Source organism: Saccoglossus kowalevskii, chromosome 3 (assembly GCF_978046115.1).
Source record: "Saccoglossus kowalevskii chromosome 3, keSacKowa6.1, whole genome shotgun sequence".
Lineage (NCBI taxonomy): Eukaryota > Metazoa > Hemichordata > Enteropneusta > Harrimaniidae > Saccoglossus > Saccoglossus kowalevskii.
Window position 1 is genome coordinate 8,159,548 of NC_140643.1, and position 144,179 is coordinate 8,303,726.

At 37.1% G+C, this 144,179-nt stretch overlaps 2 protein-coding genes across 3 annotated transcripts; both read right to left on the reverse strand.

The window, feature by feature from the left end:
- Positions 1–20,900: 20,900 nt before the first annotated feature.
- Positions 20,901–92,554, reverse strand: LOC100378334 (protein adenylyltransferase SelO, mitochondrial-like). 2 transcript variants are annotated; one of them, XM_085496721.1, is made up of 12 exons: positions 92,018–92,554; positions 83,395–83,567; positions 82,517–82,628; positions 77,361–77,484; positions 59,927–60,039; positions 58,664–58,767; positions 57,842–58,064; positions 56,669–56,869; positions 52,236–52,356; positions 51,434–51,658; positions 48,046–48,160; positions 20,901–22,007 (listed from the first exon to the last, which is right to left on the reverse strand). In XM_085496721.1, exons 1-12 carry the CDS (start codon positions 92,506–92,508, stop codon positions 21,913–21,915), a joined length of 2,097 nt encoding a protein of 698 aa, XP_085352847.1. In that variant the 5' UTR covers positions 92,509–92,554; the 3' UTR covers positions 20,901–21,912. The 2 variants fall into 2 exon arrangements, with proteins under 2 accessions (XP_085352847.1, XP_085352846.1); XM_085496720.1 differs by having other exon boundaries at positions 77,361–77,499.
- Positions 92,555–105,861: 13,307 nt separating this feature from the next.
- On the reverse strand, positions 105,862–110,164 carry LOC146747457 (uncharacterized). The gene is made up of 3 exons (XM_085496651.1): positions 109,904–110,164; positions 109,654–109,786; positions 105,862–105,974 (listed from the first exon to the last, which is right to left on the reverse strand). Exons 1-3 carry the CDS (start codon positions 110,162–110,164, stop codon positions 105,862–105,864), a joined length of 507 nt encoding a protein of 168 aa, XP_085352777.1.
- Between the last annotated feature and the right edge of the window lie 34,015 nt (positions 110,165–144,179).

Below are 144,179 nucleotides of genomic sequence, written 5' to 3' on the forward strand. Positions count from 1 at the left end.
TGCAGGTACATATGAACAGTTGTTTTTAAATTATTAGACATAAATCATAAAGATCAAAGCTTTATGCTTCAATCAAGTTTAAATTTTTAAAGCAAACATTTTGTAGAATATAAACACAACACAATGTGGTATTGCAAGAATCAGAAATAATATATTTTTGTCTTGTAGGTGTACAAACTGTATTATTTGCCCAATTAAAGAATCTAACACTGCAATTTCAAATATTATAGAATTTTCCATAGTACTGAGCAATTTAATATATAGCATGCTTGAAAATAAACAATGCACCATCTTACTTATCATCTCACTCATTATGTAATACACTTGTAATACAGTTTTATAATATTTTTGTTATTATCATCATGTTATAACAAAATACACCATATACTAGTAGTCACGAAATAATCAGAAAACTGAAAAAGTGGCAATACAATTACTAAAAATTACTAAATGTCACACGCAACGTAATATTACCGTAATTGGTATAGTACAGGTGTGATGGTTCAAATACCAAAATGGCAACAGTAACAGAAAGACTTCCCTGGCGGCGATGATAAAATACGAACACGGAGCCAACATATGAGGTTTCAACTGGTACTGGTATTATTATACTCTGCAAACATCAAGTACAATAACGCGGTAAAACACCACTACTCCAATAACTAGATACTTAAACTCCAATACAATTCAACGAGATCTCCGATCTGAACTCAGTGCTTGAACAACTCTCCTATATATACCTCCACTGTCTATAAATAGACCATTACATCAGCATACATAATGAGTCTGGCACTCACTACAAATTTCTAGAATGTTCCATTACCTTCTATTGCCTCCTACAGTGTTCTATTACCTATTCAACCAGTTTCTAAACAAAATCTAGAATATTCCACCCAGACACAGTACGGTTCTAGAACATTCTCAGTGACACGGAAGTGGTACATAAGTCGTATGCGACACTAAACAATTACTAAATCATTGTTATGGGTACTGAAGCCATTGATACCATATTCTTTCATTTCTCTGTATAGTATTTCCAAGTTTCCTACAATAATAAAAAAAAAATTGTTAAAATATCTATCAAAATACAAAGCTTGTATGTTATGCTAATTTATCCCAGTACAGGGCCTAAGGGTTATCGGTAATAAGTCTTCCATTAGTAGTTAGTGTAGTGAGTCAGTCAGGGAATTAATATTAATACCGGTAGTACCCAGTCCTAATTATAATTAACAAATGACTCATTGGTCATTAGTGCAGTGAGTCAGGTCAGGTTCTCTGGGATTAATAAAACCCAGTCCTCATTAACAAATGCCAGAACAGAGCCTCAGGGATTAATAATACCCAGTATTAGTATAAGTAACAAAAGTCTGATTTGTACATGAAGTTAGTGCAGTGAGTCAGATCAGGTTCCCTTGGTATAATAATGCCCAGTCCTAGATATAGGTAACAAAAGTCCCATTGCTAGTTAATGCAGTGAGTTAGGTCAGGTTATCTGGGTATAATAATGCCCAGTCCTAGATATAGGTAACAAAAGTCCCATTGCTAGTTAATGCAGTGAGTTAGGTCAGGTTATCTGGGTATAATAATGCCTAGTCCTAGATATAGGTAACAAAAGTCCCATTGCTAGTTAATGCAGTGAGTTAGGTCAGGTTATCTGGGTATAATAATGCCTAGTCCTAGATATAGGTAACAAAAGTCCCATTGCTAGTTAGTGCAGTGAGTCAGATCAGGTTCCCTCGGTATAATAATGCCCAGTCCTAGATATAGGTAACAAAAGTCCCATTGCTAGTTAATGCAGTGAGTTAGGTCAGGTTCTCTGGGTATAATAATGCCCAGTCCTAGATATAGGTAACAAAATTCGCATTGCTAGTTAATGCAGTGAGTTAGGTCAGGTTCTCTGGGTATAATAATGCCCAGTCCTAGATATAGGTAACAAAAGTCCCATTGCTAGTTAATGCAGTGAGTTAGGTCAGGTTCTCTGGGTATAATAATGCCCAGTCCTAGATATAGGTAACAAAAGTCCCATTGCTAGTTAATGCAGTGAGTTAGGTCAAGTTCTCTGGGTATAATAATGCCTAGTCCTAGATACAATGTATAGGTAACAAAAGTCCCATTGGTAGTTAATGCAGTGAGTTAGGTCAGGTTCTCTGGGTATAATAATGCCCAGTCCTAGATATAGGTAACAAAAGTCCCATTGCTAGTTAGTGCAGTGAGTTAGGTCAGGTTCTCTGGGTATAATAATGCCCAGTCCTAGATATAGGTAACAAAAGTCCCATTGCTAGTTAATGCAGTGAGTTAGGTCAGGTTCTCTGGGTATAATAATGCCTAGTCCTAGATACAATGTATAGGTAACAAAAGTCCCATTGGTAGTTAATGCAGTGAGTTAGGTCAGGTTCCCTCGGTATAATAATGCCCAGTCCTAGATATAGGTAACAAAAGTTCCATTGCTAGTTAGTGCAGTGAGTTAGGTCAGGTCCTCTGGGATTAATAATACCCAGTATTAGTTATAAGTAACAAAAGTTTCATTGCTAGTTAGTGCAGTGAGTTAGGTCAGGTTCTCTGGGATTAATAATACCCAGTCCTGGTTATAGATAACAAATTACCCATTGGTAGTTAGTGCACTGAGTCAAGTCAGGTCCTCTGAAACTAATATACCCAGTTCTAGTTATAGGTAACCTGTGTCCCATTGGTCATCAGTGCAATGATTATGGCCAGGGTCTCAGGATTAATACATGTAAAACCCAGTTCTAGTTATAGATAACAAATGTCTCATTGGTTGTTAGTGCAGTGATTCATGTCAGGGCCTCAGGATTAATAAAATCCAGTCCAAGTTCAGTGTTCTCCCCAGACCCCATGTCAAACACTGTATCTAATTTGCATAATTTTCCCCATTGAACATTCTGATACAATTACTGTTGGTATAAAATTATTTAACAATCTATCTACAATTAAATAAAGACGAGACAGTCTGATATTTTATATCATTTTACTCCATTGTCTTTTATGTATTTATCAAGTCAAATAAAGTTTGAAATAGAACAGCAAAACAAGCAGCCTGTCGGCTGAGATAGCTCCGCTGTTAACAAGGCACATTTCAATTAAAGAACTGAGGATATCATATAAGAAAATGAACAATATAGTATGTATAGCAATCGGACTTGCTGTTTCAACAAGAATTCAAAAATATCACTTTTTACTCAAAATGACAAAAATATTCATCAAAATTAGATAATTGAAGATATCATCATGAAATGAACACATCTGAGGGAGGTTTACCTGAGGTACCTATATGTATAGTATCAAAGCAATCAGACTTGCAGTTTTTAACAAGAAGTCGAAAATATCACCTTTTATCAAAAATTACAAAAATATTGACCAAAATTAGAGAATTAAAGATATCATCACAAAATGAACAAATCTGAGAGAGGTCCATATGTAGCACTTATATATATATATATATAATAGCAAAGCAATCAGACTTGCTGTTTTCAGCAAGAAGTCAAAAATATCACTTTTTACCAAAAATATTCACCAAAATTAGAGAATTAAAGATATCATTACAAAATGAACAAATCTGAGAGAGGTCCACATGTAGTACCTATATATGTAATATCAAAGCAATTGCACTTGCGGTTTTCAATAAGAAGTCGAAAATATCACTTTTTACTAAAAATGACAAAAATATTCACCAAAATTAGAGAATTAAAGATATCATTACAAAATGAACAAATCTGAGAGAGGTCCACATGTAGTACCTATATATGTAATATCAAAGCAATTGCACTTGCGGTTTTCAATAAGAAGTCGAAAATATCACTTTTTACTAAAAATGACAAAAATATTCACCAAAATTAGAGAATTGAAGATATCATCATGAAATGAACAAATCTGAGATAGGTCCACATGTAGTACCTATATATGTAATATCAAAGCAATTGAACTTGCTGTTTTCAACAAGAAGTCGAAAATATCACTTTTTACCAAAAATGACAAAAATATTCACCAAAATTAGAGAATTAAAGATATCATTACAAAATGAACAAATCTGAGAGAGGTCTACCCAAGGTACATATACACCAAGTATCAAAGCATTCAGGCTTGTAGTTTTCAAGAAGAAGTCGAAAAAGTAAAACATTGACGCGGACGACGACGACGGACGACGACGACGACGAACAATCACTCATATGATAAGCTCCGCTTGACAAAGTCGACAGCGGAGCTAAAAATGTTATGGTTATATTGTTCAGTTGAATTTTCAATCCCACAATTCTTTGCAAAATCCAATATTGAGTTAACACATTTCTCCTCTATAGGAAGCCACTATCCCATTGATCATCAGGTCAGTGAGACAGGCCAAGGTAGTTAGATACAAATAGATTGCATGGCAAACTTTTTTATTTTCAAAGGATTTTTTTAGTAATATTATTCATTCACTTATGGTACATGAATAAAGTATAGTTTAAACATTCATCTATCACAGCAAGTATTTGGAAATGAAATTAAGAAAGCATTTCTGTGAATTCATGGCGTCCCAAAATTCAGTAGGAATTCCAAATGGTTACTCACATTCTGGAGCTACATTTACAAATGTATATCCACAATGCAGCAATAATAAAGATGGTGTTTGTATTGTAAAACTTATTAAACAAATTAAAATGTAATACAAAGATAAGATAATAATAAGATTAATAACAAAATTGTATGTCTTTTCTAAATGACTATAGTATTGCCTAGGCTGTTTTATTGACTATTGACACACCTTTGTCATTTACGCAAGTGTATAATATATTATACAAATTGTTCTATCTCGTCATGTTATAGAGAAAAATATGATAAAATAAGAAAGTGACTGACATGTTTTATACAAGAATACCATTGAGGTTATGGATATAAATTACTAACATCAAGACCTCATTAATTACTGTAAATCTTGCATATTAAAACATTTTAATTTCAAGAAAATAAATAGCTGCTAAAATATGGATTTTCCAGAATGGATGCTACAACTCTTGACAACACCAGCGAATTCTGGAAAGTCATCATATATGGAATATTTTACAGAAATGCATCTCAAATGGAAGAAACACAAAACGGAAAATATCATTTCGCTCGGTGGCTCTGTTGATGTCCGCCTGCTCAACGTCCGCATATAGATTATTTACATGTAAATTCAAGCTGGACATGTACATGAAGTTTAAACTATCACTTTCTGGATCAGATGAACTATATACATGTCTATAAATTACTGTTTTGAAAAATCGATGCACATTTAAAATTGGAATTGAACACAACATGATGATGATGATGATGATGATGATAGAATCAAATGGACGACTCGAGACGCCGCAGCAGTCTGAGCAGGCACACTGAACAAGTCATAGTGGGATAGCTAGCTAGTAAATATCAATATTAGTATTGAATCGCCATATACTTACCTAGCAGCTTCGCCGAACAGTTTCGATACACTAATACCATTTCAATCGGCGACGGATATGCTATACAATTGATTTTTAAAAGTACGACAGTTGAGTTGAGCTCCGTGATATAGCTGTTAGGACAGCTGATTGTAATACCCCCTAAGTTAGCGTCACTGTGTCTGCGTCAAAAAGATGACAATTCGGTCGGAAAAGATGCGCAAGCAAAGAAAACTTAAACTAAACATAACAAATTACTCCAAATTATACACAAACTGTCCAGAATTATTCAGAATTATGAGATTTATTGATTTGTGAAGAAAAATAATAACAAAAAGCAAGAGAACGTTGGTTTTAATTTTCCCGGGTACCAAAATAGTGGCAAATACCAAAATAGTGGCTTAACAGACGTGGCTATCTCACCACTTTCTGAGTGTCTAGGTGATTTGATTTTTTTATTTTATGTGTACTTGATATCAGCAATAAAATCTTTAGCGGTCACCATCTTGTTTTTAGTGAAAATAGCAAAAATACTAGAACATCTTCTACAGAACTGGTAACTGGAAACTCTCTATATAGCACCTTCATTGTAAGACCTTTCAATTTTGCAAAAGGAAATTTGATATGTTACATGGTTTGGCAGCCATATTGGATTAAGTTTAAACAGGAAGTGCCCTATTTTACACACTTCTCAGGGGTCAAGCCGTATTTAAATTATATCATAGCATCAGTGGGACATTTACTACCAAGTTCGTGAATATTGTTTTCACTGGTCACATGACCTTGTCCGCCATTTTCGTTTTTGATGAAAAAAAAAAAGTACAAACACTGAAACATCTTCTAATGAACAGTAATACCCATTGACTTGAAACTTTGTATATATCATGTCCAAGCAAAGACCTTTCAGCATATTCAAACTTGGACCCGACAAAGCTACTCTGCAGCTTTAATCTTCATTTTGATATTATAATTTCAGATGTACTCAAACTTAATTTCTTTCTGTTACTTGAATCAAAAAAGGAATTTGGTAGTAATTGATCGACCTTTACAATATTGTTGTTTTAAACTTGTTTTATTGTTGCTGTTGTGCCAATAAAGTTAGATGAATGGAAATAATTATTGGTGTATGTGTATTTAATTACACAATAATTTACACGAATACAGATGTATGAATTATCGTGAATACAAGTACAATTTTTTTATGTTGTATGCATCAGAATATCTTAATAAATATTACACAATATGCTATTTTAGCAATTGATTCTTGGATGTTCTGTGTCATGGATGTCAAAAAAAAATATTAATGTTCCCATCAGATGCTTTGAATCTCGAGTTGATCACAAAATAGATATACACATACAATATTGCTTCAACATTTATCTATTTATTCGTTACAAATTGATTGTTTTTGTTGACCTGACAACATTGTATTGGCTGTTTGTAAAATTCAAATTCTTTGCATTTTTTCAATAGTCTAGTGAGTGGGTGCTTTTATTAATACATTTAATGCAGTATGACCCAATTACACCTTTGGGGCTCTGAATTTTAAAATAATAGCTATGGAATGGTCCAACTTGCATATTTTTCGGAGGTGTTTTTGTTGGGGTTGGGCGTTTGAAAACCTGGGGAAGGCATGAACATAACCAGCATGATTAAAATTATGTGTAAAAACCGTGAAATTACAAAAAAAAAAAAAAAAAAAAAAAAAAAATACACACTTTATGCTCGCCCCTATGTTTTGTAATGGTCGACCCCGTATTTACAACATCGACGTTTCGGCTCTGATGGACGGAGTATGTACCTTTAAACTCGGGCACTACATTTATTCGATACCATGCTGTCAGTGACACAGTCTGGGTGTACACTGTGTACACCAAGCCTCGGCCAGATGCACCGTGGAGCTAGACCACATTTGTATGTCCTGGAAGGACTTGGCCGGAGATTCATGATTGAAACAAAATAGAATTGAATCTTAAGAACTAGCAAAACATTCAACTATTTAACAACGATCACATAGCAGCGTACAGTGGAAACACGGTTACTAAAAAAGACGGTTAGGAAACGCCATTGTTAAAAGGTGTGAATTTGCCTAATCCCTCAAGGATGCGTGTCGCGCTGTATATGCCCTCTATTGCTTGAGATTTCAAGGCCCACCATTTTGTTTCATTTTTGTGTCGATCACTTGATGTCCCGCGAATTTGAAATTTTAAGCTCGTTTTCGATAGAATATCCACGTTTAGTGCACAAGCTCTACGAAAAACTACACGTACATTTCGGATGAGTACTCTTTGTGACTGTGATAACATTCACAATCGAGAATAGTCATTTATCGTTTTCACTGTTGTTCTGAAAGTAAACTTGGGTCCCGGAAGAAAAAGTGACGAAAATTCTGACCCCTAAGTCATTATTTTAAAATACATTATATTATAAAAAATACAACCAAATAAATTTATAGTATACTACTGTGCGTACTTATGACGGTTGTATGCGATTTGGGGGCTTATTAGAGTAAATTTTATCGTTTTGCTTTCGCGTCACTGTATCAGCCATTTTGTTTAAAGTCTTAACACTTTTTTTGTAGACGCCGTAGAAATCGTTGAAAATGTATTCAACATTTTCCGCCAGTTTCATAAAATGCCCGTTTAATTGTTCTTGTCTGTCCTTGTTTCAGTTTTTTGGCAAATTTTTCATGTTGCAATATTCAGCGTGCCGTTAAATGCGGTTTTAGTCAACGCTACAATTTTTGAACACATTGAATTGTCCGTACAACTGTCTAGCAGTCTCTTCGCCAAATCAATTTTTCGAACCCTTTTTAACCGTTCTTAATTTCATTGGAACTGCCTGTTGCTACATATTTGGTCTGCTTACATGCATTTTGTAGAGCATGAGCGGGTCATTTCAGTTATCTTATCGCATATTTTGTTTATTTCCAACAAAATGTATGTGGTATCATGGCTCCTCATTAAAACTTTTGCATGGCTGAAATATAAACACTTGTATGGTTTCTTTGACGTCTTTTTTTTCGGATCTTGTTTTGTTGGTTTTTTTATTTCAGTTTTCTGCCGATCTTGTTCTTTAGAAACGAAAATGCCAGACAAGACAAGCAAATTTGTATTGAGTTTAAACTGAGCGACAGTTTTGTCAGGATTCACTGGAACAACTTACACTTTAGTATTACTGAAAGTATCGACACAGACACAATAAAATGGCGTGCAGTTGTTGATTGCAATGAACTCTGGGGAAAATGACGTCATATTTGCGTGATTTCCTGTCTACATTTTATATTAATGATTTATCACAGATTAGTACGTCTTTTGTTTCAAATGTTTACCCGCGACACGCATCCAATGAAAAGAACATGGTTCGTTTCCTAACCGTCTTTTTTAGTAACCGTGACTGGACGAATAGCCACTTCATTCGTAAAACGTACGTACAAAATAATTAAATGTAGGTAGATAAACAGTTCGAATAAACAATATGTGAAAATATAATGTTGTATGGCAAAAATCGGATTATCTGCAACCTAAATTGTGACCCGCGTGACCCGACGACCTGACCCGACCCCATGCGACCAGACCTGCGTAATGTACCTGCCGGCACGCCACCATTGTTTTGATCTGTAATGACTGCAGACGTTCAAATTTATGATACAGCAACGCTGATTGGTGGCGTCAGCTTCTTGGTGCGCCCAATCAAATGACTCAATTTAACTGCAGCTTTTCCTATCACGATCACGCACGGGTTCGTGGGCTGGTTATGAATGGCCGGCTTTAGCGAAACCGAGCGATTCGGACGATATGATATTAGCAACTAAATCTGTTTTTGCGCGAGAGGGAATCCGGATACAGGAGACAGTGACAATGTTATGACAACCAGTAATATCGAAATTGTGCTCACCTATTGGAGTTCCATCATATCAAAATGAGTCCTGGTTATTCTCAATCCAATGGTATACAGTGTTCACAATGTTGACGAATTTTTATTGTGCCTAGCACACGTGCTTGGCCGATGATACACACTTCTGGTTAAATATAAACATAGATTAATTTGCTACATCTTATCCATGGTTATGAATTTATTTGTTAAAGGCCCGAGTTGCTTGTACTTACATTTTCGGATATTTGCATACTATATGATATATCGACTTATTTTGTTCACATTTCTCGGTGAGGGTAGCATTGAACAACATTTAGGGTGCACCCATCACTACTGATAGAATAGTATTGGGGTGGTTCCATCGGGTTAATTTAGTTCGGTAATTATTGGTTACTTTATTGGGTTAATGGCAAATAGTTGCTAGTGTCATGGACCTTCCATGCTAGTGTGGACTATCTATTATTTTGCACATGTTCTTATATATTGCCTACATTTGATTTTAGCATTGTGGGCCTTTGGGACTGGTTTAGTGATTGCGGTGAGAAAGACGATCACATGTTTACTGCTGAAATTATTCAGATTGCTAGATCGAAGTGTCATTATGGGCTATTTCCGTCGGGAGTCCCATGACCTCCGGCGGACGGGGTGATATAAAGTTTAGAACATCTGGGTTACTTTAAAAAAACTGACAAGTATCCATAGATTAAGCAGGAGGCCGAAACAATAATGAAATCACAGTTATATACAATGTCGATGGCCTTATCTTGAAATGTGATTTAAATTCACATCTAAGGTCAGTGACCTGATTTACAGCCCATTGTCCTGTTTTACTGCCCGGGTCATTGACAGCATCATGATAATCTGATTTTAACCAGGGCTGCGAATTTACAACCCCATTACATCTTATGCAAAGGACCGCGCCAATAGTCTGATTTACTACCTTAGTCATTTTTGGCTTACTTGTGAAAAAATGAGAAGGTATTGGGGTTAGCATGTCTGTCTGTCATAATCTTTAACAAGGTATTGTGTTCAAGATAGTTAATTATTCATTGATTTTCCAGTTTATTAATGAGTTTATCCTCATTTAACCTCTTTTGCATTGATTTAAGGTAGAGATGCTGGTTCGTGGGCACTTGGGAGTGATTTTTTTTTTTTTGCTTTTTATTGCCCAAACAGTCTCGTCTATAGACTGTTAAAGTTTTGTAGAATTGTGAATAGTGGAGGCAAGGCTGCACATAAATAATAAAAAAGAAACATGGTGAAAAAAATGACGGGATCTCCATATTAGACACTATATTTAACTTTTAACAAAACGATAATACATTTAAATTTGGAACTGTTACGGCCATTTTAATTATGAGCATTAGCAAACTTCTTACTGAGTGAATGGTTATGCAAATTAGCAATTATCTCAGCTTCTTTTTAGTGCACATCCAAGAACTTTTAAAAAAATAGCTCCTAGACGCTTTGACCTTTTGTTTTGAAATTTTCACTGATGATTGACAATGTGTTTATCTTCAAAACGCCGTCGGGGCATTGTTTTTGATTGAACAGTGTTATAACAATCTACAGACAACCAGCCTGAGTGTTAATTTATGTATGAACTTGAAGTAGTGAAATTTGAGCTGCTGCCCTGCAAAATTGACAACTGGTAGACAGTTTTCAAGACGGCACTTTCTTCATAGCAGACAGATGTACCCGTAAACAAATTTTGACAGGAAACGGAGGCATAGTTTAGAAGCTAATTCTTTTAAATCACTTTTGAACAAAAAAGCACATTTTTATGCATATTTCAAACTACAGTGTCCATAAAAAAAAATACTAACACAATTTTAAAATTCATACAATAAGCTTTTTAAAAATATATAGTTTTGTGGAAAAGGGAGGTCATCTTGGTTTCCTAATTAAGTAACCTTAATGTAGGAGATTGGAGTATTGGCCGACATCGCGACATGGTTAAAACTAATTTCATCATTAATACAGACACAGTTATACGTTAATCCATATACTGTATTTGCTCTATTAGTAGTGCATGCACTTTCCTAAATGACAGAGGTATGGTCAAAGTATGCAATATTTCAATGATTCAGTACCCAGGAATTATGATCTATTACAGATGCGTTTTTAAAAGAGCAAATGAGGTAAATAAGTATACAGTACATCAAATGCAATTTATACAATGAACAGAATCGTTAATTTATTTTTTAACATAATGAAACGTAATGTAACATAACGTAGCGTGATCGTTAATCTAGTGTGTAGCATAACGTTATCGTTATTCTAATGTTTAACGTTACTTAATCGTTATTCTAAATTGTAACGTTACGTAATCGTTATGCGAGCAGAGCTGCAAATTGATACAATGTAACACCAGGATGGCCTTTTTTTAACCAGATTTGATTTTACAAACTTACATCCAGTATTAATTTTACTCAGGAAATTTGTCGGAAATCTGGGTAATCTTACAAGTTTACTAATTGTTTGGTTGAGCGAAAACGTTTGTTTCAAAAATGTAAACTTTTGAACATCCGAAATGTTGACTGTAGTGCCCGAAAGTAGATTAAGACGGTGAAAAAGCTGTTTTTGAAAACAGATGTCATGGTTTCTGCTGTTTTGGGAGATACAGAATATAAATTCGAGATCCCGAAAGCTAAATTAACTTGCACAGAGTTTTTGAGGAACCAGAATCGTAATTGCATATTACAGTGTATGACATGGTAGGAGTGCTGAGCATGCAGTCGCTGGGCTGGCGTGGCCTGTTAGCTTGTGTATATATCTGGTAGCATCGCTTATGTGTGGGCTTCGAATACGAACACAACGTTCAGCATCATCAATGAGGTTTGATTGACAAACCTAATTGCTGGCGCTGAACGTAACGTAAATTGCAATTGACCTGACTCCCGGACCTCACTGTGATGACGTATTGGTCGAGGAATACGGAAAAGGAGACCAAAGCATGCTCACTGCGTACACAATATGCTAATGACCTTTAACGAGGTTTTGACGTAAACATAACTCATAAATATTATTTGAAAGTGCAATTATTAATAGAAAGCATTTATTATGAAACGCCCGAATCACGTATATTGAAGACTGTACACGCTTTCTATCATACTAAACTGGGCACCAAATATAACAACTGTTTCTGGCCTTTACACTCAAGTATGAATTAGCGTAGGCAAGCCTCAATAGGTTTTGATTGTAAACAGCGCCACTTTAAATGTTAAATGCGAAAAACAATCAAATATCTTCCACAGTGTCCGGATCTGACAGTTCTAACTCCTAATCAAAACAGTGGCTGTGGCAGCCCCCGTAAAACCATTATGAAAATTCTTTCGTTTTCTTTTAACAAAATCCATAAAGTGCATCAATGAATTCTATGTAATTTGTGTAAGTTTATGTTTTTCAAATAACAAAATTAAACAATTCTCGAAAATCTACAGCAAATGTGTTCAACAAAAGTTGACTCGTGTATCATGGCCTTCACTGACAAAAACACGTGGCTTCGAGTTTGATTTCCCCCAACTTACTATAGAAACGTACTTGAGCACGCGCCGCTGTATTTGATTTCATTACATGGTTGATAGTGAATACAGGTTTACAATGTGAATTTCGCCAAAGTATAACGGTGAAGCGATGGCCGAGTAAATGAAACCTGGCTAATGAAGATGCCGTCCCCAGCAACAACTACACAAAATTAGCTATAATTTTTTGCTATAATTAGCTATAATTTTGTGGATATGAGTAGAAATGAGGGAGGGTGTGATTATTACTTGTGTAGAGATTTCTACTATGGTACAGTATATCAGAAACGTTAAAGATACTGAAGCAGAAATGAAATCTGTAATTTACCGAGCACAGTAGCGTAACTATCCCTAATGTACACAAATGCTTCATGATTAAAAAGAGTACTTCCTCAGAATAAAATTGAATATTTGGCTAGGTTTAGTTCTTTCACACATCTTCCCATCACACTTTTAAATATTACATAATTTATTACGTGTGACCACAATACTCGGTTTTTCAAACTATCATTCAGGTTCTGATCACACCGCACGGTTGTCGTCATAGAAACAAGGTGTACTACACCGGCGTTTCTCGTATGTTTATGTAACTGTATGATATATCTTCATGCGTGGCTTGGCAATGAAAGATGATGGCTCGACAAGTGTGTTGTATAAAAAAATGTCCATTGCAGGAAGTCTGGAGTGGCTGGATTTACATGACTATTTTGAGATATACAGTGCTTTTAGAAAAGCCGTTTACATATTTAATTTGATAAATTTATAACATATTTTCCAAACGTTTCATTTAAATCTAATTGAATTGAATTGGCTATATTAATTCGCGCGCTGTTCAGCGCAAAGCCAGTCACATTCTGGTCTATACGCCTACTCACGGACTGGTCATCACTTTCGGGAGCATGTATTCATCCGCAGTTACGTCACGGCGGTCAACGGAAGTTTTCAAATGTTTGACGATTATAAACTGTACATTTTGTGAACACACTCTCTGAAAGCGAAAATAAAATATTCTACATTAGTAAGATGCGACGGTTCTCAAATTGGATCACGATAAATTCGAAATATTTATGATACTTATGATATTTATGATGAATATATGATACCAACATATTGTACTATACCTACCGATTGAGACCTTCAAAATAAATGGCGTATGTTATAACTACAACTACCGTACGTAGGATGACTTCGCTATCGAATACTCTGACACTTACCACTCTATTACTGGCGATTCGGCCAGGTCTTGTTGTCGTTATAAACTTGAAGGTGTTGTCGGAAGAAATGTGATGGTTACACATCCCTACCACAAGGTCCCAAACATTGAATCTGGTGTATTTAGTAAATTATTTTCTATTAGAATTCGCACCTTCAATTTTTGCATAAAATGTCAGGTGAGACAGCAGGGATGGGAACAACACTATCTGGTACAAACATTCATTTTAAATATTGGGAAGTTGATTTGAAATCCCAATCTTTGTGTCATGTTGTATATCTTCCAATCTTCTTGACAAAGCCATGAGTGCAGTCATGCCCGCGATCCTATTTCGGAATTGTAGACAAACTTGAGCTTAATGTTTGTATGGACGTACCCCCCTCCCTGAAAGATATTACCAACCATCTTCCACACGTTATCACTGCGCCCTCATCGATGAGATGTTGATGAAGTCCACCGGAAAAAGCGATGTAACAGACGTTCAACAGCTGTACTATTAAATCCGCTGTATTTATAGAGTTGACAGTCTTATTACAATCGTGTAGTATATTCTACCTGAATACATTTTTGTTTATTGTATTGTATACTTAAATATTCAAACTATCGAAAAAGCAAAATTCTGAATGTAATTGCAGTTTCCATTCAGTAACTACAAAAAATAATTTATCAGCACAATAATTTAGGCGGAAATTGTTTTTATTTTTTGACGACTGAGATAGAGCAGAAGAATGGAAACACACGACAAAAATGGAGGAAGAGTAAGTACGCCTAAAAAGCACGTCATTCGGGAAAATGTGACAACACGTCTGGTTATACCTACAATCATTGTATATATATTATATTTATCGGTTCCAGCGGTTTTCTTCTATTTTATTAGGAAATAAGTAATGATCGATGTGGATCAGGACGCCAAGGTAATACGTCCTATGAATTAAAGCGTGGGTGGGAGTCGTCACCTGCGCATGCGTCAGATGGTCATAGCGTGTCTTCGTTTACAAACAAGCGTCTACCCATGAGCCTTTGCGTTTTAGCGTGTGTTGTTATCGTCGCTTGGGACTAAATTCCCGTGCGTGCGCAGGTGACGACCCTCCCGCTTTAACATACTTGTTATGAGAAAATAACTCAATATTCTGGCGGCGACTCAGATTACTCTTAGATGCATATCAAATATTGATTGAGCATAAATAGACCAGTTCAATCGTAGTGAATTCTGATTCAGTGATCTATTGATGCCACCCTAAGATAAGATAAGATAAGATAAGATAACAGCTTTATTACAACCGTGTAGAAAATTTAACATTTCTAATTTAGTGTTTAAAATGTAATAAAGTTAATAATGAATAACTAATAAAAAAAAAGTAAGTAGGCGAAAGTTGACGTATTGGTCGAGGAATACGGAAAAGGAGACCAAAGCATGCTCACTGCGTACACAATATGCTAATGACCTTTAACGAGGTTTTGACGTAAACATAACTCATAAATATTATTTGAAAGTGCAATTATTAATAGAAAGCATTTATTATGAAACGCCCGAATCACGTATATTGAAGACTGTACACGCTTTCTATCATACTAAACTGGGCACCAAATATAACAACTGTTTCTGGCCTTTACACTCAAGTATGAATTAGCGTAGGCAAGCCTCAATAGGTTTTGATTGTAAACAGCGCCACTTTAAATGTTAAATGCGAAAAACAATCAAATATCTTCCACAGTGTCCGTATCTGACAGTTCTAACTCCTAATCAAAACAGTGGCTGTGGCAGCCCCCGTAAAACCATTATGAAAATTCTTTCGTTTTCTTTTAACAAAATCCATAAAGTGCATCAATGAATTCTATGTAATTTGTGTAAGTTTATGTTTCTCAAATAACAAAATTAAACAATTCTCGAAAATCTACAGCAAATGTGTTCAACAAAAGTTGACTCGTGTATCATGGCCTTCACTGACAAAAACACGTGGCTTCAATTTCCCCCAACTTACTATAGAAACGTACTTGAGCACGCGCCGCTGCATTTGATTTCATTACATGGTTGATAATGAATACAGGTTTACAATGTGAATTTCGCCAAAGTATAACGGTGAAGCGATGGCCGAGTAAATGAAACCTGGCTAATGAAGATGCCGTCCCCAGCAACAACTACACAAAATTAGCTATAATTTTTTGCTATAATTAATAAAGTTAATAATGAATAACTAAAAAAAGTAAGTAGACGAAAGTTGAGTAAATAAAAAGTTAAATAAGTGTGACTGAGTGTATTCTTTTGTTTGTTCATTTACTGTTACTCAAGTACACATAGAGGGCTATAATAGTATCTTTATCTTTTGATTGTAAGTTATGTTTAAGTTGTTTTTCTTTATCCAAATTCAGGAAATTTGCATTTACACTGTTGATAGTGTGAAACATTGCGTCTCTTTGTTTTGTGTACAGTTTACAATGTATTAAATGATGTTCCTCATTTTCAACTTCGTTACAATGGGAGCATAACCTGTCTTCCACTGGTGTTTTTGGTTTTGTATAACGACCTTTTTCGATGGCAAGTTTATGGCAACTTAATCTAAATTGAGCTATTGTTTTGACATGTTGTGGGTTGTTCATCACTTTTATGTATTCTTCTTGTTCCAAGGAGTCTTTGAATGTCCTGTATGTGCGTAATTTGGCACTTTCCCTTTTGTTGTCTATATTCCATTTGTTAATGTAATATTGTCTAATTGAATTATTTAGTTTTTGTTTCGTGAAATCTGTGACATTGTTTTTGTTGTAAAGTTTCAAGTTTCGTTCTAAGGTAGTCAACCATGCTCCTGTGTAAGTATTATTTTCCATGTCTTTTATAGCATAAAAAGCTAAATTGTCATTGTCTATCGCTTTGAGGTGTTTGTAATAGTTAATTGCTGAGCAGTATATTCTGCTTATCAGTGGCTCTCTTCCCAGTTCCATTCTGTTCCCTAAGATGCTGATAAATCAACCACAACCAAATCTACGTTACTATTGGTAAGGGTGTCCTGGGGACATCTTGCAAATTGTCTTACTGTTGCATTTATACAAAAAGTTACAAACAATTTTTTACCGACAATAAAAATTTAGCATATACGCATCTCGGAAATATGGATTCGTCGTCAGAGCACCATAAGTATTATAACAAGTAATTTGAAATTGTTGTTAAGAGTTGTAGCCGATATTATATTAATTTATTTGTCGGTAATAAATGAACTTTTTCATAAGCTAATTTGTTTCACTTTAAACCCTTTAACTAATCCGCCAAACTGAAACAAACCTCCCATCCTACCATCTCCCGGCACCCTGTCACACGCAACGTAATATTACCGTGATTGGTATAGTACAGGTGTGATGGTTCAAATACCAAAATGGCAACAGTAACAGAAAGACTTCCCTGGCAGCGATGATAACATATGAACACGGAGCCAACAGATGGGATGTTTCAACTGGTACTGGTATTATTATACTCTGCAAAAATCAAGTACAATAACGCGGTAAAACTCCACTACTCCAATGACTAGATACTTAAACTCCAATACAATTCAACGAGATCTCCGGTCTGAACTCAGTGCTGAACAACTCCCCTATATATACCCCCACTGTCTATAAATAGACCATTACATCATCATACTTAATGAGTCTGGAACTTACTACAAATTTCTAGAATGTTCCATTACCTTATATTGCCTTCTACAGTGTTCTATTACCTATTCAACCAGTTTCTAAAAATCTAGAATATTCCACCCAGATACAGTACGGTTCTAGAACATTCTCAGTGACACGGAAGTGGTAAGTGCTTACCTAGGCCTCTTCACAAACGCCGCTATATACAACAGTGTTTGCTGTGTAGTAATTGACTGACCACACAAACTATTGTACACACAGTTCTCATTTACAAACACTTAGTATATATCAGTGTTTATATTCAACAGTGTGTGTGTTTTGAAAAACGCTGTTACCATGCAACAGTTTCTGTGTTTAGAATCAGCGTTAATATCCAGTAATGTGTGTGTTTTGACTAACACTGATATTTGTGTGTTCACAAACACCGTTATGATGTAAGAGTTTGCCAATTAAGAAACACCGTTATTATCCAACAGGTTGTGTTTAAAATATGCAGTGTATGTGTTATAATTAATATACCTTTATAATATTGTATACAATGTTGCTGCTAAGTATGCCTGGAAAGTTTGTATATTTAAAAACACTGTTAATATGCAACAGTATTACGTTCTCACGCACTTATTGGGCAGCAGCTACTGTTATTATGCAATAGTTTGTGTGATTACTATCAATTGTTACTATGCAACAGTAGGTGTTTTACATGTACTGTTATCATGTAACTGTGTATTTACATTCATCGTTATTACTCAGCAGTATCATGCACTGTTATCATGCAATAGTTTGTGTTTTTACAAACACCGTTATTATGCAACAGTGTGTATGTTTGTGTACTGCTATTATGCAACAATCTGTGTTTACAATCACAGTTATGCAACATCTTGTGTGTTTACATCGTTACCATTACAAACAATGTGTTTTACACATTTTATTTTGATTTTACAAGTACAATTATTATGCAGTGTTGTGTTTACGAACGTAGTTTTATACAACAGTTTGTGTATTTACACCCGTCGTTATTATGTAATAGTTTATGTGTTTACAAACACTGTTATCTTGCAACAATTGTGCGTTTACGAACACAATTATTCAATAGTTTGTGTGTTTACAAACATCATTACCATTACTATGTAAGATTATGTGTTTTTGCACGCTGTTATTACCAGCAGTTTTTGATTTTACAGCCACCATTATTATGCAATAGTTTGTGTTTAACAGTTTGTTCAGACGTTATGTATCAGTTAGTGTTCAGATACTGTGTTTACATACACTGTTATTATACAATTGTGTATGTGTCCAGACGCCATTAATACACAGCAGTATGTGTGTTTACAGTTATCATGTAAGTTTGTGTTTACAAACACCGTTAATATTCAAAAGTTTGTGACATTACAAGTACCGTTTATATTTATTTATTAACCATTTTTGTGGTTGTTTAGATGTTCGTGTGTTTACAAATACCGTTGTTTTGAAACAATTTGTGTGTTTACAAACACCGTTATATTGCAACATTTTGTGTTTATAAACACTGCAATCTTGCAACCATTTGTGTTCTCAGAAATGATATTAGTGCCGTTCACTTTAGAGATTTCTTAACTTACTAATGTTATAACAGTTTGTATGTTTACAAACACCAAGTTTATATGAAGATTTATTTTTATGGAAAGATTTTACTATGTTAAACCATATCTACTTTCTCTATGTCGATTGCTAACTTTGGTTTTTAGTCTTTGTTCAAATGTTCATAAGTCTAAAAACAAGGACCTATAGATTGGCCTCAATCTGTCAGTGTCCAGTCATATATAACACTTGCTCTGGCTGATCAAATTGCAACATAATACATATATGTGACATTATATCAGACATGGGTACATGCATTTCTTTCATGATCCAATTCAAGATGACAATGTCAGTAGTTTTGAGACCAAAAATACATCAAAATTTCCCATTTTCCTATTATTGTTATTCATTATTGTTTTTAAATGATATAACTTAATTGCAGAAACATTGTTGTAGATATATTGGGTTAGACAGAACTGAAAATAATTTGTAAATTTGAAAATGCAGTCACTCAATGCGGTATGTAAAGTGAGATATAAATACTAATTGTTAAATGGAGTATCAAACGTTTTTGTTTCAGTTACTATGTTGATTAAAACAAAGTAGGTAACTCTTGTTGGGAACAACCAAATAACCAACAAGCAACATCACAATAATGTCTGCATTCGGCTGGTACGAATGTCACAGTGTTGTTACAAAGATGCTTACAACTTGCTGATCAAGGATAATGTGCAAACTGGATTAGGTTTTGGTTGAGATTAAATATGATATGACTAATGTTTAGATGACTATATATGGTTCATGTGACCTCAATAACATGCATAAATGTAATATCTTAAGTACTTTTGTAGATAGGGACATTGAACTTGTGCTATAATTTTGTTCTTTCAAAATATCAAGTCATATATGGTCATTATTTCATTACCGTAAATATTTATAATTGTTTAAACATACCTACTACCTGTTGCTTGCAGATATATTTTATAAATTTTGTATTTGCTCTACTAGAAAGCACATGTGCTCACTGTAAATATATAGTACATACAATCTTCCCCATTTGTATTTCATGCCTCCAATACCTTTAGCACACTTCTACTAACTGGTTCTTAATTAAAATTATTATTATTTTTACAAAACACATTGTTATTGTAAAACGTGTCTGTACTACCTTCCAAGCCACTAAGTCAAGGTTTTTTAAGTCAATGTCTTATCTCAACATCCGAGCGTTTCCATGGCAAATCACCTAGGCGACAGATGATCTCTGGTTGTTTGAACATCATTTGTTCTATGTAAAAGATGAATTGATTAATTCGTTTGATATATGGCGAGTGCTACAGATAGGATAGGACATGCTCATTCTTTTGCTCACACCTGGTATCACCTCTTGGTCTTGAGTTTCATATATTATTATTTTGTACATTAATTGTTGTGAATGCTCAGAGACTGATCATTTCTCATGTAGCGCATGCATTTCTGTGCAACTGTACACACCGACCTATGCAAGTGTGTAAATGTAGATTGTCCCATAGATATTGTTCTATTCCCATTTTACTTTCTTGAAAGCCATATTTGACTATTGAATTTAATGTTAACAGGGTATGTTGGTGTTCCTTTTATAGGCTAACTTGGTTATTAACCTCAACTGAACAGAATGAAAACAGTGTGGATCTACATAATTAATCAACATAATATACATTTATTATAACTGCATGATGTATTCATTTATTTAACAACATATCAATACTTTATACATGTATTCTCATCTAATGGTTAATCACAGGTTGTAATACATGTCATGCATAACAAACTTACATGTATTCAAATATATTATTACTAAAAATCACACAAACCCAGGCTTAACTGATATATACTTACTTAAACACGTGTTTAGATTGATGTGATATTTACATCTATCATGTGTTCAAACAGTCCCATTTAGGTGCATTGATATAGCTTAAGGAACGTATTGGTTCCATGAGTCACACAAATACTTACAGAATTATATTCAGTGCAAATTAATGTACAAGATACTATATGAATGACCTACTGATATTATACATTTCACTGTGTACAAATGAATAGTTCTAGCTATTTGTGTGTTTAAATAGCAATGAATATATGCATTTTTACTTAAAAAGAGATGTATGCAAATATGAAAGTTACTATGATAATTATTACAAGACTCATCTGTTCCCTAACCAGATAAATGCATCTGTACACTAACCAAGTTGATTAATTTAAGTGCGACACCTAGAGCTCCATCAAGTATCAGCAATCCCTCATATCAGGTTTACACTGATACTGTCATATAGTGACAACAGTCACAACCCCACGGTGTTCAACAAACAATGTACCTGCCTCCACAGACACTAGCTCTGAGTTATGCTATGAAGATATCCCAGACAAGAACAGTTGAAGCATAAATTATACCTTACAATATGGGAACATACATGTTGCAATTAATATGGGTATACACAAATTGTGTTTTTACATAAATGGTAAGAATGTATACATTTTAGTATCTCACAGTTACCTGTATAATCCAATAATAAAATATAGGGTCTGTACCATGAGGTAACAATGTCTAATTACAAATACAAAATTTATAATTAACAAAACATCCATTAATCAGCAACATATTTGTTCCTTTTCCCATGACAAAGCTGTTGTCTGTTTCAAAAGTGATTAAGGCAGGGCTCTATGAAGATCATGTGACTGTTAAGTCAATGGCCCACTTAGGTGGTCTGCTATCATAGGCAATTCCTGTCATGCTTTTCATTACCTGTGGTATGTAACACGCACCTACAAATTAAGATATATCATTGATTAGTTTACAAGTTATTTATTTTATAGGTTTGACATTATTCTGTTGCAATTCTGGAATAAAATGAAAAAAACTGCAGCATAAAATCTTTAGGGTGTGATGGTTTGAAAATAACAATTTTTTTGAAAATTTGTATGTCAACGAAATATGAAAATTGTTGATTTATTTAAACAAATAGTTATTGAATTTGTCGATATTGCAGGCATATTCACTAGATTTTAAAATGCAGGACCACTTAAGCACAAACTTAGAAGATTAACTATGTTGTAACTGAATTAGGTTTCATCTCCCGCCTTTCCCAATCACAATAATAAGACCCATAGACATCAAGTCAACTAACATGTGCAAGTTTTTCATCTCTTTTGAGCTTATTAAATACTGCAGAGTACCAGACATTTCATAACTGATAAATACTGTAGAGCACCAGACATTTCATAACTGATAAACACTGCAGAGTACCAGACATTTCATAACTGATAAATACAGCAGAGCACCAGACATTTCATAACTGATAAATACTGCAGAGCACCAGACATTTCATAACTGATAAATACTGCAGAACACCAGACATTTCATAACTGATAAATACTGCAGAGCACCAGACATTTCATAACTGATAAATACTGCAGAGCACCAGACATTTCATAACTGATAAATACTGCAGAGTACCAGACATTTCATAACTGATAAATACTGCAGAGCACCAGACATTTCATAACTGATAAATACTTCAGAGTACCAGACATTTCATAACTGATAAATACTGCAGAGCACCAGACGTTTCATAACTGATAAATACTGCAGAGCACCAGACATTTCATAACTGATAAATACTGCAGAGTACCAGACATTTCATAACTGATAAACACTGCAGAGCACCATACATTTCATAACTGATAAACACTGCAGAGTACCAGACATTTCATAACTGATAAATACAGCAGAGCACCAGACATTTCATAACTGATAAATACTGCAGAGTACCAGACATTTCATAACTGATAAATACTGCAGAGCACCAGACATTTCATAACTGATAAATACTGCAGAGCACCAGACATTTCATAACTGATAAATACTGCAGAGCACCAGACATTTCATAACTGATAAATACTGCAGAGCACCAGACATTTCATAACTGATAAATACTGCAGAGTACCAGACATTTCATAACTGATAAATACTGCAGAGCACCAGACATTTCATAACTGATAAATACTGCAGAGTACCAGACATTTCATAACTGATAAATACTGCAGAGTATCAGACATTTCATAACTGATAAATACTGCAGAGTATCAGACATTTCATAACTGATAAATACTGCAGAATACCAGACATTTCATAACTGATAAATATTGCAGATCACCATACATTTCATAACTGATAAATACTGCAGAGCACCAGACATTTCATAACTGATAAATACTGCAGAGCACCAGACATTTCATAACTGATAAATACTGCAGAGCACCAGACATTTCATAACTGATAAATACTGCAGAGCACCAGACATTTCATAACTGATAAATACTGCAGAGCACCAGACATTTCATAACTGATAAATACTGCAGAGCACCAGACATTTCATAACTGATAAATACTGCAGAGTACCAGACATTTCATAACTGATAAACACTGCAGAGTATCAGACATTTCATAACTGATAAACACTGCAGAGTATCAGACATTTGATAACTGATAAATACTGCAGAGTATCAGACATTTCATAACTGATAAATACTGCAGAGTATCAGACATTTCATAACTGATAAATACTGCAGAATACCAGACATTTCATAACTGATAAATATTGCAGATCACCATACATTTCATAACTGATAAATACTGCAGAGCACCAGACATTTCATAACTGATAAATACTGCAGAGCACCAGACATTTCATAACTGATAAATACTGCAGAGCACCAGACATTTCATAACTGATAAATACTGCAGAGCACCAGACATTTCATAACTGATAAACACTGCAGAGCACCAGACATTTCATAACTGATAAACACTGCAGAGTACCAGACATTTCATAACTGATAAACACTGCAGAGTACCAGACATTTCATAACTGATAAACACTGCAGAGCACCAGACATTTCATAACTGATAAACACTGCAGAGTACCAGACATTTCATAACTGATAAACACTGCAGAGCACCAGACATTTCATAACTGATAAATACTGCAGAGTACCAGACATTTCATAACTGATAAACACTGCAGAGTACTAGACATTTCATAACTGATAAATACTGCAGAGTACCAGACATTTCATAACTGATAAACACTGCAGAGCACCAAACATTTCATAACTGATAAATACTGCAGAGCACCAGACATTTCATAACTGATAAACACTGCAGAGCACCAGACATTTCATAACTGATAAATACTGCAGAGCACCAGACATTTCATAACTGATAAATACTGCAGAGTACCAGACATTTCATAACTGATAAATACTGCAGAGTACCAGACATTTCATAACTGATAAATACTGCACAGTACCATATATTTCATAACTGATAAATACTGCACAGTACCAGACGTTTCATAACTGATAAATACTGCAGAGTACCAGACATTTCATAACTGATAAATACTGCAGAGCACCAGACATTTCATAACTGATAAATACTGCAGAGTACCAGACATTTCATAACTGATAAATACTGCAGAGTACCAGACATTTCATAACTGATAAATACTGCACAGTACCATATATTTCATAACTGATAAATACTGCACAGTACCAGACGTTTCATAACTGATAAATACTGCAGAGTACCAGACATTTCATAACTGATAAATTCTGCAGAGCACCATACATTTCATAACTGATAAATACTGCAGAGCACCAGACATTTCATAACTGATAAATACTGCAGAGTACCAGACATTTCATAACTGATAAATACTGCAGAGTACCAGACATTTCATAACTGATAAACACTGCAGAGTACCAGATATTTCATAACTGATAAATACTGCAGAGCACCAGACATTTCATAACTGATAAACACTGCAGATCACCATACATTTCATAACTGATAAATACTGCAGAGTACCAGATATTTCACAACTGATAAACACTGCAGAGTACCAGATATTTCATAACTGATAAATATTGCAGATCACCATACATTTCTTAACTGATAAACACTGCAGAGCACCAGACATTTCATAACTGATAAATACTGCAGAGTACCAGACATTTCATAACTGATAAACACTGCAGAGTACCAGACATTTCATAACTGATAAATACTGCAGACTACCAGACATTTCATAACTGATAAACACTGCAGAGCACCAGACATTTCATAACTGATAAACACTGCAGAGTACCAGACATTTCATAACTGATAAATACTGCAAAGCACCAGACATTTCATAACTGATAAATACTGCAGAGTACCAGACATTTCATAACTGATAAATACTGCAGAGTACCAGACGTTTCATAACTGATAAATACTGCAGAGTACCAGACATTTCATAACTGATAAATACTGCAGAGTACCAGACGTTTCATAACTAATAAACACTGCAGAGTACCAGACGTTTCATAACTGATAAATACTGCAGAGTACCAGACATTTCATAACTGATAAACACTGCAGAGCACCAGACATTTCATAACTGATAAATACTTCAGAGCACCAGACATTTCATAACTGATAAGTACTGCAGAGTACCAGACATTTCATAACTGATAAACTCTGCAGAGCACCAGACATTACATAACTGATATATACTGCAGAGCACCAGACATTTCATAACTGATAAGTACTGCAGAGTACCAGACATTTCATAACTGATAAACACTGCAGAGCACCAGACATTTCATAACTGATAAATACTGCAGAGTACCAGACATTTCATAACTGATAAATACTGCACAGTACCATATATTTCATAACTGATAAATACTGCAGAGTACCAGACATTTCATAACTGATAAATACTGCAGAGTACCAGACGTTTCATATCTGATAAACACTGCAGAGTACCAGACATTTCATAACTGATAAGTACTGCAGAGTACCAGACATTTCATAACTGATAAACTCTGCAGAGCACCAGACATTACATAACTGATATATACTGCAGAGCACCAGACATTTCATAACTGATAAGTACTGCAGAGTACCAGACATTTCATAACTGATAAACACTGCAGAGCACCAGACATTTCATAACTGATAAATACTGCAGAGTACCAGACATTTCATAACTGATAAATACTGCACAGTACCATATATTTCATAACTGATAAATACTGCAGAGTACCAGACGTTTCATAACTGATAAATACTGCAGAGTACCAGACATTTCATAACTGATAAATACTGCAGAGCACCAGACATTTCATAACTGATAAACACTGCAGAGTACTAGACATTTCATAACTGATAAATACTGCAGAGTACCAGACATTTCATAACTGATAAACACTGCAGAGTGCTAGACATTTCATAACTGATAAATACCGCAGAGTACCAGACATTTCATAACTGATAAACACTGCAGAGTACCAGACATTTCATAACTGATAAACTCTGCAGAGCACCAGACATTTCATAACTGATAAATACTGCAGAGTACCAGACATTTCATAACTGATAAATACTGCACAGTACCATATATTTCATAACTGATAAATACTGCACAGTACCAGACGTTTCATAACTGATAAATACTGCAGAGTACCAGACATTTCATAACTGATAAATACTGCAGAGCACCAGACATTTCATAACTGATAAACACTGCAGAGTACTAGACATTTCATAACTGATAAATACTGCAGAGTACCAGACATTTCATAACTGATAAACACTGCAGAGTGCTAGACATTTCATAACTGATAAACACTGCAGAGTACCAGACATTTCATAACTGATAAATACTGCAGAGTACCAGACATTTCATAACTGATAAACACTGACATTTCATAACTGATAAATACAGCAGAGCACCAGACATTTCATAACTGATAAATACTGCAGAGTACCAGACATTTCGTAACTGATAAATACTGCAGAGTACCAGACATTTCATAACTGATAAATACTGCAGAGTACCAGATATTTCACAACTGATAAACACTGCAGAGTACCAGATATTTCATAACTGATAAGTACTGCAGAGTACCAGACATTTCATAACTGATAAACACTGCAGAGTACCAGATATTTCATAACTGATAAATATTGCAGATCACCATACATTTCTTAACTGATAAACACTGCAGAGCACCAGACATTTCATAACTGATAAATACTGCAGAGTACCAGACATTTCATAACTGATAAACACTGCAGAGTACCAGACATTTCATAACTGATAAATACTGCAGAGTACCAGACATTTCATAACTGATAAACACTGCAGAGCACCAGACATTTCATAACTAATAAATACTGCATAGTACCAGACGTTTCATATCTGATAAGTACTGCAGAGTACCAGACATTTCATAACTGATAAACTCTGCAGAGCACCAGACATTACATAACTGATATATACTGCAGAGCACCAGACATTTCATAACTGATAAGTACTGCAGAGTACCAGACATTTCATAACTGATAAACACTGCAGAGCACCAGACATTTCATAACTGATAAATACTGCAGAGTACCAGACATTTCATAACTGATAAATACTGCACAGTACCATATATTTCATAACTGATAAATACTGCAGAGTACCAGACGTTTCATAACTGATAAATACTGCAGAGTACCAGACATTTCATAACTGATAAATACTGCAGAGCACCAGACATTTCATAACTGATAAACACTGCAGAGTACTAGACATTTCATAACTGATAAATACTGCAGTGTACCAGACATTTCATAACTGATAAACACTGCAGAGTGCTAGACATTTCATAACTGATAAATACCGCAGAGTACCAGACATTTCATAACTGATATGTACTGCAGAGCACCAGACATTTCATAACTGATAAATACAGCAGAGCACCAAACATTTCATAACTGATAAACACTGCAGAGTACCAGACATTTCATAACTGATAAACACTGCAGAGTACCAGACATTTCATAACTGATAAACACTGCAGAGCACCAGACATTTCATAACTGATAAACACTGCAGAGCACCAGACATTTCATAACTGATAAGTACTGCAGAGTACCAGACATTTCATAACTGATAAACTCTGCAGAGCACCAGACATTTCATAACTGATAAATACTGCAGAGTACCAGACATTTCATAACTGATAAATACTGCACAGTACCATATATTTCATAACTGATAAATACTGCAGAGTACCAGACGTTTCATAACTGATAAATACTGCAGAGTACCAGACATTTCATAACTGATAAATACTGCAGAGCACCAGACATTTCATAACTGATAAATACTGCAGAGCACCATACATTTCATAACTGATAAATACTGCAGAGCACCAGACATTTCATAACTGATAAATACTGCAGAGTACCAGACATTTCATAACTGATAAATACTGCAGAGTACCAGACATTTCATAACTGATAAACACTGCAGAGTACCAGATATTTCATAACTGATAAATACTGCAGAGCACCAGACATTTCATAACTGATAAATACAGCAGAGCACCAGACATTTCATAACTGATAAATACTGCAGAGTACCAGACATTTCATAAATGATAAACAATGCAGAGCACCAGACATTTCATAACTGATAAATACTGCATAGTACCAAACATTTCATAACTGATAAGTACTGCAGAGTACCAGACATTTCATAACTGATAAACACTGCAGAGCACCAGACATTTCATAACTAATAAATACTGCATAGTACCAGACATTTCATATCTGATAAACACTGCAGAGTACCAGACATTTCATAACTGATAAGTACTGCAGAGTACCAGACATTTCATAACTGATAAACTCTGCAGAGCACCAGACATTACACAACTGATATATACTGCAGAGCACCAGACATTTCATAACTGATAATTACTGCAGAGTACCAGACATTTCATAACTGATAAACACTGCAGAGCACCAGACATTTCATAACTGATAAATACTGCAGAGTACCAGACATTTCATAACTGATAAATACTGCACAGTACCATATATTTCATAACTGATAAATACTGCACAGTACGAGATGTTTCATAAATGATAAATACTGCAGAGTACCAGACATTTCATAACTGATAAATACTGCAGAGCACCAGACATTTCATAACTGATAAACACTGCAGAGTACTAGACATTTCATAACTGATAAATACTGCAGAGTACCAGACATTTCATAACTGATAAACACTGCAGAGTGCTAGACATTTCATAACTGATAAATACCGCAGAGTACCAGACATTTCATAACTGATAAGTACTGCAGAGCACCAGACATTTCATAACTGATAAATACAGCAGAGCACCAAACATTTCATAACTGATAAACACTGCAGAGTACCAGACATTTCATAACTGATAAATACTGCAGAGTACCAGACATTTCATAACTAATAAACACTGACATTTCATAACTGATAAATACAGCAGAGCACCAGACATTTCATAACTGATAAATACTGCAGAGTACCAGACATTTCGTAACTGATAAATACTGCAGAGTACCAGACATTTCATAACTGATAAATACTGCAGAGCACCAGACATTTCATAACTGATAAACACTGCACAGTACCAGACATTTCGTAACTGATAAATACTGCAGAGTACCAGACATTTCATAACTGATAAATACTGCAGAGCACCAGACATTTCATAACTAATAAATACTGCATAGTACCAGACGTTTCATATCTGATAAACACTGCAGAGTACCAGACATTTAATAACTGATAAAAACTGCAGAGTACCAGACATTTCATAACTGATAAACACTGCAGAGCACCAGACATTTCATAACTGATAAGTACTGCAGAGTACCAGACATTTCATAACTGATAAACTCTGCAGAGCACCAGACATTTCATAACTGATAAATACTGCAGAGTACCAGACATTTCATAACTGATAAATACTGCACAGTACCATATATTTCATAACTGATAAATACTGCAGAGTACCAGAAGTTTCATAACTGATAAATACTGCAGAGTACCAGACATTTCATAACTGATAAATACTGCAGAGCACCAGACATTTCATAACTGATAAATACTGCAGAGCACCATACATTTCATAACTGATAAATACTGCAGAGCACCAGACATTTCATAACTGATAAATACTGCAGAGTACCAGACATTTCATAACTGATAAATACTGCAGAGTACCAGACATTTCATAACTGATAAACACTGCAGAGTACCAGATATTTCATAACTGATAAATACTGCAGAGCACCAGACATTTCATAACTGATAAACACTGCAGATCACCATACATTTCATAACTGATAAATACTGCAGAGTACCAGACATTTCATAACTGATAAACACTGCAGAGCACCAGACATTTCATAACTGATAAACACTGCACAGTACCAGACATTTCATAACTGATAAATACTGCAGAGTACCAGACATTTCATAACTGATAAACACTGCACAGTACCATACATTTCATAACTGATAAACACTGCAGAGCACCAGATATTTCATAACTGATAAATACTGCAGAGTACCAGACATTTCATAACTGATAAATACTGCAGAGTACCAGACATTTCATAACTGATATATACTGCAGAGCACCAGACATTTCATAACTGATAAGTACTGCAGAGTACCAGACATTTCATAACTGATAAACACTGCAGAGCACCAGACATTTCATAACTGATAAATACTGCAGAGTACCAGACATTTCATAACTGATAAATACTGCACAGTACCATATATTTCATAACTGATAAATACTGCAGAGTACCAGACGTTTCATAACTGATAAATACTGCAGAGTACCAGACATTTCATAACTGATAAATACTGCAGAGCACCAGACATTTCATAACTGATAAACACTGCAGAGTACTAGACATTTCATAACTGATAAATACTGCAGAGTACCAGACATTTCATAACTGATAAACACTGCAGAGTGCTAGACATTTCATAACTGATAAATACCGCAGAGTACCAGACATTTCATAACTGATAAACACTGCAGAGTACCAGACATTTCATAACTGATAAACTCTGCAGAGCACCAGACATTTCATAACTGATAAATACTGCAGAGTACCAGACATTTCATAACTGATAAATACTGCACAGTACCATATATTTCATAACTGATAAATACTGCACAGTACCAGACGTTTCATAACTGATAAATACTGCAGAGTACCAGACATTTCATAACTGATAAATACTGCAGAGTACCAGACATTTCATAACTGATAAACTCTGCAGAGCACCAGACATTTCATAACTGATAAATACTGCAGAGCACCAGACATTTCATAACTGATAAACACTGCAGAGTACCAGACATTTCATAACTGATAAACACTGCAGAGTACCAGACATTTCATAACTGATAAATACTGCAGAGTACCAGACATTTCATAACTGATAAACACTGCAGAGTACCAGACATTTCATAACTGATAAATACTGCAGAGCACCAGACATTTCATAACTAATAAATACTGCATAGTACCAGACGTTTCATATCTGATAAACACTGCAGAGTACCAGACATTTAATAACTGATAAACACTGCAGAGTACCAGACATTTCATAACTGATAAACACTGCAGAGCACCAGACATTTCATAACTGATAAGTACTGCAGAGTACCAGACATTTCATAACTGATAAACTCTGCAGAGCACCAGACATTTCATAACTGATAAATACTGCAGAGTACCAGACATTTCATAACTGATAAATACTGCACAGTACCATATATTTCATAACTGATAAATACTGCAGAGTACCAGAAGTTTCATAACTGATAAATACTGCAGAGTACCAGACATTTCATAACTGATAAATACTGCAGAGCACCAGACATTTCATAACTGATAAATACTGCAGAGCACCATACATTTCATAACTGATAAATACTGCAGAGCACCAGACATTTCATAACTGATAAATACTGCAGAGTACCAGACATTTCATAACTGATAAATACTGCAGAGTACCAGACATTTCATAACTGATAAACACTGCAGAGTACCAGATATTTCATAACTGATAAATACTGCAGAGCACCAGACATTTCATAACTGATAAACACTGCAGATCACCATACATTTCATAACTGATAAATACTGCAGAGTACCAGACATTTCATAACTGATAAACACTGCAGAGCACCAGACATTTCATAACTGATAAACACTGCACAGTACCAGACATTTCATAACTGATAAATACTGCAGAGTACCAGACATTTCATAACTGATAAACACTGCACAGTACCATACATTTCATAACTGATAAACACTGCAGAGCACCAGATATTTCATAACTGATAAATACTGCAGAGTACCAGACATTTCATAACTGATAAATACTGCAGAGTACCAGACATTTCATAACTGATATATACTGCAGAGCACCAGACATTTCATAACTGATAAGTACTGCAGAGTACCAGACATTTCATAACTGATAAACACTGCAGAGCACCAGACATTTCATAACTGATAAATACTGCAGAGTACCAGACATTTCATAACTGATAAATACTGCACAGTACCATATATTTCATAACTGATAAATACTGCAGAGTACCAGACGTTTCATAACTGATAAATACTGCAGAGTACCAGACATTTCATAACTGATAAATACTGCAGAGCACCAGACATTTCATAACTGATAAACACTGCAGAGTACTAGACATTTCATAACTGATAAATACTGCAGAGTACCAGACATTTCATAACTGATAAACACTGCAGAGTGCTAGACATTTCATAACTGATAAATACCGCAGAGTACCAGACATTTCATAACTGATAAACACTGCAGAGTACCAGACATTTCATAACTGATAAACTCTGCAGAGCACCAGACATTTCATAACTGATAAATACTGCAGAGTACCAGACATTTCATAACTGATAAATACTGCACAGTACCATATATTTCATAACTGATAAATACTGCACAGTACCAGACGTTTCATAACTGATAAATACTGCAGAGTACCAGACATTTCATAACTGATAAATACTGCAGAGCACCAGACATTTCATAACTGATAAACACTGCAGAGTACTAGACATTTCATAACTGATAAATACTGCAGAGTACCAGACATTTCATAACTGATAAACACTGCAGAGTGCTAGACATTTCATAACTGATAAACACTGCAGAGTACCAGACATTTCATAACTGATAAATACTGCAGAGTACCAGACATTTCATAACTGATAAACACTGACATTTCATAACTGATAAATACAGCAGAGCACCAGACATTTCATAACTGATAAATACTGCAGAGTACCAGACATTTCGTAACTGATAAATACTGCAGAGTACCAGACATTTCATAACTGATAAATACTGCAGAGTACCAGATATTTCACAACTGATAAACACTGCAGAGTACCAGATATTTCATAACTGATAAGTACTGCAGAGTACCAGACATTTCATAACTGATAAACACTGCAGAGTACCAGATATTTCATAACTGATAAATATTGCAGATCACCATACATTTCTTAACTGATAAACACTGCAGAGCACCAGACATTTCATAACTGATAAATACTGCAGAGTACCAGACATTTCATAACTGATAAACACTGCAGAGTACCAGACATTTCATAACTGATAAATACTGCAGAGTACCAGACATTTCATAACTGATATGTACTGCAGAGCACCAGACATTTCATAACTGATAAATACAGCAGAGCACCAAACATTTCATAACTGATAAACACTGCAGAGTACCAGACATTTCATAACTGATAAACACTGCAGAGTACCAGACATTTCATAACTGATAAACACTGCAGAGCACCAGACATTTCATAACTGATAAACACTGCAGAGCACCAGACATTTCATAACTGATAAGTACTGCAGAGTACCAGACATTTCATAACTGATAAACTCTGCAGAGCACCAGACATTTCTTAACTGATAAATACTGCAGAGTACCAGACATTTCATAACTGATAAATACTGCACAGTACCATATATTTCATAACTGATAAATACTGCAGAGTACCAGATGTTTCATAACTGATAAATACTGCAGAGTACCAGACATTTCATAACTGATAAATACTGCAGAGCACCAGACATTTCATAACTGATAAATACTGCAGAGTACCAGACATTTCATAACTGATAAACACTGCAGAGTACCAGATATTTCATAACTGATAAATACTGCAGAGCACCAGACATTTCATAACTGATAAATACAGCAGAGCACCAGACATTTCATAACTGATAAATACTGCAGAGTACCAGACATTTCATAAATGATAAACACTGCAGAGCACCAGACATTTCATAACTGATAAATACTGCATAGTACCAAACATTTCATAACTGATAAGTACTGCAGAGTACCAGACATTTCATAACTGATAAACACTGCAGAGCACCAGACATTTCATAACTAATAAATACTGCATAGTACCAGACATTTCATATCTGATAAACACTGCAGAGTACCAGACATTTCATAACTGATAAGTACTGCAGAGTACCAGACATTTCATAACTGATAAACTCTGCAGAGCACCAGACATTACACAACTGATATATACTGCAGAGCACCAGACATTTCATAACTGATAATTACTGCAGAGTACCAGACATTTCATAACTGATAAACACTGCAGAGCACCAGACATTTCATAACTGATAAATACTGCAGAGTACCAGACATTTCATAACTGATAAATACTGCACAGTACCATATATTTCATAACTGATAAATACTGCACAGTACGAGATGTTTCATAAATGATAAATACTGCAGAGTACCAGACATTTCATAACTGATAAATACTGCAGAGCACCAGACATTTCATAACTGATAAACACTGCAGAGTACTAGACATTTCATAACTGATAAATACTGCAGAGTACCAGACATTTCATAACTGATAAACACTGCAGAGTGCTAGACATTTCATAACTGATAAATACCGCAGAGTACCAGACATTTCATAACTGATAAGTACTGCAGAGCACCAGACATTTCATAACTGATAAATACAGCAGAGCACCAAACATTTCATAACTGATAAACACTGCAGAGTACCAGACATTTCATAACTGATAAATACTGCAGAGTACCAGACATTTCATAACTAATAAACACTGACATTTCATAACTGATAAATACAGCAGAGCACCAGACATTACATAACTGATAAATACTGCAGAGTACCAGACATTTCGTAACTGATAAATACTGCAGAGTACCAGACATTTCATAACTGATAAATACTGCAGAGCACCAGACATTTCATAACTGATAAACACTGCACAGTACCAGACATTTCGTAACTGATAAATACTGCAGAGTACCAGACATTTCATAACTGATAAATACTGCAGAGCACCAGACATTTCATAACTAATAAATACTGCATAGTACCAGACGTTTCATATCTGATAAACACTGCAGAGTACCAGACATTTAATAACTGATAAACACTGCAGAGTACCAGACATTTCATAACTGATAAACACTGCAGAGCACCAGACATTTCATAACTGATAAGTACTGCAGAGTACCAGACATTTCATAACTGATAAACTCTGCAGAGCACCAGACATTTCATAACTGATAAATACTGCAGAGTACCAGACATTTCATAACTGATAAATACTGCACAGTACCATATATTTCATAACTGATAAATACTGCAGAGTACCAGAAGTTTCATAACTGATAAATACTGCAGAGTACCAGACATTTCATAACTGATAAATACTGCAGAGCACCAGACATTTCATAACTGATAAATACTGCAGAGCACCATACATTTCATAACTGATAAATACTGCAGAGCACCAGACATTTCATAACTGATAAATACTGCAGAGTACCAGACATTTCATAACTGATAAATACTGCAGAGTACCAGACATTTCATAACTGATAAACACTGCAGAGTACCAGATATTTCATAACTGATAAATACTGCAGAGCACCAGACATTTCATAACTGATAAACACTGCAGATCACCATACATTTCATAACTGATAAATACTGCAGAGTACCAGACATTTCATAACTGATAAACACTGCAGAGCACCAGACATTTCATAACTGATAAACACTGCACAGTACCAGACATTTCATAACTGATAAATACTGCAGAGTACCAGACATTTCATAACTGATAAACACTGCACAGTACCATACATTTCAAAACTGATAAACACTGCAGAGCACCAGATATTTCATAACTGATAAATACTGCAGAGTACCAGACATTTCATAACTGATAAATACTGCAGAGTACCAGACATTTCATAACTGATAAACACCGCAGAGTACCAGACATTTCATAACTGATAAACACCGCAGAGTACCAGATATTTCATAACTGATATATATTGCAGATCACCATACATTTCAGAACTGATAAATACTGCAGAGTACCAGACATTTCATAACTGATAAATACTGCAGAGTACCAGACATATCATAACTGATAAACACTGCAGAGTACCAGACATTTCATAACTGATAAATACTGCAAAGTACCAGACATTTCATAACAGATAAATACTGCAGAGCACCAGACATTTCATAACTGATAAACACTGCACAGTACCAGACATTTCATAACTGATAAACACTGCAGAGTACCAGACATTTCATAACTGATAAACACTGCAGAGCACCATACATTTCATAACTGATAAATACTGCAGAGCACCATACATTTCATAACTAATAAATACCGCAGAGTACCAGACATTTCATAACTGATAAGTACTGCAGAGCACCAGACATTTCATAACTGATAAATACAGCAGAGCACCAAACATTTCATAACTGATAAACACTGCAGAGTACCAGACATTTCATAACTGATAAATACTGCAGAGTACCAGACATTTCATAACTGATAAACACTGACATTTCATAACTGATAAATACAGCAGAGCACCAGACATTTCATAACTGATATATACTGCAGAGTACCAGACATTTCGTAACTGATAAATACTGCAGAGTACCAGACATTTCATAACTGATAAATAATGCAGAGCACCAGACATTTCATAACTGATAAACACTGCACAGTACCAGACATTTCGTAACTGATAAATACTGCAGAGCACCAGACATTTCATAACTGATAAATACTGCATAGTACCAAACATTTCATAACTGATAAGTACTGCAGAGTACCAGACATTTCATAACTGATAAACACTGCAGAGCACCAGACATTTCATAACTAATAAATACTGCATAGTACCAGACATTTCATATCTGATAAACACTGCAGAGTACCAGACATTTCATAACTGATAAGTACTGCAGAGTACCAGACATTTCATAACTGATAAACTCTGCAGAGCACCAGACATTACATAACTGATATATACTGCAGAGCACCAGACATTTCATAACTGATAAGTACTGCAGAGTACCAGACATTTCATAACTGATAAACACTGCAGAGCACCAGACATTTCATAACTGATAAATACTGCAGAGTACCAGACATTTCATAACTGATAAATACTGCACAGTACCATATATTTCATAACTGATAAATACTGCACAGTACCAGACGTTTCATAACTGATGAATACTGCAGAGTACCAGACATTTCATAACTGATAAATACTGCAGAGCACCAGACATTTCATAACTGATAAACACTGCAGAGTACTAGACATTTCATAACTGATAAATACTGCAGAGTACCAGACATTCCATAACTGATAAACACTGCAGAGTGCTAGACATTTCATAACTGATAAATACCGCAGAGTACCAGACATTTCATAACTGATAAGTACTGCAGAGCACCAGACATTTCATAACTGATAAATACAGCAGAGCACCAAACATTTCATAACTGATAAACACTGCAGAGTACCAGACATTTCATAACTGATAAATACTGCAGAGTACCAGACATTTCATAACTGATAAATACTGCAGAGCACCAGACATTTCATAACTGATAAACACTGCACAGTACCAGACATTTCGTAACTGATAAATACTGCAGAGTACCAGACATTTCATAACTGATAAATACTGCAGAGCACCAGACATTTCATAACTAATAAATACTGCATAGTACCAGACGTTTCATATCTGATAAACACTGCAGAGTACCAGACATTTCATAACTGATAAACACTGCAGAGTACCAGACATTTCATAACTGATAAACACTGCAGAGCACCAGACATTTCATAACTGATAAGTACTGCAGAGTACCAGACATTTCATAACTGATAAACTCTGCAGAGCACCAGACATTTCATAACTGATAAATACTGCAGAGTACCAGACATTTCATAACTGATAAATACTGCAGAGTACCATATATTTCATAACTGATAAATACTGCAGAGTACCAGATGTTTCATAACTGATAAATACTGCAGAGTACCAGACATTTCATAACTGATAAATACTGCAGAGCACCAGACATTTCATAACTGATAAATACTGCAGAGCACCATACATTTCATAACTGATAAATACTGCAGAGCACCAGACATTTCATAACTGATAAATACTGCAGAGTACCAGACATTTCATAACTGATAAATACTGCAGAGTACCAGACATTTCATAACTGATAAACACTGCAGAGTACCAGATATTTCATAACTGATAAATACTGCAGAGCACCAGACATTTCATAACTGATAAACACTGCAGATCACCATACATTTCATAACTGATAAATACTGCAGAGTACCAGACATTTCATAACTGATAAACACTGCAGAGCACCAGACATTTCATAACTGATAAACACTGCACAGTACCAGACATTTCATAACTGATAAATACTGCAGAGTACCAGACATTTCATAACTGATAAACACTGCACAGTACCATACATTTCATAACTGATAAACACTGCAGAGCACCAGATATTTCATAACTGATAAATACTGCAGAGTACCAGACATTTCATAACTGATAAATACTGCAGAGTACCAGACATTTCATAACTGATAAACACCGCAGAGTACCAGACATTTCATAACTGATAAACACCGCAGAGTACTAGATATTTCATAACTGATATATATTGCAGATCACCATACATTTCAGAACTGATAAATACTGCAGAGTACCAGACATTTCATAACTGATAAATACTGCAGAGTACCAGACATATCATAACTGATAAACACTGCAGAGTACCAGACATTTCATAACTGATAAATACTGCAAAGTACCAGACATTTCATAACTGATAAATACTGCAGAGCACCAGACATTTCATAACTGATAAACACTGCACAGTACCAGACATTTCATAACTGATAAACACTGCAGAGTACCAGACATTTCATAACTGATAAATACTGCAGAGTACCAGACATTTCGTAACTGATAAATACTGCAGAGTACCAGACATTTCATAACTGATAAATACTGCAGAGTACCAGACATTTCATAACTGATAAATACTGCAGAGTACCAGACATTTCATAACTGATAAACACTGCAGAGTACCAGATATTTCATAACTGATAAATACTGCAGAGCACCAGACATTTCATAACTGATAAACACTGCAGATCACCATACATTTCATAACTGATAAATACTGCAGAGTACCAGACATTTCATAACTGATAAACACTGCAGAGCACCAGACATTTCATAACTGATAAACACTGCACAGTACCAGACATTTCATAACTGATAAATACTGCAGAGTACCAGACATTTCATAACTGATAAACACTGCACAGTACCATACATTTCATAACTGATAAACACTGCAGAGCACCAGATATTTCATAACTGATAAATACTGCAGAGTACCAGACATTTCATAACTGATAAATACTGCAGAGTACCAGACATTTCATAACTGATAAACACCGCAGAGTACCAGACATTTCATAACTGATAAACACCGCAGAGTACTAGATATTTCATAACTGATATATATTGCAGATCACCATACATTTCAGAACTGATAAATACTGCAGAGTACCAGACATTTCATAACTGATAAATACTGCAGAGTACCAGACATATCATAACTGATAAACACTGCAGAGTACCAGACATTTCATAACTGATAAATACTGCAAAGTACCAGACATTTCATAACTGATAAATACTGCAGAGCACCAGACATTTCATAACTGATAAACACTGCACAGTACCAGACATTTCATAACTGATAAACACTGCAGAGTACCAGACATTTCATAACTGATAAACACTGCAGAGCACCATACATTTCATAACTGATAAATACTGCAGAGCACCATACATTTCATAACTAATAAATACCGCAGAGTACCAGACATTTCATAACTGATAAATACAGCAGAGCACCAAACATTTCATAACTGATAAACACTGCAGAGTACCAGACATTTCATAACTGATAAATACTGCAGAGTACCAGACATTTCATAACTGATAAACACTGACATTTCATAACTGATAAATACAGCAGAGCACCAGACATTTCATAACTGATAAATACTGCAGAGTACCAGACATTTCGTAACTGACAAATACTGCAGCATACCAGACATTTCATAACTGATAAATACTGCAGAGCACCAGACATTTCATAACTGATAAACACTGCACAGTACCAGACATTTCGTAACTGATAAATACTGCAGAGTACCAGACATTTCATAACTGATAAATACTGCAGAGCACCAGACATTTCATAACTAATAAATACAGTATAGTACCAGACGTTTCATATCTGATAAACACTGCAGAGTACCAGACATTTCATAACTGATAAACACTGCAGAGTACCAGACATTTCATAACTGATAAACACTGCAGAGCACCAGACATTTCATAACTGATAAGTACTGCAGAGTACCAGACATTTCATAACTGATAAACTCTGCAGAGCACCAGACATTTCATAACTGATAAATACTGCAGAGTACCAGACATTTCATAACTGATAAATACTGCACAGTACCATATATTTCATAACTGATAAATACTGCAGAGTACCAGACGTTTCATAACTGATAAATACTGCAGAGTACCAGACATTTCATAACTGATAAACACTGCAGAGCACCAGACATTTCATAACTGATAAATACTGCAGAGCACCATACATTTCATAACTGATAAATACTGCAGAGCACCAGACATTTCATAACTGATAAATACTGCAGAGTACCAGACATTTCATAACTGATAAATACTGCAGAGTACCAGACATTTCATAACTGATAAACACTGCAGAGTACCAGATATTTCATAACTGATAAATACTGCAGAGCACCAGACATTTCATAACTGATAAACACTGCAGATCACCATACATTTCATAACTGATAAATACTGCAGAGTACCAGACATTTCATAACTGATAAACACTGCAGAGCACCAGACATTTCATAACTGATAAACACTGCACAGTACCAGACATTTCATAACTGATAAATACTGCAGAGTACCAGACATTTCATAACTGATAAACACTGCACAGTACCATACATTTCATAACTGATAAACACTGCAGAGCACCAGATATTTCATAACTGATAAATACTGCAGAGTACCAGACATTTCATAACTGATAAATACTGCAGAGTACCAGACATTTCATAACTGATAAACACCGCAGAGTACCAGACATTTCATCACTGATAAACACCGCAGAGTACCATTTATTTCATAACTGATATATATTGCAGATCACCATACATTTCAGAACTGATAAATACTGCAGAGTACCAGAATTTCATAACTGATAAATACTGCAGAGTACCAGATGTTTCATAACTAATAAACACTGCAGAGCACCAGACATTTCATAACTGATAAATACTGCAGAGCACCAGACATTTCATAACTGAATAATACTGCAGAGTACCAGATGTTTCATAACTGATAAACACTGCAGAGCACCAGACATTACATAACTGATAAATACTGCAGAGCACCAGACATTTCATAACTGATAAATACTGCAGAGTACCAGACGTTTCATAACTGATAAACTCTGCAGAGCACCACACATTACATAACTGATAAATACTGCAAAGCACCAGACATTTCATAACTGATAAATACTGCAGAGTACCAGACATTTCATAACGGATAAACACTGCAGAGTATCAGACATTTCATAACTGATAAATACTGCACAGTACCATATATTTCATAACTGATAAATACTGTAGAGTACCAGACATTTCATAACTGATAAACACTGCAGAGCACCAGACATTTCATAACTGATAAATACTGCAGAGCACCAGACATTTCATAACTGATAAATACTGCAGAGTACCAGATATTTCATAACTGATAAATACTGCAGAGCACCAGACATTTCATAACTGATAAATACTGCAGAGTACCAGACATTTCATAACTGATAAATACTGCAGAGTACCAGACATTTCATAACTGATAAACACTGCAGAGTACCAGATATTTCATAACTGATAAACACTGCACAGTACCATACATTTCATAACTGATAAACACTGCAGAGCACCAGACATTTCATAACTGATAAATACTGCAGAGTACCAGACATTTCATAACTGATAAATACTGCAGAGTACCAGACATTTCATAACTGATAAATACTGCAGAGTACCATACATTTCATAACTGATAAACACTGCACAGTACCAGACATTTCATAACTGATAAACACTGCAGAGTACCAGACGTTTCATAACTGATAAATACTGCGGAGTACCAGACATTTCATAACTGATAAATACTGCAGAGTACCAGACATTTCATAACTATTAAACACTGCAGCGCACCAGACATTTCATAACTGATAAATACTGCAGAGTACCAGACATTTCATAACTGATAAACACTGCAAAGTACCAGACATTTCATAACTGATAAATACTGCAGAGTACCAGACGTTTCATAACTAATAAACACTGCAGAGCACCAGACATTTCATAACTAATAAACACTGCAGAGCACCAGACATTTCATAACTGATAAATACTGCAGAGCACCAGACATTTCATAACTGATAAACACTGCAGAGCACCAGACATTTCATAACTGATAAATACTGCAGAGCACCAGACATTTCATAACTGATAAATACTGCAGAGCACCAGACATTTCATAACTGATAAATACTGCAGAGTACCAGACATTTCATAACTGATAAATACTGCAGAGTACCAGACATTTCATAAATGATAAACACTGCAGAGTACCAGACATTTCATAACTGATAAATACTGCAGAGTACCATACATTTCATAACTGATAAACACTGCACAGTACCATACATTTCATAACTGATAAACACTGCACAGTACCAGACATTTCATAACTGATAAACACTGCAGAGCACCAGACATTTCATAACTGATAAACACTGCACAGTACCAGACATTTCATAACTGATAAACACTGCAGAGTACCAGACATTTCATAACTGATAAACACTGCAGAGCACCAGATATTTCATAACTGATAAACACTGCAGAGCACCAGATATTTAATAACTGATAAATACTGCAGAGTACCAGACATTTCATAACTGATAAATACTGCAGAGTACCAGACATTTCATAACTGATAAACACTGCAGAGTACCAGACGTTTCATAACTGATAAATACTGCGGAGTACCAGACATTTCATAACTGATAAATACTGCAGAGTACCAGACATTTCATAACTATTAAACACTGCAGCGCACCAGACATTTCATAACTGATAAATACTGCAGAGTACCAGACATTTCATAACTATTAAACACTGCAGCGCACCAGACATTTCATAACTGATAAATACTGCAGAGTACCAGACATTTCATAACTGATAAACACTGCAAAGTACCAGACATTTCATAACTGATAAATACTGAAGAGTACCAGACGTTTCATAACTAATAAACACTGCAGAGCACCAGACATTTCATAACTAATAAACACTGCAGAGCACCAGACATTTCATAACTGATAAATACTGCAGAGCACCAGACATTTCATAACTGATAAATACTGCAGAGTACCAGACATTTCATAACTGATAAACACTGCAGAGCACCAGACATTTCATAACTGATAAACACTGCAGAGCACCAGACATTTCATAACTGATAAATACTGCAGAGTACCATATATTTCATAACTGATAAATACTGCAGAGTACCAGATATTTCATAACTGATAAACACTGCAGAGTACCAGACATTTCATAACTGATAAATACTGCACAGTACCAGACATTTCATAACTGATAAATATTGCAGAGTACCAGACATTTCATAACTGATAAACACTGCAGAGTACTAGACATTTCATAACTGATAAATACTGCACAGTACCAGACATTTCATAACTGATAAACTCTGCAGAGCACCAGACATTTCATAACTGATAAATACTGCAGAGTACCAGACATTACATAACTGATAAATACTGCAGAGTACCAGACATTTCATAACTGATAAATACTGCAGAGTACCAGACATTTCATAACTGATAAACACCGCAGAGTACCAGACATTTCATAACTGATAAATACTGCAGAGTACCAGACATTACATAACTGATAAATATTGCAGATCACCAGACATTTCATAACTGATAAATACTGCAGAGTACCAGACATTTCATAACTGATAAATACTGCAGAGTACCAGACGTTTCATAACTGATAAATACTGCAGAGTACCAGATATTTCATAACTGATAAATACTGCAGAGCACCAGACATTTCATAACTGATAAATACTGCAAAGTACCAGACATTTCATAACTGATAAACACTGCAGAGTACCAGACATTTCATAACTGATAAATACTGCAAAGTACCAGACATTTCATAACTGATAAATACTGCAGAGCACCAGACATTTCATAACTGATAAATACTGCAGAGCACCAGACATTTCATAACTGATAAATACTGCACAGTACCAGACATTTCATAACTGATAAACACTGCAGAGTACCAGACATTTCATAACTGATAAACACTGCAGAGCACCAGACATTTCATAACTGATAAATACTGCAGAGCACCAGACATTTCATAACTGATAAACACTGCAGAGCACCAGACATTTCATAACTGATAAATACTGCAGAGCACCATACATTTCATAACTGATAAATACTGCAGAGCACCAGACATTTCATAACTGATAAATACTGCAGAGTACCAGACATTTCATAACTGATAAATACTGCAGAGTACCAGACATTTCATAACTGATAAACACTGCAGAGTACCAGACATTTCATAACTGATAAATACTGCAGAGTACCATACATTTCATAACTGATAAACACTGCACAGTACCAGACATTTCATAACTGATAAACACTGCAGAGCACCAGACATTTCATAACTGATAAACACTGCACAGTACCAGACATTTCATAACTGATAAACACTGCAGAGTACCAGACATTTCATAACTGATAAACACTGCAGAGCACCAGATATTTCATAACTGATAAACACTGCAGAGCACCAGATATTTAATAACTGATAAATACTGCAGAGTACCAGACATTTCATAACTGATAAATACTGCAGAGTACCAGACATTTCATAACTGATAAACACTGCAGAGTACCAGACGTTTCATAACTGATAAATACTGCGGAGTACCAGACATTTCATAACTGATAAATACTGCAGAGTACCAGACATTTCATAACTATTAAACACTGCAGCGCACCAGACATTTCATAACTGATAAATACTGCAGAGTACCAGACATTTCATAACTATTAAACACTGCAGCGCACCAGACATATCATAACTGATAAATACTGCAGAGTACCAGACATTTCATAACTGATAAACACTGCAAAGTACCAGACATTTCATAACTGATAAATACTGAAGAGTACCAGACGTTTCATAACTAATAAACACTGCAGAGCACCAGACATTTCATAACTAATAAACACTGCAGAGCACCAGACATTTCATAACTGATAAATACTGCAGAGCACCAGACATTTCATAACTGATAAATACTGCAGAGTACCAGACATTTCATAACTGATAAACACTGCAGAGCACCAGACATTTCATAACTGATAAACACTGTAGAGCACCAGACATTTCATAACTGATAAATACTGCAGAGTACCATATATTTCATAACTGATAAATACTGCAGAGTACCAGATATTTCATAACTGATAAACACTGCAGAGTACCAGACATTTCATAACTGATAAATACTGCACAGTACCAGACATTTCATAACTGATAAATATTGCAGAGTACCAGACATTTCATAACTGATAAACACTGCAGAGTACTAGACATTTCATAACTGATAAATACTGCACAGTACCAGACATTTCATAACTGATAAACTCTGCAGAGCACCAGATATTTCATAACTGATAAATACTGCAGAGTACCAGACATTACATAACTGATAAATACTGCAGAGTACCAGACATTTCATAACTGATAAATACTGCAGAGTACCAGACATTTCATAACTGATAAACACCGCAGAGTACCAGACATTTCATAACTGATAAATACTGCAGAGTACCAGACATTACATAACTGATAAATATTGCAGATCACCAGACATTTCATAACTGATAAATACTGCAGAGTACCAGACATTTCATAACTGATAAATACTGCAGAGTACCAGACGTTTCATAACTGATAAATACTGCAGAGTACCAGATATTTCATAACTGATAAATACTGCAGAGCACCAGACATTTCATAACTGATAAATACTGCAGAGTACCAGACATTTCATAACTGATAAACACTGCAGAGTACCAGACATTTCATAACTGATAAATACTGCAAAGTACCAGACATTTCATAACTGATAAATACTGCAGAGCACCAGACATTTCATAACTGATAAATACTGCAGAGCACCAGACATTTCATAACTGATAAATACTGCACAGTACCAGACATTTCATAACTGATAAACACTGCAGAGTACCAGACATTTCATAACTGATAAACACTGCAGAGCACCATACATTTCATAACTGATAAATACTGCAGAGCACCAGACATTTCATAACTGATAAATACTGCAGAGTACCAGACATTTCATAACTGATAAATACTGCAGAGTACCAGACGTTTCATAACTGATAAATACTGCAGAGTACCAGACATTTCATAACTGATAAATACTGCAGAGTACCAGAAGTTTCATAACTAATAAACACTGCAGAGCACCAGACATTTCATAACTGATAAATACTGCAGAGTACCAGACATTTCATAACTGATAAACACTGCACAGTACCAGACATTTCATAACTGATAAATACTGCAGAGTACCAGACATTTCATAACTGATAAACTCTGCAGAGCACCAGACATTACATAACTGATAAATACTGCAGAGCACCAGACATTTCATAACTGATAAATACTGCAGAGTACCAGACATTTCATAACTGATAAACACTGCAGAGCACCAGACATTTCATAACTGATAAATACTGCACAGTACCAGACATTTCATAACTGATAAACACTGCAGAGCACCAGACATTTCATAACTGATAAATACTGCAGAGTACCAGACATTTCATAACTGATAAATACTGCAGAGCACCAGACATTTCATAACTGATAAACACTGCAGAGTACCAGACATTTCATAACTGATAAACACTGCAGAGCACCAGACATTTCATAACTGATAAACACTGCAGAGTACCAGACATTTCATAACTGATAAATACTGCAGAGCACCAGACATTTCATAACTGATAAACACTGCAGAGTATCAGACATTTCATAACTGATAAATGCTGCAGAGCACCAGACATTACATAACTGATAAATACTGCAGAGCACCAGACATTACATAACTGAGAAATATAAAACACTGCACACCTTGTTCAGCAGATGATGAGCTTTCTATATTGTGCTGTTCTAATTGCATTGTGACGTCATCAACCTGTGTGCCATCATCATATGGATGCTCCAGTAGTTTCAGCACCCTTCTAACCTGAAATATAGAAATTGCATTTGATGTAAAATAAAATGTTTCTCAAATATTGAAATATTCTCATTTTCACATATGTGACATTGAAAGAACATGAACAATCACTGAAAAAATTGAATTATTATGGAGTTAATTCTGCCCTCTAGAGTAAATAATAATATACTTTTGTTTTTTAATATGTATATAAACTACTGCATATAGGCATTGGGGGGAACTTCTATAATTTGATTAAGTCAATCCTTGGGGCGGACATCCGGGCAACGCTGGGCAACCCTTGCGGTGTAAGCAAAGGCCAAAAACTCGCAGAAAACGGTACTTTGGGATGGTTGTTGAGACTCCCCTGAACAGTATAACAAGATTAGTGCTACATGTGTAACATAATTACTTCAAAGTTGAGTTTGTATTGTTTTCTTGAATTTTCACCGGCTCGACCGTTGTTCCACAGCAGTGCACACAGAGCCCATAGAAATGCATGTACAGTGGTGCGCGTCTTAGCAACGTGGAACGTCTTGTGACATAGCTCCACCCGAGGATAAAAATACAAACTATAGCATAAAAATGAATAGGGGAATTACACCATACTTTGATTCTAATATAGGTGTAAAGCAAAGCTGTAAGGCTGCAAGTCCCCAGTTGTTTAATATTTAATATGTCAATGGTATTTATGATGTTGTTAACAATTTTGACCCAGTGGACCTGAATGGTGTGAAATTTAACTGTATTTTATATGCAGATGATTTTCTGTTAATATCTACTAGTCATGATGGTCTACAGAAGGGCATTGATGCCATTCAAAATTACTGCCAGAAATGGAAATTAAAGGTTAACATAAACAAATCTAAAATTATAGTTTTCAACAGCACTGGTAAAAACCTTGAAGACAAATTTCAATTCGAATGTGTGAATTTTTATAAACCTTGCCATCACTTTTCAATCAAATGGGAAATTTAGTGCAGCCACAGCAAGGTTGTATGAGAAAGCTCACAAAGCATCATTTAAAATGTATAAAATGCTTTGGGATTCAAACGAATGCCATTTAGTGAGTCTAGCCTGTAAACTGTTATTCTTTATGGGTCAGAAGTTTGGGGTAGTTTTCTGACTAATCTATTTAGCGGAACTGGCAATAGCAAATCAGAGATTACTGTTTTTGTATCAAAACTATTTTCTGACAAAATATTACCACAAAAACTTCATATAAAGTTTTAACCAAATTCTGTATTTCAGCCCACTTCTTGCCAATTGAAACAGGCCCTCACAGGGGAATAAATAGAATAGACAGGGTATGTAACAAGTGTGACTCTAATGATGTGGGTGATAAAAAACACTTACTTTTTTCATTGTGAACATAACAGTTTTTCAGAACATAGGTAAAAATTCCTCTATGCACAATTCAAATACTCACCTGATTATCAAACCTTACCAAATGGAGAATTGTTTATCAATGTTTTCTCAAGTGTAAACAAATATGTTTGTAGTATTTTAGCTAATTTTGTATTTCAGATTTTAAAAAATGATTTCAGATTAGTTGTGTTACTTATTGTTTCTTATATTGGACTTTACTCAAACATTGTTTTTGTGTACGTTCCAAATAAAAATATCCTATCCTATCCTAGTGCTATAGCAGTGAAAAAACAATGTATATGTAAAGCTGTAAGTGGTGTCAGCAGGGTCCAAGCCATCAGACATATGCCATAATTAATGTGGTCACCGGATGGCCATTAGGGTAGTTTGAATGACTTGCACCATAAGGTCAAAACACTGTTGGATCCATGTATTTACCTGGTTTGGTTATCGAGATATTGATTCAGAATATACAATGAGCCATGTGCTTATGCATTTTAATGAGGTTACATGATCATATACAGACATCTTTTATATTAATTACATCTTTTGTTTTATGTCTTCATTAAGGCCCTGGTTGCATGTCAGTAATGACAGTTATGCATATTAATGAGTTTATGTGACCATATATGGTCATCTGTTATTTTTGTTCAGATCTCTTGTTTAACATATTCATAATAATGCAGGTTTCATCTTCCTAAATACGACAGAGTTTGAGATATAACAGTTATGCATGGGTCCCAGGATTATATATGTGTTGAAATATAGTAATCTGTTTCATTTTAATGATGAGCAGAGAAAAAATGCAGGTTCACATTGCAGGAGGGGGGGGGGTATGTGTTATGTATTCCCACATTATTATTTCATCCCATAATATATGTATTAAAGCCAATGAGCTTTCTCTCATTGTTTGATCTGAAACGTGATGTGTGAGGGCGTACTTCATTGTATACATGTATATCAGCTGTTACACTCATAAGTGAAGCTGAGTCAAGTACCGGTGACCTGTGAATCATGTTTTGTTTTGTTTACATCCATTTTGTTGGAGTTGGAGCTGATTACAAACATTATTTAGAACTATTAAACCATTTTATTTGAGAAATTAACATATTAAATGCTAATATTGACAATTACGCAGTGTACATGAACTAACTCCTGTTGCACTGTGTTATATACTTGGCATAGTACACAAGTCATCTAGGGTGATACATTGACCACTTTTTAATTATCATATATTTTTTGCTGATATTAGTCAAAAATTTACACCTAATTTGATGCTGGAACTCGCCTACACCATGGATTTCTACCAAATGCTTTTTTAGCCATGGGAGCTAATATATAGCCTAATCATGAATAGTTATGAGAGCCACAGGACTTGTTTTTCTTGAGTAAAATATTTATTTAAACAATGGGCTGACAATTGCAGATTTTCATGTTTTGGCCCCAAATATCAGAATTACATAGGTCAGGTGAATAAGGAATGTGATGGCGATGAAGAATAGAACAATATTTGAAGGGCAAAAACAAGTCATGTGATTCTCTCGCTTTCAACAAGATCTTGACAGCCATGTACGATTAAGTATTATACTTCATTGTGTTGTCAATTTTCAAATAGGAAAAACTAACACAAGTCTATATAGTAAATGTGAATACCTTTGTATACTATTATTGTTATGCAGACTTTTCTGTGGGTGATGACATGTTTTGAAACGAAAACTATTACTAAGAGTAATAAGTAATTTGCCTGAGACATCATTGGTAGAAGTGAATTAATTTGATACAGCCCTAGTCAATGATAGACTTTCAGAGAAAAGTTGACCCAGGTCATTAAGCTATATCAATTACAGACAAATGTTAGCAGAGACCAAGGTCAACTGCATAGCATGTGAAATTAACAATTCCTAACACTCTGACAATAACACTTTTAATACTGACCTCAGAAAAGTCTCCTTTTTCTGCACAAGTTATGGCATTGTGTGCTATATAATTACGCAGTATGTATTTAGGGTTGTTGGAGTTCATAGCAGTTACCCTAGTCTTTGACAGTTCCTCTATGTCTTGCATGTCTTTACATTCTAGTCTCAGTCTATCTGAGTATTTCTCGAGCCAAGCTGACCAGATCTTCAAATCTTTATTTTTTTTATCTTGCTCTGTTAAACCCTGGTAAATACACAGATGAATCAAACAAACCACAAGTCAGAATAAGAACACCATACCAGTAAAGTTAAACCCTGGTAAATAAACAGATGAATCAAACAAACCACAAGTCAGAATAAGAACACCATACCAGTAAAGTTTGTGAATTTGGCATCAATGTAATAAATTTTCTAAAACTAATTTAAATCCATTTTGAAGCAAGCTGAGTGCCTTAGTTATACACAAATTGAACAATACTGTACAAATAATTGTACTATTTCCAAGACATATAAATCACAGCTGAAATGAGACACATTAAGATCTCTTATATATTTATTTAGGATGGTGAAGCAATGCACTAACGCTTACAGTAAACAGCAGAAATCTAGACATGTTATAAATGTTTTAAGGTATTGTGATACCATCATGAGTTCTAACTAATATTACTGATGAGTGGACTTGTGCTATGTCGCCTGGAGGCATGCATTAAATATTCAAATTTGAATGGAAACTGATGATCGGTATTACAAATAAATATGTTTATAAATTATGGTCATCTACCTTTCACAGTTTCATAAGACATCCTATTCAGTGTACTTACTTGTAATTGCTTGAGTTTTTCTACTTTTTCCATCTCTTTAACAACCATGTGTTGTCCTTTGCCAAGGTTTGCCAACAGATCAGGGTTAGTCTGCATCAACATAACAATCATCATCAATTCCCTGCAAACATGTATTCAAATTATAGTCACAATATCACAGATTATTTATTCATTGGGATGTTAATTTCTTCTCTCACCTCTAAACAAATTTGGCAGAAATATTACAGACATATATAATAGATTACAAATTTGACAAGAAAATGATTACTAATACATAGTTTACTGCACTATCTAAATAACAGGTCTTCAACAGCGATTAACTTTTTCCTCATTAGACATTCTCACCCAAATTTTTCTGTATTTTTTCCCCTAATTTTGGAACAGGCTAAATTTGAGTCAATTTTCAGTTTTTCCCAATCTTCTGAAGGAAAGTGTAGGCTATAAACGTGACTATTTTGTGAATGTGTGATGGAAACAGGGAACTCGTGGGGAAAAAGTTAAACTCAGTAGTATTAAATATCTTCACAGTCTGTACTGTACATGTATACATGTTTGGGGTTTGTTTGAAGAGACTCACAGCAATAAAATGATGGAGGTAACAAGTGATGCAAGTGAAGTGTCTCGGCTAGTGTGATGGCTTCACTGTTAGCAATGCACATTTCAATTAAAGAATTGAAAATACCATCACAAAATGAACAAATCTGAGCGTACATTTATGTATATCAATGTAATCAGACTTGCGGTTTTTAACAAGAAATCAAAAATATCACTTTTTCCCCAAACTGACAAAAATATTCATCAAAATTAGAGAATTGATGATGTCATCATGAAATAAACAAATCTGAGAAAGGTCCACCAAAGGTACCTCCTACATGCCAAGTATAAAAGCAATTGAGCTAGTAGTGCAATTGTTGATGGATGAGAACAAGCGATGAACGTACAATCACATATATGAACAGCTCCACTCTGTCATCTATGATGTCAGCAAAGCTAAAACATGGAAAACCTTATCACATTTGCACCAAGAAACTTTTATGACATCCACTCTTCATCAGTTTATAAATGCAAACAAATAAAATCAATAAACATTCATACACATTATTGTAAAGACAGAGTTTTTGATTCTGCTGTGTGCCAAAGTATGTCAAATCTGTATTTGAAGCTGCATCTCTAATAGAAGTCACACAAATTTTTTTTTGAACAATTGAGCGGCAATTGAAACAAACCAAAGCTGTATTGTGCCGACGTAGTTTAATGGCTTATAACAAGGACGTGTACAGAGAAGTAATAATAAACAAACGAACAGAATGAAAGAACAACTGAGTCGATCGTGTGATGGCGTGATATCCCTTACTCTCCAACTCTTCAACAAACTTACAAATTTGGAAAGATTGATCCAAACATTCTGAGGGATGCCGACTTGCAAAGTCAGTAGGTACATTTGAGACTCCTGCTATATGTTGAGCATCTATCATATAGCGGCTCAATGTGGACAAGAATGTAGTAACTCTGGAACTAGCCGAGAACTCACCCAGTCTCAATTTCTCGTAAGCCTGGACACAAGGTCAAAAGCTGTGTTTTATGTTTTGATTGTATTATATAAGGAGCAAAGTGCTTTACAGCTGCCCCTATACACAAAGCTTCTACTTCGCAGCCATGCAATTTGATGTTTCTTCAATTTAGAATTAAAAAGCCTGATAGGTTCTCAGACCAGCTGATTGTAGTCCAGCTGTTGCCTGCTCCAGAGGATCAATGAGGTCAGCATAGCCTTTAAGAACACGGCTGAGGACTTTGTATGCTCCAATAAATGACCTCAGACCTGAGACATTGTTAGGTGGATCAATTGAAGAGAGGGTAGCAATTCTGTGTGGGCTAGCTTTAATTGTGCCATTTGACCAAATCCAACCCAAAATATTTGTAGATTTGGGACAGACTATGGTCTTTCCAGCTGATAGATGTAGATTATTATTGTGCAGTGCTTCAAGTGTGCGACTCCAATTATGTAAGACACTGTCAGGTGTTCCACCCCCAACATAGAGATCATCAGCTATTTTCGAAGCACAGCCTTCCTGGATAAAGTCGCCCAGAACTCTGCACATAACTTCTTTGTTTTCGGATCCTGGCATACCCATAGCACAGTGTGTATATACCCTGACTCCTTTAAATGGAGTCGCCACTCCACAATATTTCATGGACTTGGATGCTAGCGGGATTTGATAATAGGCCTGATTCAAATCTGTTTTTATTAATAATATACATGTACTTCCATTCGGCAATGTCACATAATACATTATCCACACTCGGCATTAAAGATGGTTCAGGCTTACTGTATTGGGCAACTTCACCGAATGATGTTACTAGTCGGCTTCCGCCATTCGTTTTTTTTACTAAGAATGACAGGTTGAGATATTTTACTGTAACATTGACTTGTTCTGGTTTAGCGAATACGCCTGCAGATTCGAGCTCACCAAATTTATTTTGTAATGCAATCATTGTAGCACGTTTATAATGAGGGAGTCTGCCCTTTCTTTGTGGGGGTAAGACTGGGCCCATATTTACCACTGCTTCAATCTTTCCACTAGCCCTGTTATACTTAGATATTGTAAATGCAAATCTACAAATTCGCCCTTAATATCCACAGAAAGCTGGTGGTCTGGGTCCAGGGATACACTAGATGAGTGTGGGTGAAATAGTTTCGGTGGGTTGTGTGCTATTGAAGTTGTCTTATGGGTATTTTCCATTAATGCTGGTGTTATCGGGCGAACTTGGCCCAAATGGTCATGTCGTTTTACCACTACTGGATCAGGTGTTGAGTTAGTAACTCTGAGGGTGTGGCCAACTGACTGAATTTCCTAGGCCACGTTTTACTGAATTTAACATGTTTATTGGCCTGACTATCCATTTGAGGTTCCAGTGCTAGTATAGAATCTGGTTCCCATTCCTCTGGGATATCCAGCTGAATAAATTCACCTGGTAGAATTGTCTGTTGAGTAGAACTTCTAAGCAAACAAGATTGAGTACGACGTATGAAAGCGGTGCAATCAGGTTGAGGGCAATAATAGATGATATCGATGCCCTTAATAACGACCTGTCTTTTGGCTGGATGGGTTGCTACATCATTGTCCACAAGAAAAAGGTTGCTGGCAAGAATCTCAACATCAAGTCGCTTCACAACTAATGCGTCTATCTGGAATATGTGCTTATTTGTAGTTAGCTGACAGTGGACCTCTCCAATAACATCAAGTGGGGTTACTCCATCAGCCTGATGAGCCATCTGAGATGCTGGTTTAATAGGCAAATTCACAGCTTTAGCAAATGAGGCTCTGATTAAATTAGTTGTGACCCCAGTATCGAGAGTCACCTTAATGGGAATACTAAGATAATATGTATTCCAAAATGGAGACTGTATTACATTAACTCGCTGAGTTGTTGGCCGATCAATTAGGGCATTTGGAACTACACACTCATCCTGTAAATCATGTTCCATATCCTCAGGTGACAGTTGGTATTCCACTTCATTTTCAAGTGTGACTAAATGAGATGACTGATTGCATGCTTATCTGCTTCGGGCAAGTACCTACAGTCTATCAGTGTATGTGGGGAATGTCCGGGTCTCCCAGCTCTTCTACAAAGAACACACATCTGATCACGAAAATTAACTTGGTTTCTGATTGGTTGGTTGAATGCACCTGTACGAAGCACCTTTGTATCTTCAATACTATGTAACTCGTCCAATAGAGATGACATGGCTTGCGAAATTTCGGGTTTCAAAGAGGCCAAGGATTTATTACGTAGTTCTGCACCATATTTCTGCTTCACTAACTGTGGGAGTCCTGGGTTAATGAGTTGTAACCATAAAAACATGATGGTGTTCTCAAGGGTTGGGGTCATATCTTCATCATCTGGAACCTGGTCACTGTGATGTATAATATCGCCATCTTTGGTCAATAAATTATCTTCATAAAATGCCATAATGCGCTGATACAAATCTTCAGGTTTTTCATCCGGTTGTAGGCCAATTTTATCAAGATCCAAAAAATGAGCCCCTGAGGACTGAAACCCATAATGCTGTATAATTTTCTGCCAAATATCACTGAGTTACATGATATAACTGCACAGTAATTTGCTATCTGGCCGAGCATTAATTCAAGCTGGACATTTTTCTGGAAGAACCAAAAAATCACAATTTCTCATATGTGTAGATGCTTTATTAAAAGCCGCATTCCCTCTGTTGCATTGTACCATTTTAATAGAAGCCACAGCTTCTAATACAGATTTTACAGTATATAGTTTGTAAACAATAGATTCTTCCAACTGCTTTCTGGATTACCATTGCTAAAATTCAGTGCAGTGAATAGACATTCTCCCTCATACACATTTCTCTCTATTAATTATTTCACATTCCATCAAAGATAACACTGTAACATGACTACCTTGGGTCCATTCTTGGTTTGCAAGTGTTCTTGAGTTCTTCCAAAGTGCATGACTGTGCCATCAACATATTAGTTACTCTCTCCATAGATGTGTGATAGGTGTCAGCTCCAGGCAAGTCTAATTGATTCAGACAACGGAAACAGTTGGTGTAATCACCTCCTGTATCCTGCATTGCCTGCAGAAAAGAGTCCACCAGATCTCTGATAGAAAACATAATATTATTTTATTTGTTTTATGTTTAACCATATTCTTACAAACACAGATGGCATTAACAATTCAACACATGGATTTATTGAACAAGACATAAACATACAGTACATTTATGATTATCATGGTTTATGCAAACATTCCATAAGCCCATATGATATACAGCAATATACCCATAAAGAGCAATATTACCATATAAGGTGATGTACCAAATACAGTGACATAACCAAATAGCAATATCGCCATATACAGCGATATCGCCATATACAGCAATATCACCAAATACAGCAATATAACCAAATACAACAATATTACCAAACAGCAGCAATATCACCAAATACAGTGATATCACCATTTACAGCAGCAATATCACCAAATACAGTGATATCCCCAAATACAGAGATATCACCAAATACAGCAGCGATATCACAAAATACAGTGATATCACCAAATACAGCAGCGATATCACCAAATACAGTGATATCACCAAATACAGTGATATCACCAAATACAGTGATATCACCAAATACAGCAGCGATATCATCAAATACAGTGATATCACCAAATAGAGATATCACCATATACAGCAGCGATATCATCAAATACAGTGATATCATCAAATACAGCAGCGATATCAACAAATACAGCAGCGATATCACTAAATACAGCAATATCACCAAATACAGTACAGTCCATGCATTATTAATAACTCCTAAGCTAACTCTCAACTGTCATGTCTCAGCAGAAACAAATATTTATTTTTTTGCCTAAAGCTATTTTTAAGCCAGCTAAAAGCTAACAAAATGTCAAGTTTCACTTAGCATAACTAGAACAGGGTATTTGCAACACCCAAAATGATATTTGTTCACTAAAAGTCATTTATTGACTACTCAAAACAAAATCAAGATCACATTTGTTATACATACATGCTAGTCGGCCATTTTGTGTAGAAATAAGTCACTTACATATCAGTCTCTAACTGCTTTCGAACCAAACCAAATTTTTTTCTCATCTTCTGTAAAAAGCATTTCTGATACTCCTCTTCATATTCCTCTAACACTGTCAAAGACATCTCTAATGGCAACACTTGGTCTAGCTCAGTGTAACCACTTAAAGCCTCAGCAAACTTTTTCAGATTCCACTTGCACATGGAAGGTTGTTTGTTAAAAGCATATCGTCCTCCATCATCTACAATTCAAGATCAGTTGTGTCACTCAAAATGAAGTAATCACATAAACATATAGCTGTTACTTGCACATAACAATAAACATAATTGGAGTGATGGTGTAACAAAATAACTCATCATTCGTAAATTCAATCCATCAAAAAAATATAAAAATATTTTCATAAACAATTTTTATTATATAAATACACTTTGAAAAGAAACAAGATTCATAAACATAAATCTGTTTGAATACATTCTCACTACAAATTACACAATACTTATTTTCTAATGGCATTTCTTCACACCACAAACTATTGGAATCATGCACATGTGTGAGTACTTTGGTGACACATTTTATAGCTACATCCAAAATAGTCCATCATTTATTGTGCAACTGTGACCAAACGACATCATTCTGTTAACATTCGCACATTTTCATAAATCTCCATTCACTTTTTGACCTTTCATAAGTAAAATACACTACAATTTACTCCAGAAAAACAACTTTCCTGGTATATTCCTACATTCTTGCATACTAATGAGGGACTCAGACACATTCCAAGCTGAACAATTTTCTTGGACTAATAACAAGGCTGGTCAATCCTTTCCCAGCAATAATTACCTGATCCATTACAAATATAATCCTGATCAAATCTATCCATAAATCCATACGGCCCATAATCAATAGTTAATCCTAAAATACTCATGTTATCAGTATTTAATACTCTGAAAAGAAGACAGGAAAATAGATGAACAGTTTATGCAGAAGTCAACAACAAAAAACAACAAGGACAGACCTTGCCCCTCATATACTTTTCCGTTCATCTGTGATGATACAGGTAAGGTTAAAACAAAGAATTGCATGAACTGTATATGCATTGTAGATATAGTTTTACAGATAACAGCATGGAATCCCTGTGAAAACACATTTTACACAGTAAAGTTATGACACCAAGTATTTGCATTAACATGATGATATTTTCATCAAATTGCCGGAAACATAACATAAATGTGATCAATTTTGAATACTGTAATTAATGCTAAAACAATTTCAAAAGAATAATAAGACTTTTTATGAATACCTCTCAATTATTATTCTTAATTATTATTCTAAATTCTGTTATTCACAAAATATAATTGCATGACTAAAGTTTCAATTCTTGGTTATGTAGATGACGGTATATAAATAGAGATAAAAAGTCGAACAAAAAAATATTTACATGAAAAAAACAAAAAAACATACAGCTTGAAGACTAAAAAAAAAAAGTTGATTTCACCTTCATAATTTACATATGCCTTTATTTGATATGCACTTCTAAAAGAACAAAAAAATTATACTTCTTATCAATTTGGGACCAAGCAACATAACAAGCAGCCTGTCACTTGATATAGTGTCGCTGTTAGGGGTGCATATTTCGAAAGCAATCTGTACTACAGTATAGAAATGTTCTGTGTTCAGAGTGAATTTAATATATTTATAATAAGGCAAAGCCATCTTATCCAGAGCACTGAAGTTAATAGTACAATTTTTTACAAAAAATTACAAAAGTATTTTTCAAATTTAAAAAATTAAAATCTTCATTAAGTCTAGAGATGTCTACTGAGATACCTATATAATCTATATCAAAACAATTAGACTACTAGTGATTTTTAAAAATCAATTGAAAATTACAAAAATATTCATAAGTATGAGAGAATTGAAGATATCAATAAATGAATAAATCTGAGAAAGTATGAGCCAGGGTTCATTTGAGTATGAAACTCAAACAGTGTTTAATAAGAAGGTGATACCAATAGACAGAGTACAGCTCTCATCCCTTGACTATGTTGACTGAAGTTCTAATCATAAAATTTATAACAACATTATATGGTTTTCATTTCTTACCCATGACAAAATCCAACAGCCTGCCATTCAGCAACCAGTCTAGCTGTGGAAAGTACAACCTCACGATAAAATTCCAAATACTTCTGTGTTGAGCTCTGATTTGTCTTGTATATCTGAATAAAAACAAACATTATTTATTGTTAAATTTGTGATTTGTTAATCAAGTAAAGCGAACATCCAGCATTTGTTTGCAAGTTTTTCTACATAAATGAAACCTTGACAATTGGGGAGTGGAGTGGACCGGACTACTGTGAATTGCACCTGACAACTGGGGAGTACACCAGACAATTGGGAATTGCACTGGACAATTGGGGATTGCACTGGACAATTGGGGATTGCACTGGACAATTGGGGATTGCACTGGACAATTGGGGATTGCACTGGACAATTGGGGATTGCACCAGACAATTGGGAATTGCACTGGACAATTGGAGATTGCACTGGACAATTGGGGATTGCACCAGACAATTGGAGATTGCACCGGACAATTGGAGATTGCACTGGACAATTGGGAATTGCACCAGACAATTGGGGATTGCACCAGACAATTGGGGATTGCACCAGACAATTGGGGATTGCACCAGACAATTGGGGATTGCACCAGACAATTGGGGATTGCACCAGACAATTGGGGATTGCACTGGACAATTGGGGATTGCACTGGACAATTGGGGATTGCACTGGACAATTGGGGATTGCACCAGACAATTGGGGATTGCACCAGACAATTGGGGATTGCACCAGACAATTGGAGATTGCACCGGACAATTGGAGATTGCACCAGACAATTGGGGATTGCACCAGACAATTGGAGATTGCACCGGACAATTGGGGATTGCACCAGACAATTGGAGATTGCACCGGACAATTGGAGATTGCACTGGACAATTGGGGATTGCACCAGACAATTGGAGATTGCACCGGACAATTGGAGATTGCACCAGACAATTGGGGATTGCACCAGACAATTGGGGATTGCACTGGACAATTGGGGATTGCACCAGACAATTGGGGATTGCACCAGACAATTGGGGATTGCACCAGACAATTGGGGATTGCACCAGACAATTGGGGATTGCACCAGACAATTGGGGATTGCACTGGACAATTGGGGATTGCACTGGACAATTGGGGATTGCACTGGACAATTGGGAATTGCACCAGACAATTGGGGATTGCACCAGACAATTGGAGATTGCACCGGACAATTGGAGATTGCACCAGACAATTGGGGATTGCACCAGACAATTGGAGATTGCACCGGACAATTGGGGATTGCACCAGACAATTGGAGATTGCACCGGACAATTGGAGATTGCACTGGACAATTGGGGATTGCACCAGACAATTGGAGATTGCACCGGACAATTGGAGATTGCACCAGACAATTGGGGATTGCACCAGACAATTGGGGATTGCACTGGACAATTGGGGATTGCACCAGACAATTGGGGATTGCACCAGACAATTGGGGATTGCACCAGACAATTGGGGATTGCACCAGACAATTGGGGATTGCACTGGACAATTGGGGATTGCACTGGACAATTGGGGATTGCACTGGACAATTGGGGATTGCACTGGACAATTGGGAATTGCACCAGACAATTGGGGATTGCACCAGACAATTGGAGATTGCACCGGACAATTGGAGATTGCACCAGACAATTGGGGATTGCACTGGACAATTGGGAATTGCACCAGACAATTGGGGATTGCACCAGACAATTGGAGATTGCACCGGACAATTGGAGATTGCACTGGACAATTGGGAATTGCACCAGACAATTGGGGATTGCACCAGACAATTGGGGATTGCACCAGACAATTGGGGATTGCACTGGACAATTGGGGATTGCACCAGACAATTGGGGATTGCACCAGACAATTGGGGATTGCACTGGACAATTGGGGATTGCACTGGACAATTGGGGATTGCACTGGACAATTGGGGATTGCACCAGACAATTGGGGATTGCACTGGACAATTGGGGATTGCACTGGACAATTGGGGATTGCACTGGACAATTGGGGATTGCACTGGACAATTGGGGATTGCACTGGACAATTGGGGATTGCACTGGACAATTGGGAATTGCACCAGACAATTGGGGATTGCACTGGACAATTGGGGATTGCACTGGACAATTGGGGATTGCACTGGACAATTGGAGATTGCACCAGACAATTGGGGAGTGCACCAGACAATTGGGGATTGCACTGGACAATTGGAGATTGCACCAGACACTTGGGGAGTGCACCAGACAATTGGGGATTGCACCAGACAATTGGGGATTGCACCGGACAATTGGGGATTGCACCGGACAATTGGGGATTGCACTGGACAATTAGGGATTGCACCAGACAAGTGGGGATTGCACTGGACAATTGGGGGTTGCACTGGACAATTGGGGATTGCACTGGACAATTGGGGATTGCACCAGACAATTGGGGAGTGCACCAGACAATTGGGGATTGCACTGGACAATTGGAGATTGTACTGGACAATTGGAGATTGCACTGGACAATTGGGAATTGCACCAGACAATTAGGGGTTGCACTGGACAATTGGAGATTGCACCAGACAATTGGGGATTGCACCAGACAATTGGGGATTGCACCAGACAATTGGGGATTGTACTGGACAATTGGAGATTGCACTGGACAATTGGGAATTGCACCAGACAATTGGGGATTGCACTGGACAATTGGGGAGTGCACCAGACAATTGGGGATTGCACTGGACAATTGGATATTGCACTGGACAATTGGGGAGTGCACCAGACAATTAGGGATTGCACCAGACAATTGGGGAGTGCACCAGACAATTGGGGATTGCACTGGACAATTGGAGATTGCACCAGACAATTGGGGAGTGCACCAGACAATTGGGGATTGCACCAGACAATTGGGGATTGCACTGGACAATTAGGGATTGCACTGGACAATTGGGGAGTGCACCAGACAATTGGGGATTGCACTGGACAATTGGAGATTGCACTGGACAATTGGGGATTGCACTGGACAATTAGGGATTGCACTGGACAATTGGGGATTGCACCAGACAATTGGGGATTGCACTGGACAATTGGGGATTGCACTGGACAATTGGGGATTGCACTGGACAATTGGGAATTGCACCAGACAATTGGGGATTGCACTGGACAATTGGGGATTGCACCAGACAATTGGGGATTGCACTGGACAATTGGAGATTGCACCAGACAATTGGGGAGTGCACCAGACAATTGGGGATTGCACTGGACAATTGGAGATTGCACCAGACAATTGGGGATTGCACCGGACAATTGGGGAGTGCACCAGACAATTGGGGAGTGCACCAGACAATTGGGGATTGCACCAGACAATTGGGGATTGCACCGGACAATTGGGGATTGCACTGGACAATTGGAGATTGCACTGGACAATTAGGGATTGCACCAGACAAGTGGGGATTGCACTGGACAATTGGGGGTTGCACTGGACAATTGGGGATTGCACTGGACAATTGGGGATTGCACCAGACAATTGGGGAGTGTACCAGACAATTGGGGATTGCACTGGACAATTGGAGATTGTACTGGACAATTGGAGATTGCACTGGACAATTGGGAATTGCACCAGACAATTAGGGGTTGCACTGGACAATTGGAGATTGCACCAGACAATTGGGGATTGCACCAGACAATTGGGGATTGTACTGGACAATTGGAGATTGCACTGGACAATTGGGAATTGCACCAGACAATTGGGGATTGCACTGGACAATTGGGGAGTGCACCAGACAATTGGGGATTGCACTGGACAATTGGAGATTGCACTGGACAATTGGGGAGTGCACCAGACAATTAGGGATTGCACCAGACAATTGGGAGTGCACCAGACAATTGGGGATTGCACTGGACAATTGGAGATTGCACCAGACAATTGGGGAGTGCACCAGACAATTGGGGATTGCACCAGACAATTGGGGATTGCACCGGACAATTGGGGATTGCACTGGACAACTGGGGATTGCACTGGACAATTAGGGATTGCACCAGACAAGTGGGGATTGCACTGGACAATTGGGGGTTGCACTGGACAATTGGGGATTGCACTGGACAATTGGGGATTGCACTGGACAACAGGGAATTGCACCAGACAATTGGGGAGTGCACTGGACAATTGGAGATTGCACTGGACAATTGGGGATTGCACTGGACAATTGGGGATTGCACTGGACAATTGGAGATTGCACTGGACAATTGGGGATTGCACTGGACAATTGGAAATTGCACCAGACAATTGGGGATTGCACTGGACAATTGGAGATTGCACTGGACAATTGGGGATTGCACTGGACAATTGGAGATTGCACTGGACAATTGGAGATTGCACTGGACAATTGGGGATTGCACTGGACAATTGGAGATTGCACTGGACAATTGGGGATTGCACTGGACAAATGGAGATTGCACTGGACAATTGGGGATTGCACCGGACATTGGGGATTGCACTGGACAATTGGAGATTGCACTGGACAATTGGGGATTGCACTGGACAATTGGGGATTGCACTGGACAATTGGAGATTGCACCGGACAATTGGGGAGTGCACCAGACAATTGGGGATTGCACTGGACAATTGGAGATTGCACCAGACACTTGGGGAGTGCACCAGACAATTGGGGATTGCACCAGACAATTGGGGATTGCACTGGACAATTGGAGATTGCACTGGACAATTGGGGATTGCACTGGACAATTAGGGATTGCACTGGACAATTGGGGATTGCACCAGACAATTGGGGAGTGCACCAGACAATTGGGGATTGCACTGGACATTGGAGATTGCACCAGACACTTGGGGAGTGCACCAGACAATTGGGGATTGCACCAGACAATTGGGGATTGCACCGGACAATTGGGGATTGCACTGGACAATTAGGGATTGCACCAGACAAGTGGGGATTGCACTGGACAATTGGGGATTGCACTGGACAACTGGGGATTGCACTGGACAACAGGGAATTGCACCAGACAAGTGGGGATTGCACTGGACAATTAGGGATTGCACTGGACAATAGGGAATTGCACTGGACAATTGGGGATTGCACTGGACAATCGGGGATTGCACTGGACAATTGGGGATTGCACTGGACAATTGGGGATTGCACTGGACAATTGGGGATTGCACTGGACAATTGGGGATTGCACTGGACAATTAGGGATTGCACTGGACAACTAGGGATTGCACTGGACAATTGGGGATTGCACCGGACAATTAGGGATTGCACCGGACAATTGGGGATTGCACTGGACAATTGGGAATTGCACCAGACAATTGGGGATTGCACTGGACAACTGGGGATTGCACTGGACAACTGGGGATTGCACTGGACAATTGGGAATTGCACCAGACAATTAGGGGTTGCACTGGACAATTGGAGATTGCACCAGACAATTGGGGATTGCACCAGACAATTGGGGATTGTACTGGACAATTGGAGATTGCACTGGACAATTGGGAATTGCACCAGACAATTGGGGATTGCACTGGACAATTGGGGAGTGCACCAGACAATTGGGGATTGCACTGGACAATTGGATATTGCACTGGACAATTGGGGAGTGCACCAGACAATTAGGGATTGCACCAGACAATTGGGGAGTGCACCAGACAATTGGGGATTGCACTGGACAATTGGAGATTGCACCAGACAATTGGGGAGTGCACCAGACAATTGGGGATTGCACCAGACAATTGGGGATTGCACTGGACAATTAGGGATTGCACTGGACAACTGGGGATTGCACTGGACAACTGAGGATTGCACTGGACAATTGGGGATTGCACTGGACAATTGGGGAGTGCACTGGACAATTGGGGATTGCACCAGACAATTGGGGATTGCACTGGACAATTGGGGATTGCACTGGACAATTGGGGATTGCACTGGACAATTGGGGAGTGCACTGGACAATTGGGGATTGCACCAGACAATTGGGGATTGCACTGGACAATTGGGGATTGCACTGGACAATTGGGGATTGCACTGGACAATTGGGAATTGCACCAGACAATTGGGGATTGCACTGGACATTGGGGATTGCACCAGACAATTGGGGATTGCACTGGACAATTGGAGATTGCACCAGACAATTGGGGAGTGCACCAGACAATTGGGGATTGCACTGGACAATTGGAGATTGCACCAGACACTTGGGGAGTGCACCAGACAATTGGGGATTGCACCAGACAATTGGGGATTGCACCGGACAATTGGGGATTGCACTGGACAATTGGAGATTGCACTGGACAATTAGGGATTGCACCAGACAAGTGGGGATTGCACTGGACAATTGGGGGTTGCACTGGACAATTGGGGATTGCACTGGACAATTGGGGATTGCACCAGACAATTGGGGAGTGCACCAGACAATTGGGGATTGCACTGGACAATTGGAGATTGTACTGGACAATTGGAGATTGCACTGGACAATTGGGAATTGCACCAGACAATTAGGGGTTGCACTGGACAATTGGAGATTGCACCAGACAATTGGGGATTGCACCAGACAATTGGGGATTGTACTGGACAATTGGAGATTGCACTGGACAATTGGGAATTGCACCAGACAATTCGGGATTGCACTGGACAATTGGGGAGTGCACCAGACAATTGGGGATTGCACTGGACAATTGGAGATTGCACTGGACAATTGGGGAGTGCACCAGACAATTAGGGATTGCACCAGACAATTGGGGAGTGCACCAGACAATTGGGGATTGCACTGGACAATTGGAGATTGCACCAGACAATTGGGGAGTGCACCAGACAATTGGGGATTGCACCAGACAATTGGGGATTGCACCGGACAATTGGGGATTGCACTGGACAACTGGGGATTGCACTGGACAATTAGGGATTGCACCAGACAAGTGGGGATTGCACTGGACAATTGGGGGTTGCACTGGACAATTGGGGATTGCACTGGACAATAGGGGATTGCACTGGACAACAGGGAATTGCACCAGACAATTGGGGAGTGCACTGGACAATTGGAGATTGCACTGGACAATTGGGGATTGCACTGGACAATTGGGGATTGCACTGGACAATTGGAGATTGCACTGGACAATTGGGGATTGCACTGGACAATTGGAAATTGCACCAGACAATTGGGGATTGCACTGGACAATTGGAGATTGCACTGGACAATTGGGGATTGCACTGGACAATTGGAGATTGCACTGGACAATTGGAGATTGCACTGGACAATTGGGGATTGCACTGGACAATTGGAGATCGCACTGGACAATTGGGGATTGCACTGGACAAATGGAGATTGCACTGGACAATTGGGGATTGCACCGGACATTGGGGATTGCACTGGACAATTGGAGATTGCACTGGACAATTGGGGATTGCACTGGACAATTGGGGATTGCACCGGACAATTAGGGATTGCACCGGACAATTGGGGATTGCACTGGACAATTGGGAATTGCACCAGACAATTGGGGATTGCACTGGACAACTGGGGATTGCACTGGACAACTGGGGATTGCACTGGACAATTGAGGATTGCACCGGACAATTAGGGATTGCACCGGACAATTGGGGATTGCACTGGACAATTGGGAATTGCACCAGACAATTGGGGATTGCACTGGACAACTGGGGATTGCACTGGACAATTGGGGAGTGCACTGGACAATTGGGGATTGCACCAGACAATTGGGGAGTGCACCAGACAATTGGGGATTGCACTGGACAATTGGAGATTGCACTGGACAATTGGGGATTGCACTGGACAATTGGGGATTGCTTCGGACAATTGGGAATTGCACTGGACAATTGGGGATTGCACCAGACAATTGGGGATTGCACTGGACAATTGGGGATTGCACTGGACAACTGGGGATTGCACTGGACAACTGAGGATTGCACTGGGTTGCACCGGACAATTAGGGATTGCACCAGACAATTAGGGATTGCACTGGACAATTGGGGATTGCACCAGACAATTGGGGATTGCACCAGACAATTGGGGATTACACCAGACAATTGGGGATTGCACCAGACAATTAGGGATTGCACTGGACAATTGGGGATTGCACTGGACAATTAGGGATTGCACCAGACAATTGGGGATTGCACTGGACAATTGTGGATTGCACCAGACAATTGGGGATTGCACTGGACAATTGGGGATTGCACTGGACAATTGGGGATTGCACTGGACAATTGGGAATTGCACCAGACAATTGGGGATTGCACTGGACAATTGGGGATTGCACCAGACAATTGGGGATTGCACTGGACAATTGGAGATTGCACCAGACAATTGGGGAGTGCACCAGACAATTGGGGATTGCATTGGACAATTGGAGATTGCACCAGACACTTGGGGAGTGCACCAGACAATTGGGGATTGCACCAGACAATTGGGGATTGCACCGGACAATTGGGGATTGCACTGGACAACTGGGGATTGCACTGGACAATTAGGGATTGCACCAGACAAGTGGGGATTGCACTGGACAATTGGGGGTTGCACTGGACAATTGGGGATTGCACTGGACAATTGGGGATTGCACCAGACAATTGGGGAGTGCACCAGACAATTGGGGATTGCACTGGACAATTGGAGATTGTACTGGACAATTGGAGATTGCACTGGACAATTGGGAATTGCACCAGACAATTAGGGGTTGCACTGGACAATTGGAGATTGCACCAGACAATTGGGAATTGCACCAGACAATTGGGGATTGTACTGGACAATTGGAGATTGCACTGGACAATTGGGAATTGCACCAGACAATTGGGGATTGCACTGGACAATTGGGGAGTGCACCAGACAATTGGGGATTGCACTGGACAATTGGAGATTGCACCAGACAATTGGGGAGTGCACCAGACAATTGGGGATTGCACTGGACAATTGGAGATTGCACCAGACAATTGGGGAGTGCACCAGACAATTGGGGATTGCACTGGACAATTGGGGATTGCACCAGACAATTGGGGATTGCACTGGACAATTGGGGATTGCACTGGACAATTGGGGATTGCACTGGACAATTAGGGATTGCACTGGACAATTGGGAATTGCACCAGACAATTGGGGAGTGCACCAGACAATTGGGGATTGCACTGGACATTGGAGATTGCACCAGACACTTGGGGAGTGCACCAGACAATTGGGGATTGCACCAGACAATTGGGGATTGCACCAGACAATTGGGGATTGCACTGGACAACTGGGGATTGCACTGGACAATTAGGGATTGCACCAGACAAGTGGGGATTGCACTGGACAATTGGGGATTGCACTGGACAATTGGGGATTGCACTGGACAACAGGGAATTGCACCAGACAAGTGGGGATTGCACTGGACAATTAGGGATTGCACTGGACAAAGGGAATTGCACTGGACAATTGGGGATTGCACTGGACAATTGGGGATTGCACTGGACAATTGGGGATTGCACTGGACAATTGGGGATTGCACTGGACAATTGGGGATTGCACTGGACAATTAGGGATTGCACCAGACAATTGGGGATTGCACTGGACAACAGGGGATTGCACTGGACAACTGGGGATTGCACTGGACAATTGGGGATTGCACCGGACAATTAGGGATTGCACCGGACAATTGGGGATTGCACTGGACAATTGGGAATTGCACCAGACAATTGGGGATTGCACTGGACAACTGGGGATTGCACTGGACAACTGGGGATTGCACTGGACAATTGGGGATTGCACCGGACAATTAGGGATTGCACCGGACAATTGGGGATTGCACTGGACAATTGGGAATTGCACCAGACAATTGGGGATTGCACTGGACAACTGGGGATTGCACTGGACAATTGGGGAGTGCACTGGACAATTGGGGATTGCACCAGACAATTGGGGAGTGCACCAGACGATTGGGGATTGCACTGGACAATTGGAGATTGCACTGGACAATTGGGGATTGCACTGGACAATTGGGGATTGCATCGGACAATTGGGAATTGCACTGGACAATTGGGGATTGCACCAGACAATTGGGGATTGCACTGGACAATTGGGGATTGCACTGGACAACTGGGGATTGCACTGGACAACTGAGGATTGCACTGGGTTGCACCGGACAATTAGGGATTGCACCAGACAATTGGGGATTGCACCAGACAATTGGGGATTGCACCAGACAATTGGGGATTGCACCAGACAATTGGGGATTGCACCAGACAATTAGGGATTGCACTGGACAATTGGGGATTGCACTGGACAATTGGGAATTGCACTGGACAATTAGGGATTGCACCAGACAATTGGGGATTGCACTGGACAATTGGGGATTGCACTGGACAATTGGAGATTGCACTGGACAATTGGGGATTGCACTGGACATTGGGGATTGCACTGGACAATTGGGGATTGCACTGGACAATTGGGAATTGCACCAGACAATTGGGGATTGCACTGGACAATTGGGGATTGCACCAGACAATTGGGGATTGCACTGGACAATTGGAGATTGCACCAGACAATTGGGGAGTGCACCAGACAATTGGGGATTGCACTGGACAATTGGAGATTGCACCAGACACTTGGGGAGTGCACCAGACAATTGGGGATTGCACCAGACAATTGGGGATTGCACTGGACAATTGGGGATTGCACTGGGTTGCACCGGACAATTAGGGATTGCACCAGACAATTAGGGATTGCACCAGACAATTGGGGATTGCACTGGACAATTAGGGAGTGCACCAGACAACTGGGGATTGCACTGGACAATTAGGGATTGCACCAGACAATTAGGGATTGCACCAGACAATTAGGGATTGCACTGGACAATTAGGGATTGCACTGGACAATTAGGGATTGCACCAGACAATTAGGGATTGCACCAGACAATTAGGGATTGCACTGGACAATTAGGGATTGCACCAGACAATTAGGGATTGCACTGGACAACTGGGGATTGCACTGGACAATTGGGGATTGCACTGGGTTGCACCGGACAATTAGGGAGTGCACCAGACAACTGGGGATTGCACTGGACAATTAGGGATTGCACTGGACAATTAGGGATTGCACCAGACAATTAGGGATTGCACTGGACAATTAGGGATTGCACTAGACAATTAGGGATTGCACTGGACAATTAGGGATTGCACTGGACAACTGGGGATTGCACTGGACAATTAGGGATTGCACCGGACAATTAGGGAGTGCACCAGACAACTGGGGATTGCAATGGACAATTAGGGATTGCACCAGACAATTAGGGATTGCACCAGACAATTGGGGATTGCACTGGACAATTGGGGATTGCACTGGACAATTGGGGATTGCACCAGACAATTGGGGATTGCACCAGACAATTGGGGATTGCACTGGACAATTAGGGATTGCACCAGACAATTAGGGATTGCACCAGACAATTGGGGATAGCACCAGACAATTGGGGATTGCACCAGACAATTAGGGATTGCACTGGACAACTGGGGATTGCACTGGACAATTGGGGATTGCACTGGGTTGCACCGGACAATTAGGGAGTGCACCAGACAACTGGGGATTGCACTGGACAATTAGGGATTGCACCAGACAATTAGGGGTTGCACCGGACAATTAGGGATTGCACTGGACAATTAGGGATTGCTCCAGACAATTAGGGATTGCACTGGACAATTAGGGATTGCACTAGACAATTAGGGATTGCACTGGACAATTGGGGATTGCACTGGACAATTGGGGATTGCACTGGGTTGCACCGGACAATTAGGGATTGCACCAGACAATTAGGGATTCACTGGACAATTAGGGATTGCACCAGACAATTGGGGATTGCACCAGACAATTGGGGATTGCACCAGACAATTAGGGATTGCACTGGACAATTAGGGATTGCACCAGACAATTAGGGATTGCACTGGACATTTAGGGAGTGCACCAGACAACTGGGGATTGCAATGGACAATTAGGGATTGCACCAGACAATTAGGGATTGCACCAGACAATTAGGGATTGCACCAGACAATTGGGGATTGCACTGGACAATTGGGGATTGCACTGGACAATTGGGGATTGCACCAGACAATTGGGGATTGCACCAGACAATTGGGGATTGCACTGGACAATTAGGGATTGCACCAGACAATTAGGGATTGCACTAGACAATTGGGGATAGCACCAGACAATTGGGGATTGCACCAGACAATTGGGGATTGCACTGGACAATTAGGGATTGCACCAGACAATTAGGGATTGCACCAGACAATTGGGGATTGCACCAGACAATTGGGGATAGCACCAGACAATTGGGGATTGCACCAGACAATTGGGGATTGCACTGGACAATTAGGGATTGCACCAGACAATTAGGGATTGCACCAGACAATTGGGGATAGCACCGGACAACTGGGGATTGCATCAGACAATTGGGGATTGCACCAGACAATTGGGGATTGCACCAGACAATTGGGGATTGCACTGGACAATAGGGAATTGCACTGGACAATTGGGGATTGCACTGGACAATTGGGGATTGCACCAGACAATTGGGGATAGCACTGGACAACTGGGGATTGCACCAGACAATTAGGGATTGCACTGGACAACTGGGGATTACACCAGACAATTGGGGATTGCACTGGACAATTAGGGATTGCACCAGACATTAGGGATTGCACTGGACAATTGGGGATTGCACTGGACAATTGGGGATAGCACTGGACAACTGGGGATTGCACCAGACAATTAGGGATTGCACTGGACAACTGTGGATTACACCAGACAATTGGGGATTGCACTGGACAATTAGGGATTGCACTGGACAATTGGGGATTGCACCAGACAATTGGGGATAGCACCGGACAACTGGGGATTGCATCAGACAATTGGGGATTGCACCAGACAATTGGGGATTGCACCAGACAATTGGGGATTGCACTGGACAATAGGGAATTGCACCAGACAATTGGGGATAGCACCGGACAACTGGGGATTGCATCAGACAATTGGGGATTGCACCAGACAACTGGGGATTGCACCAGACAATTAGGGATTGCACTGGACAACTGTGGATTACACCAGACAATTGGGGATAGCACCGGACAACTGGGGATTGCACTGGACAATTAGGGATTGCACCAGACAATTGGGGATAGCACCGGACAACTGGGGATTGCATCAGACAATTGGGGATTGCACCAGACAATTGGGGATTGCACCAGACAATTGGGGATTGCACTGGACAATAGGGAATTGCACTGGACAATTGGGGATTGCACTGGACAATTGGGGATTGCACCAGACAATTGGGGATAGCACTGGACAACTGGGGATTGCACCAGACAATTAGGGATTGCACTGGACAACTGGGGATTACACCAGACAATTGGGGATTGCACTGGACAATTAGGGATTGCACCAGACATTAGGGATTGCACTGGACAATTGGGGATTGCACTGGACAATTGGGGATAGCACTGGACAACTGGGGATTGCACCAGACAATTAGGGATTGCACTGGACAACTGTGGATTACACCAGACAATTGGGGATTGCACTGGACAATTAGGGATTGCACCAGACAATTGGGGATTGCACTGGACAATTAGGGATTGCACCAGACATTAGGGATTGCACTGGACAATTGGGGATTGCACCAGACAATTGGGGATTGCACTGGACAATTAGGGATTGCACCAGACAATTAGGGATTGCACCGGACAATTGGGGATTGCACTGGACAATTGGGGATTGCACCAGACAATTGGGGATTGCACTGGACAATTAGGGATTGCACCAGACAATTAGGGATTGCACTGGACAACTGTGGATTACACCAGACAATTGGGGATAGCACCGGACAACTGGGGATTGCACTGGACAATTAGGGATTGCACCAGACAATTGGGGATAGCACCGGACAACTGGGGATTGCATCAGACAATTGGGGATTGCACCAGACAATTGGGGATTGCACCAGACAATTGGGGATTGCACTGGACAATAGGGAATTGCACTGGACAATTGGGGATTGCACTGGACAATTGGGGATTGCACCAGACAATTGGGGATAGCACTGGACAACTGGGGATTGCACCAGACAATTAGGGATTGCACTGGACAACTGGGGATTACACCAGACAATTGGGGATTGCACTGGACAATTAGGGATTGCACCAGACATTAGGGATTGCACTGGACAATTGGGGATTGCACTGGACAATTGGGGATAGCACTGGACAACTGGGGATTGCACCAGACAATTAGGGATTGCACTGGACAACTGTGGATTACACCAGACAATTGGGGATTGCACTGGACAATTAGGGATTGCACCAGACAATTGGGGATTGCACTGGACAATTAGGGATTGCACCAGACATTAGGGATTGCACTGGACAATTGGGGATTGCACCAGACAATTGGGGATTGCACTGGACAATTAGGGATTGCACCAGACAATTAGGGATTGCACCGGACAATTGGGGATTGCACTGGACAATTGGGGATTGCACCAGACAATTGGGGATTGCACTGGACAATTAGGGATTGCACCAGACAATTAGGGATTGCACCAGACAATTGGGGATAGCACCGGACAACTGGGGATTGCACTGGACAATTGGGGATTGCACTGGACAACAGGGAATTGCACCAGACAATTGGGGATTGCACCAGACAATTGGGGATTGCACCAGACAATTGGGGATTGCACTGGACAATAGGGAATTGCACTGGACAATTGGGGATTGCACTGGACAATTGGGGATTGCACCAGACAATTGGGGATAGCACTGGACAACTGGGGATTGCACTGGACAACTGGGGATTACACCAGACAATTGGGGATTGCACTGGACAATTAGGGATTGCACCAGACATTAGGGATTGCACTGGACAATTGGGGATTGCACTGGACAATTGGAGATTGCACTGGACAATTGGAGATTGCACTGGACAATTGGGGATTGCACTGGACAATTGGGGATTGCACTGGACAATTAGGGATTGCACCAGACAATTAGGGATTGCACTGGACAATTAGGGATTGCACCAGACAATTAAGGATTACACTGGACAACTGGGGATTGCACTGGACAATTGGGGATTGCACCAGACAATTAGGGATTGCACCAGACAACTGAGGATTGCACTGGGTTGCACTGGACAATTAGGGATTGCACCGGACAATTAGGGATTGCACCAGACAATTGGGGATAGCACCAGACAATTGGGGATTGCACCAGACAATTGGGGATTGCACTGGACAATTAGGGATTGCACCAGACAATTAGGGATTGCACCAGACAATTGGGGATAGCACCGGACAACTGGGGATTGCATCAGACAATTGGGGATTGCACCAGACAATTGGGGATTGCACCAGACAATTGGGGATTGCACTGGACAATAGGGAATTGCACTGGACAATTGGGGATTGCACTGGACAATTGGGGATTGCACCAGACAATTAGGGATTGCACTGGACAATTAGGGATTGCACCAGACAATTAGGGATTGCACTGGACAATTGGGGATTGCACTGGACAATTAGGGATTGCACCAGACAATTGGGGATTGCACTGGACAATTGGGGATTGCACCAGACAATTGGGGATTGCACCAGACAATTGGGGATTGCATCAGACAATTGGGGATTGCACTGGACAATTGGGGATTGCACCAGACAATTGGGGATTGCACTGGACAATTGGAGATTGCACTGGACAATTGGGGATTGCACTGGACAACTGGGGATTGCACCAGACAATTGGGGATTGCACTGGACAACTGGGGATTGCACCAGACAATTGGAGATTGCATCGGACAATTGGGGATTGCACCAGACAATTGGGGAGTGCACCAGACAATTAGGGATTGCACCAGACAATTAGGGATTGCACCGGACAATTAGGGATTGAACTGGACAATTAGGGATTGAACTGGATGTTGTGAATCCGTAACTTGCAAACACAGGTTTGTAGCAGAGTGCTGCTTAATAAAAATTAAGGAGTATTAAACAATGCACAACATAGAAACAATATGTATTTCTCGATACACTTATTAATATAATATTCATTCAGTGGTCATAATAAGCTTTTTATAAATATATTTTTTTTAGAAATCTAAATGGCTGTTAGAAATAGATCGATATCATCCAATCAGCACACAGAAGGAATGTATGAACGTTGTGGACGTAGAACTCTTTAGTCAATCACTATTAAGTACTTAAATATGACTATTGGTAACTAAAATTTGTATATTACATTTACCAGGTATAAGTTAAAAATACAAGATGGCAGAAAACATATATATTTTATTATATTATAGCATTATCAATACCAGTGGATTTTATGATGTCATTGCAGCAGATTATTAGCGATAATGTATTACATTATTGAGCATCAAGGCCCTGTCCCATGGATATGAATACAATGTTATTTTTGAAAATGCGTAAAGAAGAAAAAGAAGAGAAATTGTTAGATTTAATACCAAAAATAGCATCAAATAAAACGGCCCATAACCAATAACAGCGGATTCGAATATCGAAATCAGACAATATTGTGAGGGAATTGTCGTCTGCTCTGTACGCTAACGTGTGTTCGGTCGAAGTGTTCCATCTAGTACGCGCGCCTCTAGATTCCGCGACTGATGCCGCTGTCCTTGTGGCCTCCTGATTAGTTCGCCTTATCGTGTTGATGAAGTGAGGTTAACCAAGGATAATTTATCCAAGCAAATGCGATAAACGAAATGGGGGTAAATGTATGTCTACGAGTACAGAGAGATACGGCGTACCAGTCACGGCGTGCCATTCACTCGGGCGATCAGTGCAATGCTACTCCACACTACACATCAGTCACTCATTCACTCGCAATGTAAATGAGTTCAATGCAATAATATTTGATGGATTAAAACTAGTTTCTTTCTTAGTTTGCCATATGAGATTGTAGAAACAATTTTCATTTCATGACTCAAGCACACTTTGTGCCTCATATATGTACTCGGCTCTCACCTCGTACATATATGTCGCACAAAGTGAGCTTTCGCCCATTATGGGTTGGTGGGTCGTTCATTATTGTTTAAATATTGTTGTTCAATAAGACCAGATCAGAAAATATTATCATAAACTAAAAATGTTTTGATTGCAGAAGACATTGCAATATTCGTTAGTTGAAAAATCAGAACCACTAATACGCATGTGTAGTGATTGTTATTGTATGTACAACCCATACATATTTAACGTACAGAATTTTCAAGTCATGATAATGCATAGTCCAATGTATATATAATATCAAAACACAATTTTAAAAATTACATATTCTGATCTATTTTAAATCTTTAATTTATGCAGCATTATCGTAGTACAGGTTATCAGATAATAGAGGGTTTGCTATGCAAGTTCTAGTGTGTATATTAATTACCTTTGGAAAGAAAGTCTTAATGCAGTAATCTAACATCTTAACTAGTATGTCTTTTCTACCAACACTTGGTCCTTTCCTTCCAGTCAAACCGTCAGTTGGTTTGAATATCTCAAATGAACCAAATCTGAAACGTAATGAACTAATCAATGTTACTCAAGTAAACCATATAATTCAGACTTCTAGTTCTGTAAATGTCATGGATACCATACAGGATGCCGTTGAAGATATAATATATATAGAACACCACATCTAGAATCAGGAATGTGATTGGTTAATCCACAGTCACATTGGGCCATTCCAGTTTATATCTGCATATGTATGCATTTTCCATACTTGTCTGGATTTCCAGATTCTGTTTCTCCATATACAGTTGGAATTCCGGGGTATTTTCCCCATCATACAGTGCTGGAAATCCGAAAACATCAACAGGGGGGTGCAGATATAAACTGGAATTGCCCATTGGCTAAAATAATTTTACAATTGTTAAGCAGGAAAAACTATAGTGCTTCCTCGCAGTGGTCAATATAATGGCTGAGTTTAATTTGACTGCTGATATCAACAATAATAGCACATGATTCATGCTTTTTTTCCAAAAAGGAATTGTTAGATTTTGTTTCCAGGAGGGGTCATAAAAAAACATTTATGGTCAAGGGCTCTGTGTAATAAGAAGATTACATCCTGCACATTGAACACGCCTAGATGACCCACAGTGTGTTGTGTCTTAACCACAACCAATGTGTTTCTTGGGATAACAAGTAGTTAGGGACAATGTACCCAAAGTAAAATATTTGTTGGGGATAATTGACTCATAATTCCTTGTTTATTTGTTAGGGATAGTTAATCCACATTTCTTTGTGAAATAATGCTGTTCTTATGGCTAGTCAAATAAATATAATTATTAAATACCTGTCACCGTAACGTTATGAGGTACAGCATGCCGTAATTTTGCGTTATTTTACAGGAAATGCGTATTCCAAATATGGAATGATTACACATGTAAGCGTCCTCTAATAATAAAAACAAACATGGCTGCCACCAGAGTTTGACCGGATTCAACACAAAGAAGTTTGCTGATTCTGTTCTAAATATTTTGGATTTTGGCACTTACATGGTGTATCCTTGGAAGGAAAAAATGTATATTAACAAGACATGAAATGTCACAGTCCCCATTATTTGATTATAAAGTTGTACAAGGAACATCTGCAAACAGGTGAATAAATATGTACTCTTTGTGGTTACAACTCATCATAAAGTGATTTCCGATGATCTAGTTTTGTACTGACAACTAAAAACTTCCACTGACCCATGTTCAGAATCTCAGAGTACACAAGTGCAACAAAACTATTTGTCATACATATATACAGTGTATGTATACTTGCTCAAGAAACTGCATTCATAAATCTGAGTGAACCTTGATGTACCGGTACATGACTTCTTTGTTAATCAGGTCTTAGTATATTACTAAGACCTGGGTTTGTTTCAACATCACCACTGGGCATCAGAATCATTCTCATGTTGTCAAATACAATTTATTAACACAGTAAGGTTTATTATTTAAAATGTATTCATTGTACATAGAACAACATCTGTTAATTTAAACAATTGTAAAAGCTATGTTTTCAGAGCAAGTACATGTAATAATTAAGAAAGCCAGTTGCGATAAAGGTTGGTCTGCTCATTCCCTTCAATGGAGAAGAAACAAATAATTGTTTGAAGTCTTTTTAGTGCAGTGATTATTAATGGGTATAAAATACTGTAAACCATTTAATTTTCACTTCTAGATATATTCAGGATTTTGTGAAATTTGTGTACAACATTTCAACAAAGTCCCTGACACTCCATGTTGTAGGAACCCAGAAAAAATTGCCTTGCGAAATTGAAGCAGTTCACAGCACCACTGTAAAAAAAAAAAAAAAAAAAAAAAAAAAAAATAGGTTAAAATGAGTATAGTCAAAGACATACACATGTGGGTTCATAAGACATATGTCCCAATCTGAGTGGTTCTAGGGATTAGTATCACCAGATTTTACTCTCCGTGATTCAATATCAGTCCTATGTATAACGCTGTGTTGATCAGGCGAACTAATTGACAATGGCCCTACATGTATCGCTATGAAATCACAGTAGTTTTGTATTCTTCTAGCATTTCGACTATGGAAAAATATTTGTTTTTGAAAGTGGACGAATTATTAGAAGAAAAACAGAAACTATTTTTTTAGTATGAATTCTAGTAACTGAAATGCAGGATTGAAAAAGAACAAGACAATACGCAGGATTGATAAACCTTCAGCAAGCACTCCTGAAATTTCAGATCATTGGTACCATGTTTTTGGATACATTCAATGACCTAACACATAACATATTGTTCAATCACTTGACCCTGTATGGCACAAGATTGCAAGCTTCTATCATAAAATTGGGTAATTTATTTGATGCAACGAAACATGCATTCACAGCAGACGGAAATTCGTTTGAGATATTACTGGATTTTTGTATTCAGTTTTCCATTTCAACCGCAATCATCACTTAGTAAGCTGTGATCGCGCATTGGGATACTGACTGTGCATAAATGCAGTGTCATCAGAAGACTGATTGTTTGAGAATATTTTGCACCATTACGCCATTTCAAATATTATATTAATTCACAGACAACAAAATAAAGATTTTCAATAACATACAAGTTTTCCCACAGTTGACGATTGTATGGCAATTACAAGGCTTCGCCAGTTTTACTTTGGAAGAAGTTGAAAACAGGTAACAGGAAGGGGCTACATGACTACATCTTTTTTTTTTGAATTTTAATCAAGCATGATTTTTTTAATTTAATTTTTTTTTTACAAATGTCTATTTCAGGGCAACAGAAACAAAAACAATAAATGTGTAGGTAGGCATTTTAACAATTGCACAATTAATATTGGATGAAAACGTCATAACGCGATATAAATCATAATCATAATTAAAAATAAGATCACATTTAATTTAGTCAGTTTTCATAATGAAATACATAATAACATGTATTTATAAATTTGAATAAGGTTCAACGGCCTTTTCATTTAATGCCAATTTATACACCATAAAACCTCTGGTTTAGGTGTCACACTCAGAAGAGTGAAAGGCCTTTGGTTCATAGGCATCGCGAAATGTTGGAATTGAATCACATACTGTAATATCCATTATTTTTTTTATAATCTTGTTGATAACGAAAAGTAAAGTATGTTCTAAAAAAAGTTTCGAATAAATACAAACACGAATACATTGCTTAGTGGTTAGTACCGGTAGCGAATGATCACGGTAGCACAATCTGGTCATTCTGTGTTTCGCAAGTGAATAACTTACTTGTTTTCGAAGTATTGCAATTGTTGATTATTATTCAGTAATGATTATAATAACGCACAAAAATTTAATTCGTTGAATTTTTATAAATTGGAAGTAATATTCAACTTAGTTTTATCGTAAACCAATGATTTCGGTCGAATGTAAATGCGCGAAGCGATAGATATCCGCCATGTTCTCATTTACACGTGGCTCATTTAAATATGTTAATGACGGTTCAGTGACCTCGTGGTGAACGCAACGCGGTAGTAGATTTACCGATGTTCTGGCAAGATCTTTATGCTTTGATTTTGACAGGGAAAACGGCATGATTTTTTTTTTAATCAAAAAATTAGTTGTTTTCAAAATATAAACTGAGCATTCAAAGAATAATTTAACATTGTTCGCAGAAATAACAGCTCATTGTCGAAACGAAGCTTACCCATTCTGGCTATTCACAATAGGTGTCAATGACTATGGTAAAATATAAAGTAGACTCTTTTAGGCGCCAGGAGTGAATGAAATATCTAAAATATTTTAAAAAAAACTAAAAGATAATGCCAAAAAAACGCCGGGCGATTTCATGGTCCGTTGAAGACTACTCGATCGAACGTCCATACACGTGTTGTCACTGCACATCAGCCATGTTGAATCATACGAGATCGGCAAAATCTTCATTACAACTAACAGTTGCTCACAACATAAAAATACGAATATAATCATCATTATATAATGAATAAGTTGATCGACACAGGGACATTCCCCCCCCCCCTCCCCTGAGTTGTGGATATTTCGGAAATCGCGACACAAGCAAAAGACCGGATAACGATTTACTAACTTGAAACTATGTCCCCGTGAATTAATCGTCCGTGTACAATAATTTGACAGGGTATACAATTTACAAACTAGTTTCGTAGATTGGAGACAATTGTTTGCTTTTTTGGCTTTTCACAAGAATATAAAGCTGGCAATCATCATAATATTCACGTCCGTACGTACGTCACGGAATGTACACCAATCGTACCCCAAAATACATTCAATTTTGTAGAAACTGGAGAACTTACCTTTGCAAACACGTCTCTTATGCCGCCTTCTTGAAGTTCTTGAAATCAAATAAGGTTACTAGTTCTTCTAGTAACTAGTGAATGAGACCACTGAGCCGAACAGAATAAATGTATAAACAGTACTATAATAAATTGCACGCAATGGAGAAATCATGTGCTGTAGCGTTACTCACAGATCTAATCTACTGTAAAATATTTTATTTCAGCTGGAATTATCATTCGCTGAAAAGACTTTTTCTGGCTGTTTTTGTATTGAATTTATTTTCATTGATTTTTGACAAGTTTGACTGTAAAATATAGGAAAAAGGGAATATTCGCTGGATTTTATTTTAACTGAAACATTCCTACAGCGAAAATAGCAAAAAAATGTTGCAAGCAAAAATAAAGTATTTTACAGTAATTAATTTATTCTGAGCATGCACAGACGTTCTATCAATGTTGCCGGGAGAGGTAATTTTTGATAAAAATCGTGAAAAAGACCCACTTGGGATTTTCAGATCTGGAAAAAAAATTACGTGCATACTCGGAAGACACTTGTTCATCAACCTTTCAAAGTTTCACTGATACCTGCTGTAGAATTTCTGAGAAAATGTTGGAGACAGAAAAAGGACAAAACCTGAATTATAAAGTCCCCTTTTCAGGCTGTGCCTGAACGGGGACTAATAAGGTTATTACGAGAATACCTCAATAGTATCCTGGTAATAAGCTCATAATATACTGGTATACTTGTAACTGTTACTGCTTATGCTTACATGAACACACAGATAAAACATAGAATACCTGATAAAAGTGGGAGCAATCCTCAATACTATGGTTGCTTGTTCCTGGATGACATTACCATTGTAAAATATATCTCTTTGTACTTTGGTGTCTGAAGTAATACAGCTACCAGCTATCAATGAGATTTATTTAAAATTTAAATTTAAAATTGACAGTTTGCACAGCAAATAGTAACATAGTACAAGTTCTATTACATTTGTTTTAGCTTTTGATTATGCAATATATCATTTGTAACAATTCCATTATTTGTCAGATTTTTTTTCAAATAGTTATTAACTTCACTAAATTTTTCTGTAGATTTAGTTGTGATTGAGTTTTTAGCTTTAAGTCTAATTGATATATCGCACAAAAGACTTTCTGCCAGATGGTCAAATATGCTCTTCTTCAGATTAAATTAAAATTGCATGTGAAGTACCCCAGTAGGTTTATTTGTAGTAAATGCCTGTTTTCCTGTATCTGTGTCCCTTCCTTCTAAATGTATATGAAGACTTATTTCCATGGGTCAAGGTGAACTAGTCCAAGCAACTATCGGTGTTTAGAATATTCCAATGCAGGACTAATAACCATGTTGCATGATTTGTTATTAACCACTGAGCATCAAGAACAGATATGCATAAAGTGTGTACATTGTAACTATACTGATATTGGTTAATGACTCAATTTACTACAGGTCTTCAACAGAGGTATCCATATAAAACAACTATAAATAGGTGCAGTACAATTACCTCTACTAGTAAAATTAGGATAATATGTGAACATAACAAGTAATAGTCAGTCCCACAAAATGAATTTCAAAATGTATTTTAAGTGATTGCATAATCATGTAATGACAACAAGTAATGTGTTACTTTAAAGAATAACTTATGTTGTGTGTATACCTCTAGTGGTCGGAATGCCTAAATGATGCATGGCTTCACTGCATAAAAACTCTCTGATGCTGGATCTCAGTACTTTTCTCCCATCTGCCATACGAGAATATGGGGTCAATCCACTTCCCTTGAGTTGTAGTTCCCATCTATCACCACGCTTATTGACTACCTCACCAAGATACCTTTCAAGATATTGAACATACAATAAAGTCACATATACAAGTAATAATGTTATTGTTATCATGTGGGGCCATATAATGTCAGGTATAATAATGCTATTGTTATCACGTGGCACCATATAATGTCATGTATAATAATGTTATTGTTATCATGTGGGGACATATAATGTCATGTATAATAACGTTATTGTTATAATGTGGGGACATATAATGTCATGTATAATAATGTTATTGTTACCATGTGGGGACATATAGTGTCATGTATAATAATGTTATTGTTATCATGTGGGACCATATAATGTCATGTAAAATAATGTTATTGTTATCATGTGGGGACATATAATGTCATGTATAATAATGCTATTGTTATCATGTGGGACCATATAATGTCATGTAAAATAATGTTATTGTTATCATGTGGGGACATATAATGTCATGTATAATAATGCCATTGTTATCATGTGGGACCATATAATGTCATGTGTAATAATGTTATTGTTATCATGTGGGGCCATATAATGTCAGGTATAATAATGTTATTGTTATCATGTGGGGACATATAATGTCAAGTATAATAATGTTATTGTTATCATGTGGGACCATATAATGTCATGTAAAATAATGTTATTGTTATCATGTGGGGACATATAATGTCATGTATAATAATGCTATTGTTATCATGTGGGACCATATAATGTCATGTATAATAATGTTATTGTTATCATGTGGGACCATATAATGTCAGGTATAATAATGTTATTGTTATCATGTGGGGACATATAATGTCAAGTATAATAATGTTATTGTTATCATGTGGGACCATATAATGTCATGTAAAATAATGTTATTGTTATCATGTGGGGACATATAATGTCATGTATAATAATGCTATTGTTATCATGTGGGACCATATAATGTCATGTATAATAATGTTATTGTTATCATGTGGGACCATATAATGTCATGTAAAATAATGTTATTGTTATCATGTGGGGACATATAATGTCATGTATAATAATGCTATTGTTATGTGGGGCCATATAATGTCATGTAAAATAATGTTATTGTTATCATGTGGGGACATATAATGTCATGTATAATAATGCTATTGTTATCATGTGGGACCATATAATGTCATGTAAAATAATGTTATTGTTATCATGTGGGGACATATAATGTCATGTATAATAATTCTATTGTTATCATGTGGGGGACATATAATGTCATGTATAATAATGTTATTGTTATCATGTGGGGACATATAATGTCATGTATAATAATGCTATTGTTATCATGTGGACCATATAATGTCATGTATAATAATGTTATTGTTATCATGTGGGACCATATAATGTCATGTATAAAAATGATATTGTTATCATGTGGGACCATATAATGTCATGTATAAAAATGCTATTGTTATGTGGGACCATATAATGTCATGTGTAGTAATGCTATTTTTATCATGTGGGACCATATAATGTCATGTATAATAATGTTATTGTTATCATGTGGGGACATATATTGTCATGTATAATAATGCTATTGTTATCATGTGGGACCATATAATGTCATGTATAATAATGTTATTGTTATCATGTGGGGACATATAATGTCATGTATAATAATTCTATTGTTATCATGTGGGGGACATATAATGTCATGTATAAAAATGTTATTGTTATCATGTGGGGACATATAATGTCATGTATAATAATGCTATTGTTATCATGTGGACCATATAATGTCATGTATAATAATGTTATTGTTATCATGTGGGACCATATAATGTCATGTATAAAAATGATATTGTTATCATGTGGGACCATATAATGTCATGTATAAAAATGCTATTGTTATGTGGGACCATATAATGTCATGTGTAGTAATGCTATTTTTATCATGTGGGACCATATAATGTCATGTATAATAATGTTATTGTTATCATGTGGGACCATATAATGTCATGTATAATAATGCTATTGTTATCATGTGGGACCATATAATGTCATGTGTAATAATGTTATTGTTATCATGTGGGGACATATATTGTCATGTATAATAATGCTATTGTTATCATGTGGGACCATATAATGTCATGTATAATAATGCTATTGTTATCATGTGGGACCATATAATGTCATGTATAATAATGCTATTGTTATCATGTGGGACCATATAACATCATAAAATAAAATAAGCCTGTGGGCCTGATGCTCTTTGGTTATAACATTAGGCAAGCAACAAATTAGAAGTATAATATACAATACTTGTTCGAGTATGTCAAGGCCAAGATATATTTGTATGTGTTAAATTTAGAAAATTTCAAAACAAATTGGTTTTGATTAAGCATGCAATGTATAGTTAAGTATGTGGGTGATCACTGTATGAATTGTCTACTCCTTGTTCATGTACATTCTGTTTGTGCTTCTGTCAGACAGAGAACCAGCCCAGATATAACGTTCAAAAGTTTTGTTTTTGAAAAAAAATACACAGAACAAAATAAATCACTAACAAAACAAGCAGCCTGTCGGCTGAGATAGCTCCGCTGTTAGCAATGCACATGGCAATTAAAGAACAGAAGATATCATTAGAAAATGAACAAATCTGAGAGAGGTCCACATGTAGTACTTATATGTATAATATATCAAAGCAATTGGACTTGCGGTTTTCAACAAGAAGTCGAAAATATCACTTTTTACCAAAAATGACAAAAATATTCATCAAAATTAGAGAATTAAAGATGTCATCATGAAATGAACAAATCTGAGAGAGGTCGACATGTAGTACCTATATATGTAATAATAAAGCAATTGGACTTGCGGTTTTCAACAAGAAGTTGAATATATCACTTTTTACCAAAAATTACAAAAATATTCACCAAAATTAGAGAATTGAAGATATCATTATGAAATGAACAAATCTGAGAGAGGTCCACATGTAGTACCTATATATGTAATATCAAAGCAATTGGACTTGCGGTTTTCAACAAGAAGTCGAAAATATCACTTTTTACCAAAAATTACAAAAATATTCACCAAAGTTAGAGAATTAAAGATATCACTACAAAATGAACTAATCTGAGAGAGGTCCACATGTAGTACCTATATATGTAATATCAAAGCAATTGGACTTGCGGTTTTCAACAAGAAGTCGAAAATATCACTTTTTACCAAAAATTACAAAAATATTCACCAAAATTAGAGAATTAAAGATATCACTACAAAATGAACAAATCTGAGAGAGGTCCACATGTAGTACCTATATATGTAATATCAAAGCAATTGGACTTGCGGTTTTTAACAAGAAGTTGAAAATATCACTTTTTACCAAAAATGACAAAAATATTCACCAAAATTAGAGAATTGAAGATATCATCATGAAATGAACAAATCTGAGAGAGGTCTACCCAAGGTACATGTACATATACACCAATTATCAAAGCATTCAGGCTTGTAGTTTTCAAGAAGAAGTCGAAAAAGTAAAACATTGACACGGACGACAACGGACAATCACTCATATGATAAGTTCTGCTCGACAAAGTCGACAGCGGAGCTAAAAAAATTGAAGATAAAACTACAACATCTACAAGACACAGTATTAGCCCATGTACCTGCATGCTAAATATGAACTCATTCTGACATAAAGTTACACAAATTTAGATGTTTTGGTGTTTTTTGACAAAATTGGAGATATATTTATTAGTCAATCTACAACTTTTGAACAAATTACCATCTTCAATAAAAATAATTCTTGAAAATAGCATTTCTGCCAAAAAAATCAATAAAATAGCATCTAAAAATACCACTAAGAATACAAAATTATGGATAACTCCACCATATGACAAAATCACAGAGGGGGTTACTGTATGGTTGACATGAAAGCAATTCTCTGTGACGGTTGGAGAGAAATTTCTCAAAAATTATGATTTGGACAAAAAAAGATGAATAAAAGAAAAAAATTCACTAAAAATAGAAAATAATACTACCACATCAACAGAGGACCATCCTATGTAATTATATGCTGAATATGAAGACAATCAGTGGATGGTTTTGGAGAAATTGATAAAAACATAAATTTTTAGCTTTTTTTGACTCAATTTGCAGTATTACAGACTGATCTATGAACAAATCCCAATTTCTTCCCCACAGGGTATATTTACACCAAAAAATCAAAGTTGATGGTCACTGCTTACACTAAGGCCTATACATTCTGTAAGTCATATGTATTACCTATGGAAACATAAAAAATTATCAGAAAAAAATTCACAAATTGAACAAAATTGAAGATATCATTACAAAATGAACAATCTTGAGTGAGGTCTGCCCCAGATCACAAACACAAAATATGAAAAAAAATTTGACAGACAGTTTTGGAGAAGTCATCAAAAATAACACTTTTGGCCAAAAATATCAAAAAATAATAACGAAAAAATTCACTTAAAGCGAACCTAAATGCAGCCTTAATTTATAGTTGTGTATATTCTAAACTGTATTCGAAATAATATTGCAGTGGTTTAATTTTGTTTTATTTATAACTGTAGCTTGGATAGGCATTTGAAGTGCTTGCAATGAAACACCATGGAGGTCATTCATGGAGGGGAATAAATAACAAACGAGCATATTTAACATCCGGGTACTTTTCAAAGCTATGACGTTTTAGTATCTGATCGCATTCGTATACACCATTGTACATAGCCGTTCATGCTGCCAAGCATTGTGTACTACTAGTATAAACTCAACTTTTATATGCACAATGTGCTTTTTAAAACTTGGGTTAGAGCCTTATGCGTTTGAACCACAGTATTCTGAGAGTGAAAACCCGATTGCGTTAAAGTACCGTACTTCCCCGATCGTAAGCCCCTCCCGAGTATGAAGCCCATCCCTATATTTTTACTTGGTTTTTATGGAGTTGAGAGCATTCACGATTATAAGCCCAGAGTGTTTTTACTGGGCGTCGACGATATTCTTTAAAATATGAGTGTAAAAGGTTTGTTTCATTTCATAATAATCGTGATTGGCATGGTAGTTTGGTTCATGCTTTTAGTTTTATGACAAAACTCGCAATAATTTCAGAGTGCATGGCGAACGTACACAACGTGGTTTGCATCCTTTCTATTCTGTCATTTACTCAGGATGAACCCTGATGTTGCAATTCTGGAGTGATCCATATTTCTTGAGTAGTAGCTTTCGAAAAGCCAAAAATGTGATCGTTAAGTCGTGTACCTGGTTATTGGACATGGTTTACTTAGAGACTATCATGAAAGGCCTAGGGTTTGAACGATGAGACATGTTGGCGACGAAGTAAGGTGTTTAAATTCTTCCTCCACACTCAGTTTACCTATGGTTACTATTAACCGTCATTTATATTTCGGAAATTGCGAATCGCCAGTTTTTAGGGGAAAAAATCAAAAATCGTTTTCTTGTTGCAATCAGATAGCATTTTAACATTGCGGTAATTCACTTCCGCATTGCGTTAACAAATCATCGTCAATAATCGGACAATTTCATCATTACGACACATCATTTTGATTGGTTAATGAAAGATATGACCTGTTATGTCAAAGGAAGTTGTTGCAGGTCAAATCGTGCTGAAAAACCTCATGGTGGAAAATTGCTTTGCGTCGAGAGTTTGCGTACGATCGAAAACATATCAAAACGAAGATAATGAAAAATGCCTTCGGCCACTGTTTCCTCACTGACCCTACCCATTATTTCACCGTAAATTCAGACGGTATGTAAATCGTATTGTAATAAAATGTGTGTGGTTTTTATGAGCATGCTTGTTTCTTCATTGTAAGTGTCGTTCAAATCAATGACGCATTTTTTTTTTTAAAAATAAGTATTATTTTCCCAAGCCCGGAGATGTGAACGAATAATTTTTTTGGATAATTTTTCGTTGTTTGCAAGATGGTTACAGTTTTTAACCCCAAAACAAAATAATTTTTTCTGAGTTGATCCTTGAGTACAAGCTCATCCCTTACTTTTCCCTTACGTGTTCATGCCTCCGGGCTTATGATCAGAGAAGTACGGTATACAGTGAAGATTCAGATCAGTCCAGTGTGAGTGATGAGAGTATATCGTCGACAATGCCCCTTGTTCGGATGATAGTTTTATTTCAAATTACACGGAAATCTGTGAACAATCTGCTTGGTGTTCCTGTGACACTTGTCCCATGATTTGCCAGTGCAGCCCTGTGAATACATGGACGAAAATGTTTCCACCCCCGCCCTATGAACTCAAGATTGCATACTCCAGCATCCATACTTTGAATAATTTGCACGCCGCACAGTGCAGTACTGGAAACAGCATTTATTAGACAGTTAGACAAAAAACAAAACAAAATGCCTGTCTCGATCAATCGCACATCCACAATGTTTGTATGTTGATACGCTTGTAAATAAAATTAATGTAAAAGTCAATTCACCAGTCCAGCCAACTATGGCTCCCTAAGTTGCTTATATTTAATCAGATACTATTTCGTCATCATGCTTTGTTACCTTACCTGTTTATACCTCATGAGGGCGTTTTTTATGGCAAGATGGCGCAAACGGAAGTCCTTCGCAGGTTTATTGTTTCTCATATTTAAATCATCATAACTTTGAAGATAATCATTTTTTTTTCAAATTTATAATCAATATACATAACTTGATAAATACAAACACCAAAATAGGCTCTATTTAGTTCCCCTTTAAAATACAAATTTGTAGAAAATGTTACCACATCAACAGGCAACACAGAGGACCAGCCAAGGTCTAAAAGCTAAATACTGGATTCTGCCCTAAATTGGCCCTTCCAAAAAATCGCCCAGGACAATCTCACCCTTATTTGGGCTTCAATATTTCACAAAATGTTCATCAAATATTTTTTTGGACTATTTTCATAGAAAAATCCACCTATGCCGACTTTCAACACTGGCAGTTGGATCACCCAACACGAAAGAAACCACTGCAGAATCTAATCTAATATAATGATATATTTTTTTCTTCCTGAATTAAACAGTAGACTGCCTAAAATTTCATTACAATGTCACCCAGTGTCATCTTACTCCCAAAAAAAATCGGCAAACAAAATTAACGAACCTGATACGCCAAATACATTGTTTTTAATTTTATTGGTAATGAAAGTATATTCTAATAGAAGTTTCAAATAAAAATGAACACAACTGCAGTGCTTAGTAGCAAATTATCACGGTAGCACAATCCGGTCATGCTGCGTTTCACAATTGTTGATTATATACACAGTAGTGATTATAATTACTACCTTATACTAAAATATGTTTGGATATTCATATGGGTCTTATTTTGGAACTCCTACCAGAACAACTGCACACATCATAAGGGCTAATTAACAGCTTCTAAGGATGGTATTCCCAGAATAGCACTAGGTGTTAAAGGAACATAAAACTTTAATTTTCAACAACTATGAAAGGACCAATTACTATGAAGCCAACTTAATTTTTTACCACAAAACTACTAGTAACGTACAAAGGAATTTGTTAAATTGTTATGAAATGCAAAGAAAATTCAACTTAGTTTCATCGTAAGCGAATGATTCCGCCCGATACTGTAGGATATCAGCTATGTTTTGCATGAGTTGACTTAGGACGGTGTTCTTTGACTTCATAGGTCAACTCGCTAATTAACCAATTAAAAGGATGGATGATGCCAATGTGCTCATTTAGCTCATTTTTAATTAATATGTTAATGTTATTGAGATTTGCTGATGTTGTAGTATGATCTTTTGGCTTGGATTTTAATGGGGAAATGGTGCGATTTTTTTTAAATCAAAAAATTTGTTGTTTTCAAAAGACAAACTGAGCATTTGAAGAATATTTTAACATTGCTTACAGTGATAACAGCTCATTGACAAAACAAAGCTTACCAGTTTATGCTAGACAGTAAACATTATACTCTTGAATAGGTGTCAATGACTACGGTAAAAACTGAAATTAAGACTATTTTAGGTGTCAGGAAAGATTGAAATGTCCAAAAAAATATGCCAAAATATGTAAAACAAAAAACTGCAGAAAAATCGCCCTGGGCCAATTTACAACAGAATCTGTTAGTAATTGATGAAAATATCAGTTTTCAGCTTTTTTGATCCAATTTCCATATTTGTTGATTGACCCACTTCTCTTGAACAAATTACCATCTTCAACCAATAAGGAATCTTCATACCAAAAATCAGAACAAAAAGGTCCAATGGTTTTGGAGAAAAAGTCGTCCACTGACGACCGAACACTTCATGATCCGTAAATAATAACTTCATTGACATTATTCATTTTGAATAGAACATAGTAAAATGCTATTCTAAAATGATACGTAAGATAATGCTATTGTTATTCAAATATACAGATCATATAATGCTCTTGTTATAGAGGAGTATATGATGTCACATACCGATATATACCGATAATATAGCAACAACAACAAACAATACACATACACTTACATTGCTGCCCCATCACCAAGTTGTCCAGAAAAGTGCCCAAACTGGTGCCCACAGTAACAATGACTGGCGGTCTCAGAACCATGGAGAAGCTTATTTCCGGAGAAATATTCACTAAACACAGGGCGAGTGGTTTCTGATTCCGGTAGGTCCAGCAAAGCCATAGCAGAGGTTGAACAGGCAACCAGTGTTGGGTTCACAACCGGCGTTGGCTTGACACGAGAAAAGCATGCCCCTGTAACCTGGCGCACAGTGTTCTCACGATTCGTATCGAGTGGGAGCGATCGGAGAGCCAGGTTGTCAAAATTCAGTTTCTCAAGCTTGGCCATTGCGTCAGCGATGGCGGCTAGTGACCTAGACGAAGTGACCTTCATACAAATTCTGTTGGTTGTTTTCGTCACCGCTTGCTGTACGTTGGCCGAATTGGCGATTAATCCATGAACGAACTTTGCAGAGACTTTTCTAGATATAATACGATTGAATATCCACAACATTCAGAGAATCTCATTTATCAAACAGGTCAGGTCAGCTGTTATTGACAGATTAGATAAGTCCAACACGGTGAAAATAGCGCCACCAACACTCGTCTGACAACTTTTTTAGCATGAGCTGTTAGTGGCGCTAGTACTAATGATTACTTTCAAACACGCTTAGAATATTTAATGAGCATCCAAAGTACTTGGGAAACTGGAAATTGTCATTTGTGAATAAATATATGACAAGAATATGTTTGTTTGTCTTAAATACATTTAACCTAATTATTGTAGAACCCAAGTATAAACGACTAAACAAGAAATCATCTTCCATCATTTGCCATGTAAACTCCAACTCAGGTTCGTTTCAGTTGACCAAACTTGTGTAAGAGGGCGATAGTCACTGGTCACATTAGATAGGTGGTCAAAAGGTGGTAACTGTGGACAGTTGGTCTATATAAGTATTTCTTTTCGTTTCATCTGGAGTTGTATAATTGTTTTTAAACATCCTCTTACACTCCTCTTCATACAGGCATCGACTGTTTAAAATGTTACTTGTCTACGCACTCATTTTTCGTCCGAAACAAAAATAAATGTCACACAAGATAAATGGTACATGATTATATTATTTTTTTCCGAGTTTATAAACTTAAAATTATTACCATCTCTTTTTTGTCACAGCATATATTATTTGGCTGACAATAATAGAAGAAAAAACACAAATCTGTAAAGAAAAAAAAATCATTAAAATCACCCTAGCTTCATCACCGAGTTCAACACAAAAAGGGAAATCGTAATAAAATCAAAATATACCTCATGTAGCGGATGTGCACTGAATGCGTACAATACCAGCAAGTGTTGAGGGCGCTGCAATAACAAGCATGAACAAGCAAACAAGTCATTCATCATTGACCCATTGATCAGTGCACAATTCTAACATTCTCATCATTTGTCTTTCGACCAAAGAATCCAACATTGTTTACACGTACAGGCAAGGTGATGCTCCACTTCGTTTTATGTTTTGTTATTTTCTCTATCATGATCTCTATGATGCGAGCAGTGAATGGCTTGTTTGTTTGTTCGTGGTATTACAATGCTGGACGTTGCATTTAATGTTGTTATCTTAATTCTTATACAAACAGGATTACTGGCAACCAAACGTGCCGGGCATGTTAAAGACAAGTTAATTTCTGGATTAAAATTACAATGGATAACAAAAGATAGATTAACTTTGTAAACAACATAAACAATAGTGTCCCATGATTCTTTGGTGCAATCCATGGGATTGAGCGGTTCCCCTTAAAGTAAGGCAATCTGTTTTGTTTAAAGCATTACCTCAACGAGTTCACCGCGATATCATCTCAATATTGGATATTGTGTGTGTGTGAGGGTGGGGCATCATGCATGTAGTTATTATATATGCCTCGCAGCGGTCAAAGGTCAGAAACAGAAACGTTCTACAATAAACATGACTGTTTACAGACCGAACTTCAAGTTGACTGACATGTTTGGCGATGTGCTTATGTAGCGTAGCGTCTTCATATACTATGTCATATAAGCAATTATTGTTATTAGCTATTATAGAAATTCATATTTTGATGAATATTACGCATAGTTCCGTTGACGTTTATGATCAAACCTAGCCGTAGTTGCATATGTATAGAATACGAGTGTTTTATTTTAGCTTTAAGTTTACCACAATCAGAGTGAGAGTGGTGATATGCACATAACACGTCATGAAATGGAACATATATGCAACACCGCCTGTACTGACATTGCCACTAGGTTACAGCACATGTGTTTGATAATTATGACTGATAGCAGATGAGCGATTGAGTCTATGAGTAACGATATATATCTTTAATTAAATTAAATGTATGTCTTCTGCCAAGTATTGTTCGTGGTCTTTAAATATGTAGTCAGTGTATTACCCCAGGATTGTTATGAGAATGGTCTAACAAATCAATATTGACTATCGTCTATATTTTATGTGCAGGAATTATTCTCTTCTAAACTCGGGGCCAGAATTGAAAACGTCCAAACATTACCTGAACGCAGATAGTAAGTCATCCTTTTAAAGCGAGGTTATAAACGTTATCATGTTATGTTACGGACATAATATTGAGAACTTCGCCTGGATGAACAAGACAATATTTCGAAAAACCGAAAATATTTCAAATGGGAATTTTGTCAGAGACGTTCAAGAGGTAAATCTGATTATGATTACAATCATGATTACACACAGATTGCTTGATTGTAAGAATTGCGAATGTCTGATGAAATGTTTCATTAATGTTCGATAAATAAAACATCATCTCATATGATATAGAGATAAGATTGTGTGAAATAGCTAAATATCCAACAAATCTAATCATGTGTTACTTGATGGCAATTCACTTGGCTTTCTATTATATCGTGAAATGGTGCCAATAAGTGTAATAGACAGTGTACTAGTTAGGCTCAATACCCCTACTACTACTAGTAGTAAATATATTTGATTTGACACAATGTTATCGATATTGGCAATACATGACGTGAGATGTTTGATTCCATCAGTAATTAACCCATATATCTGAACGACCGGGAAAACATCATTCCCCAGCCACATTAATACATTACAGTTCGTGTCGATTCATGGAGCAGTAATTGCATGTTGGTCTAACCCAGCGGGCATTAAAAGGCCATCAAAGCGTTCAAGTAACATGATAACTTGTATGTGATAACTTTCCAGACATGAGTTCCGTTTTTCCATTGCATCAATATCTTTGCCCACATCTTTGTACTTGGGACATGATGCATATATGTATCGTTGGCGCGGTCCACTTACAATGTTGTCAGTTGCGGTTTCAATGTTGACAAAGTAAATAAACAATGTAATTCATTTAGGTGAACATATAATATAAACAACGACATTCCTACAACTTCTCATGGAGATAGTCGAAACCGAACTGAACTATGGGATTGATGTAGGAGAAATGATTTGCTGATACCCATCAGTATCTGATCCAATCACAGATAGATGGATTCATAATCGATTCATGGTGAGTTTGTTGCCATTTGTCATTCCAACCACTTCACAGGGGGTCTAGTGGACTTGAACTGGACTTGCGTTATTGAAGTCATTTAAAGATCAGAACTTTCTCAGCGGATCAACGGAGCTCTGTTGGCTGGCATACTTCCGTGCCAACCGACCCCATCTAGCGGTCGTGTCACTGTTACCCATAGTGCCAGGAAACAGAATGGAGAACAAATTCAGCGTTCGGTCTCTTGCCGCGGACTGCAATGGTGACAGTTATGCTCTTTCCTCGAGCTGTTCATTCAGTGGACTCAATCAGTGCAGAAGACCTTGTTTATCTGCGTGTAAAGAGGACAGCTTCCAATTGAGTAAATCGTCGATAAAGTTGTCTTGCAGACGTCGACGAAAACCTAAAATACCCCGACGAAAGGACTTGAACTCCCCTGACTCACTGATCCGACGACTGAAAGCTAACTCGCAAGAACGAATGAGGATGCATCGCCTTAACACAGCATTAGACGAGTTGAGAAAAGTCATTCCTAGACAACTTTGTGATCGCCGACTGTCCAAGATAAAAACACTGCGCCTGGCAATCAGTTACATTTCAGCTCTTGCAGATATGGTGAACGGCAACGACGGCAGTTCTTCTTTTCGGGAATGTGCACGTGTGGTGGAAGACTGGTCAGATAAAAGCCAAGAAGAGAGCGATGATAGCGGCGATTCGTGTTTGGACATGTTCATAGATATACCAAAAACAACGCGATGATATGACCTACTGGTAAAATCGCACACTCTCACATGAACAGTAATACCAATAACGAATTTCGTAATAGAAAGGACCGATCATCTAGCCAGCCGTTAACGTCTGCTTATACAGTCATTAATGTGTCGTGTATCGGTGAACATATTCAGAACAACATTCCTATAGACAAATTATTAGATGTTTTCTACTTACATGCAACATGAGCAAGATGAAACGTACAACAATTATTCTATGTGTGTGTTATTTTCACTTACGAAATATGTTTTCAATGAATACTACGTGTCTGTCACATGACAGCGTCTTGCACTCTAAGTTTTGTTAAAAACCATGCTTTAGCGAATATTTCAATTGAATGTACTGTAGAAACGTTTTAAATCGTTTATTTAAACTTTCAGGACGTATAATTGCGCATATTCTAGTTAGGTATTACTCGCTGGTTTGATGACAACGTGTTCACTGTACAGTCATGGAGTGTGCCGGACAGAACATGTATGACAAACCCCATTAATTCAGTAATTGATGTATGCTTGTAGCATGACACACTTTGAAGACGAACTGTGTAACATTTATATTAAATAATTAAATATAATAATAGCAGTCTATTTCTATTTCTATTTGCATTTGAGGAGTTTAATCTTGATCTACTGAAATTACATCAATACATGAAGTGTTGTCCCAATGACTGTGGCATGCAAGTATATGCCAATTAGCACACTTTACAGGAATTGTGTCATTTTTTAGTAATTGAATCACCATGTTGAGCCTTTTACGATGACATATATACCACTTCATCTATGTAAAACCACGTCACCTATATAAAACCACGTCGTCTATGTAAAACCACGTCGTCTATGTAAAACCACAGTCATATTTGTATTTGGGTTTGAAGTTCATAAATATAGTGACGACAATACAGCAAAGTATACAAAATACAATTTTTGATCATGACAAAAATTATGTGTATCTGGATCCTTAGAACATGTAGTTTTGTTTTCAAAATATAACTTTGTATTAATGTGTTGACTATTTTACATCGCGTTAATAGCTTAAAATATTTATAATATTTTCGTAAATGGATTTAAATCGCCTCGTCATTGGGGAGATAACTGTCTTGGAGTAGAATAGGCGAGACCACTCGAATACTGAAGACAGATTAAAATATAATCTGAACTTTTCTTAACACAGATCACATACATACAAGCTTTCCACTAGTTATACATCGTATATATATATAGTGTAATATTCTTCTTGTAGCCTCCTTGCCCAGGAACCGTAAGACACAAAACACCCAACCCTTGATTTGCCACGGATTTGCTTAAATAAGTGCACTCATAATTAATTTAACACAGTTATTATAGATTTACCCACTCGCTGAGTCAAATCTGACAAATTAGTAGCTATACTCTTGACACGGCTTGTATTATTTTACATCTAACATCAAACTGCCAGCGAGGTGTTCGTATTACGTCAAGTTATCATTTCAACTTAAATTACTTCTCTTGAAACGCCAATCAGTTGTGACGTCACACAGTATGATTATTAGCTTGTGATATTGACTAATTACATTAATTCACTTAATTAATGCCAATTAAAAAGATACATCTATTTTCACAAGTCCCTTGTTCATTCGCCCGACTGGCGTGGCATAATTTGGAGCCACAGACATTTTCCGCGAGGCGTAATTTGGAGCCCCAGGCATTTTCCGCGTGGCATAATTTGGAGCCCTAGGCATTTTCGATTGAACATATCGGTTTCTAACTTTACTATCAAGTGCCTCCTTTAGAACTAGTCATATAAGTATCTCAACACAAATACAACCATTGCCAATTCACTTGACAAGTGAAAAGAAACGTTTTACTAAGTTTGAAAATGTTCATTGTGAAGTGCTGTGTGCAGCCCTTTGTGACCATTACGTCCGCTGTGATTATCTGTGTATATGTTGACACCATCACGTCGGGTTTGGATAAGTCACGGTGATGAGCAACATTCATTGAGCAACATTGTCACCAAATCAGATAAAGAAAAAAAATAGTTGACCAATTCAAGTAGTGGAATGATCTTTTCACGTATATATGTATCCAGCCAGATCTTAAGTTTGTAAGACAACTTTATTTGAGCGTTCAATATAGCGCTGTATGTATACATCGTTTTAAAGAACTTACAACCTTTTAATTATAAATATTAAATAGGAAATTTAATCGTGGATCGGTTTCAAGTTCGCGGGAAATGCTACTCACCGCTATTTTTTTGTATCTGATCATTTCAAGAAATATTACTCGTCATGCGAAATATAAAGCAATAATAACGTTTCGATGTACAGGATAAAATGGCTTCTCCTGGAATTAGACCTGAACACTGTATTGGCCAGGGACGGCAATTATTATTGACAAGCTTTAATTAAATACAATATGACGTGTATGTGTTTGTTGTTTTAGCCTTTTTATCATTTACTCGGCGTACATAACCCAGTCATGCATATTATAATGGAGAATGCAGCTTCAAGGCGAACCCCGATTAATTTACCTCGACTACATTGCATTCAATTCCAAACAACGTTGATTCTACCCCCCTCAAAATGCCTTCTGTATCACATCAGAAAATATGGAGTATTTGTAATGGTGGGCTCAGACAATCTCTTGCATTTATCAACAACTGATTGTCTATTGTCTATCCGTGCGCCAATTATAGTTTGTTTTAAGGCCTCATTAACCTTTTGGTGTCATATGATTGATATTCCGATAGGTTTAACTAAATATACTAAAAATGTATAAATATAGACAATGACGTAAATGTAAACGCCATGTACGTCTCCCTTAAAATAGCTTAGTGTACATTGTATGAGGCATTCACATAGTATGATTTCATAATATTAGTTTACATATTGAATGGATAGGACAGTAATCTGTGATTGGTCGATACACATTTTGTGAGAGAAAACATTGTGGGTGTTGGACACGCTTGATGTCACTATGAAAGGCATAATTGGTGACCCTGTAATGATGAGGTCAGGAAATGAATACCGGAAACGCACGCTGCGGTTCGCCAACAACACGACGACATCGTATAGTTGAAGTCTACTCCAGAATCAACATTTTCAGTACCAATGTGATATCCGTAGTCGTTGCCGAGTTTCATACTTGAGACTTATGTTGGCCCAGTTCTTTTTGTACGTCAGTTTTCTCCACTGAACCGAAATTCAAGAATGAAAAAAACATTGCTGCGAGTACACTACGAGGTTATGTTTCGTATAGTAAAATTTGAATCTGGATGAAGAAAATATTGTTTGCAATAATGATGATTTGGGCAAACAAATAACAAAAAGTATAATCATAAATGCAATAAAAACTCTGAACAATAATAAAGCATCAATAGAAGATGAAATGTACAACGAAATATATAAAACTATATGTATTATAATTATATTCTTAAATTATTTAACAGTGTTAATGAGTCGAATAGCTCCCCCGAAGTCTTGGAGTATTTGGTATAATAGTTCAAATACAAAAATTAAGTTCCAAATGTAACCAAGCAAATTATAGGGGAATCGTCGCTATGTCAAGTTGTCTTGGCAAGCTATTTACAAATGTACTAAATAAAAGATTAAAAGATGATTGTCTCAAATCACGTATTATTCAAACAGTTATTAAAATATGGGTTGACATTCAATATGTAATTACAGTAAAATATATCTACAATAGTGTTAAAATGGAGGAGTAGAAAGTGTTTGGGACGTCGTCCCTCCAAAATCAAGTTCAAATCCTTTGTGTCAGCAAAATTTTCCCCTAAATATGCAGGAAATAGCATTTCAGAGGGTCTATATTTCAATTCAAGTCGGAGCAAATCTTTTGAGTAGAAATCTCCTGGTCGCATTAATAACAAAAAACAACTAATTAAATATTACAACCGTGTATTAACAACAGACAACTTACTACTCAAAGAAGCAGCAGGGAATAAACAAATAAACAGCAAATCTAACAATGTCCAAAGTACGACCAACAAGTAAGTCTCTAGTTGAAGATATGACCAAACACATAAATAATTTCAGTTAATAGTAAATTGATACCTACAATTCGTAGTACACAGATCAATACAATACAATAAACATTTTAATAAACATTGCCTTAAAATATGACAGCAACACCTCATGGTATAGTATATTTATAATGTGTTATGTTTAATTGCCAGTGAACCTTGTAATTTATAAATGGGTCTTTGTAACATGTGATCATTTTTTATTGTTTTGTAATTTTTAGTTGCCCCCTCCTGTGTCGTGTCAATAAATAAAAGGCTGTGCTATTGGTGTAATCGCCAAAACGTTTGTATGACGACGAGATTTCTCTATCAAGTGATGTGCCGTTGTTTACATCACACAATCACGAGTATATAGTAAAGGAATGTAAATATATAACTGATTCTCGCCATACTAGTATACTCGGTGTGTGCTCCATGGGGTGAAGCAAAGACCAGCTGCCACATCCTGACTAGTCACTCAGATTGTATACACAAAGTATGTTTGGATTGAAAAGTATAACATTCCCGCAAAACACACTTGAAAAATAATCATTAACGTCTTGATCGTTTTGTGTTGTTACGTTGCACATGCTGTCAAAAAACAACAACAGAAGAACGTAAAATAAATAAATACTAGTAGCAATGGAGATGAAAAAACAAAATTAACGTCACGTCACACCTTACTCAAAGGGTATTGTCATAGCGTGATTCATATTCTACTAACTTATTATGAATTATTATGTAAATGAGTTTCATTACAAACACTGGTCTCTGCTCGCTTAAATGAGAAGTAGTCCAAACAAGAGTCACTACACGGGTAAATGAGTGTAATTCCAAACACTGGTCTCTACTCGCTTAAATGAGTAGTAGTCCAAACACTAGTTATTACCCAGGTAAATGAGTGTAATTCTAAACACTGGTCTCTACTCGCTTAAATGAGTAGTAGTCCAAACACTAGTTACTACCCGGGTAAATGAGTGTAATTCCAAACACTGGTCTCTACTCGCTTAAATGAGAAGTAGTCCAAACACGAGTAACTACCCGGGTAAAGGAGTGTAATTCTAAACACTGGTCTCTACTCGCTTAAATGAGTAGTAGTCCAAACACTAGTTACTACCCGGGTAAATGAGTGTAATTCTAAACACTGGTCTCTACTCGCTTAAATGAGAAGTAGTCCAAACACGAGTCACTACCCGGGTAAAGGAGTGTAATTCTAAACACTGGTCTCTACTCGCTTAAATGAGTAGTAGTCCAAACACTAGTTACTACCCAGGTAAATGAGTGTAATTCTAAACACTGGTCTCTACTCGCTTAAATGAGTAGTAGTCCAAACACTAGTTACTACCCGGGTAAATGAGTGTAATTCTAAACACTGGTCTCTACTCGCTTAAATGAGTAGTAGTCCAAACACTAGTTACTACCCGGGTAAATGAGTGTAATTCTAAACACTGGTCTCTACTCGCTTAAATGAGTAGTAGTCCAAACACTAGTTATTACCCAGGTAAATGAGTGTAATTCTAAACACTGGTCTCTACTCGCTTAAATGAGTAGTAGTCCAAACACTAGTTACTAACCGGGTAAATGAGTGTAATTCCAAACACTGGTCTCTACTCGCTTAAATGAGTAGTAGTCCAAACACTAGTTACTACCCGGGTAAATGAGTGTAATTCCAAACACTGGTCTCTACTCGCTTAAATGAGAAGTAGTCCAAACACTAGTCACTACCCGGGTAAATGAGTGTAATTCTAAACACTGGTCTCTACTCGCTTAAATGAGTAGTAGTCCAAACACTAGTTACTACCCAGGTAAATGAGTGTAATTCTAAACACTGGTCTCTACTCGCTTAAATGAGTAGTAGTCCAAACACTAGTTACTACCCGGGTAAATGAGTGTAATTCTAAACACTGGTCTCTACTCGCTTAAATGAGTAGTAGTCCAAACACTAGTTATTACCCAGGTAAATGAGTGTAATTCTAAACACTGGTCTCTACTCGCTTAAATGAGTAGTAGTCCAAACACTAGTTACTACCCGGGTAAATGAGTGTAATTCTAAACACTGGTCTCTACTCGCTTAAATGAGTAGTAGTCCAAACACTAGTTACTAACCGGGTAAATGAGTGTAATTCCAAACACTGGTCTCTACTCGCTTAAATGAGTAGTAGTCCAAACACTAGTTACTAACCGGGTAAATGAGTGTAATTCCAAACACTGGTCTCTACTCGCTTAAATGAGTAGTAGTCCAAACACTAGTTACTAACCGGGTAAATGAGTGTAATTCCAAACACTGGTCTCTACTCGCTTAAATGAGTAGTAGTCCAAACACTAGTTACTACCCGGGTAAATGAGTGTAATTCCAAACACTGGTCTCTACTCGCTTAAATGAGTAGTAGTCCAAACACTAGTTACTAACCGGGTAAATGAGTGTAATTCCAAACACTGGTCTCTACTCGCTTAAATGAGTAGTAGTCCAAACACTAGTTACTACCCGGGTAAATGAGTGTAATTCTAAACACTGGTCTCTACTCGCTTAAATGAGTAGTAGTCCAAACACTAGTTACTACCCGGGTAAATGAGTGTAATTCCAAACACTGGTCTCTACTCGCTTAAATGAGAAGTAGTCCAAACACTAGTTACTACCCGGGTAAATGAGTGTAATTCTAAACACTGGTCTCTACTCGCTTAAATGAGAAGTAGTCCAAACACTAGTTACTACCCGGGTAAATGAGTGTAATTCCAAACACTGGTCTCTACTCGCTTAAATGAGAAGTAGTCCAAACACGAGTCACTACCCGGGTAAAGGAGTGTAATTCTAAACACTGGTCTCTACTCGCTTAAATGAGTAGTAGTCCAAACACTAGTTACTACCCGGGTAAATGAGTGTAATTCTAAACACTGGTCTCTACTCGCTTAAATGAGAAGTAGTCCAAACACGAGTCACTACCCGGGTAAAGGAGTGTAATTCTAAACACTGGTCTCTACTCGCTTAAATGAGTAGTAGTCCAAACACTAGTTACTACCCAGGTAAATGAGTGTAATTCTAAACACTGGTCTCTACTCGCTTAAATGAGTAGTAGTCCAAACACTAGTTACTACCCGGGTAAATGAGTGTAATTCTAAACACTGGTCTCTACTCGCTTAAATGAGTAGTAGTCCAAACACTAGTTACTACCCGGGTAAATGAGTGTAATTCTAAACACTGGTCTCTACTCGCTTAAATGAGTAGTAGTCCAAACACTAGTTATTACCCAGGTAAATGAGTGTAATTCTAAACACTGGTCTCTACTCGCTTAAATGAGTAGTAGTCCAAACACTAGTTACTAACCGGGTAAATGAGTGTAATTCCAAACACTGGTCTCTACTCGCTTAAATGAGTAGTAGTCCAAACACTAGTTACTACCCGGGTAAATGAGTGTAATTCCAAACACTGGTCTCTACTCGCTTAAATGAGAAGTAGTCCAAACACTAGTCACTACCCGGGTAAATGAGTGTAATTCTAAACACTGGTCTCTACTCGCTTAAATGAGTAGTAGTCCAAACACTAGTTACTACCCAGGTAAATGAGTGTAATTCTAAACACTGGTCTCTACTCGCTTAAATGAGTAGTAGTCCAAACACTAGTTACTACCCGGGTAAATGAGTGTAATTCTAAACACTGGTCTCTACTCGCTTAAATGAGTAGTAGTCCAAACACTAGTTATTACCCAGGTAAATGAGTGTAATTCTAAACACTGGTCTCTACTCGCTTAAATGAGTAGTAGTCCAAACACTAGTTACTACCCGGGTAAATGAGTGTAATTCTAAACACTGGTCTCTACTCGCTTAAATGAGTAGTAGTCCAAACACTAGTTACTAACCGGGTAAATGAGTGTAATTCCAAACACTGGTCTCTACTCGCTTAAATGAGTAGTAGTCCAAACACTAGTTACTAACCGGGTAAATGAGTGTAATTCCAAACACTGGTCTCTACTCGCTTAAATGAGTAGTAGTCCAAACACTAGTTACTAACCGGGTAAATGAGTGTAATTCCAAACACTGGTCTCTACTCGCTTAAATGAGTAGTAGTCCAAACACTAGTTACTACCCGGGTAAATGAGTGTAATTCCAAACACTGGTCTCTACTCGCTTAAATGAGTAGTAGTCCAAACACTAGTTACTAACCGGGTAAATGAGTGTAATTCCAAACACTGGTCTCTACTCGCTTAAATGAGTAGTAGTCCAAACACTAGTTACTACCCGGGTAAATGAGTGTAATTCTAAACACTGGTCTCTACTCGCTTAAATGAGTAGTAGTCCAAACACTAGTTACTACCCGGGTAAATGAGTGTAATTCCAAACACTGGTCTCTACTCGCTTAAATGAGAAGTAGTCCAAACACGAGTCACTACCCGGGTAAAGGAGTGTAATTCCAAACACTGGTCTCTACTCGCTTAAATGAGAAGTAGTTCAAACACTAGTCACTGTCACATGCAACATAATATTACCGTAATTGGTATAGCGCAGGTGTGATGGTTCAAATACCAAAATGGCAACAGTAACAAAAAGACTTCCCTGGCGGCGATGATAAAATACGAACACGGAGCCAACAGATGAGGTTTCAACTGGTACTGGTATTATTATACTCTGCAAACATCAAGTACAATAACGCGGTAAAACTCCACTACTCCAATAACTAGATACTTAAACTCCATTACAATTCAACGAGATCTCCGATCTGAACTCAGTGCTGAACAACTCCCCTATATATACCCCCACTGTCTATACATATACCATTACATCAGCATACATAATGAGTCTGGAACTTATTACCAATTTCTAGAATGTTCCACTACCTTCTATTGCCTCCTACAGTGTTCTATTACCTATTCAACCATTTTCTAAAAAAAATCTAGAATATTCCACCCAGACACAGTACGGTTCTAGAACATTCTCAGTGACACGGAAGTGGTAAATAAGTCGTATGCGACATGCCTCCCCTCTCAAGAATATTATAACATATAATATTACATGACTAGCAACGACGTCAATAATACGAATATGATAACAATTTCAAATAAAACAACAATACAATATATGAAATCGAACTGAATAAAGCTTTGAGTACATAAATTCGAAAATCACATACAGTAGAATATAATAAAATATAAAATATAATCATAAACGAATAACATTCTGCTACACTGTTCAAAAGTTCCTCAGTCCATCAATCTACTCAGGTAGTCCGCTACCACATTGTCCCGTCCAGGAATATCCTCAACACGATGATTATATCCTTGCAGAGTCATCGCCCATCTCATCACTCGGTCATTTGCAAACTTGGCTTTATCCAGGTAAGACAATGGTTTATGATCCGTCTGCAAAATGAACTCCACACCGGCTAAATATAGGCGAAATTTATTCACGCCCCATACAATGGCTAAACATTGTTTTTCTACAGTTGAATATTTCTTTTCTGCATCGGATAACTTCTTACTTGCATACGCAACTGGATGAAGCTTCTCACCATGATTCTGCATAAGTACTGCTCCAATTCCTACCTGAGACGCGTCCGTCCACAACACAAATGGTTTCTGTGGGTCTGGCAACTTCAAAATTGGTTTCCCCAATAAGTATTCTCGCAAAGTGTTATATGCGTTCTCCTGAGCCTCTCCCCATAAACTTTGTTGGGTTGTCCTTTCCTTAGTAGATCACTCAGGGGTGCTGCAATAGTTGCGAATAAGGGGATGTGGTCTCTGTAGTAATTGATCAGCCCAAAGAATGATCGGACACCTTTCTTGGTCGCTGGTCTTTGCGCTTCTCGAATTCTTTCCATGTTGTTGTGACTCGGACTCACCCAATTGTGTCCAATTTCATGACCCAGGAATTCTACTGATGTTGCACCCAGAACACACTTGGATGGTCTAGCTGTTATGTCCGCTGCCCTCAGTCTTCGTAACAACTCAGATAATACTTGTACATGCTCATCCCAGCAGCTTGAATAAACTACCAGGTCATCTATATAGCTTCCAACCCCTCCATACCTGACAATAATTTCCTGATTCCCCGCACCAGAGTAGCTCCCGAATTCTTCATTCCAAATGGCATCCTTAAAAATTCATAAGTTCCATTGGGAGTAACAAATGCTGTCTTTGGTATATCTTCTTCAGCTACTGGTATCTGCCAATAACCCTTACTTAAATCAATTTTTGACAGGAACTTACTATTATGTAGCCTCTGAAATATATCCCCTGTTATTACCATTGGCTCAGGGTCAGTTACAGTGACCTTATTTAATTTCCTATAGTCTACACATATGCGATTCAATCTATCCCTCTTCTTCAGAATCACCACCGGTGACGCATAGGGTGATGTGGACTTCCTGATTACTCCCATTTTTAACATATCTTCAATATCTTCCCTAAGGTTCTCCCTTATTGCATATGGTAGTGAGTATGGCTTAGATCGTATTGGTGTATCATTTGTCAGGTCAATCTTATGACTGATTATCTTGGTCTTTCCTGGCAAGTCAGTAAACACCTTATCATAAGTATTGACTAAACACACCAGTTCTTTTCTCTGGTGTTCTGTCAGGTCTGTACCAATTTGAACATCTTTACCTGACTCCTTGGGTATACAAGTTCCTAACTCTAGAAGATCATCTTCGTCTACAGCATTCTCTTCATCTGACTTGTTGCACCCCGCTGTAGCTGCACGCACAGCATTCATCAAGTCTATGGCCGTATTTAGTGAGTAACTTGTCTCACTTCCATCTGGTTGGTCCATCCCGCTCAACATACAACTTTAACATATTTACATGATACGTCTTCACTTTGTCACCTACCCTCACTCGATAATCGTTTTCGCCTATTACCTGCTCCACCACATAAGGACCCTTCCACTGCATCAATAGCTTGTTGTTGTCAGTTGGCAGCAGAATTAACACCTTATCTCCTTCTTTAAGCACTCGCTTCTTCGTTTTACGATCATAGTAACACTTGTATCGATTCTGTGCCTTTTGTAATTCCTCTCGAGCAATCTCTAAAGTCTGTTCTAACTGATCTCTCGACTCAAACACATACTGGTAACTATTAACTATCTCAGGAGTATCGCTCTCTTCAGTCCATAACTCTTTAAGGATCTTTATTGAGCCTCTAACCGTTCAACCATATAACAGCTCAAATGGGGAAAAACCAGTTGACTACTGTGGTACCTCTCTATACGCAAAGAGTAAAGCACTAATATATCGATGCCATTGCCTTGGTTGTTCATGGCACAACCGCTTTAACATCTTCTTCAAAGTACCATTAAACTTTTCCACCAGCTCATTACAGATGGGGTGATAGGGCGTAGACGTCAGCCTCTTAATGCTGAGCAATCTTGATACTTCTTGCATGCATTCTGACACAAACTGAGAGCCCATGTCACTCAGTACTTCTTCTGGAACCCCCAATCGGCTATAAAAGTCAATCAACGCCTCGGCTACAGTCTCCATATCTATATTTTTAAGCGGAACAGCCTCTGGATACCGTGTAGCATAGTCCACCATAGTTAAGATGTATCGATGACCCCCATCACAGGCTGGTGTAATTGGTCCAACCAAATCTATAGCTACATGCTTGAATGGCATATCAATTAAAGGCATCTTACCTAATGGGGCCTTCACAACTGATCCTTTTGAAACAGTCTTCTGGCACACATCACACGACCTACAAAAACTGGTAACATCTTGATGTAGCCCAGGCCAATAAAAGCTAGTTACAATCCGATCTTCTGTCTTCTTTATCCCCATGTGTCCACCAAATATTGAATCATGGGCAATCTCCATAACACGAGTCCTCAACAGTTTCGGCACAACCACTTGACGTACCGTCTTGCCTCCTGGAAATGAACGATTCCGATACACACGATATAGCAAGCCTCCATATACCTGGAACTCGGTTGTATGGTGCCCTCTCACTTCTGGTTCTCTATTATTATAATATTTCTTCAACGATGTGTCTGCTTGCTGCATCTCGATTAATTTGTCTTTTGTTACATGTGCTCCAGTCTTTACATCACACACTTTGAGCGGCTTCACCTTACCAGACTTCTTCGCTTGTGCTCTGGTTGTTACTGCTCCACTCACATTCCACACTGGATCCGGGTCATCTGGTGGTCTTGCTCCGGGCACATTCCCAACAATTAACTCATAGATTGGGTCCTGCACACATAATGCTTCAACCGTTCCTCTCAAATATGGCGTATCAATTTCCACCATGGCGACTGGAACCCTTCTTACAGTACGATCAACCATCAATATATGACCCATCTTTTTTGTATACTGGTCATTTTGTACCAAGCTCTTCTTGACTATAATGCCATTACACCCAGTGTCTCTCAACATGGTCACAACCGTGTCACCAACCTTCCCTTGACCCACAGGCAAAGTCCTGTCCTCCACAACGCCACTCCGTTCCATACATGCACCATTCACAACTTTTAACTGCTCCCCCGATGCTAACAACAAATGGTCCTTCTCAATCATTTTAGGCACAACACTGCTAATTTGAACAGCACAGCTAGCACTGATATTAGACTCCTCTTTAACCACTGCAGCTGCACCAGTAGTAGTGCTGGGTTTGACACTCTTTCTTTCTTGACCCCTGTGTTGTCCACTATGGCAGAACTTAGCCACATGTCCTATGGCACCACACTGAATGCACTGTTCACCTTTGTCATGGTTGACATCAGTATTGCGGGATGGACATTGCTGCTCCATGACCAACACCCTGACATACATAACACCGGATACTACTACCCTGTCCCACATCAGTAATTCTAATGGCAGTCTTATTATCGTTATGCCTCACCTGGTCCTTTGTGAATAACTGTCGACCATGTGCCACTAGGTACTGCTTTGCTATTACTGCCAACTCATCTAAATCTTTGGGTGCTCTTTCTTTAAGATAAACTGTAAGATCTTTTGTACAGGCAACAATAAACTGCTCCTTTACCATCAAGTCGGTAACACCATCATATGTTGCTGCAGTGCCTGACAACTCAACCCATTTAGCAAAATAATTCTTAAGCCACACAATTAACTGGTCAGGACTCTCGAAACTTTCAGGTTTAATTTCACGGAATCGCTTCCTGTACCCATCCTCTGTGAAATCGTATCTTGTCAACAGCGCCACCTTCACACGATCATAATCAACTGCATCAGTGTCGGACATCCTGGAATATACTTCCAGTGCTCTACCAGTCAACAGCGCACTCAATTTTGTGGCCCATCCATTTCTATGCCAACTCGCATTCGTTGCAAACCTCTCAAACCGCAATAAATAACTATCAAGTTCGTCCTTACCATCAACAAATGCAGGCAATTTTGGTGACTGTGCATCACTGACCACATTTCGTTGACCGCCAAAATCAGCCTGTTGGAACCCAGGCATTGCTGTTTGCAGCTCTAATCTCCTCAACTCAAATTCTCTTTCCTTTTCTTCCGCTTCCAGTTGTAACTTTTCTTTTCTTTCCTCAATCTCCATTTTCCTTACCTATGCTTCCCTTTCCATTTCTCGCTGTTCCGCTTCCATTCGCAATTTCTCTTTTTCACCTGCTTCCGCTTCCAGCCGTAATTTTTCCTTTCTTTTCCCAATCTCCATTTTCCTCACCTCTGCTTCCCTTTCCTTTTCTCGCTGTTCTGCTTCCGCTTCCAGCCGTAACTTTTCCTTTCTTTCCTCAATCTCCATTTTCCTCACCTCTACTTCTATTTCCATTTTTGCCTTTCTCTCTTCCCTCGCCGCTTGTCTGTCAGCTCGCTGAGAACTCAGTTGCTCCAAAATAAATTTCCTTTTGTCTTCTCCAGTCATTCCCAGTTCATCCGCCCATTCCATCAACTCTTGTTTCGACATATCTTTTATCGCGCTGGCCATGTTGTCTTCTATATGTCTTCACTGTTCCCGGACGAGCCCCCAGATGTCACACGCAACGTAATATTACCGTAATTAGTATAGTACAGGTGTGATGGTTCAAATACCAAAATGGCAACAGTAACAGAAAGACTTCCCTGGCGGCGATGATAAAATACGAAGACGGAGCCAACAGCTGAGGTTTCAACTGGTACTGGTATTATTATACTCTGCAAACATCAAGTACAATAACGCGGTAAAACTCCACTACTCCAATAACTAGATACTTAAACTCTAATACAATTCAACGAGATCTCCGATCTGAACTCAGTGCTGAACAACTCCCCTATATTTACCCCCACTGTCTATAAATAGACCATTACATCAGCATACATAATGAGTCTGGAACTTACTACCAATTTCTAGAATGTTCCATTACCTTCTATTGCCTCCTACAGTGTTCTATTACCTATTCAACCATTTTCTAAAAAAAATCTAGAATATTCCACCCAGACACAGTACGGTTCTAAAACATTCTCAGTGACACGGAAGTGGTAAATAAGTCGTATGCGACAGTCACTACCCAGGTAAATGAGTTTCATTCCAAACATTGGTCTCTACTCGCTGAAATGAGTAGTAGTCCAAACACTAGTCACTACCCAGATAAATGAGTTTCATTCCAAACACTGGTCTCTACTCGCTTAAATGAGAAGTAGTCCAAAAACTAGTCACTACCCAGGTAAATGAGTTTCATTCCAAACACTGGTCTCTACTCGCTTAAATGAGTAGTAGTCCAAACACTAGTCACTACCCAGGTAAATGAGTTTCATTCCAAACACTGGTCTCTACTCGCTTAAATGAGAAGTAGTCCAAAAACTAGTCACTACCCAGGTAAATGAGTTTCATTCCAAACACTGGTCTCTACTCGCTTAAATGAGTAGTAGTCCAAACACGAGTCACTACCCAGGTAAATGTGTTTCATTCCAAACACTGGTCTCTACTCGCTTAAATGAGTAGTAGTCCAAACACTAGTCACTACCCAGGTAAATGAATTTCATTCCAAACACTGGTCTCTACTCGCTTAAATGAGTAGTAGTCCAAACACTAGTCACTACCCAGGTAAATGAGTTTCATTCCAAACACTGGTCTCTACTCGCTTAAATGAGAAGTAGTTCAAAAACTAGTCACTACCCAGGTAAATGAGTTTCATTCCAAACACTGGTCTCTACTCGCTTAAATGAGTAGTAGTCCAAACACGAGTCACTACCCAGGTAAATGAGTTTCATTCCAAACACTGGTCTCTACTCGCTTAAATGAGTAGTAGTCCAAACACTAGTCACTACCCAGGTAAATGAATTTCATTCCAAACACTGGTCTCTACTCGCTTAAATGAGTAAAACGACTCGAAACAAGGAAATGAAAATGAATGAAAAGCAATTATACGCCACACCAAACTCAAAGGTTTTATTATTGAGAAAATGGAAATTGTTGGAAAATTGAACAAATTACATTCAAAATATCACACCTCTAACCTTTTTCTGTGGGAAAACGTCAGATAAAGGGATTTTGCAAAAAATAGGGATTTAAATGCTAATGGTTTATTGTCTGGAAAATGCCAACAATGACAAAATGTTTATTGGCCTTAAGTCAAGCTAAACTGTTTTCAAGTTCGGCTGGGTATTCTCGAGAACATCAGTTTGTCATCTCAATTTAAAACAAAATTGGGCACCTATTTAATGATTTGTTATTGTACCAGTACAACACCATCGACGTGGTATGAAAGACTGTTAAACTGTTCGGGGAACACAATTATAGAAACAATCTTTATGTTATGAGATTACAGAAGGTCTATGCTTGTAGGACAGTTTTGTGAAATACCTCGTGTTATACAGTTTGTGTACAGCCCGGGAAATATCTCTATATTTCATTCATAATCGAACCATCAAGCTTTATTTTCGACTGATGGCTGATGACGCCATGCTCTCTATATGTCATTTACCGCTCACTGCGAGATCCCGAGTTATGCGTGAAATCAAACGTATAAGCAGGACAAACAAAGTTCCTAGCGTCGTAGTGGCGTCAAAACATCGCGTGGGATTCAACAAAAGCGAAATTATTTGTTTAGGTATTTCTTTGCCTAATAATGTGCTGTACACATTTGATGATGGACATGGTGATGAATAAAGGTTATATCAATGCCATGTCTCCCTCTGATAGGCATTTTGACATTGAACTATAAAAAAGAGAAAATAAAGTTCAAAACCAAATCATTCGATTTTAACAACAGATGTTCGATCCGCGTCTTTCTCGCATTACATTGGTGATTTTCTATTGCGGAACACTCGTATTCGACAAGACTCAGGTGCTTCAATCATAATTTTTTACCATCACGTATCAAAACACTCAAGTTATTTATTTTGTGTTGATATAGCAGCGTCAACTCGACACAACCCTCCTCATTTGTCTACGTAATTATACCTTACAAAACATTCTAACATTTACGTCATGTGTTACGTCTTCTGTTGTCTTCTACCAACCAAGGGGTCAGTGCTTAGTACCGTGTGATGATGCATTCCAATGCAACACCCCGACGATCTCTACAAACAATTGGGTTTACGCTCGTACAATGAACTGTGAACGTCCGACTGAGCACGTGTTCGGAAATATCTTAGAAAGAATTGATACTAAGATAACTCATATATTAGAATGTTATTGTAAGTCATTTATATACATATTACCTAAGATTACTGTCAAGCAACTTACCGATTACTAACACTCGTTCCACAAAATCTATAAATGTATATCGTTTTAATAACAACAATTATGAATAAGATTTTGTTCTGTGCATGGTAATTCACTTCGAATGTTTTCCGCTTCTAACCGGTAACCGAACACGACAAGTACTCGCAGGAACCCCACTGATCGAATCGTGTGGGTTATTTGCAATTATCCAGCTAACAAGTCAGTAGTAACTTTTTAATAAGAATGAAGCCCACTTTAGCGCTAATTGAAAATGTAAACTTTAATCAAGATACAACGCCAATCACCAATTATCCCGCACTCTTTTAAACAAACACTGAACGTTTGTGGATAAACTTGGAAATACACACTGTCTACTTTTCACACTTATGTCTATTTCACTCATGGCGTACGTGGCGAGATGAAACTGACACATTTAACACACTATGAATGATTGGGCAGTTACTTATATCACGCGGTTATGTATATTTCACAGTCCGTCCATCCGTAGCCTACGCTCCGATATGCAATTCACTTAGTTGGGTGTACAAGTTGATAGAACGATTTTTCCTGCCATTCATTAATAACACTAATTTCTATTAGACAGAATAAATCAATTGTAAGTGTTCAGGCTATAACGCGTAAGTCACTCGTATTGACCAAGAATCCTTTTATCTTATCTTTTGAACTGCACCTATAATGCGACGTTACTGGTGGCAACCACTGACGTTTGTACACCATAACTAGGATAAATGCCGGGTTTAAAGATTTACATAATGTTAACATTCATTTATAAAATGCGCTGCATAATTCACTCATTTCTCTGTATAGAAAGTTCAACTTCTGCGGAAAATATACACCTTCAATGTGAAAGGCAAATGCTCTTGATGAATAGTTTAACGTCAAACATTGAAAAAAACAACTTATTATCATCGTTGTAAGAACGTAAGAAGCCTGAATCCCGTGATATTAATAGCATGTCACAACGTTTAGCAGTCAATCTATATTAACTCACTAAGGTTTTTATATTTAGGAACAAGCTCGATCATAGTAATGATTTGTTTGTAGTAAGTGCGTGTAGCGAAGTATACATTTTTTAAATTTTTTTAAATTTTTTTTTTATTTAGTATTCATCCCGCCAAAATCAAGTAATAACATGTCCGCTATGTTGAAATATAATCCGAATATTTGCTCTGCACATGCATACCTATAAGTTACCACCATGTACCATAATTACAAAAGTCGTTTATTGGGAGCTATTGACATGGTGACATTGACTGGAAATATTTTGAAATGACAAGAGAGAGATTATTAAAAGTGTGCGCTATACTCATGAGAAAGTTATGCAGCCATCTTTGCGGGGCGTTGACATTAGTGGCTTTACGTAAACCTATTCGTTTGTGGTAACGAGCGAGGAGTAATTTGATTACTTTGCCGGGAATCCGTGCTTGTTTCATTAATTGTTTTAGACATCGACGAGTAGCAGGGGACATACTAGCGTTGTAATACGCTTATACTTTTTTCACGTTCTCACAAGAAGTAAGTTACACTCGCTCTACATCCTCTTATACTACATACAGTCTTAAATAAGACAATTCAAACATGTGGGAATCAACTATTTTCTGAAGATTCCATTCAAAAAATAGCGTTTCATAGTATTTTGATAGTAATAAAAAACGAAAGAGACCGACTCGTGCTTCTAAGATGAGGTGTGAGTAATTGTCAAATCCCATAAAATAGGGTCAGCGATTCGAGAAGACAGGGTAAATAATAAGCTCTTGCTCAGAGTTGGTGTCTATCGTAAATGTAGTGCGAATTCCAATACACACCTCCGTCATTAGGCAAGCAGCAGGGAGAATGACCTGAGGGAGACTGGATATCTTGAGCGGTGCCTTTGTGAATTCTACCCTACGCCTTCATTCATTCAGTGAGCTCTGCGTGGTCTCCGCTGAAGCGGATGTTGACAGCGACTGACGCGAAACCTATCGTTGGACTGAATTAGTTTTTCAGTTAATATTAGGTGATTGATAAGGTGTCTGCGTTCAAACACTTACATTGCGAGCGAAAGATATTTTGATGAGCATATTTCTCTTTCACAAATATTCTAATCTCGTCTTCCGTTTTCGGCTTTTTTCAAATATAATTGAAAACGGCGCTTTAAAACACATTTTAACCTTTCCCACACAACGTATAGAAGGAACAAAGCAATACAAAGAAAATGGCGTCGACAGCAGTGACGACCTCCCCAAATAATATCCCTTATTCGATAATAGTTGTTATCTCAAAGTCATCGGTGCAGTACCAAATATAGCATGTAGAAATAAAAAACAAAAACGGTAAAATAGCTACATTCGTATTTAAGTATTGTTTGAATATGTACTTAATTAGTCCATGTTTAATTTGATTCAGACTCCTAATCGTGTAATTAATATTAAACATCGTTTTTCAAGTTTTGTTTGATGGAATCGTCTTTTGGCCTGGGGGAGGGGGGGGGCGATGAAAATAGCCGCGGACGGTGAAACTGTTATTAGAGCTTCGTAATTGTCAAACAGTAAGCGTTCGATTTGAACTCGTGGTATTAGCCAGCTAATCAGGTTAAAAATAGTCGTAGTTGTCGGTAAGATCCGAAGACGTCACTCACGTTTTTACGTTGGAGAATTACATAACGATGGACCGACCATTGTAATTATTCGTATTTACCCTAACCTAAATATCGCCTAGTCCGGATTATTAAAACTGTATAAAATCCTAAGTTACGATAACATTTTCAATGAAATCACGTGAGCTACCCTCGCGCCCGATGCAAAGTTTTGTTTTCCAAAGTTTTGTTTTTTGTTAAAACCAAAACCAATGGTTCAATGTTTTTTCCTGTCAGTGGCCATCAAAAACACGACCCTCATCATGATCTCGACTTCACGCACGAACAAAGCCATCAGCGGCGTCTTTGGCAAATTAGAGTTATTTACTTTATTTACATATTATTAGTGTTCAGATAAAGTGAAAAAAGCTGTTTGACCAGAGAATTTGGAGACGTTCTAGGGAATTTACTTACATTTTTTTTCATCATCTTGAAGGCATTAGATTTATTATAATCAATTAGGGACAATACCCTCTGTGTAGATGAAAGATATATCAATGGGAGTGTGCTTTCGGTCTGTCAGTGACAGACTCTCGCCTAGTCAGGACACCTTTGCAAGGACTTCTCTATTGAGTGCAGGATAATATTTCTTGAGCGTACGACATATTTTAAATTTTTGTTCAGAATATTCAAAAGTTCAAAATATTTTTATAATTCATTTAGCGAGAGGTAGTTTTTTTTGTTTTTTGCATAATTAAATAATTCCTATGCATGCACTTTGAATTTGAAGGTGCTAGAACGAAAGCAAAAAGGGAGGGTAATGCCATCCTTGTTTATACATTATGGTGGCAGCCGGCTTCAGAGAGGAACATTTTGAACATGAAAGAACACAAGAGATATATCTTCGTCGGGAAGAATAACTAAATATTCAGTTTCATTGGACTAGGAGATAAAGACAGAGTTTACGTCATTACGTTATTAAATTCACCCTCTTTTCAAACCGATTGATTTGATTGGCCACAGGTTCGACACATCATGGATGAGTTATTCGCTAGCGACCATAATATAGTTGCAACGAACAGCGGATAGTCGACCGTTGACCAGTACGCACACGCTTAACTTAAAGGCGTAATTAATCTTCGATGAGATATTTACTCAATAAAAAATGCATTAATCTACAGCATTATCGGACTAAATGCATCATCCTCATTATAATATTTTGAAATTATTTCGAAATCATATCACAAATATATTTTTTTGTTCAGACTTTTTAAAAAGACGCAGAATAGTACACAAGCCTGTCCCACTGTTTTTACGACGCTGTATCCAGTTTATGTTGACTGAGTTTTAGTCTATATTAATTTATCACAGTCGTCATCGGGTTAGAAAAGTAGGTTTCCATTCACACTTTATGTTTAGTATCACAAGGAAATCTTGACATGTCATCGAAACGCAAAAGCTGTATACAACCCCATTAGTCGACTACACACCAAGCACTATATTAGGTTTAAGAGAAATTTTGTTTTTCTACTTAATGATGGCGATAACAATTGTATTGTGTTTTACGCAGAGATAAAGAGAATTGTTCAACGGCGTGTGTTCATTATTATCAACGCGATAACAGAGACAAATGGCACAACATACATTTGTTTCACATTATTTAAGTATTTTGATAATAATCAGTGTCTACCTGATATTTTGATTGTCAAGAAAATTTACCAGAACTAGATCATGGGTGACACATCTATTACAAACAACTTGCTACTGAAAAGTCAAAACTAATTCCACACCTAACTCGGATGGCGTATACGCTATTTCACATTATCGCTCATGAAATCTTAGCGATACAAGCAATTATTTACTGTAACCAGGTTACAGTGACGACACATAAACAGTTACTGTTATGTCCGTTGTTCCATTAGTTTGACGCAAATACGTTCGTGTGCAACTACAACGCGTAGATACAATTGTTTTCAGATATTTTACACTCATCGAGTATGAACACATAATAAATATCTGAGAATATAATAAATTAAACCCACAAAATATATGTTGCTGAACATTTGTAATAATGTTAATTTCTTGTTAAAGTAACTTGCTTTCTACTGGGGACGTAGACTGTCCCACGTCACAATCACTTTTAACTTGATTTACGCAAATGCCGCTGCCTTCTAAAATGTAACAGTTATTGATAACCTGCTTCCGAATTTGGATCACAAATTCGTAGTCCGCAGGGAAAATAACAGGTACGTAAATTTGTTCTGTTCTGAGTGTTGCGTCATCGTAAGATTTCTTTCTCAGTTACAGCTTTTTTAACATCGTTGAGTTTGCTACCGAAGCATCAGTGGCGTCTATTTGCCAACTGTAAATTAGAGAGCGGTATTAGCGATCAAGTGACCCTCTGTTTTCATGAAAGCGACAGGCTTGATCTACTCACTGTTTATTTACACAGTCTTCGTTATAACAATACGCACTCAGACTGTTAGCAGGTGGAGTAAAATGTCATAATCTCATGAAACAACTACTGTACTTACGACTCCCTTACAGGCCGTTATGACACAACCCGGGGACACAACCCACCCACTAACGTCAGTGTGTTTATTGTATTATACACGAAAGCTATATAAAAATGTAGTACAATACATTGACACAGTTGTCAATATTTAAGTCGCTCTTGGTTCACTTACAGACCGTTATGACATAATCCACCAACTAACATCACTGTATTTACTTTATTTGACATGTCTCGATGCGAAAAGTTGCGCTCGTAATCACCATCTCTGCCGGCCAAGGTTTATTTATTTGGCCGTCGTCTCAAAATTATAACCATGAAACCTTGCGAATCGAACGATGCTTCGACTCAAGAAAAGCATAAACAAATATTTGGAAATAATTTCTAATTGGCTAATCAAGGTCGTACGCATCACTTGTAGGTCATTTGTATTGATAAACAAACGCGCTCTTCCAGTAGCAAATCTGGTTCGACTAAATACCTTGCTAGTTCATTTAACTGTACAACAATCAAATTCAATATCTTTGCCATCAATGGTCAATATTACGATGTTTTGTGTTTGCCACCAATGCCGCCAAAACTGGTGGTGTGTGCGCACGTGACATTGGTAGTTGCTGGGTGACGTACTGGAGTACTTGGACCTACTGCTCATATGAATGTGAATATACAAGTGGATTTCGTCATCGTACTAAAGAAATCACAAGTAACTGCTCGGGATGTGACCGTGATGTGGATTTGGTGCAGAGTGTTGGCTGCAATAAACTGCTGTAACTGCAGTAAGTTACACTATAGTTTTACAGACGTTAAGTGAATTAAATAAGTAATACTAATTAAATTAATAAACTAATTAATTTAACTGAAATTTAATATTGACCACTTAACTTATTAGAGACTGGATTCATCTAAACTGATAGATAGATAGACAGGTCATTGTCATGGAATCTATTTTTCGAAACTAGAAGTTCATTAAAATGCCGTAGCTCTTAAATTGGATTAATGAGATCTTTAAACCACACCCATACATAAAAAAATAAATAATATGGTATAATATCAGTCAAGCATCGGCGACTTTTGCGCTATTTGTACCCTGCTAGGTTTTTGCAGCCAATGTAGTCTAGACTGGGTAATACAATAATAACAAACTATGGCACATGCATATGTGTACAACTGACTTGTTATGGCATTCCTATTTAAGTGCAATTAAAACACCCACTGTATAACACTTGAATCTCACAGTCAGTTGGCGTACAATTGATTATCAAATAAATTTACGAATAATACACGTATATTCAATATTTAAATATGATGATATGAATATTTTGAATCTGGCCGGGTTCTAAAAACAATACACAAATTTTCGATTTCCACAAAAAAGTTAAAAAATACCCAACTTGCATAGCCAAACGATATATATAGTTATATCTGCTAACGAAATTCGGACACGTTTCGCGTTTTTGGATGAATTCCATGCATACGAACACCTCAGTGGGCAAAAGACAAAGAATTTCAATGGTATTCGAAATCTAACATTTTCATTACCTTAGCCTTTTAAGTTCGGGCGTATTTAAGATGGTCGGTAATATAGTCACATTTATGAGGTAATTATCACTTGTACGCTAGCTTATTGTGCTATAACTGCAGCGAACTCTAACACCCATGTGAATTTAGCAAATTTCAATAATATACGGTTTTCTGTTTATACATCTGTAGGTTCAAGTTATCAAGGGTCATCTAATGATAATTTAAGACTTCTATACGTAGTTGCATCATGCACGTATTCAGTTTTCTATTTTTTCTTCTATTTGAAAACTTTCCATTAATTAAAAAAGTTACAAAAATGCCACGATTTTCTACTATAAATGATTGACATCACAGTAAGAAAAAATGCCGGAACGTTGCTTTATATCGTTTCCATGTGTGTGTTGAAACAAAAAAAAATAAAATTCAACAGGACGTTTAGTCAGGGAGTCTCCCATGCAAGTACTAATCACGCCCGATTGTGTTTTACTTTAAACATTTGTCGAGTACCTAACCCCACAGCTGCATAGATTATTCGAAATTAAGTCGAATTTGCGGCTATTTCATGTTTTGGGATGTTTGAAACAGATATCGCTTGCACAAGCATCTTCTAGAATGACATATGACCTCTACATACTTGGAGTAACACTACGGTAATTTAACAGCATTTTACGAAATATTTATTCGCATTTTCGAATGTTCAACTACGGTACCTGTTAATATGATATCACAGGCAACAATCCCGAATGAAACTAACAACTTTGCAATTGCTTTTCACAACTTTGATAACAGTTTGTCGTCGATTTTTCGGTTGACTGTTGTGATAATCTGCTAAGATATGAGGCATTATCGGAACATTTACTTAATGTTTTCAAAATTTAACTGCGGGGATGTCATGATAATGACATAGGCTAAATATACAAGCAACTCCGCCAACATTTCCTTCGTTTTTTCAAACTTTGCACGCTGTTTTCTAACATTTTACAGTCACCTCATGTGAACATATATAGGCTGCTTTCAATGGGCTTTAATTAATTTTCCCGACTTTACAACTGTGCGTTTTTATATGCCAACAACTTAGGTCATATATACAAATGCAGCTACCAACTTTGCAATAACTTTGCACAACTTTGCAATCACTTTGAACAACTTTGCACGGTGCGTTAACAGCGTAAAACCCACTACGTGGCGACAGCATCAACAACTTGTTCGTGAAAATTAGAGCGAATTTGAAACCTTTTCATTAATTAAAAAAGTTACAAAAATGCCACGATGTTCTACTATAAATGATTGACATCACAGTAAGAAAAAATGCCGGAACGTTGCTTTATATCGTTTCCATGTGTGTGTTGAAACAAAAAAAAATAAAATTCAACAGGACGTTTAGTCAAGGAGTTTCCCATGCAAGTACTAATCACGCCCGGTTGTGTTTTACTTTAAACATTTGTCGAGTACCTAACCCCACAGCTGCATAGATTATTCGAAATTAAATCGAATTTGCGGCTATTTCATGTTTTGGGATGTTTGAAACAGATATCGCTTGCACAAGTATCTTCTAGAATGACATATGACCTCTACATACTTGGAGTAACACTACGGTAATTTAACAGCATTTTACTAAATATTTATTCGCATTTTTGAATGTTCAACTACGGGACTTGTTAATATGATATCACAGGCAACAATCCCGAATGAAACTAACAACTTTGCAATTGCTTTTCACAACTTTGATAACAGTTTGTCGTCGATTTTTCGGTTGACTGTTGTGATAATCTGCTAAGATATGAGGCATTATCGGAACATTTACTTAATGTTTTCAAAATTTAACTGCGGGGATGTCATGATAATGACATAGGCTAAATATACAAGCAACTCCGCCAACATTTCCTTCGTTTTTTCAAACTTTGCACGCTGTTTTCTAACATTTTACAGTCACCTCATGTGAACATATATAGGCTGCTTTCAATGGGCTTTAATTAATTTTCCCGACTTTACAACTGTGCGTTTTAATATGCCAACAACTTAGGTCATATATACAAATGCAGCTACCAACTTTGCACAACTTTGCAATCACTTTGAACAACTTTGCACGGTGCGTTAACAGCGTAAAACCCACTACGTGGCGACAGCATCAACAACTTGTTCGTGAAAATTAGAGCGAATTTGAAACCTTTTCATTAATTAAAAAAGTTACAAAAATGCCACGATTTTCTACTATAAATGATTGACATCACAGTAAGAAAAAATGCCGGAACGTTGCTTTATATCGTTTCCATGTGTGTGTTGAAACAAAAAAAAATAAAATTCAACAGGACGTTTAGTCAGGGAGTCTCCCATGCAAGTACTAATCACGCCCGATTGTGTTTTACTTTAAACATTTGTCGAGTACCTAACCCCACAGCTGCATAGATTATTCGAAATTAAGTCGAATTTGCGGCTATTTCATGTTTTGGGATGTTTGAAACAGATATCGCTTGCACAAGTATCTTCTAGAATGACATATGACCTCTACATACTTGGAGTAACACTACGGTAATTTAACAGCATTTTACGAAATATTTATTCGCATTTTCGAATGTTCAACTACGGTACCTGTTAATATGATATCACAGGCAACAATCCCGAAAGAAACTAACAACTTTGCAATTCCTTTTCACAACTTTAATAGCAGTTTGTCGTCGATTTTTCGGTTGACTGTTGTGATAATCTGCTTAGATATGAGACATTATCGGAACATTTACTTAATGTTTTCAAAATTTAACTGCGGGGTTCTGATGATAATGACTTAGGCTAAACGTACGAGCAACTCCGCCAACATTTCCTTCGTTTTTTTCAAACTTTGCACGCTGTTTTCTAACATTTTACAGTCACCTCATGTGAACATATATAGGCTGCTTTCAATGGGCTTTAATTAATTTTCCCGACTTTACAACTGTGCGTTTTTATATGCCAACAACTTAGGTCATATATACAAATGCAGCTACCAACTTTGCAATAACTTTGCACAACTTTGCATTCACTTTGAACAACTTTGCACGGTGCGTTAACAGCGTAAAACCCACTACGTGGCGACAGCATCAACAACTTGTTCGTGAAAATTAGAGCGAATTTGAAACCTTTTCATTAATTAAAAAAGTTACAAAAATGCCACGATTTTCTACTATAAATGATTGACATCACAGTAAGAAAAAATGCCGGAACGTTGCTTTATATCGTTTCCATGTGTGTGTTGAAACAAAAAAAAATAAAATTCAACAGGACGTTTAGTCAGGGAGTCTCCCATGCAAGTACTAATCACGCCCGATTGTGTTTTACTTTAAACATTTGTCGAGTACCTAACCCCACAGCTGCATAGATTATTCGAAATTAAGTCGAATTTGCGGCTATTTCATGTTTTGGGATGTTTGAAACAGATATCGCTTGCACAAGTATCTTCTAGAATGACATATGACCTCTACATACTTGGAGTAACACTACGGTAATTTAACAGTATTTTACGAAATATTTATTCGCATTTTCGAATGTTCAACTACGGTACCTGGTAATATGATATCACAGGCAACAATCCCGAATGAAACTAACAACTTTGCAATTGCTTTTCACAACTTTGATAACAGTTTGTCGTCGATTTTTCGGTTGACTGTTGTGATAATCTGCTTAGATATGAGACATTATCGGAACATTTACTTAATGTTTTCAAAATTTAACTGCGGGGATGTCATGATAATGACATAGGCTAAATATACAAGCAACTCCGCCAACATTTCCTTCGTTTTTTCAAACTTTGCACGCTGTTTTCTAACATTTTACAGTCACCTCATGTGAACATATATAGGCTGCTTTCAATGGGCTTTAATTAATTTTCCCGACTTTACAACTGTGCGTTTTTATATGCCAACAACTTAGGTCATATATACAAATGCAGCTACCAACTTTGCAATAACTTTGCACAACTTTGCATTCACTTTGAACAACTTTGCACGGTGCGTTAACAGCGTAAAACCCACTACGTGGCGACAGCATCAACAACTTGTTCGTGAAAATTAGAGCGAATTTGAAACATTTTCATTAATTAAAAAAGTTACAAAAATGCCACGATTTTCTACTATAAATGATTGACATCACAGTAAGAAAAAATGCCGGAACGTTGCTTTATATCGTTTCCATGTGTGTGTTGAAACAAAAAAAAATAAAATTCAACAGGACGTTTAGTCAGGGAGTCTCCCATGCAAGTACTAACCACGCCCGGTTGTGTTTTACTTTAAACATTTGTCGAGTACCTAACCCCACAGCTGCATAGATTATTCGAAATTATGTCGAATTTGCGGCTATTTCATGTTTTTTGATGTTTGAAATCGATATCGCTTGCACAAGTACATTCTAGATTGACCTATGACCTCTACATAATTGGAGTAACACTACGGTAATTTAACAGCATTTTACGAAATATTTATTCACATTTTCGAATGTTCAACTACGGGACTTGTTAATATGATATCACAGGCAACAATCCCGAATGAAACTACCAACTTTGCAATAGTTTTTCCCAATTTTGTTACCAGTTTGTTGTCTATTTTTCGGTTGACTGTTGTGATAATCTGCTAAGATATGAGACATTATCGGAACATTTACTTAATGTTTTCAAAATTTAACTGCGGGATTGTGATGATAATGACTTAGGCTAAATGTACAAGCAACTCCGCCAACATTTCCTTCGTTTTTTCAAACTTTGCACGCTGTTTTCTAACATTTTACAGTCACCTCATGTGAACATATATAGGCTGCTTTCAATGGACTTTAATTAATTTTCCCGACTTTACAACTGTGCGTTTTTATATGCCAACAACTTTGGTCATATATACAAATGCACCTACCAACTTTGCAATAACTTTGCAATCACTTTGAACAACTTTGCACGGTGCGTTAACAGCGTAAAACCCACTACGTGGCGACAGCATCAACAACTTGTTCGTGAAAATTAGAGCGAATTTGAAACCTTTTCATTAATTAAAAAAGTTACAAAAATGCCACGATTTTCTACTATAAATGATTGACATCACAGTAAGAAAAAATGCCGGAACGTTGCTTTATATCGTTTCCATGTGTGTGTTGAAACAAAAAAAAATAAAATTCAACAGGACGTTTAGTCAGGGAGTCTCCCATGCAAGTACTAACCACGCCCGGTTGTGTTTTACTTTAAACATTTGTCGAGTACCTAACCCCACAGCTGCATAGATTATTCGAAATTAAGTCGAATTTGCGGCTATTTCATGTTTTGGGATGTTTGAAACAGATATCGCTTGCACAAGTATCTTCTAGAATGACATATGACCTCTACATACTTGGAGTAACACTACGGTAATTTAACAGCATTTTACGAAATATTTATTCGCATTTTCGAATGTTCAACTACGGTACCTGGTAATATGATATCACAGGCAACAATCCCGAATGAAACTAACAACTTTGCAATTGCTTTTCACAACTTTGATAACAGTTTGTCGTCGATTTTTCGGTTGACTGTTGTGATAATCTGCTTAGATATGAGACATTATCGGAACATTTACTTAATGTTTTCAAAATTTAACTGCGGGGATGTCATGATAATGACATAGGCTAAATATACAAGCAACTCCGCCAACATTTCCTTCGTTTTTTCAAACTTTGCACGCTGTTTTCTAACATTTTACAGTCACCTCATGTGAACATATATAGGCTGCTTTCAATGGGCTTTAATTAATTTTCCCGACTTTACAACTGTGCGTTTTTATATGCCAACAACTTAGGTCATATATACAAATGCAGCTACCAACTTTGCAATAACTTTGCACAACTTTGCATTCACTTTGAACAACTTTGCACGGTGCGTTAACAGCGTAAAACCCACTACGTGGCGACAGCATCAACAACTTGTTCGTGAAAATTAGAGCGAATTTGAAACATTTTCATTAATTAAAAAAGTTACAAAAATGCCACGATTTTCTACTATAAATGATTGACATCACAGTAAGAAAAAATGCCGGAACGTTGCTTTATATCGTTTCCATGTGGTTGTTGAAACAAAAAAAAAAATAAAATTCAACAGGACGTTTAGTCAGGGAGTCTCCCATGCAAGTACTAACCACGCCCGGTTGTGTTTTACTTTAAACATTTGTCGAGTACCTAACCCCACAGCTGCATAGATTATTCGAAATTATGTCGAATTTGCGGCTATTTCATGTTTTTTGATGTTTGAAATCGATATCGCTTGCACAAGTACATTCTAGATTGACCTATGACCTCTACATAATTGGAGTAACACTACGGTAATTTAACAGCATTTTACGAAATATTTATTCACATTTTCGAATGTTCAACTACGGGACTTGTTAATATGATATCACAGGCAACAATCCCGAATGAAACTACCAACTTTGCAATAGTTTTTCCCAATTTTGTTACCAGTTTGTTGTCTATTTTTCGGTTGACTGTTGTGATAATCTGCTAAGATATGAGACATTATCGGAACATTTACTTAATGTTTTCAAAATTTAACTGCGGGATTGTGATGATAATGACTTAGGCTAAATGTACAAGCAACTCCGCCAACATTTCCTTCGTTTTTTCAAACTTTGCACGCTGTTTTCTAACATTTTACAGTCACCTCATGTGAACATATATAGGCTGCTTTCAATGGACTTTAATTAATTTTCCCGACTTTACAACTGTGCGTTTTTATATGCCAACAACTTTGGTCATATATACAAATGCAGCTACCAACTTTGCAATAACTTTGCAATCACTTTGAACAACTTTGCACGGTGCGTTAACAGCGTAAAACCCACTACGTGGCGACAGCATCAACAACTTGTTCGTGAAAATTAGAGCGAATTTGAAACCTTTTCATTAATTAAAAAAGTTACAAAAATGCCACGATTTTCTACTATAAATGATTGACATCACAGTAAGAAAAAATGCCGGAACGTTGCTTTATATCGTTTCCATGTGTGTGTTGAAACAAAAAAAAATAAAATTCAACAGGACGTTTAGTCAGGGAGTCTCCCATGCAAGTATTACCCACGCCCGGTTGTGTTTTACTTTAAACATTTGTCGAGTACCTAACCCCACAGCTGCATAGATTATTCGAAATTAAGTCGAATTTGCGGCTATTTCATGTTTTGGGATGTTTGAAACAGATATCGCTTGCACAAGTATCTTCTAGAATGACATATGACCTCTACATACTTGGAGTAACACTACGGTAATTTAACAGCATTTTACGAAATATTTATTCGCATTTTTGAATATTCAACTACGGGACTTGTTAATATGATATCACAGGCAACAATCCCGAATGAAACTAACAACTTTGCAATTGCTTTTCACAACTTTGATAACAGTTTGTCGTCGATTTTTCGGTTGACTGTTGTGATAATCTGCTAAGATATGAGGCATTATCGGAACATTTACTTAATGTTTTCAAAATTTAACTGCGGGGATGTCATGATAATGACATAGGCTAAATATACAAGCAACTCCGCCAACATTTCCTTCGTTTTTTCAAACTTTGCACGCTGTTTTCTAACATTTTACAGTCACCTCATGTGAACATATATAGGCTGCTTTCAATGGGCTTTAATTAATTTTCCCGACTTTACAACTGTGCGTTTTTATATGCCAACAACTTAGGTCATATATACAAATGCAGCTACCAACTTTGCAATAACTTTGCACAACTTTGCATTCACTTTGAACAACTTTGCACGGTGCGTTAACAGCGTAAAACCCACTACGTGGCGACAGCATCAACAACTTGTTCGTGAAAATTAGAGCGAATTTGAAACATTTTCATTAATTAAAAAAGTTACAAAAATGCCACGATTTTCTACTATAAATGATTGACATCACAGTAAGAAAAAATGCCGGAACGTTGCTTTATATCGTTTCCATGTGTGTGTTGAAACAAAAAAAAAATAAAATTCAACAGGACGTTTAGTCAGGGAGTCTCCCATGCAAGTACTAACCACGCCCGGTTGTGTTTTACTTTAAACATTTGTCGAGTACCTAACCCCACAGCTGCATAGATTATTCGAAATTATGTCGAATTTGCGGCTATTTCATGTTTTTTGATGTTTGAAATCGATATCGCTTGCACAAGTACATTCTAGATTGACCTATGACCTCTACATAATTGGAGTAACACTACGGTAATTTAACAGTATTTTACGAAATATTTATTCACATTTTCGAACGTTCAACTACGGGACTTGTTAATATGATATCACAGGCAACAATCCCGAATGAAACTACCAACTTTGCAATAGTTTTTCCCAATTTTGTTACCAGTTTGTTGTCTATTTTTCGGTTGACTGTTGTGATAATCTGCTAAGATATGAGACATTATCGGAACATTTACTTAATGTTTTCAAAATTTAACTGCGGGATTGTGATGATAATGACTTAGGCTAAATGTACAAGCAACTCCGCCAACATTTCCTTCGTTTTTTCAAACTTTGCACGCTGTTTTCTAACATTTTACAGTCACCTCATGTGAACATATATAGGCTGCTTTCAATGGACTTTAATTAATTTTCCCGACTTTACAACTGTGCGTTTTTATATGCCAACAACTTTGGTCATATATACAAATGCACCTACCAACTTTGCAATAACTTTGCAATCACTTTGAACAACTTTGCACGGTGCGTTAACAGCGTAAAACCCACTACGTGGCGACAGCATCAACAACTTGTTCGTGAAAATTAGAGCGAATTTGAAACCTTTTCATTAATTAAAAAAGTTACAAAAATGCCACGATTTTCTACTATAAATGATTGACATCACAGTAAGAAAAAATGCCGGAACGTTGCTTTATATCGTTTCCATGTGTGTGTTGAAACAAAAAAAAATAAAATTCAACAGGACGTTTAGTCAGGGAGTCTCCCATGCAAGTACTAACCACGCCCGGTTGTGTTTTACTTTAAACATTTGTCGAGTACCTAACCCCACAGCTGCATAGATTATTCGAAATTAAGTCGAATTTGCGGCTATTTCATGTTTTGGGATGTTTGAAACAGATATCGCTTGCACAAGTATCTTCTAGAATGACATATGACCTCTACATACTTGGAGTAACACTTCGGTAATTTAACAGCATTTTACGAAATATTTATTCGCACTTTTGAATGTTCAACTACGGGACTTGTTAATATGATATCACAGGCAACAATCCCGAATGAAACTAACAACTTTGCAATTGCTTTTCACAACTTTGATTGCAGTTTGTCGTCGATTTTTCGGTTGACTGTTGTGATAATCTGCTAAGATATGAGGCATTATCGGAACATTTACTTAATGTTTTCAAAATTTAACTGCGGGGATGTCATGATAATGACATTGGCTAAATATACAAGCAACTCCGCCAACATTTCCTTCGTGTTTTCAAACTTTGCACGCTGTTTCCTAACATTTTACAGTCATCTCATGAGAACATATATAGGCTGCTTCAATGGGCTTTTATTAATTTTCCCGACTTCACAACTGCGCGTTTTTATATGCCAACAACTTAGGTCATATATACAAATGCAGCTACCAACTTTGCAATAACTTTGCACAACTTTGCAATCACTTTGAACAACTTTGCACGGTGCGTTAACAGCGTAAAACCTACTACGTGGCGACAGCATCAATAACTTGTTCGTGAAAATTAGAACGAATTTGAAAACTTTCCATTAATTAGAAAAGTTACAAAAATGCCACGATTTTCTACTATACATGATTGACATCACAGTAAGAAAAAATGCCGGAACGTTGCTTTATATCTTTTCCATGTGTGTGTTGAAACAAACAAAAAATAAATTCAACAGGTCGTTTAGTCAGGGAGTCTCCCATGCAAGTACTAACCACACCTGTTGTGTTTTACTTTAAAAAATTGTCGAGCACCGAACCCCACAGCAGCATTGATTATTCGAAATTATGTCGAATTTGCGGCTATTTCATGTTTTTTGATGTTTGAAATCGATATCGCTTGCACAAGTATATTCTAGATTGACCTATGACCTCTACATAATTGGAGTAACACTACGGTAATTTAACAGCATTTTACGAAATATTTATTCACATTTTCGAATGTTCAACTACGGGACTTGTTAATATGATATCACAGGCAACAATCCCGAATGAAACTACCAACTTTGCAATAGTTTTTCCCAATTTTGTTAGCAGTTTGTTGTCTATTTTTCGGTTGACTGTTGTGATAATTTGCTAAGATATGAGACATTATCGGAACATTTACTTAATGTTTTCAAAATTTAACAGCGGGATTGTGATGATAATGACTTAGGCTAAATGTACGAGCAACTCCGCCAACATTTCTTTCGTTTTTTCAAACTTTGCACGCTGTTTTCTAACATTTTACAGTCACCTCATGTGAAAATATATAGGCTGCTTTCAATGGGCTTTAATTAATTTTCCCGACTTTACAACTGTGCGTTTTTATATACCAACAACTTAGGTCATATATACAAATGCATCTACCAACTTTGCAATAACTTTGCAATCACTTTGAACAACTTGGCACGGTGCGTTAACAGCGTAAAACCCACTACGTGGCGACAGCATCAACAACTTGGTCGTGAAAATTATAACGAATTCGAAACCTTTTCATTAATTAAAAAAGTTACAAAAATGCCACGATTTTCTACTATAAATGATTGACATCACAGTAAGAAAAAATGCCGGAACGTTGCTTTATATCTTTTCCATGTGTGTGTTGAAACAAAAAAAATAAATTCAACAGGACATTTAGTCAGGGAGTCTCCCATGCAAGTACTAACCACGCCCGGTAGTGTTTTACTTTAAACATTTGTCGAGTACCTAACCCCACAGCTGCATAGATTATTCGAGATTAAGTCGAATTTGCGGCTATTTCATGTTTTGGGATGTTTGAAACCGATATCGCTTGCACAAGTATCTTCTAGAATGACATATGACCTATACATACTTGGAGTAACACTACGGTAATTTAACAGCATTTTACGAAATATTTATTCGCATTTTCGAATATTCAACTACGGTACCTGTTGATATGAAATCACAGGCAACAATCCCGAATGAAACTACCAACTTTGCAATTGCTGTTCACAACTTTGATAGCAGTTTGTCGTCGATATTTCGGTTGACTGTTGTGATAATCTGCTAAGATATGAGGCATTATCCGAATATTAACTTTAGTCATGATAATGACTTAGGCTAAATATACAAGCAACTCCGCCAACATTTCCTTCGTTTTTCCAAACTTTGCAAGCTGTTTTCTAACATTTTACAGTCACCTCTTGAGAACATATATAGGCTGCTTCAATGGGCTTTAATTAATTTTCCCGACTTTACAACTGTGCGTTTTTATATGCCAACAACTTTGGTCATATATACAAATGCATCTACCAAATTGGCAATAACTTTGCACAACTTTGCAATCACTTTGAACCGTTTAGCACGGTGCGTTAACAGCGTAAACCCCACTACGTGACGACAGCATCAACAACTTGTTCGTGAAAATTAGAACGAATTTGAAACCTTTTCATTAATTAAAAACGTTACAAAAATGCCACGATTTTCTACTATAAATGATTGACATCACAGTAAGAAAAAATGCCGGAACGTTGCTTTATATCTTTTCCATGTGTGTGTTGAAAAAAAAATCAACAGGACATTTAGTCAGGGAGTCTCCCATGCAAGTACTAACCACGCCCGGTTGTGTTTTATTTTAATCATTCGTCGAGTACCTAACCCCTCAGCTGCATAGATTATTCGAAATTAAGTCGAATTTGCGGCTATTTCATGTTTTGGGATGTTTGAAACCGATAACGCTTGCACAAGTATCTTCGAGAATGACATATGACCTCTACATACTTGGAGTAACACTACGGTAATTTAACAGCATTTTACGAAATATTTATTCGCATTTTCGAATGTTCAACTACGGGACTTGTTGATATGATATCACAGGCAACAATCCCGAATGAAACTACCAACTTTGGAATCGGTTTTGACAACTTTGTTAGCAGTTTGTTGTCGATTTTTCGGTTGACTGTTATGATAAGCTGCTTAGATATATGGCATTATCGGAACATTTACATAACGTTTTCAAAATTTAACTGCGGGGTTGTCATGAGAATGACTTAGGCTAAATATACAAGCAACTCCGCCAACATTTCCTTCGTTTTTCCAAACTTTGCACGCTTTTTTCTAACATTTTACAGTCACTTCTTGAGAACATATATAGGCTGCTTCAATGGGCTTTAATTAATTTTCCCGACTTTACAACTGCGCGTTTTTATATGCCAACAACTTTGGTCATATATACAAATGCATCTACCAAATTGGCAATAACTTTCCACAACTTTGCAATCACTTTGAAGCACGGTGCGTTAACAGCGTAAAACCCACTACGTGGCGACAGCATCAACAACTTGTTCGTGAAAATTAGAACGAATTTGAAACCTTTTCATTAATTAAAAAAGTTACAAAAATGCCATGATTTTCTACTATAAATGATTGACATCACAGTAAGAAAAAATGCCGGAACGTTGCTTTATATCTTTTCCATGTGTGTGTTGAAACAAAAATAAATAAATTCAACAGGACATTTAGTCAGGAAGTCTCCCATGCAAGTACTAAGCACGCCCGGTTGTGTTTTACTTTAAACATTTGTCGAGTACCTAACCCTTCAGCTGCATAGATTATTCGAAATTAAGTCGAATTTGCGGCTATTTCATGTTTTGGGATGTTTGAAACCGATAACGCTTGCACAAGTATCTTCTAGAATGACATATGACCTCTACATACTTGGAGTAACACTACGGTAATTTAATAGCATTTTACGAAATATTTATTCGCATTTTCGAATGTTCAACTACGGTACCTGTTAATATGATATCACAGGCAACAATCCCGATTGAAACTACCAACTTTGGAATCGCTTTTGACAACTTTGTTAGCAGTTTGTTGTCGATTTTTCGGTTGGCTGTTGTGATAATCTGCTTATATATGAGGCATTATCCGAACATTTACATAACGTTTTCAAAATTTAACTGCGGGGTTGTCATGAGAATGACTTAGGCTAAATATACAAGCAACTCCGCCAACATTTCCTTCGTTTTTGCAAACTTTGCACGCTGTTTTCTAACATTTTACAGACACCTCTTGAGAACATATATAGGCTGTTTCAATGGGCTTTAATTAATTTTCCCGACTTTACAACTGTGCGTTTTTATATGCCAACAACTTTGGTCATATATACAAATGCATCTACCAACTTTGCAATAACTTTGCACAACTTTGCAATCACTTTGAACCGTTTAGCACGGTGCGTTAACAGCGTAAACCCCACTACGTGACGACAGCATCAACAACTTGTTCGTGAAAATTAGAACGAATTTGAAACCTTTTCATTAATTAAAAAAGTTACAAAAATGCCACGATTTTCTACTGTAAATGATTTGACATCACAGTAAGAAAAAATGCCGGAACGTTGCTTTATATCTGTTCCATGTGTGTGTTGAAACAAAAAAAAATAAAATTCAACAGGACGTTTAGTCAGGGAGTCTCCCATGCAAGTATTACCCACGCCCGGTTGTGTTTTACTTTAAACATTTGTCGAGTACCTAACCCCACAGCTGCATAGATTATTCGAAATTAAGTCGAATTTGCGGCTATTTCATGTTTTGGGATGTTTGAAACAGATATCGCTTGCACAAGTATCTTCTAGAATGACATATGACCTCTACATACTTGGAGTAACACTACGGTAATTTAACAGCATTTTACGAAATATTTATTCGCATTTTTGAATATTCAACTACGGGACTTGTTAATATGATATCACAGGCAACAATCCCGAATGAAACTAACAACTTTGCAATTGCTTTTCACAACTTTGATAACAGTTTGTCGTCGATTTTTCGGTTGACTGTTGTGATAATCTGCTAAGATATGAGGCATTATCGGAACATTTACTTAATGTTTTCAAAATTTAACTGCGGGGATGTCATGATAATGACATAGGCTAAATATACAAGCAACTCCGCCAACATTTCCTTCGTTTTTTCAAACTTTGCACGCTGTTTTCTAACATTTTACAGTCACCTCATGTGAACATATATAGGCTGCTTTCAATGGGCTTTAATTAATTTTCCCGACTTTACAACTGTGCGTTTTTATATGCCAACAACTTAGGTCATATATACAAATGCAGCTACCAACTTTGCAATAACTTTGCACAACTTTGCATTCACTTTGAACAACTTTGCACGGTGCGTTAACAGCGTAAAACCCACTACGTGGCGACAGCATCAACAACTTGTTCGTGAAAATTAGAGCGAATTTGAAACATTTTCATTAATTAAAAAAGTTACAAAAATGCCACGATTTTCTACTATAAATGATTGACATCACAGTAAGAAAAAATGCCGGAACGTTGCTTTATATCGTTTCCATGTGTGTGTTGAAACAAAAAAAAAATAAAATTCAACAGGACGTTTAGTCAGGGAGTCTCCCATGCAAGTACTAACCACGCCCGGTTGTGTTTTACTTTAAACATTTGTCGAGTACCTAACCCCACAGCTGCATAGATTATTCGAAATTATGTCGAATTTGCGGCTATTTCATGTTTTTTGATGTTTGAAATCGATATCGCTTGCACAAGTACATTCTAGATTGACCTATGACCTCTACATAATTGGAGTAACACTACGGTAATTTAACAGTATTTTACGAAATATTTATTCACATTTTCGAACGTTCAACTACGGGACTTGTTAATATGATATCACAGGCAACAATCCCGAATGAAACTACCAACTTTGCAATAGTTTTTCCCAATTTTGTTACCAGTTTGTTGTCTATTTTTCGGTTGACTGTTGTGATAATCTGCTAAGATATGAGACATTATCGGAACATTTACTTAATGTTTTCAAAATTTAACAGCGGGATTGTGATGATAATGACTTAGGCTAAATGTACGAGCAACTCCGCCAACATTTCTTTCGTTTTTTCAAACTTTGCACGCTGTTTTCTAACATTTTACAGTCACCTCATGTGAACATATATAGGCTGCTTTCAATGGACTTTAATTAATTTTCCCGACTTTACAACTGTGCGTTTTTATATGCCAACAACTTTGGTCATATATACAAATGCACCTACCAACTTTGCAATAACTTTGCAATCACTTTGAACAACTTTGCACGGTGCGTTAACAGCGTAAAACCCACTACGTGGCGACAGCATCAACAACTTGTTCGTGAAAATTAGAGCGAATTTGAAACCTTTTCATTAATTAAAAAAGTTACAAAAATGCCACGATTTTCTACTATAAATGATTGACATCACAGTAAGAAAAAATGCCGGAACGTTGCTTTATATCGTTTCCATGTGTGTGTTGAAACAAAAAAAAATAAAATTCAACAGGACGTTTAGTCAGGGAGTCTCCCATGCAAGTACTAACCACGCCCGGTTGTGTTTTACTTTAAACATTTGTCGAGTACCTAACCCCACAGCTGCATAGATTATTCGAAATTAAGTCGAATTTGCGGCTATTTCATGTTTTGGGATGTTTGAAACAGATATCGCTTGCACAAGTATCTTCTAGAATGACATATGACCTCTACATACTTGGAGTAACACTTCGGTAATTTAACAGCATTTTACGAAATATTTATTCGCACTTTTGAATGTTCAACTACGGGACTTGTTAATATGATATCACAGGCAACAATCCCGAATGAAACTAACAACTTTGCAATTGCTTTTCACAACTTTGATTGCAGTTTGTCGTCGATTTTTCGGTTGACTGTTGTGATAATCTGCTAAGATATGAGGCATTATCGGAACATTTACTTAATGTTTTCAAAATTTAACTGCGGGGATGTCATGATAATGACATTGGCTAAATATACAAGCAACTCCGCCAACATTTCCTTCGTGTTTTCAAACTTTGCACGCTGTTTCCTAACATTTTACAGTCATCTCATGAGAACATATATAGGCTGCTTCAATGGGCTTTTATTAATTTTCCCGACTTCACAACTGCGCGTTTTTATATGCCAACAACTTAGGTCATATATACAAATGCAGCTACCAACTTTGCAATAACTTTGCACAACTTTGCAATCACTTTGAACAACTTTGCACGGTGCGTTAACAGCGTAAAACCTACTACGTGGCGACAGCATCAATAACTTGTTCGTGAAAATTAGAACGAATTTGAAAACTTTCCATTAATTAGAAAAGTTACAAAAATGCCACGATTTTCTACTATACATGATTGACATCACAGTAAGAAAAAATGCCGGAACGTTGCTTTATATCTTTTCCATGTGTGTGTTGAAACAAACAAAAAATAAATTCAACAGGTCGTTTAGTCAGGGAGTCTCCCATGCAAGTACTAACCACACCTGTTGTGTTTTACTTTAAAAAATTGTCGAGCACCGAACCCCACAGCAGCATTGATTATTCGAAATTATGTCGAATTTGCGGCTATTTCATGTTTTTTGATGTTTGAAATCGATATCGCTTGCACAAGTATATTCTAGATTGACCTATGACCTCTACATAATTGGAGTAACACTACGGTAATTTAACAGCATTTTACGAAATATTTATTCACATTTTCGAATGTTCAACTACGGGACTTGTTAATATGATATCACAGGCAACAATCCCGAATGAAACTACCAACTTTGCAATAGTTTTTCCCAATTTTGTTAGCAGTTTGTTGTCTATTTTTCGGTTGACTGTTGTGATAATTTGCTAAGATATGAGACATTATCGGAACATTTACTTAATGTTTTCAAAATTTAACAGCGGGATTGTGATGATAATGACTTAGGCTAAATGTACGAGCAACTCCGCCAACATTTCTTTCGTTTTTTCAAACTTTGCACGCTGTTTTCTAACATTTTACAGTCACCTCATGTGAAAATATATAGGCTGCTTTCAATGGGCTTTAATTAATTTTCCCGACTTTACAACTGTGCGTTTTTATATACCAACAACTTAGGTCATATATACAAATGCATCTACCAACTTTGCAATAACTTTGCAATCACTTTGAACAACTTGGCACGGTGCGTTAACAGCGTAAAACCCACTACGTGGCGACAGCATCAACAACTTGGTCGTGAAAATTATAACGAATTCGAAACCTTTTCATTAATTAAAAAAGTTACAAAAATGCCACGATTTTCTACTATAAATGATTGACATCACAGTAAGAAAAAATGCCGGAACGTTGCTTTATATCTTTTCCATGTGTGTGTTGAAACAAAAAAAATAAATTCAACAGGACATTTAGTCAGGGAGTCTCCCATGCAAGTACTAACCACGCCCGGTAGTGTTTTACTTTAAACATTTGTCGAGTACCTAACCCCACAGCTGCATAGATTATTCGAGATTAAGTCGAATTTGCGGCTATTTCATGTTTTGGGATGTTTGAAACCGATATCGCTTGCACAAGTATCTTCTAGAATGACATATGACCTATACATACTTGGAGTAACACTACGGTAATTTAACAGCATTTTACGAAATATTTATTCGCATTTTCGAATATTCAACTACGGTACCTGTTGATATGAAATCACAGGCAACAATCCCGAATGAAACTACCAACTTTGCAATTGCTGTTCACAACTTTGATAGCAGTTTGTCGTCGATATTTCGGTTGACTGTTGTGATAATCTGCTAAGATATGAGGCATTATCCGAATATTAACTTTAGTCATGATAATGACTTAGGCTAAATATACAAGCAACTCCGCCAACATTTCCTTCGTTTTTCCAAACTTTGCAAGCTGTTTTCTAACATTTTACAGTCACCTCTTGAGAACATATATAGGCTGCTTCAATGGGCTTTAATTAATTTTCCCGACTTTACAACTGTGCGTTTTTATATGCCAACAACTTTGGTCATATATACAAATGCATCTACCAAATTGGCAATAACTTTGCACAACTTTGCAATCACTTTGAACCGTTTAGCACGGTGCGTTAACAGCGTAAACCCCACTACGTGACGACAGCATCAACAACTTGTTCGTGAAAATTAGAACGAATTTGAAACCTTTTCATTAATTAAAAACGTTACAAAAATGCCACGATTTTCTACTATAAATGATTGACATCACAGTAAGAAAAAATGCCGGAACGTTGCTTTATATCTTTTCCATGTGTGTGTTGAAAAAAAAATCAACAGGACATTTAGTCAGGGAGTCTCCCATGCAAGTACTAACCACGCCCGGTTGTGTTTTATTTTAATCATTCGTCGAGTACCTAACCCCTCAGCTGCATAGATTATTCGAAATTAAGTCGAATTTGCGGCTATTTCATGTTTTGGGATGTTTGAAACCGATAACGCTTGCACAAGTATCTTCGAGAATGACATATGACCTCTACATACTTGGAGTAACACTACGGTAATTTAACAGCATTTTACGAAATATTTATTCGCATTTTCGAATGTTCAACTACGGGACTTGTTGATATGATATCACAGGCAACAATCCCGAATGAAACTACCAACTTTGGAATCGGTTTTGACAACTTTGTTAGCAGTTTGTTGTCGATTTTTCGGTTGACTGTTATGATAAGCTGCTTAGATATATGGCATTATCGGAACATTTACATAACGTTTTCAAAATTTAACTGCGGGGTTGTCATGAGAATGACTTAGGCTAAATATACAAGCAACTCCGCCAACATTTCCTTCGTTTTTCCAAACTTTGCACGCTTTTTTCTAACATTTTACAGTCACTTCTTGAGAACATATATAGGCTGCTTCAATGGGCTTTAATTAATTTTCCCGACTTTACAACTGCGCGTTTTTATATGCCAACAACTTTGGTCATATATACAAATGCATCTACCAAATTGGCAATAACTTTCCACAACTTTGCAATCACTTTGAAGCACGGTGCGTTAACAGCGTAAAACCCACTACGTGGCGACAGCATCAACAACTTGTTCGTGAAAATTAGAACGAATTTGAAACCTTTTCATTAATTAAAAAAGTTACAAAAATGCCATGATTTTCTACTATAAATGATTGACATCACAGTAAGAAAAAATGCCGGAACGTTGCTTTATATCTTTTCCATGTGTGTGTTGAAACAAAAATAAATAAATTCAACAGGACATTTAGTCAGGAAGTCTCCCATGCAAGTACTAAGCACGCCCGGTTGTGTTTTACTTTAAACATTTGTCGAGTACCTAACCCTTCAGCTGCATAGATTATTCGAAATTAAGTCGAATTTGCGGCTATTTCATGTTTTGGGATGTTTGAAACCGATAACGCTTGCACAAGTATCTTCTAGAATGACATATGACCTCTACATACTTGGAGTAACACTACGGTAATTTAATAGCATTTTACGAAATATTTATTCGCATTTTCGAATGTTCAACTACGGTACCTGTTAATATGATATCACAGGCAACAATCCCGATTGAAACTACCAACTTTGGAATCGCTTTTGACAACTTTGTTAGCAGTTTGTTGTCGATTTTTCGGTTGGCTGTTGTGATAATTTGCTTATATATGAGGCATTATCCGAACATTTACATAACGTTTTCAAAATTTAACTGCGGGGTTGTCATGAGAATGACTTAGGCTAAATATACAAGCAACTCCGCCAACATTTCCTTCGTTTTTGCAAACTTTGCACGCTGTTTTCTAACATTTTACAGACACCTCTTGAGAACATATATAGGCTGTTTCAATGGGCTTTAATTAATTTTCCCGACTTTACAACTGTGCGTTTTTATATGCCAACAACTTTGGTCATATATACAAATGCATCTACCAACTTTGCAATAACTTTGCACAACTTTGCAATCACTTTGAACCGTTTAGCACGGTGCGTTAACAGCGTAAACCCCACTACGTGACGACAGCATCAACAACTTGTTCGTGAAAATTAGAACGAATTTGAAACCTTTTCATTAATTAAAAAAGTTACAAAAATGCCACGATTTTCTACTGTAAATGATTTGACATCACAGTAAGAAAAAATGCCGGAACGTTGCTTTATATCTGTTCCATGTGTGTGTTGAAACAAACAAAAAATTCAACAGTACATTTAGTCAGAGAGTCTCCCATGCAAGTACTAACCACGCCCGGTTGTGTTTTACTTAAAACATTTGTCGAGCACCGACCCCCACAGCAGCATTGATTATTCGAAATTATGTCGAATTTGCGGCTATTACATGTTTTTTGATGCTTGAAATCGATATCGCTTGCACAAGTATATTCTAGATTGACCTATGACCTCTACATAATTGGAGTAACACTACGGTAATTTAACAGCATTTTACGAAATATTTATTCGCATTTTCGAATGTTCAACTACGGTACCTGTTAATATGATATCACAGGCAACAATCCCGAATGAAACTAACAACTTTGCAATCGGTTTTGACAACTTTGTTAGCAGTTTGTTGTCGATTTTTCGGTTGACTGTTGTGATAATCTGCTTAGATATGAGGCATTATCCGAACATTTACATAACGTTTTCAAAATTTAACTGCGGGGATGTCATGATAATGACTTAGGCTAAATATACAAGCAACTCCGCCAACATTGCCTTCGTTTTTTCAAACTTTGCACGCTGTTTTCTAACATTTTACAGTCACCTCATGTGAACATATATAGGCTGCTTCAATGGGCTTTTATTAATTTATCAATTATATGCTAAACAACTTAGGTCATATATACGAATGCAGCTATCAACTTTGCAATAACTTTGCACAACTTTGCAATCACTTTGAACCACGGTGCGTTAACAGCGTAAAAGCCACTAAGTGGCGACAGCATCAACAACTTGTTCGTGAAAATTAGAACGTATTTGAAAACTTTTCATTAATTAAAAAATTTACAAAAATGCCACGATTTTCTACTATAAATGATTCACATCACAATATGAAACAATGCCGGAACGTTGCTTTATATCTTTTCCATGTGTGTGTTGAAACAAACAAAAAATTCAACAGGACATTTAGTCAGAGAGTCTCCCATGCAAGTACTAACCACGCCCGGTTGTGTTTTACTTTAAACATTTGTCGAGTACCTAACCCTCAGCTGTATAGATTATTTGAAATTAAGTCGAATTTGCGGCTATTCGAATTCCATGTTTTTTGATGTTTGAAACCGATATCGCTTTCACAAGTATATTCTACATTGACCTATGACCTCTACATACTTGGAATAACATTACGGTAATTTAACAGCATTTTACGAAATATTTTCATTCACATTTTCGAGTGTTCAGCTACGGAACTTGTTAATATGATATCACAGGCAACAATTCCGAATGAGACTACCAACTTTTCAATCGTTTTTCACAACTTTGTTGGCAGTTTGTTGTCGATTTTCGGTTGACTGTTGTGATAATCTGCTTAGATATGAGTCATTATCCGAACATTTACATACCGTTTTCAAAATTTAACTGCGGGATTGTCATGAGAATGACTTAGGCTAAATATACGAGCAACTCCGCCAACATTTTCTTCGTTTTTTCAAACTTTGCACGCTGTTTTCTAACATTTTACAGTCACCTCATGTGAACATATATAGGCTGCTTTCAATGGGCTTTAATTAATTTTCCCGACTTCACAACTGTGCGTTTTTATATGCCAACAACTTTGGTCATATATACAAATGCATCTACCAACTTTGCAATAACTTTGCACAACTTTGCAATCACTTTGAACCGTTTAGCACGGTGCGTTAACAGCGTAAAACACACTACGTGGCGACAGTACCAACAACTTGTTCGTAAAAATTAGAACGAAGTTGAAAACTTTTCATTAATTAAAAAAGTTACAAAAATGCCACGATTTTCTACTATAAATGATTGACATCACAGTAAGAAAAAATGCCGGAACGTTGCTTTATATCTTTCCCATGTGTGTGTTGAAACAAAAAAAAATCAACAGGTCGTTTAGTCAGGGAGTCTCCCATGCACGTACTAACCACACCCGATTGTGTTTCACTTTAAACATTTGTCGAGCACCTAACCCCACAGCTGCATAGATAATTCGAAATTAAGTCGAATTTGCGGCTATTTCATGTTTTTTGATGTTTCAAACCGATATCGCTTGCACAAGTATCTTCTAGAATGACAGATGACTTCTACATACTTGAAGTGAAACTACGGTAATTTAACAGCATTTTACGAAATATTTATTCACATTTTTGAATGTTCAACTACGGAACTTGTTAATATAATATCACAGGCAACAATCCCGAATTGTCGAGCACCTGACCCCACAGCTGCATAGATTATTCGCAATTAAGTCGAATTTGCGGCTATTCCATGTTTTTTGATGTTTGAAACCGATATCGCTTGCACAAGTATATTCTACATTGACCTATGTCCTCTACATAATTGGAGTAACACTACGGTAATTTAACAGCATTTTACGAAATATTTATTCACATTTTCGAATGTTCAACTACGGAACTTGTTGATATGATATCACAGGCAACAATCCCGAATGAAACTACCAACTTTGCAATCGTTTTTCACAACTTTGTTAGCAGTTTGTTGTCGATTTTTCGGTTGACTGTTGTGATAATCTGCCTAGATATGAGACATTATCGGAACATTTACATAATGTTTTCAAAATTCAACTGCCGGGTTGTCATGAGAATGACTTAGGCTAAATGTACGAGCAACTCCGCCAACATTTCCTTCGTTTTTCCAAACTTTGCACGCTGTTTTCTAACATTTTACAGTCACCTCATGTGAACATATATAGGCTGCTTTCAATGGGCTTTTATTAATTTTCCCGACTTTACAACTGCGCGTTTTTATATGCCAACAACTTAGGTCATATATACAAATGCATCTACCAACTTTGCGATAACTTTGCACAACTTTGCAATCACTTTGAACAACGGTGCGTTAACAGCGTAAAACCCACTACGTGCCGACAGCATCAACAAGTTGTTCGTGAAAATTAGAACGAATTTGAAAACTTTCCATTAATTAAAAAAGTTACAAAAATGCCATGATTTTCTACTATAAATGATTGACATCACAGTAAGAAAAAATGCCGGAACGTTGCTTTATATCTTTTCCATGTGTGTGTTGAAACAATAACAAAATCAACAGGTCGTTTAGTCAGGGAAAACTTTCCATGAATTGAAAAAGTTACAAAAATTCCACGATTTTTAACTATAGTCACGGAGTCTCCCATGCAAGTACTAACGACGCCCGATTGTGTTTTAATTTAAACATTTGTCGAACACCTAAACCCACAGCTGCATGGATTATTTGAAATTATGCCGAATTTGCGGCTATTTCATGTTTTTGGATGTTTGAAATCGATATCGCTTGCACAAGTATCTTCTAGATTGACCTATGACCTCTAATATGTTTAAGTCTAAAATTGCTATTCATGTTAGCAAAATGTACCACTACCCAAGCGCAAAGTTATTATCAAAGTGCTTACAAAGTTGTGAAAAGCTCGTGCAAAGTTGACAGATTTATATGAAAATGTTACCTATGCTGTTACATTATCGAGACCTGAAGTTAAAAGTTCGCAAAAGTGAATAAATATGTCATAAAAGGCCGTTTGAATATCGTAGTGGCCTTGGGCAATGTAGAATTTTGAAACATTTCCTAACATTAAATGGCCGCCCATTACGATTAATTTCAAATGACTCTGATAGATGAGTGGTCAGGTGATCGACCAATCTTTAAAGTCAAGTTCAAACGGCCGTGGTTAGTACATGCATGGGAGACAACCTGAGAAATCCAGCTTTTGACTTTTTTTTGGTTTTTGCAGTTTGCACTTATTTGGTCTCAGCTGTTTAAACAACGTGGAAAGTTGTTCAAAGCAATTGCATTGTTGGTAGATTTGCGTGATCTAAGTTGTTGTTATATCAAACCCTGCTGTTACAAAGTATGGGAAATTAATACAATTCATTCGAAGCATCCCATGTTAGCAGACTGTCATATGAGCCGGTCGTAAAATGAACAAACACACCCTAAAAATGTAAAAAGCGATTGAAAAGTTGGTGGATGTCCGTGTATATTCCACCTAAGTCATTTCATATAGAACCCCGCATTTAAATTTAGAACAGAAATATGTTAAAGTCTAAAAAAGCTATTTATGTTGGCAAAATGTACAACTACCCAAGCGCAAAGTGATTAACAAAGTGCTTACAAAGTTGTGAAGAGCTCGTGCAAAGTTGACAGATTATTGATATGAAAATGTTACCTTTGCTGTTACATTATCAAGACCAGTAAAATGTAAAATGCACAAACACACTTTAAAAATGTAAAAAGCTATTGACAAGTTGGTGGATTTCCGTGTATATTCCACCTAAGTAATGTCATATAGAACCCCGCAGTTAAATTTAGAACAAAAATATGTTAAAGTCTAAAAAAGCTATTTATGCTAGCACATTGTACCACTATTCAAGCGCAAAGTGATTAACAAAGTGTTTACAAAGTTGTGAAAAGCTCGTGCAAGGTTGCGGATTTAGTTGGAAAAGTTACCTGTGCTGTTACATTATCGAAACCAGGAGTTAAATGTTTGCGAAAGTGAATAGATATGTCATAAAAGGCCGTTTGCATATCGGAGTGGCCCTCGAAGAATGTAGAATTTTTAAACATTTCCAAACATTACATGGCCGCCAATAACGATAAA

Bases quoted from the DNA above. Each gene is read 5' to 3' on its own strand.
- LOC146747457 (XM_085496651.1), bottom strand. From the start codon at position 110,164: ATGGCCAGCGCGATAAAAGATATGTCGAAACAAGAGTTGATGGAATGG. The intron at 109,787-109,903 runs GTGAGGAAAATG...AGGGAAGCATAG, and splicing joins AAAAGGAAAGGGAAGCAGAG to GTAAGGAAAATGGAGATTGA. The intron at 105,975-109,653 runs GTCAACGAAATG...CAACTATTGCAG, and splicing joins CCAACAGGCTGATTTTGGCG to CACCCCTGAGTGATCTACTA.
- LOC100378334 (XM_085496720.1), bottom strand. From the start codon at position 92,508: ATGTTGTGGATATTCAATCGTATTATATCTAGAAAAGTCTCTGCAAAG. The intron at 82,629-83,394 runs GTATACACACAA...TCTCATTGATAG, and splicing joins AGGCATTCCGACCACTAGAG to CTGGTAGCTGTATTACTTCA. The intron at 77,500-82,516 runs GTATTCTATGTT...AACATTGATTAG, and splicing joins ATTGCTCCCACTTTTATCAG to TTCATTACGTTTCAGATTTG.